Source organism: Rana temporaria, chromosome 1 (assembly GCF_905171775.1).
Source record: "Rana temporaria chromosome 1, aRanTem1.1, whole genome shotgun sequence".
NCBI lineage: Eukaryota > Metazoa > Chordata > Amphibia > Anura > Ranidae > Rana > Rana temporaria.
The window spans coordinates 295091250-295235428 of record NC_053489.1 but is presented as its reverse complement, the minus strand read 5'-3'; the positions used below and the strand labels follow the sequence as shown (position 1 = coordinate 295235428).

Sequence of the window (144179 nt, the reverse complement as noted above, 5' to 3'; positions counted from 1 at the left end):
TCTGGGAGTCTCAGACTGCCTGATTTGGTCCTTTCACTGTGCTGCATAGTTAGATTGTTTGTCTGGTAAACTCCTGGAACGTCCCGTGTCTTATGACTTTACACTTTCACTGACAGACCAAGCGTCTCATCACATCCACATATGATACTGGGGGAATAACTTATAGCAGCCTTTCTCAACCTTTTCAACACAGAGGAACCCTCAAAGTGCCTTTCCAATCTCGGGGTACCCCTGCGAAAAATGTCTATATCTACTAATGATCCATTATCTCATGATCTAACACATGATACATTAGTATGATGGTCAATGGGAAGCATACTCCTTAAACTTGTGGTTATTGGGAAGAATTAGCTCCTTAGGCGGCGTACACACGGACGGACTGTCCGCTGAAAACGGTCCGCCGGACCGTTTTCAGCGGACATGTCCGCCCGGAGATTTCTGTCTGATGGTTGTACACACCATCAGACGGAAATCCGCGCGTACACGATACGCGGTGACGTGGCCGCTCCGTCGCCGCGTCGAATCACTTCGACGCATGCGAGGGATGGCGGCCAATCAGACCTGTCCGGTGAGTCTGTATAGACGACCGAACAGGTCCGACGGACAGGCTTCCAGCGGACATGTTTCTTAGCAGAAACATTTGTCCGCTGGAAACCTGTCCGATCCGCTGGAAAATTGTCCGGTCGGACGTACAGACGACCGAACATGTCCGCTGAAACTGGTCAGCAGACCAGTTTCAGCGGACTTGTTCGGTCGTGTGTACGGGGCCTTACAGATAGCTAAAAAGACCAATGGACAATGGGAACCTATTTGAGGAGCAGATATTGTTCATTGCTTAATGGACCACTTGCAACCTCTGTAGGAATGCTGTAAATAAATGTAGCGCCCAAAGTGAATAAACCCTTAAAAGGATATAAAAAAGGGAACCTGATAGTCAAATGATCTGCATCACCAACTAGTCAAAAACCCCCTAAATATGTGAACCTGTGAGGTAAGCACAAATACATAGACCAAAAATAATCAAATAGAGGTCTATATGATAATACCAAGAAAATAATGTCAATATTTACAGTGCTGAAAACAAATAAAATAATGTGCAAAGATGACGTGTAAGTGATCAAAAAGGATGAAGTCCTTCACAAAAAGCAAGCATAATAATAAATTGCAACAGAAAAAGGGGGGGTAAAAACCCCTTGAGTGATTCAGTGACTAAATAAGTCAGTGAGCGTGACACCATAACAGTGTTTAAGGAAACCAAAGTCTTTTTAGAATGCACATAGGATCTTCAATTGTTGGAAATGGGACCACAATCTTCAAGACATATAACAATCTTCACATCTGGGCATTGATAAAAGGGTGGGTACTCTTACCAGAAAAGGTGGACCCTCAAACTACACCATACGGTGGGAGGGTCATTAGAGCTTGTACAGACTCGCGTCTGGATCTGGGAGTCTCTCCTTCAGATGGTCAGAACCAAAGATAGCCTCAGGTGTGCTCGATTGTCCAAGACAGAGTAGCTGAAATCAGCTCATCAAACTTGTTCCAGATATCCCAATAGTTATGCAAAGAAAAAACATATAGAGGTGCTCCTCATAGTGTAAAAAAGTTTTTTATTTGCACTCATATGGCAAATTTCAAAATTAAAATCAAAATAATGAAAAAGGCTTACAAAGCCACACTGCAAGTAAAAACGAACAGCAAACTAAAAAATCCAGAGTAAAAAAACCACAGCAAACTGGTGTAATAGCAGCAGATACTCTCAATTCAGATGGATGTGAGAGAATTTCCAAAAAAGTCAGCAATGGAGTTTAAATAGAACTATCACCCGATAGTTCTATTTAAACTCCATTGCTGACTTTTTTGGAAATTCTCTCATATCCATCTGAATTGAGAGTATCTGCTGCTATTACACCAGTTTGCTGTGGTTTTTTTACTCTGGATTTTTTAGTTTGCTGTTCGTTTTTACTTGCAGTGTGGCTTTGTAAGCCTTTTTCATTATTTTGATTTTAATTTTGAAATTTGCCATATGAGTGCAAATAAAAAACTTTTTTACACTATGAGGAGCACCTCTATATGTTTTTTCTTTGCATAACTATTGGGATATCTGGAACAAGTTTGATGAGCTGATTTCAGCTACTCTGTCTTGGACAATCGAGCACACCTGAGGCTATCTTTGGTTCTGACCATCTGAAGGAGAGACTCCCAGATCCAGACGCGAGTCTGTACAAGCTCTAATGACCCTCCCACCGTATGGTGTAGTTTGAGGGTCCACCTTTTCTGGTAAGAGTACCCACCCTTTTATCAATGCCCAGATGTGAAGATTGTTATATGTCTTGAAGATTGTGGTCCCATTTCCAACAATTGAAGATCCTATGTGCATTCTAAAAAGACTTTGGTTTCCTTAAACACTGTTATGGTGTCACGCTCACTGACTTATTTAGTCACTGAATCACTCAAGGGGTTTTTACCCCCCCTTTTTCTGTTGCAATTTATTATTATGCTTGCTTTTTGTGAAGGACTTCGTCCTTTTTGATCACTTACACGTCATCTTTGCACATTATTTTATTTGTTTTCAGCACTGTAAATATTGACATTATTTTCTTGGTATTATCATATAGACCTCTATTTGATTATTTTTGGTCTATGTATTTGTGCTTACCTCACAGGTTCACATATTTAGGGGGGTTTTGACTAGTTGGTGATGCAGATCATTTGACTATCAGGTTCCCTTTTTTATATCCTTTTAAGGGTTTATTCACTTTTGGCGCTACATTTATTTACAGAATTTCTTACTTAGTATCCACTTTGTTATGTTGGCTGCCTGACTCACGACACTCAGTGGCTTGCGCAATATATTTTTTACTGTTATATAACCTCTGGAGGAACCCTAGTTGAGAAACCTTGATGTATAATGTAGACACACACAAAAAAAAATTAAAGTGGAAAAAGAGTGTGCAGCAATGTGTGTGGGCGGTGTCAGAGTCCTATGAGTAGAACACTACTGATCTGCCATATACACACCCATGGTCTCGCCCAATCAAGATTCTAAAGATTCATGTACCTATAGCACTACTTCCGGAGGAGCTGCTGCATTGTTTTGGGTGGCATGTTACCTCTATTTTTTCTCTGTTCAGGGTATCAGATGAGAGTTTAGAAAAAGTTCAATGTCCACACTTAGACTTCTTTGTCCTTGCTTTATTTGCTGAACTTAGGAAAAGAATAAAATAAGTAGTTGAAGAGGTGGAAGGGTAATAGGTAATAGGCTCAGGTGCACAACTTCTGTCAGGAAACACTCCTGCTTCCAGCAACACATCTTTCGTTGCCACTCTAGCCAGAGCGGGCATTGCTCACTCGGATAGGCCCCCCTCACTAGCCTAGCAGCCGAGACGACACACGGAAATTTGGTAAAGTCTCTGCCACAGACCTTCCCACAGATGGAGGTATATTCGGTCCAAAATCCTCTCAACACAGGATTAAGCACCTCTCTCTCGATTAACTTCTTGTGAAACTTAGGACTAACAGGCGACCATCATTCAGCCTTTCAGAATTGGAGCGTCCTTCGATGAAGTTCAAGGCCTCTCCTGAGATACCAGCCTCGTGCTCGGTGCTCTCCAAGATAGGTTCTTCATCGAGTGGCTTCCTCCCTCCAGGACGGACAGCACAGGACCACTCTGCAAACGTAGACCCAGTCTGACTACTGGGCCTACTTAATAGATCACAACCCTGGACCAACGTGGTCCTGGAGCCAGGAACACTTTAACATGCACCCCCGGCCAGGAGGGCCACACACGGGGGGTGGTGGGACAATAGACCAGCGCTCGATGACCCTGGTCCAATGGCATCTGTCCCTTAAGTACTTCTCCCCAGCATGCACAGCGGGACGATCAACCCTCACTGATTGGCAGCCAAAGGGGAACACCCAAAACACCTTGACTTGACTGCTGCCACCCTTGGCCTGGGGTGGTAATGGCACCCCAGGCAACAATACTGGTCACTCACAGTACAGCCATGGCTGGAACAGAGGCCCAAATTCGGAAAAAATCATGCGGTCTGAGTCAACTAACTCTCAGACTACTCTCTAAATTTAAAGCAGCGGCGGCTAAAAAGTAGCAGGCCGCTGTCATAGATATGCAATAGTCTGGCAGCTTACCTGTTTTTCCATCTGTTCATTAGAGGCCTGACCCTGTTCTGGTTCCCTTTTTTATCACTTCCTCTTCCTGTATGGCCCTACCCAGGCCATCCCAGGAAGTCTATATTAACTGTTGCACTGCAGGTCTGCAGTGCTGTTCAACAGTGTAATTTGCTAAATTCCTGTCTGCAGTGTGCTACGATCATCTTCCTGTGTACCGTTTTTGGCTTGTCCCTGACTTCTCCTGTTTGCCTGTGCCCCTGACCATTTGCCTGTCCCACGGTTACCCTTGTCTGCCTGTTGCCCTGACCTCTGCCTACCCATCACTACCGTTTGTCCTGCTAGCTGCTTCCCCTCTCTCCCTGCGGAGTGTGACCTAGGGGATCTCGGGGGTCGCGACCTGGATCCAGCTGCGGCCAAGACCATCCTCACCACTAGAGGCTCTGGTGAAAACAAAGCTGGGTCTTAGGCTCCGCACCCTGGGTGATCTTGGGTTCACGCTTCCTCTCTGATAGCAGCAGTCGGCTATAGGGTTCACTACCCTGTGGTGCATCCCTGACCCCAACGGGGTGCACTTGTCACCTGGCCACGGGTGACCTGACAGCCGCTACATACACTACAGCTCCTAAAGTTTTTTGCCAAATCTCCTAAACTCAACTCCACAAAATCCTGGGGGGTTTATCTACTAAACGCAAATCCACTTTGCACTACAAGTATATTGCAAGTGTACTTGGAATTGCAGTCACTGTAGAGCTGAGGGGGACATGCAAGGAAAAGGAAAAAAAAATTTTTTGCTTGCACAGTAAAACCTTGGATTGCGAGCATAATTCGTTTCGGAAGCATGCTTGTAATCAAAAGCACTTGTATATCAAAGCAAATTTTCCCATAAGAAATAATGGAAACTCAAATGATTCGTTCCACAACCCTTCAGTTTATAGTCCATATAAAAAGATTATAGCAATGTGATAGGTTGTATAACCATAAAATGCCCATCCACAAATGTCAGCCTCCACAAGGGGATTAGAAGCAAAATCCAGCAGGAGCTACAGAATATAAAAGAGAAGAGAGGCACCTCTCAGGCCCCGTACACACGAGAGGATCGATCCGCTGAAATTTATCCGCGGACCGGTTTCAGCGGATAGATCCCCTGGTGTGTACAACCCAGCGGATATTTATCCGCAGATTTTTTTCGGGCCAATGGATTTCCAGCGGATCAAAATTTCTTAGCTTGCTAAGAAATCTATCAGCTGGAATCCAGTCCAGCGGATTGATCCGCTGGTCTGTACAGACTCAGCGGATCAATCCGTCCGATTCCATCCCTCGCATGCGTCGTAATGATTTGACGCATGCGTGGAAGTCCTTATATTACAGCGTCGCGCATGTCGCTGCGTCATCATCGCGGCGACGGCGCGACACGTCACCGCGGAGGGAATTCCACGGGGATTTTGATCTCATGGTTAGTACAACCATGAGATCAAAATCCGCCAGAGGATTTATCCGCGGAAACGGTCTTTAATAAATATCCCATTTTCTTTTTTTTATATTTTTTTTCTCAGTTAAGGCCGATACATATTTTTCTACGTATTTTTGTAAAAAAAAAAAAAAAAAACGCAATAAGCGACTGGTTTGCGCAAAAGTTATAGCGCCTACAAAATAGGGGACAGAATTATGATTTTTTTTTATGATTTTTTTTTTTACTAGTAATGGCGGCGATCTGTGATTTTTATTGGGACTGCAATATTGCGGCGGACATATCGGACACTTTTGACACAAATTTGGGACCATTCACATTTATACAGCGATCAGTGCTATAAAAATGCACTAATTACTGTATAAATGTGACTGGCAGGGAAGGGGTTAACACTAGAGGGTGAGGAAGGGGTTAAATGTATTCCCTGGGTGTGTTCTAACTGTGAGGGAGGTGACTGGGGGAGGTGACCGATGCTGTGTCCCTATGTACAAGGGACACAGATCGGTCTCCTCTCCTCTGACAGCACGTGGAGCTCTGTGTTTACACACAGAGCTCCACGTCCCTGCTGTCACCTGCTGTGTCACCGCCGATCGCGTGTACCTGGCGGACATCACGGCCGCCAGGTACACGCATCGGCTCTTCAGCGATGCACCGGGACAGTGTTTATCCGCTGCGCGCCACCCAGTGGCGCGCGCGGGTAATGCTTTTAAAAAGACGTCCAAAGACGTCCACCCGGCACTTGAGAGCCGCGCTGTTGACGTCTTTTGTCAATAGCGCGGGTCTGAAGTGGTTAAACCACATATGTGAGGTATCGCCGCGTACGTTAGAGTACCAGCAAAAATTCTATCACTAGATCTCCTCTGTAAATCTCAACTGGTAACCTGTAAAAAATTTCAAAGCGTTGCCTATGGAGATTTTTAAGTACCGAAGTTTGGCGCCATTCCATGAGTGTGAGCAATTTTAAAGCGTGACATGTTAGGTATCTATTTACTCGGTGTAACATAATCTTTCATATTTTACAAAAAAATTGGGCTAACTTTACTGTTTTGTTATTTTTTTTAATTCATGAAACAATTTTTTTTGCAATGACCATCGTTTTATTCCCTAGGGTGTCTGCTAAAAAAACATATATAATGTTTGGGGGTTCTGCGTAATTTTCTAGCAAAAGAATGATGATTTGTACATGTAGGAGAGAAGTGCCATAATAGGCCCGGTATTGAGGTGTGTATAAAAGCCTGGTATTGAAGTGGTTAAGCTTGCTAGACTTCTGATACTGTAGTAGAATGTTATTAAAATTGCACAGCATTATAAAAACATACGAGATATACATTGCATAACTGACAGCAATAGTATGCTTGCATTTGACTATCTACTGTACCTAAAAAAAGCCTATGTGTCCTTGTTCAATGTTTTAGTTATATTTAACAACAGATAAAAGCAAAGGTGCATTGCACACCATTAGAAACATATGTGAGACATTTGACATTGAACAACATCGAGTTTAGTTACATTTACAAGGTATCATTTTCGTTTTGACAATTCAAGGTTTAGTGGTTCTCAAATGGCACCTAGTGCAAAATACATAACTACTGAGACCCAGCATGTATTGAGTGTATGACAACTTGCTGACTTGACAAGACCCACAGGCAACCTAACTCACTAAGAAGACTCAGAGGTAGAATTCAACATGATTTATTTCAGCTGGTCATATACCGTATATAGTATATATATATATATTATATATACCCCACTTTTAAGTACACAATGGGACCAGTGTATGTATGTAAAACGAAAAACGACTTAAAGTGAAACAATACCTTTTTTCACTTATAGGGTGTAGTGGGGGGTCAGGGGGTGTCGGGGGGGTGGGGTGTTAGGAGCTGTGGTTAAGATCTCAGGGGCTGTAGTGGGGGTGTCAGGTACACTGGAACAGGGCAGGCTATGCTCTCTGAGCTTCAGCTCCTTCTACTGCGGCTGCAAAATGTCTGTACAGTGCTTGTAAGACACTCACGGATATGTCCTTACTCGCGAGTGTATGTGAAGTGAGTGTACTTAAAGCGGGGTATGCCTATATATAATGTTTTTCTTGGTATTTCCTATGTAGTAAAGAGACATTTCTCACCAAAACCCCCTTATCTACATGGACAGGAACGACACTGAACTGGTAGCAGGGTAGGGATGGGCAACTAGGGGCTGTGCTAACAGCAAACATAAGGGGTATCGAACACAATAATTAACAAATACTGTAATAAAACAGGCTGCCGTGGCAGCACAAACGTGAATTAAAATTTTGCTTATTAAAAACTAATATAGCTCAATATGAGACAAGGACGGAGGGTAATACATGTGAGGTGTGAGGGGAAAGAGAGGGAGACATAGGAATTGATTTATTAAAGGTAAATAGAATTGTGAACTTGGCAAGTGCAGTTGCATTGATTTTCGACAGAGTTTAGTGAACATGGTAAAGCTTCCCTTTGTAAAGAATACTATCAGATGCAGGGAAAATACAAAAAAAATCTGCATTTTTGCTCGCACAAGATTGGACGATGGAAATCAGTGGAGATTCACTATAGTAAAGTGGATGTAAACCCTCACATATACCCAGTGAAGGAAATAGCTGCTTTTATCTCCTGTGTCTGAGAACTTGTCAGAAGTTATCATGCTGATAACAGAGGAACAGAGTAGCAGAAATACACAGCACTTAGAGCTTTGGAGAGAGATAAGTAAACACTACAGTTATATGTGCCCAGGTCGGATTTCATGAATGGGGTTTACAACCACTTTAACTAAGCTTTGCAGAAAATTTGCGCAGCTGCACTTGCAAAGTGTATAGTAGGGATGAGCCGAAACCCCCCCCCCCCCATTCGGTTCGCACCAGAACCTAAGAACGGACCCACCGTTTGCGCGAACATTTAGAACCCCATTGACGTCTATGGGACTCGAATTCAAAAGTTTTCATTTTAAAGCCTAATATACACGTTATTGTCGTAAAACATCTTTGAGAACCCGGGTCTTGCCCCAGGGAACATGTATCAATGAAAAAACAGTTTTAAAACGGTTGTTTTTTCTGGAGCAGTGATTTTAATGATGCTTAAAGTGAAAAAAAAATGAAAAATCCCTTTAAATATCGTACCTGCTGGGTGTCTATAGTATGCCTGTGAAGTGGCACGTGTTTAGAACTGTCCCTGCACAAAATGAGATTACTATAAGAAAAAAGTAATTTAAAACTGTTTGCGGCTTTAATGTAATGTCTGTTCCCTGCAATATGGATGAAAATCATTGAGGAAAAATAGCACAGACACAGACAGTACACACACCACATAGCTTTAGCTGCACACTGCAGAGGACACGGGCAGTACACACACCACGTAGCTTTAGGCGCACACTGCAGAGGACACAGGCAGTACACACCACGTAGCTTTAGGTGCACACTGCAGAGGACACAGGCAGTACACACCATGTAGCTTTAGGTGCACACTGCAGAGGACACAGGCAGTACACACCACGTAGCTTTAGGTGCACACTGCAGAGGACACAGGCAGTACACACCACGTAGCTTTGGGTGCACACTGCAGAGGACACAGGCAGTACACCATGTGAGAATACTGCAGCTAGCACAATCACCTGTCTGCCAGTAAATTAGGAAGTGCAGATCTAGCTAAACTATACAGTGTATAAATATATATACAACACCTGGGATGCATATATATCCTCTACACACTGTAACATTAACTGACTAGCCTGCCTGCTCTATCTACCTACTAAAAATTACACTCTCTCTCTCTCTGTCTTCTCTCTTTTAACCACTGCAACACACTACACAAGGCTGACCTCCAGGCAGCCTTTTATAGTGTGGAGCGTGTACTAAACCCCCTGAGCCATAATTGGCCAAAGCCACCCTGGCTTTGGCCAATTATGGCTCTCTGTTTTTTGCAAGCTGTGATTGGCCAAGCATGCAGGTCATAGTGCATGTTTGGCCAATCATCAGCCAGCATCAGCCAGCAATGCACTGCAATGCCGCAGTGAAATATGGGCCGTGAAAATGTTGGTAGATGAGGGACATGACAATTTCTTCTATGAATTTTAGTAAGGGGGTGGGTCTTTCTGTGGATTTGGAGTAGATGGAATTGTAAATGGCCAAATGAATAAGATAAATGGCAACTTTTTTTGTACCAGAAACAGGACCTCTTTGTTGCTAAATAGGGCTGAAGCATTTGATCGTTGAAATCCACCCCATGTAAAGATTGTAATCTTGGATGCATGCAGGCTTTTGAATGGCACTGCGTCTTCCTGGAATTTCCACTGAGGTGTCATTGTGGATGACGGACAGGATGTTGACATGCCTCTTATTCTTCCATTTTATGGCCAACACTTCATCATTTCTCAGACTTGCTGAATCCCCCCTTGTGTTAACTAAAGTATGTGGGAAGCCCTTCCTGTTTTTTCTGGTGGTACCACAGGCCAAGGTTTTTGCTAGGGTTGTCCCGATACCGATACTAGTATCGGTATCGGGACCGATACCAAGTATTTGTCCGAGTACTTGTACTCGGGCAAATGCTCCCAAAGCTTCACCCGATACTTGTACTGTCGGCAGTGATCAGTGCATGTGGAAGTTACAAGCACCGATCACCGCTGATTTTAAAGCAGCTGAAAGCCGCCGTGTATGCCGCCGTGTGTATCCCATGCATGCCGCCGTGTGTATCCCGTGTATGCCGCCGTGTGTATCCCGTGTATGCCGCCGTGTGTATCCTGTGTATGCCGCCGTGTTTCTCTCCCCTTCTGTGCTCCTCCTCCACCCCCTGGAAATGTCAGGATGGAGAGCGGGGTAGGAGCCGGTAAATCCGGCTCCTTACTGCTCCGAATGGACAGAGTCAGTGATCACTGACTCTGTCCATTCACATAACTGAAACATTGTAACCTGTGTTTACAAATGTTTCAGTTTATGAATGAAGAGAAGATGCTGTCTTCACTCCATTCATTTTCAGCGCAGCTGATGCTGCTGAGAAAGGGACAGGGGAACATGTGTCCCTAGTCCCTTTCCCTGTCTCAAAGGGAAGATGTCAGAGGTCTGTTAAGACCCCTGATATCTCACCAAAGCCCCCCCAACAGGACTGAAAAAAATAAATAAAAAAATAAAGAATAAAAAAACAAAAGAATAAAAAAATTTAAGAAAAAACACACTGACACGGTAAACCCCCCCCCCTTGTAAAAAAAATAAAAACAAATTGTTAAAGATAAAAAAAAAAACATACTGACACATGTGCCGCTGTCACATGAGATTAAAAAAGTATCGGTATTCAGTATCGGCGAGTACTTGAAAAAAAATATTGGTACTTGTACTCGGTCTTAAAAAAGTGGTTTCCTGACTGACTCCATGGCAGCCTATGTGTGGGTTAATCCCGCCTCCTCTCCAATGTGATAGGACCCCATACCCATAAAAGTTAACTCACCGTCCAGTACCAGTGTTCCTTTTTTTTCCCTCCTCCATGGATCTAGGAAGTATTCATCTGAAGCAAGGAAATGGATGGCACACCTTAAGCGGTGCAGCTCGGATCCCAGCCATGGGCGGGTGGAGAGCTTTCCCAGCAAACTTCTGTGTTGCTGTGGTGTGTGCTGAAAACGTCTGGATCTCGGCTGGCAAGGTCTTTTTTTTTTGTCTCCATGGCAGTCGCCTATTTGTATATATGTGTTGTCTGTTACAGCTTGTGTGTCCGTATGGCGGCTGGAGCAATTCTGCGTTCCAGCTCGCCTGTCTACTTCCTGGTCGCGAGCGCCAGAGCCCCCACGCATGCGCTGTGCCCACCCTCAGAGTGAGGCTTGGTTCGCGCATGCGCAGTCTGTCGGTCCCGCGGCGGCCGCACAGGCGCCGTCGGGTCGTTTTCCCACTGCGCAGGCGCGTATGTGGATGACAGGTGACATCACCGGCGGGTGATTTAAAAATAGCTGCTCGCCTGTGTGTGTTGGGTTTCCCTACAGGTGAGCAGCTGACTGAGTTGACAGTGATACTTCAGGTTGCCAGGTCAGTAGCAGAGGATTTCCTCTTGCTAGCTTAAAAATGTCTTATTCTCGGTGCTTCTTTTTTCCTATGCTAAGCCCTGTGATTGAATAATTGGGTAATAATTATTTAATTGTTTAATAATACATATGGTCAATTAATTATTTATTTAATTGTTTAATTATTTAAAATGCTTATTTTAAAAGTTTCTTAAAGGGGCAGTATGTTTATTTTTCTGTTGTCCGGCACCATAGGTTCCTCACCGTTTCGGAACTAGTATCGTCTGTGTTACGCAGGTCCAGAAGTTATGGACCAGTCACCGTCCACAGGTGGCCAGCCCTCACGCACAAGGTATGTGCGGGAGAGGGATGGGGCAAGGGGTTGGAAGTCACAATCAATATGTGTTGTCTGACAGATTTCCTCCCTAAATGTTTTTCTTTAGCCCATCCAATCCAGAGCCTAATGCCGGAGACCTTGCCAGACCGCAACATTCTTCTTTTTCCAAATCAAAATCCAAGCGAAGATCTCCATCTACATCTTCCCACCAGAGGAGAAGTTCCCATTCCTCCTCCAGACACCGCTCCCACCGCCACGATAGCCGCTCTGATCGCAGAGCCTGCTGGGGATGTAACACACATATCCCGGAGGACAAGTCATTGTGTGACCGATGCTACGCCCGTGCGGTTGGGGAAAAGGAGACAGAAGATCAGCGCATCGAGTCTCTAGTGGAACATGTGGTACAACGATCTTTGAGAGAAAATGTTTCCCACACACAAAGTCAGACCGGTACCATCAGGTCTGGTTCCCCGACCATTGAGGTCCACGAGGATCCAGGTCCTCGTGGACCTCAATGGAAAAAAGGAAAAAAGAGGAAGGTAAACTAGGTTGTGGTTTGTTCAATTTGAGTGGTAAAGTACTCACTTCTAGCGAACTAGCCGTTTTAGACAAGGGTCTCAAATTTGCTCCTCCACACAAATTGAACAAATTTGACACCTTTATAGATATTAACAAATTTGCCCGGAAGCTCAATATTCAGCGGCATTTTATTTTAGACTCAACACCCCAGATGGAACGAGCTGCCACCTCAGGGACAGTGCATTCGGGCCTTTCAAACCCTTCACTGTTCAATCCGGCCGTTCCAGCTTCTTCCAAAGTCAATACATTTAAGGAGCTGGTCCTTAAAGACTTGGAAGCTCTTTCTGTTAAAAAAGTTTATTCACACCCAATACCTAAAGAGGGATTTTTATCTTTGTGTAATCGCAAAGATCTTGTCGTGCGGCCAGCCGACAAGGGTGGAGGGATAGTGGTCATGAACAAACCTGATTATGTTGCAGAGATGAACCGCATTTTGGGCGACACTGAAACATACCAAGTTTTACCTAATGATCCAACCAACATTTACAAAAAGGAATTGACCCACCTGGTTCTGAAGGGGTTTAATTCATTTATTTTAAATAAAAAAGAACAAGCTTTCTTGGTACCTACAGCTCCAAGAATCCCAACCATATATCACCTACCCAAAATACACAAAGACCCATTAAATCCACCTGGTCGACCTATCGTGAGTGGGATCGGCTCGATCACATCACGTATAGGTCGATACATCGACTTTTATTTGCAACCGTTGGTTAAATCTACACCCTCATATCTTAAGGATACAACTTCCACTATGAAAATTCTTGAGAATATTGTGATTAAGGGCGATTACCTTCTTGCGACTGCCGATGTGGCGTCTTTATGTACGTGTATTCCGCAAGATCTCGGTGTTGAAGCAGTCAGACATTTTTTAAATAATGCAGACTCAATCACAGAGGAACAGAAAGTTTTCGTCATAGAATTGCTTGAGTTTGCGACGACTCACAATTATTTTTGGTTCGACCAGAAGTATTTTCTCCAAAGACGTGGCGTGGCGATGGGGGCCAAGTTTGCCCCCAGCCTCGCCAATCTTTTCATGGCCAAGTGGGAGGAGGACGTCGTCTATTGTGAGAGACCTTCCTCCCTAGTCTTATGGGCTAGATATATAGACGACGTCCTCCTCCTGTGGGATGGCTCTAAGGAATCTCTGGATTATTACTTTCGAGTTCTAAATACGAATGATTGAGGTATTTCTTTTACCCATGAGAGTAGTCCTACTAGAATCACATTTCTTGATCTGGAGATTGAGCTTGTGTCTAGGAGCTTCAGGTTCAAAACTCACTTCAATGGTACTGATAGAAACAGCTTCATCCCTACGGACAGTTGCCACCATAGATCTTGGCTTAAATCTGTCCCTAGGAGTCAATTTTTGCGTTTACGCAGAAATTGTTCTGATGATGACATGTATTTTTTACAGGCAGCCATGCTCAGGGAAAGATTTATTGAGAAGGGTTACGACACTTCCTCTGTTGATATGGAGTTACGACAAGTAGCACTAATTGAGCGTGACAGTCTCTTGCAAGATAAGGAACCACGTCCCAATGATGACTCTTATAAGTTCTCAATGTTGACTTCCTACTCCAATCAACATAGGGATGTTCAAAATATCATCAACAAACATTGGGACATTCTTAAAAGCGATAAAGTGTTGGGCCCTAGTCTACCTGAACAGGCAAAAGTGATCTTCAGGGGAGCCCCTACATAAATAGTATTGCCCCCAATGTGGTCGATCCCCCTGAGCGTCCCGTCTTTTTTCAGGATATGAAAGGATATTATCCCTGTAAGAAGTGTAGAGTCTGTCAGTTTAATACCAATGGAAGAACAAAATAATTGGAATTTGGGTCTACGAGTACTGGTCGCCAATACCCTATCAAGGTTTTTTGCACATGCGCAACTACGCATGTTGTTTATCTTGTCACCTGCCCGTGCGGGAAGCAGTACGTCGGTCGTACCATACGTGCCTTCTCCGTACGGGTAGGTGAACATGTGACAAAGATCATTGGTGGAAGCACCAAACACACGGTCCCTCGGCATTATAGGGAATGCCATGCTCGTAACCCTAAAGGTTCCCAGTTTCTCATCATCGACAAATATGTGGCACCTTGGAGGGGAGGAGCCAAGACTAGAGGGGTTTCGCGTCTCAAAGCCTATTGGATTGACGAATTGCGCACTTATGTCCCATTTGGCCTCAATGTGGATTGGGACATAATGCATTTATCAACCAATCATAAATATCTATATATTGTTGACATGCATTCTGTATTCAATGGTGGCTCCAGTACCTTTTTTCTACTTTTTTGTTCTTCACCTTTTTAATTTGAATTTTGGCATAGTCTATTCTGCCAATTTTTATTTTTAAATTAATATTTGTTTTTATAACTTTTTATCTGTAGAAGTACTATGTGGTTTCATTACCATAAAATACTTCTAATTTTCAAATCCAAAAACATCTTTGTGGTAGGTGTCCATTTTTGGTTGGGTTAGTTTGTAATTATTTTTGTAATTGTTTTTAAACTTTTTGACTTTTTATTTTTATTTTTTCCATTTATTTCTGAATATCTTTGCTCCTTGGATGTTATAGTCCATGAGGCATTTTTTAAAAAATAAAAGTATTTTAACTTCTTTTTGTGACATTTAGTCCCCTTTTAAAAAATAAAAAAAACTTTTGTTGTATTATCTATACAAACAAAAAAATGTTTTTCCTCTTTTGGTTATTTCCTTGGCTCTTTTCCCCTTTGGTCATTGGATAAACGGACGACCATCCGTTTATTATATATATATATATTTTTTATATGTATTTGGCTGCTGATGTTTTCAAATTTTGGTGCCTCTCCCTTTCGTTTTCTGGCCTCTTCTGTGCGTTACACCTAGCAATAAGCGGTGGAGCGCATTGTGGATCCAATCTGAGGCGTGGAGCGCATTGCTGGAACGCATGCTGGTTGTTTCAGCCACCATCGTTCTGAGGACACCGCGGCTCCAAACCGAGTCTTGGTGCGCTTGTGTGGAGCGCACTCTGACGCTGACACGTGACAGTGTCATACTTTCCGGCTGAGGCGTGGAGCGCATGGTGGAGCGCACGCCGGCCGGACAGGTTTGTTCGTTTCTGGGGTGCATTTCAACCCCGTTCCGGATGCTGCTGGTGAGCTAGCGCTAAGCTGGGTTGGCGATCGGCTTTCTCATTTACCAAATGAGATTGGATTATGTGTCAGTGCCACATTTTTGCTTTTACTTCATCTGTAAGGTAATTTGGACCAATTGGGATTCCACAGGTGGAGCCACCATTGAGGTAAGGGTGTCTTGTCTTTATAAGCATTCCCTGTGCAGTGTGTCAGCACCCCAGATGATGATCGTTTCGATTGAAACATGTCGGGAATTTGCTGACAATACTGCTCTTTGTTACATGCCTGTTACCAATGCTGAAAATGTGAGTGTAACCCATTTTTTGATTTTGCTATCAAGTAAACTTTTAAACGGATTTACACTATGTGCATTTTTGCCTTCTTTTTTCTAACTTCCGTTGTATTGAGTGTCTGAACCTCCATATGGACCCAAGTCTACAACCTAATACAAGGTGCTTCTGAACCGACTTTCACCTGATCCTGTGTTGGACTTCACCTCCTCGCTGGTATCATCAACTTTAAAGCGCAAATGACCCACTAGGTATATGCCTATTCTGGGTCCACAGCTTCTGGTAAGCCTCCATTCATTTCGGTGCTGGATTTATACATCTTTTTTACCTATGAAGATTTATTACCATTTCTTTATTGAAGTTTATTTTGCACATTTATGCACTGTGAACTGAATTTTGAGGATTCATTTATTATACATTTTTTCACAGTTTTTTATGGACTACTTTAATGTGTTTCATACGGACACTTTTCAATGATTGGTTAATTATTAATATACCCAATCCTTTATCTCACTTATAATTAGCGCTACACTTTATGTTTTATTTTGTTTGTTTTTCGGAATTGATCCATTCCGTGGTGTTGGCTGCATTTTAAACGTTTTTTATAGTAGCGCAGTGTTTATCTATACTTCTAGTATAGTTATTTTCAAACGAATCTATGGCCTTGCTGGTACAGCCTGCAAACCCGCACTAGCCCTGGCAGCTTTATCCAAGGCAATGAAGGCCTGGACGGAGAATGTGGACTCCTTTCTCAAGGGAGTTTCCGAAGACCTGGCCAAGAATTCTGCAGCGGCAGAACTGAAGCTGGCGGTTGCCTTTCTGGGGGAGGCATCCGTTGATTTAATTTGCCTATTGGCAAGGATTATGCTGTCTTCGGTTACAGCCAAGCGGGCCCTGTGGTTGCGCCCTTGGGTTGCGGACCCGTCGTCCAAACAAAATTGGTGTAAAATTCCCTTTGAGGGATCGTCTTTGTTTGGCAACAAACTGGACGACGCCATCGCTAAGGCTACAGGTGGTAAATCGTGTTTTCTCCCCCAGGATAGGCGTCAGACCGGTAAAAAGAAACCTCAGTTTCGAAGATATAGCCCGGACCGCTCTAAGGAGGCTCGCGCCTACAGACCTGGCGGGAATTTCAGGAGGAACTGGAGTAGAGGTCGAGCATCCTTTTGAAAACCAGCTTCAACTACCCAGGCGTCAGGTGGACGTGATCAGCCGAAGTCTTTTTGAAATAACGCCCGCCCAGATGGATCGGGTGGGAGCTCGACTACCCCTCTTTCGGCACGTTTTGGCGGCCTCGATCACGGATTTCTGGGTCATCAAGACAGTGACATCAGGCCACGCATGGTCCTTTTCCAGCATTCCTCTTCCCAGGTTCATTTTCACTCTACTCCCAAGGTCAGAGGATCAGAGACAGGTGCTTCTAAACTACGTGGATCTACTCAAATCCCAAGGAGCGGTAGTGTGACGGTATTGGTATGATATCCCCGTCAACGTTCCCTTCTTCCCATAACGAAAATCACCCCAATATTCCACGAGGAGGGATATCCCTGGAATCGCCCAGAAAGCCACACATGCCAAGCTTACTGCTAGAACAAGACAGACTTTAATGGTTTTTCTTCTCAGCTTTTTATACAGTCCAAGACATTGAAGCAACAATGAAATCTCCACCCCCCCCCCCCAATCACACACTAAGGCTAATTACTAAAACATTCTAGACAGGTCGGCACCGACCGACAATTATCATGTCTAATCACTGCACATTCCTTAAACAACAAACCACCTTCACACACTGAGTTTCCTAAGCAGACGTTTCGTCTGCTTCCAGTTTGACACCTATTAACACCTCTGAGAATCACTAGGTTGTAGACAGGGTTATCACACAATTAAAGGCCTTTCACAAGCTAGCCTTATTTAACATATGAACAGTCCTTACAGAGAGAGATGAATCACACATGAAACACCTGTTACCTGTAACCCACAGCATTAAATTAGCAGGGAGAGCATTAGACTGAAGCATATAGGCAATTGCATCACAATGGCCCCCCCTTTTCTCCCTGCTACGGCAAACCCGGTTGGACCTTCCCTGGTCCAGTAGGGTTGACGGGTTCAGAGCTTTTAGTCCGAGGTTAACTCCGTTTGGCGTAACTGACCTCCCTTGGCAACTGCTTCAGACTCAGGTATGCCACCGGGTCGTCAGATCACACGCCGTTCAGTCCCCAAGTCTTTGTGCGATCTGCAGAGTCACCAGAAGTCAGTGTGAAGATGGCGAATGGGTCTGTGCGCCGCCATCTAGGTGTCCCGCTATGGGAGGGGCAGGTTATGGCTCTGAAGTGACAGTCACAGGAGATTCATAAAAAGAAAAAGTTATATTTGTTGAAATGCTGTAGCACTGGTGCTCAGAGTCCGGGGGGGGGAGGGGACTCAGAGCCCCATAAGGTCAGCCACCCCCTGCTCCCTCCGCAGCCGCCAGTTCTCCTCTTTGAGCTTCTCCAGCTCCATCTCCAGTTCATGGAGCCTGGGGGGGTCAGCCCGCTGTGACCTCAGGTGGTTGTTCTCCTCCTCCATGCGGCTTATGCACTCCTCCAGCTCTATGTACTCACGGATCAGATCCTGCTTACTCATGTCCTGCAGGCTTTCCACGTGGTCCTTCATCATCAGGAACTGGGTGGTGGTGTAAGGGGCCACCGGTGGGCCCTTGGCGAACATCTCGGCCCGCATCTGGGGCGCCCGCTGCGATTCCATCTCCTCCAGTCGCTTCTTCTCCTCCCAGGTCCGCTGGTTATATGACTTCCAGGACCTCTTCTTCTTGGAGGGTAGCTGGCGGTGCCTCTTTCTGCCCAGCTCCCTCCAAGGCCCCTCCGGCTCATGGCTGTCGCCCATGACCAGCTGACAATGGTGTTCCCTGTTGTCCGTAATAACAGATTGTACCATGAGGGCTTCGTAAGGGGTGCCCAATGGTTCTTCCTGACCCAGCTCCTGGGGATCCCAAGCCGAGTCTACACAATGGGCTGCTGCTGGTGGGCGGTACCCAGGTTGAGACCAATTTGACCTGGTGTTGTCATTCATGGGGCAATTCTGCTTGAAGTGACCCAACTGTTTGCACCGGAAGCAGCGTTGTTCGTTGTCCTCCTGGCGTGGGTAGCGAGGGCTATATGTCATCGGTCTGTTAGGCGGTTGGTATCTAGCGGCTGGTGGGTGTGAGGGCGCCGTTGGTTGTGGGGGTTGTACCCGTGGTGTGACCTGGTTTGTCTTGCGAGTATCCGCATATTCATCCGCCAACTTCGCGGCCTCTGGTAGAGTCATGGGCCTGCGATCTCTCACCCAATCCTTGACGTCCGTCTGGATGTGATTGTAAAATTGCTCCAGGAGCATTAGTTGCAAAATGTCCTCTGCGGTGGTGGCCTGGCTGCTGTTAACCCAGTTAGAGGCCGACAGGGACAACTGGCATGCCCATTCCGCATAAGAGTCTTTCGTGGTTTTGCGTGAGTCCCTGAACTTCTGTCGGTGGGACTCTGGGGTTACCGCATAACGAGCCAGGAGCACTTCTTTAACCCTGGCGTAGCTATGGATATCCTGATCTGGCACGGTCCGGAAAGCATCAGAAGCTTTGCCTGACAGTTTGCCTGACAATATTGCAACCCACTCTCTTCTAGCTATTCGGTGCAGGTTACATTGTCGCTCAAAATCCGCCAGGTAGTTATCAATCTCACAGTCCTTTTCATCAAAAGCTTTAAAAGCGCTAAACGGAATCTTCCTTGCGTCTGCTGTGCTGTACTCACTGTTCGGAGAAGGTGCGGCTGCTTGTTGGACTGCTGCCAGTTTTAACTGTAGTTCTGCGTCCCTTATTTGTTTATCCTTCTGTAGCTCTGCGTCTCTTATTTGTTTATCCTCCTGTAGTTCTGCGTCTCTTATTTCTTTAGCCTCCTTCGCTAACAGGTCCATCACTCTCAGCACCACATCTGCCGTTGGGTTCGGGCCGAACCACGCTAGCTTCTCTCTCATTAGCTTGTTGGCTGGCGATTCCTCCTCCTGAATCACTGGTGTCTCCATCTCTTGTACTGCTGGCGTTGCTGCAATCCCGTCTTCCTGGTCTATCTCCATTGATTCTGCTATGATGACCCGCTTGGTTTTGTTGCTAGCAATCCTTCCACGAACTTCCAGTAGTTCTTCCAGTGTCTGCTTGGAATCCGGGTGTGAAGGGGAATAGAAGGGAAAAATCCCACTGCTGCCAACCAATTGTGACGGTATTGGTATGATATCCCCGTCAACGTTCCCTTCTTCCCATAACGAAAATCACCCCAATATTCCACGAGGAGGGATATCCCTGGAATCGCCCAGAAAGCCACACATGCCAAGCTTACTGCTAGAACAAGACAGACTTTAATGGTTTTTCTTCTCAGCTTTTTATACAGTCCAAGACATTGAAGCAACAATGAAATCTCCACCCCCCCCCCCAATCACACACTAAGGCTAATTACTAAAACATTCTAGACAGGTCGGCACCGACCGACAATTATCATGTCTAATCACTGCACATTCCTTAAACAACAAACCACCTTCACACACTGAGTTTCCTAAGCAGACGTTTCGTCTGCTTCCAGTTTGACACCTATTAACACCTCTGAGAATCACGAGGTTGTAGACAGGGTTATCACACAATTAAAGGCCTTTCACAAGCTAGCCTTATTTAACATATGAACAGTCCTTACAGAGAGAGATGAATCACACATGAAACACCTGTTACCTGTAACCCACAGCATTAAATTAGCAGGGAGAGCATTAGACTGAAGCATATAGGCAATTGCATCACAGGTAGTATGTGTCCCAAAGGACCAACAGTTTCATGGGGTATACTCCCCTCTCTTCCTGGTACAGAAGAAAAGCGGGGCTTGGCGTCCAGTCATAGATTTGACCTATCTAAACAAGTTCATAAAACACAGAAGATTCAAAATGGAAACTCTGTCGACAATCCAGCAAGCCATACAACCGGACGACTGGATGATCTCTATAGATCTGAAAGACGCTTATTTTCACGTTCCAGTGGCAGCAGAGTTGCACAAGTACCTCAGGTTTCACGTTGGTCAGGAACACCTTCAGTTTATTTGCCTACCCTTCGGGCTAACAACCTCCCCACGAGTTTTCACCAAGACCCTTTTGGCGGTAGTGGCTTTCATCAGATTGAAAAAGGTACGCCTTTATCATTATCTGGACGACCTCCTTCTCTTATCCCAAGACAGAACTCTTCTCCTGGTGCAGAGAGATCAGGTAATTTCAATCCTGTCCGAGTTCGGATGGCTCCTGAACTTAGCAAAAAGCCATCTGGAACCAACTCAATGTCTGATATATCTAGGGGCTCAATTCAACACAGTGAAGAAGACCATCTCTCTTCCGCTAGAGAAGATTCCTGTGATTCAGGAGAGGATTTCTCAGGCTCTAGATACTCGCCGTCTGAAAGCATATCAGTGTCTAAAGATTATCGGTACAATGGTCTCCACAACCCCCATGGTGAAATGGGTATTATGGAGGCTACGTCCCTTCCAGTCCGGCTTCCTCAGGCAGTGGAAGTCAGGGAGCAAGAGTCAGCAGATTTGCATATCAACATCCATGAGGTGCAGTCTCTTTTGGTGACTTCAGCCCAAAAATCTACTGAATTGCCATTCCATTGCTCCAGTTTCCTGGGTCACGCAATCCGGGCTCGAACATCCTGGAGCTTCGAGCGGCCTGGTGTGCCCTCCAGTCCTTCTCCCAACTCCTGAAGGGAGAATCAGTACTGCTGAGGATGGACAACACCACGGCATTGTCCTATGTCAAGAGACAAGGAGGGACACGGAGTTCATCGCTTCTACAGGAGGTCGAACCCATTATGAAGTGGGCCCAGGAAAATCTGGTCAACCTGACAGCAGTCTTTATCCCCAGAACTCCCAGGCGGATTTTTTTTCACGCACCCAGGTGGATATCAACGAGTGGTCTCTCCACGATCAATCATTTCGATGGATCTTGTCTCTGGGAATCAGTCCCCAAGTGGATCTTTTTGCTTCCCCGAACAATGCCAAGATGGAGAAGTTTTATACGAGAGGTCATTGCAGTCAGGCGATCGGGACGGATGCCTTGACGGATCGGTGGAGGTTTCAGAGGGCATATGCCTTCCCCCCGATCCCAGTAATCCTGAAATTCCTGCGGAGGCTTCAAGCAGAAGAAGTCGAAGTTACGCTAGTGGCTCCATACTGGCCGAACAGGCCATGGTTCCCTCTCCTGGTCCAACTGAGTTATCGGGACCCAGTACCTCTACCGGTCAGACCGGACCTTCTCTCCCAGGGGTCACTCCGACATCCCTGTCCGGCTCTGATGAAACTAATGGTCTGGTTCTTGAGAGGGAGAGGCTGGAATCCCTTGGTTGCGCCTCTAGGGTGATCTCCACACTAATGAGCTCGAGGAGAGCAAGCACGAACAGAGTGTACGGAAGAATTTGGGCTAAATTTGTGGAATTTTCTGTGGCCTCAGGCAAATCCTTAAGGAATCCGGAAGTCCAAGACATTCTGAGTTTTCTACAAACAGGGTTAGATCTTCCCCTGTCCGTAAGTTCATTGAGAGTGCAGATCTCGGCCCTGTCAGCCTTTTCTGGGATCTCGTGGGCAGCTCTCCCACTAGTCAAGCAGTTCTTTCAAGGAGCATCAAGGTTGAGACCTCAAAGGAAGCCAAGATTCACCAAGTGGGATCTCCCACTAGTCCTTGATTTCTTGACTGGACTCAGTATGTCGGGGCCTTCCCCGCCCTCCTTAAAGGACTTCTCAGCCAAGGTTGCATTTTTGGTCGCCATCACCTCGGCCAAAAGAGTGTCGGAGATCGGGTCTCTCGGTCACAAAGAGCCGTTCCTTACATTCTTCCCGGATCGAGTGGTTCCGATACCCATGCTGGGCTCAAATCCAAAGGTTTCGTTGTTTTTTCATGAAAATTAAGAAGCTGTCCTTCCTACTTTTAGGTCCCCGGTTTCCGACGAGACTCACCCTCTGGACATGGGCAAGATCCTTACTGAATATCTCCAAATGACGTCCCCCTTTAGACGCTCCGATCATTTGTTTATCCTGCACTCAGGCAGTAACAGAGGGAAAAAGGCTTCTACCAGAACAATTGCAGCCTGGATCGTTCAGACAATACAGCAGGCTTATAGGGCAAAGGGCTTGGCTCCTCCGCAGGCGGTGACGGCTCACTCCACCAGAGGGATGGCAGCTTCCTGGGCGGCAGCTCGTCACGTGGCTCCAGATGTCATTTGCAGAGCGGCCTCTTGGTCTTCCATAAATACCTTCATGTCCAATTATTGTGTTGAACCTGCATCTCTTTCCTCTGTGAATTTTGGTTTAAGAGTTCTGTCAGTTGACGGGACAAATTAAAGTATCTTTTTGTTCAGCATACCCACCCGTGTGGTCTGGCTAGTTATTTCCCACACGTAGGCTGCCATGGAGTCAGTCAGGAAAAGGGAAAATGTATTATCATACTTACCGTAATTTTCCTTTCCTGATGGACTCCATGGCAGACGGAGTTCCCACCCTGGAATTATGGAGTCGGGATAGTTACGGAACACTGGTACTGGACGGTGAGTTAACTTTTATGAGTATGGGGTCCTATCACATTGGAGAGGAGGCGGGATTAACCCACACGTAGGCTGCCATGGAGTCCATCAGGAAAGGAAAATTACGGTAAGTATGATAATAAATTTTCCCTTATCGGGACAACCCTAGTATTTGCACTTGTAAATAATTGCATTTATTACTATAAAGCAACTTGTTACTATAGTATATAGGAATGTTTTCACTCAAGAGTCACCCATTTTTTAACATAAAATTCTTGGGTGAGAGTTGTGTAAATCTTGGGTGAAAGCATTGATAAACAGACACCTAAAATTATGATTCTGGTACAAAGCATTGCAAAGTTATTTTCATATTAAAGAAATGCATTTGTGTAAAAATACATTTTAGACATGTTTAAGTATTAGTTGTTACATAAAGAAATTAGTCTAATGGTTGAATGAATTTTGTATAACACCAAATGTGATCCTTGCAAACTATAATTTTCTGATGGGCTGCATACTGCTAGACCAGGGGTCTCCAAACGTTTCATGCAAAGGGCCACTTTATTGTCCTTCAGACTTTAGGAGGGCCGGATTGTGGCCGGCAGGGGCGAAAATGTCACTGGGCCAGCATCAGTGAGAATAAATATGGCCTCAGGGTTGGTGGTCAATAGGAGAGGAGTATTCCCCCTATTAGTAATTGGGATAGTATCCCATCATTGGTATCTGTGGAAGATATAGTTCCCCATTGTTTGTGTCAGTGGGAGGAATAGTGCCTCAAATCAGTAGAAAGAATTGTTCCCCAAGGGCTGGATTCAGGCTAGCAAAGGGCCACATCAGATGTGGCCCTCGGGCCGCAGTTTGGAGATACCTGTGCTAGACCATTGCTTTTAGCTTCTGTATAGTTATCCGCCGTGTTCAGGGCCTATTGTTATGCTTTTTTTTTTGCATATTGTCTGCGGTTGTCTGACAGTTGACCTTCCTGAACCATCTGACGCTTGAATGTTAAGCTACTTTTGTTTCACTGCAATTTCATTTTTGGGAAAAATTGTTAAAAGAAAAAAAAAATTAAAAGTAAATCATAGCTAAGGGTAGACTGGGAAATAAGTCAATAAGGGCTGAAAAAATGAAACCTGAGGGTTAAAAAGGAGTTAAATGTTTTAAAAAAAATACTGTTTAGAAGGTCAGCCTTAAACTCGAGCCAAGCCTTGAGATCTGTAACCCTTTGTTTGGACCAATTGTGCACACATTGGCCCGGATTCACAAAGGATTTACAACGGCGTATCTCCAGATACGCCGTCGTAAGTCCGAATGTGAGGCGGCGTATCTATGCGCCTGATTCAAAGAATCAGATACGCCCGAATTTGTCCAAGATACGACTGACGTAAGTCTCTTACGCCGTCGTATCTTAGGTACATATTTACGCTGGCCGCTAGGGTCGCTTCCGCTGATTTACACGTCAAATATGCAAATGAGCAAGATACGCTGATTCAGAAACGTACTTGCGCCCATCGGATTTAGCTACGCCGTTTACGTAAGGCGTATGTCCGGCGTAAGTTTACCCCTCATAAAGCAGGGGTAAGTCATGTTAAGGTATGGACGTCGGAAACGTCGGAACAGCGTAGTATTTTACGTCGTTTGCCTAAGTCGTGCGTGAATGGGGATGGGCGTAGGTTACGTTCACGTCGACAAAGCATTGAGCCGACGTATCTTAGGGAGTATTTGCGACGTGACTCTGAGCATGCGCGCGCATACGTCGTTCGTTTGGCCCCTCATTTACATGAGGTCACGGCTCATTGTAATACAACACGCCCACTGCCTTGATAATTTGAATTAGGCGGGCTTACGCCAGCCCATTTACACTAGTTCAAGTTCTTTCTGAAGTTCTTTCACAAGTTCTTTCTGAATACGGTACTCGCCTCTCTAAGTTACGGCGGCGTAGCGCATATGAGATGCGCTACGCCCGCCGAAAATTACGCCGATCTTTCTGAATCTGCCCCATCTAGTTCACATCCGATAAAGAGATCTATATGCAAAGTAAAAATAAAAAAAACTGTGCTAAAGGGCTTAGTACAAATGCTGTAAGACAGCAGCACTCACTATTGTTTGAACACCAACAATGCAAAAAACATGTGTGAATAACAATCAGAATGAAAAAAATTGAGACATAAGTTGATCATCATGGCACCACACCCATAATATATACCGGTAATTGGAAAACAGGAAAGAAAAAGTACCTATTTTTTCTACATCACTGATAGGATCCCCTGCTGATGAAGCGCATTGACATCCATATCAGTGTTTATCAACTGATTCTGGCCCTGTCTATGGAATATGTCCATTGTTATCATTCTCTCATGTAACATAAGTATTAGGGCTGATGTACACAGGTCTCAGGGTATGTAGACATTTGTGTGTTATACAGTAGGAAGATGCAATGTCTATAGTTGTACCTACTATGTACCAGTATATGTTTTTATGGAATTAATTTTAATAGATTGATGTTTGTTAATAAACTTTTGTACATTTTATTCATTCATGGACTACTCACTTCTTTGATTTTGGGGTTATGGTTGGCAACCAGTAAAGTCCTATTTTTCCTTTCATGGTGGCAGTGGAGGTGTGCTGTGGACTGGCTACTGATGGAGGAGCATTGATTTATATCATTAATGTTGGTGGATATGGTGATGTGATTTCCATCCATTTTATGGGCATGTCTGATGACCCTCTGACTATTTGAGCCCACACTCCGGCCTTATCTATGAAAGATGTCTATTGTTATCATTCTCTCATGTAACATAAGTATTAGGGCTGATGTACACAAGTCCCAGGGTATGTAGACAGTTATGTGTTATACAGTAGGAAGATACAATGTCTATAGTCGTAACTACTATGTAGCCCGCAAATGAAGCGCCGTGTCTGCAATCTCATGATTGCATAGACGTGGCGCTTCCCATAGTGCACTGTGTCCGGCGTCTGAACACAGTGCACTTAATGACCTTTTTATCGTTTTTTTTAAAGGCCCGGTTTTAAAAAAAAAATGTGACTGTCTGGAGGGGGGGCAGAAGCCGTGTGCCCCCTTTGGACGGGCCGCCACTGGAGCTGGAGTGTAATAGTGCTTACAGGACACAGATAGAGCTAAAGTTATTTTTCACAACCTTCTGACTACACTCCCATTGACTCTGTGAGGTGCTGTCTGCAATATGGCAGAAGTGGATTACAGGGGTCTCCGATTTAGGTAAATTGAGTGACCTTTTGATTTTAGCACAATTGCAGCATTTGATAGATAGCATTATTTATTAATTTTCTGGTTTCACTTGTTGTCTGGAACAGTTTGCATTTCAAGACAATATGCGATCCGAGTAAAAGTGTCAAGACCAGGCAGTGGTGTCGCTAGGGGGGCAGGGGGTGCGGGCCGCACCCGGGTTATACCCAACAGAGGGGTGACACCCTTGGGTAGCGGCACTGCTAACACTGCCTGCTGCCCGGGTGGTGTACTGAAGAAAACGCCCTCCTCAAAGTGGAAACCAGGTCCCTCAGTGGAGCAGAGCCGCCTCCCCCTCCTCTCTGTTTACATCCGAAGAGGAGGAGCGGCACTGCTAACACTGCCTGCTGCCCGGGTGGTGTACTGAAGAAAACGCCCTCCTCAAAGTGGAAACCAGGTCCCTCAGTGGAGCAGAGCTGCCTCCCCCTCCTCTCTGTTTACATCCGAAGAGGAGGAGCCGAGGGACACTGTGTGTATCCATTCATGATGTTCTGATGTCTATACACTCTATTATATGTAAATGGACATGTGCGGGTGGGACGCTATGGGAGAGGGAGAGGGGTGTCCATACTGATGTGGGGGTCTGCACTGGAGAGGTGTCTATACTGATGGTGGTCTGCACTTAGGGGGGTCTATACTGATGGGGGTCTGCACTGAGGATGGGTTGTCTATACTGATGGGGGGGTCTGCACTGAGGGGGGGTGTCTATACTGAATGAGGTATGCACTGAGGGGGTGTCTATACTGATGGGGGGTCCTGATGCGCTTGTGTTACCTGGACACTGCACATCTCCGATTGGCAAGAGGGCTCTGTGATTGGCCCTCCTGATCACATGACGTCTGTGTCCAATCACAGCCATCATGTGATATAAATAGAGAGACGGTTGCTAGGGGATCGGCTCTCCTCTCCCGGGTTATATCCACAAGAGGGGTGACACCCTTGGGTAGCGGAACTGCTAACACTGCCTGCTACCCGGGGGGTGTACTGAAGAAAACGCCCTCCTCAAAGTGGAAACCAGGTCCCTCAGTGGAGCTGAGCCGCCTCGCCCTCCTCTCTGTTTACATCCAAAGAGGAGGAGCTGAGGGACACAAACCACTGTGTGTATCCATTCACGCTGTTCTGATGTCTGTACACTCTATTATATATAAATGGACATGTGCGGGTGGGACGCTATGGGAGGGGGAGAGGGGTGTCCATACTGATGTGGGGGTCTGCACTGATAATGGGTTGTCTATACTGATGGTCATTGAAAGTGCGAGAGCGTTGAAAGCTGAAAATTGCTCTGGGAAGGAAGGAGGCGAAAGTGCACAGTATTGAGTTGGTTAAAGTGGTTCTATAAAAAAAATGTAGTTTGCCCTTAATGCATTCCCTGCATTAATTTAAACAATTGCTTTACCACTTGCTGTGCACCTCAGCCCCAAACATTTACCTAACACTACTCTCGATCCAAAACTCGATCCTCTCATCTTGCATTGACAGGCTGTTAGCTAAAAAACTATGGCCTAGTAAGTGTGGGCGGGCGTAGCGTATCGTATTTACGCTACGCCGATGCAACTTAGAGAGGCAAGTTCTGTATTCACAAAGCACTTGCGTCCTATGTTACGGTGGCGTAGCGTAAATGTGCCGGCGTAAGCGTGCCTAATTGAAATTGTGAAGAGGTGGGCGTGTTTTATGCTAATGAATCGTGACCCAACGTGATTGACGTTTTGAACGAACGGCGCATGCGAGATACGCCGTCGTAAGTCTTTGTGAATCTGGGCCTTTGTGTACCATTGGAGAGATTTCCCTTGACTTAATTTCCCAAAACAGGAATTGAGAAGAAATCCCTCCAAAATGAGGAAATCCCTAGTTATCACCAGGTTCATGAGAACTAGTGAAACATTTTCCTTTATTCCTGTTCTGGGGACACTCAAATTTTGGCATTTTCTTTTACTTTTGGTGATAATGGTAAACAGGAAAAATAGAGAAGGTGAATCATCCTAATGTGGGCACAGACAGGTGTTCTAATCCCTTTCCACTCTATTCAAAACTAAAAAAAAATAAGTTTTACCTTAAAGCGGGGGTTCACCCAAAAAAAAATTTTAACATGACATTCAGCCGAGTTGTCAGAATGACAATCGGCTGTTTTTTTTTTTCAGTGACGTACATACCGTTTTTTCACCGCAGCTTCCGTGTATGTAATCTGCGGGACTGAGCATTCCTAATTCATTCACATCCTTCCAACCGGCGCATACAGCACGTCACGAATTGCCAAAAGAAGCCGGAATGCAAGTCGGCTCTATACGGCGCCTGCGCAGCGACGTTCGGTGAACCCCCGCTTTCAGATATTCTTTAACCACTTCAATACCAGGCACTTTCCCCCCTTCCTGCCCAGACCAATTTTCAGCTTTCAGCGATGTCACAATTTTAATGACAATTGCGCAGTCATGCTACACTGTACCCAAACATTTTTTGTATTATTTTGTTCCCACAAATAGAGCTTTCTTTTGGTGGTAATTGATCACCACTGGGGTTTTTATTTTTGCGCAACAAATAAAAAAAGACAGATAATTAAAAAAAAATGAATTGTTTTGTTTCTGTTATAATATTTTGTAAATAAGTACGTTTTCTCTTCCACTGATAGGCACTGATAAGCGGCACTGATAAGGTGGCACTGATGAGGTGGCACCAATGAGATGGCACTGATGGGCACTAATATGCAGCACTGATGGGCACTGATAGGTGGCACTGGTATGCAGCACTGATGGGCATTGACAGACAGCACTGATGGGCACTGATAGGCTGCACTGATGGGTACTTATGGGTGGCACTGATGAACACTGATGGGTGGCACTGATGGACAGTGATAGATGGCACTGCGGGGCATCGCTGATAAGGAGGCACTGGCAGGCATTATTACTAAGCACTGACTGACTTGAGCAGATCCTTCACCACCAGTCCCCAAAGCCCTGCTCCTGGTGCCCCCCTGTTTGTTGATATATGCTGCAGCAAAGGGGGGGAGTTGTCTCTCAGAGGTGCTGTCCTGAAAAACGCCTTTGCAAACATATAAATAGTGCATATAAATAAAACAGCTTTTTGACCTCACACTGGGGCGACACGACAGGCGGCTCAGCCGCCTGACGTGTCGTGTCGCGTCCCATGCAATGCTATGGAACCGTTCTAATAGGAGCGACGCAAGTCGCTCCGACTTAGAAAAAAGGTTCCTGTAGTATTTTGGGGGCGGCTCGGGGCGATCTGCATTGACTTCTATGCAGAAGTCGTTTTGCGAATCGCCTCTGAAGTCAGTTTTGCAGAGTCGCCCCCGAAGTCGTGCCGCATATGTGTGAACCGACTCTTATGAATTAATGCGTGGCAACATTCTCTTCTAAAGTGACTGGTGCAACATAGAAACAAACTTGTATCAATATCTTACAATATTTGAATATTTGTATCAGTTCCTTCCAGCTTATGTGCAACAAACTTCCCAATGTGCCAAACAACTCTCTGGCATTGATTTACTAAAGGCAAATAGATTGAGCACATTGCAAAGTGCAATTGCACTCTAGAGGTGCAGTTTCCCCAGAGCTTAGTAAATGAGGTAAAGCTTCAGTTTGCAAAGAATACCCAATCACATACAAGGAAAATAAAAGAAACAGCATTTTTGCTTGCACATGATTGGATGATGAAAGTCAGAAGAGCTTCTGTTCATTTACTAAGCTCTGGAGCAACTGCCCTTGCAGGACTCATGTCCCAGCAGTTATGAAAACAGTTCCCGCACTACTTTTTACTGATTTCATTGCGACTTGCATAGACTTCTGTTACATGAAGCGGAAATCTGCAATTAAATCAGCAGTGCAAATCGTGCTGAAGTACTGCAATTTTAAAGCCAGGTGTTAACCAGGCTTTTTACATTTTGACATTGTAATTTTAGCAGAGTTTGTTTGCTGGCTAACCTGAACCTGGCCATACATTGTTCAGTTTGAATAGAGAAATCTGTTTGATTTTTTTTGGTTCGGCCTGCAGGCTGAATGAAAGAAATTTAACAGTGTACTGTATGGCCAGCTTCAGCAGTACCGTAACACTTTTTCCTGGAATTTATTTTTAACAAATTCTGGGGCATAGGTTGGCAGGGCAGTCTGGCAATGGATAATAAATACTGATTAAACAGATGGTATAGTATAGTGCTTATGACAGCACTTCTAAGCAAGTCCTTTATGTTGGATTTTTCTGTGCATTGGACTTTCCACATTTGGTGGAACTGTAAGACCTCCACTTGGGTGGTGTTTACTGTCTGGAAAGTTCTGGGTGTGCTAAAAGGAAGCATATGACTCTTCTGGCTGCCTGCCAAAAAGACTATAGGAATTTAAACAGGATGTGTCAAGGTACATGAGCATGCAAAAGATGAATAACAAATATACAGTATAATATTGCTGTGAAGGAAAAAACAAGAAGATAAAACTGAGATTATTTGAAAGCACATCTAAAAACTAAGAATCAAAGTAAAAGAATAAAGAGAATATTGCTGCATTCAAATGGGAGCATAGCTGCAGATAGGTTGCTGCATTCAGTTGCAGCTAAACACCACCCCTGGACACAGCAATGCTCTGTGTTACGGTGTTTTTGGAAAGTGATCCAAAGTCCGGAATCCTTCGAAAGTTTACAAGACCCTGGCTAAAACTGCAGGTAAAACACACAAAAAATTAGGATACAGTGTAAAACCGGCCTTAATTATTACTAAGACTCCATTCACACCTGAGCGATTTGTAGCTTGAAGCCTGAAGCTACAAAACGCTGGAGGGGAAAAAATCTATTATTCTCTATGGAGATGGTTCACATCTCCACTCCAAAACGCCTGAAGCCAGAAGCTCCAAAATGCCTGAAGAAAAAAAATATTCTTTCATATTGTGAGTGCTCCTGTCTGCTGCCCATCTCTTTCCACTAGACATGTGCGTTTAGTTTCGATTCTTTTTCGGAAGAAAATTCAAATTTCTGGAATTCTAATGTATATTAATCTCTGAATAGACATAGTAACAAATGTCAACTGATTTGTATAACCAAATTAACGAATGCATGAGGCAATAGTAGTTCGGGCCCATGGGAAAATTAATTACATTTATAAATTCGTTTATTCATTCAGATTCAGATAACAAATTAAACCAAATTTCATTCCATGCTTTAATTCGGGTTCTAGTCAATATTGGCTAATCAACTCATGCCATTTCTTTTGGTAGGTTTGAAAAGCGTCTAAAAATATCAAATCCTTCTGTTTCGAATCTGTCCGATAGCAATCTTCATATCGAATATACGAAAATGAATGCCGAAGATACAAAAAAAAATCCAAAAACGAATCGCGTCAATTTAACAAATATGACAAAATGAAATTCTCCAATGAACGGATGCATCTGAAATCAAACGAAAATTTCCGTTGCTCCCATGTCTACTTTCCATGACTTCCTGGATTCTTGGCATGCTTTGCAGCTTCTGTTCTGCTTTAAACTTTCAGTTTCTAAGGACTACCGTATTTGCCGGCGTATAAGACGACTGGGCGTATAAGACGACACCCTAATTTTCCAGGAAAAATTTTGGTTTTGGGATACACTCGCCATATAAGACGACCCCCTTCCTTCAAATCTCTCTGTGCCATTAGATTACATGCCCCCACTGTGCCATCACTTGCCCCCACTGTGCCATCACTTACCTCCACTGTGCCATCACTTGCCTCCACTGTGCCATCACTTGCCTACATTGTGCCATCACTTGCCCCCACTGTGCCATCACTTGCCCCCACTGTGCCAACAGTGCCATCACTCACGTTTTGCTGATTTGTTTCCAGGCTGGTGACAGTCTCCGTGCTGTGAGCGTCCATGATTTGAAAGCCGTGCCTTCTTCTCAGCGTGTCCTGTGATAGGCGGAACACAAATTTTCCCAGCAGAACCTCTGTTCTGTGTTCCGCCTATCACGGACGTCCTCTCGTCCGAGGATGAGAAGGCATCTGTGATAGGAGGAACACAGAACAGAGGCGCTGCTGGGAAGATTTGTGTTCCGCCTATCACAGGACACGCTGAAAAGACGGAGCGGCTTTTAAATCATGGACGCTCGCAAGCACGGAGACTGTCACTGGCGTATAAGACGACCCCCGACTTTGGATGCATTTTTTTGCATCCAAAAAGTCGTCTTATACGCCGGAAAATACGGTACATATCCTATGTTACCTTGGTGCTTGCAAGCAGTGATTCTAAAACCAATAACGCCTCCTGAAACTCTTCCTCTCAACAACTCTAGTTCAGAAGGCAGGCTCTTTAAAATGTTTGACACAGCAATGCCTAATCACAGGACATATGAATATGTGTCATGAGATTCCAGGAAGTACATGTGTGGGGATCTTCAAAAGTAAGTTTACAACCTCCAAGATTGTTCAGCGTAATAGACGTAGGCTAGAAATACCGGTAATTTAAATAATATGTGGAAATTAATATACGATTGTAGATTTTGCCCATAGATACACTTTAGGTTAATGCAAGAATTGTACTAAATATGTGCTCCAACTGAGTAACTGGGGGTCTTCCCAATTCTCTTATTTATCAGATGAGGGTGGAGTGATGACCCAGTGTCATTACATAAAGGAGTATATGTCTTCTTTTCAGTTCAGGTGGTTGTAAACCTCAAACATAAAATATGAACAAAGCATATTCCTCCCTCAATTCAAAGCACTAGGTGCAATTTCTGTTTGCTGCCTCATTCCTCTGCTATCTGCATGCGCCACTTCTGACAGGTTTTACTGACACCAAGAGAAAAAAAGTGACAGAGGAGGGATTTCTAGCACACATTCAGGTTGAAAGCCTTAGCTCTGTTCCTGTGTGCTGTGTGAAGGGGGTGTGTCTTTTCCCTCCAATCAGCTCTCCTCACTGAGCTCTGCAGTGTGTAATTTCAGCTCTCTGCCCCCCTGTTTTCTGACAGCTCAGACAAGCTTTATAAATTCTGGACTTTGAATGGATGTAGAGAAGAGATGACTGCAGAAAATTAGGTACAAATTATGTAGGAGGAGGATTTATTTAATCTCTTTGTATCCTCTGAGGCAAGTTACATCCTTGGGTATATAAATGGTTTACAAACACTTTAAGGCACAAAACATATTTTATCAAATGCATACAATATTATTCATCTTCTATGGAGTAAGTATTGAGTAAATAAAACTCAGCCCTGTACCTTATAAAACTTCTCATGTCATATAGAGGCCTTTTCAAACCTTACTTTATTTGGCATAGAGGTTCCAATGCCTATTGTTTGAGAAATATACAGTACCAAGCACCATTCTTTATCCGGGTTACTTTTTCTTAGACTAGACTCTAAATACAAATTGTAAACTACAGGAGGCATTTGAAAGCAATGGCACATATTGACAGCACAGAATGCACAGTTCTCTGCACACTTCTCTTTACACTTTCTCGCTACATTAAAATGAAACCTAGTGCAGTGGGTTTTGGGTATGTGCTGGTTTGAAGTGTATTTCCACTTTGGTGGTCAAATGTGAGAAAACCCCACTATGTTTGTTATGTGTTTCTATTCACACAGAAACTTACATCCCTTACAGCCAATACCTACGCCTTAAACAAAATTGTAGTCGTGATATACAGTAGATTTTCAAAAATCTTCCCAAGATCTGTATTATAGACTGAAAGCAAGGGGATATAGTCATAAGTGCCTAAAACGTGCATACAACCGAGTTAAGATCCAAGGGAGAAGTTCACTTATCTTCTCCGTGAAGGATCATAATGAGGCGAACACTGTTCGAGTTATCACCCGGTATTCCAACCAACACAAGGAAATGAGAACCATTCTCAAGAAATTCTGGCCCTTGTTGGCCGCAGACCCTACAGTGAAAAAGTATGTAAAAGAATACCCCGAGATCATGTTTCGACCAGTATTGTCGCTTAGAGATCGCTTGGTACATAGCCACTATAATGTGGCTCCAGCAACACAAATACTGGTGAGGGGAGGTACCTTGCCATGTGGCAAATGTGACATCTGTGGGTTTGTTCAAAACAAGGAGAAGTTCAAACTACCTAATGGCAATTGGCACTCCACTAAAACACTGGTTACCTGCCAAACTACAGGAGTGATATATATGGCTCAATGTATATGCGGAGGTTTTTATGTTGGAAAAACCAAACATTGTTTCTTTAGGAGAATTAGGGACCATATCAGACCAATCCTCAAAAAGAAAATTGTTACGGCTGTCAACAGACATGTAGCCATTCATCACAACTTCGACCCTAATGGGCTCTCCTTTGTGGCTCTTGATCATATTCCACCGGACTCAAGGGGAGGCAGTGTGGATTCTGCCTTGCTTCAACTTGAAGCCCCGTGGATTTATGACTTAAAGGCGACCTGTCATCCGGGCTTTAATGAAAATTTTAGTTTTAAACCTTTTCTTTGAAAATATCCCCATATGTCGGGATTGTAACTGTGCTGTGTCCACCCGTTTCCTCCTTGGTTTGCATTCTTTAGGAGACTAGGGCCCAGGTTTCTATGTTTAATGTGTTTTTCCCCCCTCCCTTCCCTTTTTTCTTTACCCTCCCTTATTTGTATTTCCCAGTGTTTTTGGTCTCTCAAGACTACTGGGTCTCGGTGACCTGGTGTAGTTCAAATATAGTTTTGAACGCTTCTTTAGGCTTATAGTTATCCCTATTTAGTCAGTGGAATTTTCTTGTTATTTGATGTATGCCTTTATTGATTTTTGTAATTAAGAAATTGATACAAGAACAAAAACCAATAATTTTCATTGTATGACCTCTGTCACTGTATTGTAAGAATGTATCCTATATACATATATTTTATGGGTGGCTCGAATGCTCCCCAGCCGACCAGCAGGGTTTTTTTGGCTGCTAATGGTCTGGTAGCTTAGTCCCCTGTTTTGCTTCCTTTCATTTCCCCGTTTGTTCCTGGTGCGTGTCTCCTCTCTGTGACGTGGATGTAATTTCTCCCGTTCAGTGTCCGATCTGGTCACAAGGGCACTCGGGGAGTATCCCGTCCTCCAGGCATCTCCCTCACTATGTCTGTTCTGCTGCTCCGATCACCGCCATGTCCCCATCCTACATTACCCATCCGGTACTTCCTTGGCTGTATTCCATCCAGCCCCCTTCTATTTCGGGTTCATTTCCATCCTCTAGTAACCCCTTTTTCTTTTAATTCATCCAGCGGATGATCGGTTTCTGCTGTTTGCCATTGGCCTGATGGGTCTTGTAGTTCAGATGGCCTGGGCACACCTGGCACCCTGTGCGCACGCCTATGTTTCTCAGGAGAATGTGTCATGGCTGACTGCAAGTTTTTTTTTGTACAATGTCAGAGTGAGTCTGTCCCAAGCCTGTCCTTATTAACAAACAACAGTAGAAGCCAAGCCCCTAAACCTTCAACACTTTGTTAGGACAGACAGTCAAATCTACTATGAGTCTGATGCTGCATCTGTCCCCTGACACCTCTAGCTGGCTTTTAGTGTCAAATTATAGAAAATAATTGTCAACTGAAAACGGGTCACAGGAGTGCAGAACAAACTGCACTCCTGTGATCCACAGAGGAAGTCAAGCCAAACAAGCTTCGGCTGGACTTCTCCTTTAATTATGAGAAACACAGCTGTACAGACCCCCCATAAACTATGATATTTTCCTTGCTAAAGGGTCCAGAATATAGCATTTAAAAAAGATAAGCAGCATTTTATACTATGTTAATGTAACAATTATAAAGTAGCTATTATCCCAACTTAGGCTGGCCATAGACAGTTCGAATCTTCTGCTGAACCAGCTGAAATTTGACCCTTGTATGGGCAGGCTGAATGTACCAAGTTAATCGATTAATCAACTTGGATACTACCGGCCTGCCGGATCTTACCTGTAATTATCGCTAGTTGCTGGTATAGCTGCGAGCAATAATCACTGTCTTCTTCCGGTGGGGACAGCTCCCCCCCCCCACCAGGAAAGATGATGAGGATGAAAGTATTCAGCTTCACTGCAGGATATGTCCTTACTGCAGACAAGCAACAAAGTTGGCTGCATGTACACACTTATCAAACTCATTCCAGAGGGCGTAAAACACTTTTCACCAGGCATTGTATAAGCATACTGTGATGTTCTCACCTGTCCTGTAGATGTCACAATTCACAGTTGTTATAATTCTAGTACTTTCTGTACTCTGTACAAATTTGTTCCAGTTCTAGTTCCTTTTAAAAGGAGGGAAAAACAAAGTGACAGAGGGATAAGCTTCTCGCTGTGCTGCTTCTGCATTCACTGTACAGTCACAAGTTGGCGTGGATCCAGAAAACTCTGCTCAGAGGAAGTAAATTGAATGATGATGGCCATTAGAGCGAGTGTATCTTGTGTTAGAAAAGAAGCGCTCTGAGTTTCAGATTGAAAGTGAATATTGCGACACAAACTTATTTTTTATTAAATATTTTATTATGATTTTTTATCTTATTATTTTTGGCTGGATTATAGAAATTAATTATTAATTGGGGTAATAAGCATCTATTATTTGCAGTCTAAGCCTTGATCGGACACATGGTTCTGTTGTTTTTTTTGGCACGGAGGTTGAAATGCCCTTGGTGTAATAAATGTACCGTAAGAATGAGTCATTGTCATAATGGGTGTCTCTATTGCCTCACTACATGTGTTGCAGTAGGTTAATGTTTACCCCGAGAGAAGCTGTTTTTGGCAGTGAAAATGCGATGCTTTGTCCCTGCTTCCTCTGAACAGAACATGTTCTTTGAATTGTAAACATATTATTAATGACAAGTGAAACATTAGTAAAATAACAGAACAGTAAAGTTTCAAAGGAAAAAAAAAATTGGAAGCTTGTAACTCAGGTTAAACTACAAATTATAAATGATGGGCTTCTGGCATAATTTATAATTACAACCCTCCTTCTAATAACATAACTAACCTTCTATATACCCTGAGCATCTACTGCTACTGTCTTTCCATTACATCTGTGTCCAAAGGGCAAAGAACTTTAAAAGTTGAGTTATTTTTATATTGGTTAGTGTTAGAAAGTAATGGATTTTACTGGACCGCTTTCTGTGAATGAATGAGAGTACATGACTGTGTGTACATAAGTATGTAGAGTAGGATAGTGTGTAAAATCATTACAAAACATTACACTGAAAAAAAAAAAAAGATTCAGTGAATCAGAACAGCTATCACTTAAGGCCCCTTTCACATGGACAGCTGTTTTGCCACAGATAAAAACATGTTTATCTTTTGCTGGAATTCAAGACTCCAGGCACAGCGGTCAGCTGCATTTGTACAGTGCGATTAGCTGCGGTTGCGTTTAGCCGCGGCACAATATTGAACGGGGATCCGACTTGGATCCCTGCCAATACCAAGCACTGTGTCTGGTATGAATCTTGAGGGGGAACTCCACGCCAAATTTCAAATAAAAAACCGGCATGGGTTCCCCCTCCAAGAGCATAGCAGGCCCTTGGGTCTTCTATGGATTTTAAGGGGAACACCCGTACGCCGAAAAAACGTTGTGGGGGTCCCCCCAAAATCCATACCAGACCCGTATCCGAGCAGCAGCCCGGCCGGTCAGTAAAGGGGGTGGGGACGAGCGAGCACCCCCCCTCCTTAACCGTTTTAGGCCGCATGTCCTCAACATGGGGAGGTAGGTGCTTTGGGGTGGGGGGCCGCAGGTCGCCCCCCACCCCAAAGCACCCTGTCCCCATGTTGATGAGGACAGGACCTCTTCCCGACAACCCTGGCCGTTGGTTGTCGAGGTCTGCGGGCGGGGAGCTTATCGGAATCTGGGAGGGGTCTGCGGGGGGGTCCCGTGCCGGTCTTCACCGCCTTCTGGTTCTCTTCCGGCAGGGGCGCTTTCTTCTTTAGCTCTTTTACAAGCGCCCCCCCCCCGGGCTTCTTCTGCGGGGGGGGGGCCCCGGGCCGGTCTTCACGGCCTTTTGGTTCTCTTCCGCCAGGACGGGGGGGGCAATTTCATCTTTAGCTCTGTTACTAGTGATCCCTCCCGGGCTTCTGCTACATCTTCTGCCGGGGGGGTCCCGGCCTTCACCACTGCCTGGTTCTCTTTTGCCAGGGGCCCCCGCTCTCTTCTTTAGCTCTTTTATGAGCGGGGGGCCCCAGGCTTCTGTCGCCTTCTGTCTTCTTCTCTTTTTCGATGTTGACACGTGGCTTCCTCCCGCTGTAATGCCGTGTGCGCGGCTCGCACCGATTTATTTAGGCCTCTTATGACGTCACAGTCCCATCATGCTCCGGGTGGTGACGATGTAAGGGGGCGGGGTCACCGAGTGATATCCGCCCCCCGCAGAAGACGCCGAAGAAGCCTGGGGCCTTTTGCTCGTAAAAAAGCTTAAAAGAAGAAAGCGGGGGGGCCCCGGCAGAACGCCCCCCGGAGCTGACTAATAAATTACTTTAAAAACCCTGTGTAGTGTGTTCTTTTACATTTTTTTTCTGCCAGGTGTATGGGTAGGGTAACGATGTACCCCTACTCATTCACCTAGGGTGGGGGGCCAGGATCTGGGGGCCCTCTTATTCAAGGGGGAACCCGGATTCCGATAAGCTCCCCGCCTGCAGACCCCGACAACGTGCCCAAAGCACCTACCTCCCCATGTTGAGGGCATGCGGCCTGGCACGGTTAAGGAGGGGGGCGCTCGCTCATCCCCACCCCCTTTCCTGACCGTCCGGGTGCTGCTCGGACACGGGTCTGGTATGGATTTTGAGGGGACCCCCACGTTGTTTTTTTTTACGGGGGTTCCCCTTAAAATCCATAGCAGACCCAAGGGCCTGGTATGCTCTTGGAGGGGGAACCCATGCCAGTTTTTTATTTGAAATTTGGCGTGGAGTTCCCCCTCAAGATTCATACCAAACGCAGCTGACACCGTGCACTTCGCAGCTGGACGCATTCAGTTCTATTTTTTCTATTCGCACAAAACCGCGGGTAACAAAACCGCAGGTAACCGTAGTGTGTGAAGGGTGTCATAGGAAAACATTGTGTGCTTCTAGCTGTGGTAAAATCCGCAGATAAAAGCACCATTCTATCCGTCCGAGTGAAAAGGGGCCTAAAGGGAACTAAACCCACTGATATAACGGTTTTACAAAACAATTACAGTCCAGGCATGCTGGGATTGCTAACTGTCTCATTGGTTGTGCTCTCAACCAAACTGGCAAACCATCAAATGGCTGGTGTATAACTGATCACATGTGCAGTACCATGGCAGTTGAAGATCAAACAGAGGTCAAGATGGCAGCTTTCTCGGCTGAAAAAGGGTAGGAGGATTTTGTACCGCTTTAAGCCCTCATTCACAGTGACCGCGGCTTTGAATTCGTGCAAACTCATCTGAACTCGCACAATTTCAAAGCGGCAATTCAGGCCAACTTTGGGGGCGTCTCGAAAAATACCTGTGCGGGTTCATGCCAAAAGTAGTGCAGGAACTACTGTTGAAAATCGGTGTGGTCCTGCAAAGTCGGTGTCGCACCGATTGGGACGCTCCAATTGCCAGCTATAGGCTCCGATTTGAAATGCGATTTAACCTGTCAATCGCGCCGATGTGAATGGGGGCTCACAGCACAATCCACTAATCAATTACCAAATCTTTGATAAAAGCATGTCCAATTTAAAGGGAAATAGCACATGTTATGGAGTTAACATAAATAAACACACATCACCTGCATACTTTTCATATCATACTAATGCCCTGTACACATGATCTGAAAATCAGTCGACAGATCGTCTGACTTTTTTTGCTTGCTAGTTGCAAGTAGAAATTGAACAGGTTACTAAAGTAATGAAAACTCTCGTATGACAGAATAAAAAATCGGTATTGATGTAGTGTGTTGTAGTGTACTTGTATTGTATTTCTGGCTTTTCTCCTCACACATGCACATCATGTCTCAGAGCATGTCTCTGTGCGATGTCACCAGACATATTTGGATTTTTTTCACCCTTGCCTATTACGTTTAGAGGGTGCTCCTGGGTTGTGTCGGTGCGCTCACTTCCTCCTTGGGTTCATTCCCTCAGCTCCCGGGACAGGCTTACCTCACAGATCCTGACTCACAACACTGCTTATCTAGAACAATTTATACTGATGTTATGCGTTTTCTCCTGATGAATAATGACTGGCCATGAAACGCGTTGAGCCTATCAATGTCATCATGTATCCAACATATAGCTTGACCTTAACTGTGATTAATTTCTATCTTATATCCCATTTGTATCCGTTACTCAAGAAGCATTTTGCTTTTTATACTAATTACTTCCATAGGATACTATGCGATCTTACAGTGGGGATCGAAAGTTTGGGCACCCCAGGTAAAAATTTGTATTAATGTGCATAACGAAGCCAAGGAAAGATGGAAAAATCTCCAAAAGGCATCAAATTACAGATTAGACATTCTTATAACATGTCAAAAAAAGTTAGATTTTATTTCCATCATTTACACTTTCAAAATTACAGAAAACAAAAAAATGGCGTCTACAAAAGTTTGGGCACCCTGCAGAGTTAATATCTTGTACTGCCCCCTTTGGCAAGTATCACAGCTTGTAAACGCTTTTTGTAGCCAGCCAAGAGTCTTTCAATTCTTGTTTGAGGTATCTTTGCCCATTCTTCCTTACAAAAGTCTTCCAGTTCTTTGAGATTTCTGGGCTGTCTGTCACGCACTGCTCTTTTAAGGTCTATCCATAGATTTTCAATTATGTTGAGGTCAGGAGATTGTGAAGGCCATGGCAAAACCTTCAGTTTACGCCTCTTGATGTAATCCCCCGTGGATTTTGAGGTGTGTTTAGGATCATTATCCATTTGTAGAAGCCATCCTCTCTTTAACTTCAGCTTTTTCACAGATGGCATCAAGTTACCATCCAAAATTTACTGAAATTTTATTGAATCCATTTTTCCTTCTACTTGTGAAATGTTCCCTGTGCCACTGGCTGCAATACAACTACAAATCATGATTGATCCACCCCCATGCTTAACAGTTGGACAGAGGTTCTTTTCATTAAATTCTGTGCCCTTTCTTCTCCAAACGCACCTTTGCTCATTCCGGCCAAAAAGTTCTATTTTAACCTCATCAGTCCACAGAACTTGTTTCCAAAATGCATCAGGCTTGTCTATATGTTCATTTGCAAAGTTCAAACGCTGATTTTTGTGGTGAGGACGTAGAAGAGGTTTTCTTCTGATGACTCTTCCATGAAGACCATATTTGTACAAGTATCTCTTTATAGTGGAATAGTGTACCACAACTCCAGTGTCTGCCAGATCTTTCTGGAGGGATTGTGCAGCCAAACGTGGGTTTTGAATTGCTTTTCTCACAATCCTGCGAGCTGTTCTGTCTGATATTTTTCTTGGTCTTCCAGATCTTGCTTTAACTTCCACTGTTCCCGATGACTGCCATTTCTTAATTACATTTCGAACAGAGGATATTGACATCTAAAAACGCTTTGCTATCTTCTTAAAGCCTTCTCCAGCTTTGTGAGCGACAACTATTTTCAGTTTTCTAGACAACCCATGGTGCTGATTGTTGGGGCAAGGTCAGATGAGTCTGGGCATTTAAAACCTTTGAGATTGACATCACCTGGTCTTTCCAGACGATGATTGAGAACAATCCATGACACTGGCAGGTCTCAGCTTTGCACAGGGGGCAGTGCATGCTATAAATTCTGCATGGTGCCCAAACTTTTGCAGACGCCATTTCTTTGTTTTCTGTAATTTTGAAAGTGTAAATGATGGAAATAAAATCTAACTTTTTTTGACATATTATAAGAATGTCTAATCTGTAATTTGATGCCTTTTGGAGACTTTTCCATCTTTCCTTGGCTTCGTTATGCACATTAATACAAATTTTTACCTGGGGTGCCCAAACTTTCGATCCCCACTGTAGATGCATGTACAGGTATGTTTATATATATATGAATTCTTCTTTTCTGTGTGCTATCATGTTGTATATAGATAAAAATACTCATGTTCAACCATGTATCATATGTTTATGAAGTATGATTTGTTTATATGCCAATTAAACAATCTTATGATTTCTCCTACCATGTGTCTTGTGCCTCACTCAAAGTCCCAAAAACCCCATCTTATTTCTGATTCAGGGATGGAGGTGCATAATATATAATATCATGCACATCATTTAAAGTCCCAAAACCTCCTTTGCTTTCTGTATTGTTTTTTAGGATGAGAACTGTACTGATTGAATGAAGATCGTACGATCTGGTATCATAAAAGAAAAATTCAGTTGCACTACCAGGGACTGAAATGCTCCAGGAAAGCTCTTTTTATGCTTAGCTAATCAAAATGACCACAACTGATCACAGTTGAAAGTCAATTGGCTTTGTGTGCCATTGACAAGGTGATTATATACAACTGACTGAGTTACCAAGTCCCTTTTAGGAGGGGTGATCCTTTTTCCAACTCAGTGATTCCGCTTTTTACTTTTCTTTTCCCTGACATGTTGGTGTTATATTTTTGATTTGTTGTAAGTAAATACAACTGGGGAAAACAAAAACTGTGCCTGCCTTTATTTCAGGTTGCAAAGCATCAAAAATTAGATTATTTTCGAAACTCACTGTATTTGATGCTTGGAATAGACTTCCAGCAGAGGTAGTGAGTCATTCCACAACATCGCCCCAGGGAGACATACTGAACATAGCATTTAAAAAAACAAACGTAGGTTACTCATTCTGTACAAAAGAATATACAGTGTTTGTGTATGTTTTTAAACAATTAAGGAATGTATGTCACAATTGAATGCAAAGCACAGAAAAACAATATTTAATCTGACAGGTTGGCACAAGTTCCTGTACTTTGCACACAGTCACTGTACTTCAAGGTAGCCCAGCCCATATCTGTTTAAATATCTCTCTCTACTCAAAATCTGTTTACTGTGATTCTTTTCCTTTTCTAAAATTGTAAACTGGTATTATAAATTGAATTTAGCAAACAAGAGCACCTTCGGAAACTGTTGAAAATCCTCTGTGCAAAAAAAAATTAATAACCCTGTCTGACACCAATGCCAACTTCTGAGGTTGCCCTGTCATCTTAGAACCCAGCACAAGCAGTCTGGCATAGATTAACCCCTGTCCATGGTGCTGAGCTGAGGGCATCAGTGCATTTATACATATAGTATATACTGTTTCAGTGCCTCAGCCTGTACGTGTTCTTGAGTAAATATGTAAAAAACAAAACAAAAAAAATTGCATTTCTAAATGTTGTTCTTAAGCTTTTGTGTCAGGTAAGAACGTACGGCATGGTATACAGGGTACAGCAGTACATTGTTAGTAATGTACGGTATGCTATACAGAACACAGCCGTCTGGAATATATATACATATACAGTATACACAGTGCAGTGGTATTTAATGTACAGCACAGTGTACAGTGGTATTTAATGTACAGCACAGCATACAGAGTGCAGTGGTATTTAACGTACAGAGTACAGTGGTATTTAACGTACAGCACAGCGTACAGAGTGCAGTGGTATTTAACGTACACCACAGAGTGCAATGGTATTTAACAAACAGCACAGCATGCAGGGTACAGTGGTATTTAACGTACAGCACAGCATACAGAGTGCAGTGGTATTTAACCTACAGCACAGTGTACAGAGTGCAGTGGTATTTAACGTACCGCACAGCATACAGGGTGCAGTGGTATTTAACGTACAGCACAGCATACAAAGTGCAGTGGTATTTAACCTACAGCACAGTGTACGGAGTGCAGTGGTCTGTTGAATACACAGCATGGTATATGCTGTACAATCTGGAGTTTTTAACATAGAGCACAGCATAAGGGTGCAGAGTACATATATCATACAGAATGAAGTACAGTGGTTCAGACTATGTAATATACAGCATGGGGAACTACTGCACACTACACACTCATACCTCCCAACTTTTTGAGATGGGAATGAGGGACACCTATCAGCAAAAGTATGCAGGCATAGGACACACCCCTTGCCACGCCCCTTAAAGCAGAATTGTACAAAAAAACATTGGTTAAACCCACAAGTGCTTCTTTTTACCACTACTTTTCCTTTATATTGGCTTTTTGGAATTGACAAATGCAGCAATTTAGAAATTAGATGAAAGGTTTAGCACTGGAAAACACTTTTTGATAGATAAAAAGTGCATTTTATATACATCTATATAGATCAGACCAAAATGAGGGACAAATGAGGAGGATGAGGGACATAGGGACAGTGTTCCAAATCAGGGACAGTCCCTCGAAATCAGGGACATTTGGGAGCTATGCACACTGTACACCATTTCACTGGTGTTCATTGCAGTGCCCTCCTACATTAGTTAGTGAAGAAGTGCCCTCTTATACTGTATTGGTGGTCAGTGAAGTGGTGGCCCCTTCTATTGGTGGTCATTGAAGACCAATGTAAAGAAAAAAAATCCTTTACAGATGGCTAAAGAGATTATTAGTGTCAGTTGTTACATCAAAAACAACATCCTCCTCTGGTTCTGAGCCTATGGAGCTAGGGAGGATCTTTCAGACCAACTTCACACATACTGCAGTGACCTGCTTTTTACTTGTAAGAATGCAAGTCACAGCAAAGACACATAGAAAATAGTTATTTTCTTTGTGTCCTGTTCACGCCACAATGCTGACGTTGTGGGCAGTGTGATGCATTGTGTTAAAATGCTACAAGTATGATTTTACTGCAATGCAATCCACGTAAATGCACATAAATCCTTGTAAATGCACATCAATGCAATGAAAATTTATTGAGAAGAAATCTTACTATTTTGTATCTATGGGGAAAAGGGAATAGCAATGGGTTCCCACCTGGAGCGGCTATGACTAAGCACTAGTTTCAGTGCGAAACGCGTCAGAGGTCAGGTTTTATTTTATTTTGCTGTGACTTGTAGTGCTGTCCTTCTTTAAATAAAAGACTACAATTTGTTCAGAGTGTGGATGTCCAGAGACAATCTTTGTTCCTTCTTTATTTTGTATCTTACCCATAGCACCCATAGGAAACACATGTCAATGCACTTAAAAATGCAGGCCAATGGAAGGCAACTATGGCCTCGTACACAGAACCCTTTTCCTCTGCAAAATCCATCAAGAAAAATGCTCTGATAGGCACTTCCAAAGCCAACCAGCTGCCGTTATTCAGATGGCCGGAGCTCACCAGGGGGCCGGCCATCTGAACAGTGGGCGGCAGCGACAATACATAGATTCATGCAATGCATGAATCTATGTATTGTTGAAGTGGCGGTGCAGGAGAGAGAGGGGGTAGCACTCCTGCGCCCTCTATGGACGCACCGTCACTGGGTATTATGCAGTATCAGGCTGGCAAGGGTGGTGAAGGTGTAGTTAAGATTTGGAATAAGTACAGTGTAGAGTGCAGTATGGGTGCAGTATGAATTGGGTACACATGTCCTGCTCTCAGTGGCTCAGTCTCGGCTTGCAGTGTCAAAAATGAGCAGCTCTCTCATCAGTTCCCAGGATGCTGCTGTGGATGCTCACTGCAGAAGAGCCACCACCTCCCCTTAGTCACTCCCTAAATCACTCCAGTGATTAGCAGTGGGAAGCAGAGGGTGAGTGGATGCTCCAGCCTCTCTGTGGCAGCAATGCAGGATCTGTGCTGTCCCCAGGTGTCCTCACTTTTAGTGTCAGGCTTGCATCCCTGCTGGCAGGTGAATACTCACATAGAGGTGCTCTGCTCTCCCACTTGACTAAGCACCAAGAAGAACTTTTTCAAGCAGTTTAATACATATCTCCTTTCCACTTCTCCTACTATATAGTGTATATTGGGAAATAAACTGTAACCATTATCGTGTAGCCATTATATGGCTGGCATGACTCAAAGTACAACTGCCAGGATTCTCAGCACTCTGCATAGAAGTCTATGGACTGCCTTGGCTTTTGCTCTCCCCCTGCTGGCCATAGGAGGATGGTGCAGCATGACATCTGTATCTCAGTATAGGGAGAGAAGAATAAAGGGCAATGTCTCCATCTTCAAATTCCTGTAGCCCAGCAACTGGCTACACAGATCGAATATAGGTCAGAAGGAGGTTAATTCTATCACCATACTGCATGCTCTCTGCAGCAGTGCTGAGGTTTCCGTGTAGCTTGTTGTATATATTTATCTATAGTCGCCAAAAAAAAAAAAAGTTCTCTAAAACACCATTTTGTTCATTGCTTTCTATCAAAATATATCTATATTTCAAAGCTTTGCCCACACAGGAACTTAACAAATACGCCATGTCCTACTTTTTACATTGAGCAGCATCATCACTTTTAGTTCATTACTATTATTTTACTTCACATCTTAAGCTTTACTAGGTAGGCGCAAGAGCACCCTCACTTTATCATATCTACTTTTTACATTACTTTTGTGCTCCCTTTCTGACAGCATAAATATTTAAGTTAAATGGCACTAAATAAGTAAGTACCTTACAGACATTATTTTCCAGGCCAGCAGCACAGAGGTTTCCATAGTGACAGGGGGGAGCAGCCACAGTGGCTGGGCTTTGTTTGGTGTGTGCTGAGTACATGCTTGATGATGAGTGGAAGGACTGGGGGTGTCATGAACGGGGTATATGGTTAGAATTTTGGGGATCTGAATTGCCGGTAGTGGTGGGCACAGCTTGCAGTATGCCAGGAATACAGGGATTATTGGGAAGCCAATGAGAGTCCTGACCCCTGTACAATAAATATTTCTGACCCCTGTATTCTATGCATTACACACACCTGAACCCTGCACTCTCTACGTTACATACTTCTAACCCATGAATTATGTGCACTACATACACCTAAACCCTGCACTCTGTAAGTTTTATACACCTGACCTCTGCACTCTGTATGTTGCATACTTCTGACCTCTGAATTCTATGCATTACACACTGCACTCTGTACATTAAATACTTCTGACCCCTGCACTATGTACTGTATATTACACACACTTAATCCCTGCATGTTAACCACCCTGAGACCTGCACTATTCACCTTACACACAGGCCGGCGCTACCACTAGGCAGAATAGGCGACAGCCTAGGGCGCACTGGCGCTGGTTATTTTACTCTGAGTCCCGCACTGTCCTCCACAGAGCTTGCACTATCCACCAGGCAGCCGCCCTGACATGTCAAGCAGCAGCAGAGAGCCGACACCCCCCCCCCCCCCAGAGCTCTCCGCTCTCAGCCTCTGACACTGTGTCACATGCGTGACATAAGGGATGCTCTGGGAACCCTGATCTAAGGGGGACAATGGGAACTCTGATGTACGAAGAGGACTCTGTTGTAAGGTAGAACTCTGGGGACTCGAACATAAGGGATGCTCTGGGAACCCTGATCTAAGGGGGACACTGGGAACTCTGATGTACGAAGGGGACTCTGTTGTAAGGTAGAACTCTGGGGACTCTAACATAAGGGATGCTCTGGGAACCCTGATCTAAGGGGGAACACTGAGAACTCTGATGTACGAAGAGGACTCTGATGTAAGGGAGAACTCTGGGGACTCTAACATAAGGGATGCTCTAGGAACCCTGATCTAAAGGGGGAACACTGAGAAATCTGATGTATGGAGAAGACCCTGATGTAAGAAGCTCTGGGGCCTCTAACATAAGGGATGCTTTAGGAACCCTCATCTAAGGGGAACACTGAGAACTCTGATGTACGGAGAAGACCCTGATGTAAGGAGCTCTGGGGCTTCTAACATAAGGGATACTGTAGGAACCCTAATCTATGGGGGAACAATGAGAACTCTGATGTACGGAGAAGACCCTGATTTAAGGGAGAACTCTGGGGCCTCTAACATAAGGGATGCTCTGGGAACCCTGATCTAAGGGGAACACTGAGAACTCTGATGTACGAAGGGGACTCTGTTGTAAGGTAGAACTCTGGGGACTCTAACATAAGGGATGCTCTGGGAACCCTGATCTAAGGGGGAACACTGAGAACTCTGATGTACGAAGAGGACTCTGATGTAAGGGAGAACTCTGGGGACTCTAACATTAGGGATGCTCTAGGAACCCTGATCTAAAGGGGGAACACTGAGAACTCTGATGTATGGAGAAGACCCTGATGTAAGAAGCTCTGGGGCCTCTAACATAAGGGATGCTTTAGGAACCCTCATCTAAGGGGAACACTGAGAAATCTGATGTATGGAGAAGACCCTGATGTAAGGAGCTCTGGGGCTTCTAACATAAGGGATACTGTAGGAACCCTGATCTATGGGGGAACAATGAGAACTCTGATGTACGGAGAAGACCTTGATGTAAGGGAGAACTCTGGGGCCTCTAACATAAGGGATGCTCTGGGAACCCTGATCTAAGGGGAACACTGAGAACTCTGATGTACGGAGAAGACCTTGATGTAAGGGAGAACTCTGGGGCCTCTAACATAAGGGATGCTCTGGGAACCCTGATCTAAGGGGAACACTGAGAACTCTGATGTACAGAGACGACCATGATGTAAGGAGCTCTGGGGCCTCTAACATAAGGGATACTGTAGGAACCCTGATCTAAGGGGGAACACTGAGAACTATGATGTACAGAGAAGACCCTGATGTAAGGAGCTCTGGGGCCTCTAACATAAGGAATACTGTAGGAACCCTGATCTCAGGGGGAACACTGAGAACTCTGATGTACGGAGAAGACCCTGATTTAAGGGAGAACTCTGGGGCCTCTAACATAAGGGATGCTCTGGGAACCCTGATCTAAGGGGAACACTGAGAACTCTGATGTACAGAAAAGACCCTGATTTAAGGGAGAACTCTGGGGCCTCTAACATAAGGGATGCTCTTGGAACCCTGATCTAAGGGGGGAACACTGAGAACTCTGATGTACGATGAGGACTCTGATGTAAGGGAGAAATCTGGGGCCTCTAACATAAGGGATGCTTTAGGAACCTTGATCTAAGGGGAAACGCTGAGAACTCTGATGTACGGAGAGGACTCTGATGTAAGGGAGAACTCTGGGGACTCTAACATAAGGGATGCTCTGGGAACCCTGATCCAAGGGGGACACTGAGAACTCTGATGTATGGAGAGGACTCACACCCACTACTGCACGAGTCTGCTCTCACTCGTAGGATCACCAGGAGGAATCAATTGTCATTTGCCCTCTGTTCTTCTTGCAGTGAGGTTTGAAGCACCTGCTGCCAGAGGAAGGTTAGGTAGTCCAGCCAGCGATATTCCAGCCTCCTACATCCAGCCGGACATCCAGCAGGACTCTGCACCCCCAGCGCCGACTCCTAACTCTCACTCCTAGGGCCAGACAGGCATGGGTCTCCTTAGCCAGGATCCAGGACAGCTACTCTTCCTCCACCTTTGGCCTCCCTCTTTTCTCCCCAACATCATCAAGGTAAGGCCTTTTTTCGTTTAGGCCTATCCACCTCCCCTTGGGCTAATTCGCGACCGTCCTTTTCAGGATAAGCCGCGGCTGCAGCCCAACAAAGGGGATAACGGATAGATCTTCCATCTTCAGCCACGGCCTAGCGGTGCGCCGCGCTTGCTCCTCACAAACCCCCTCAAACTTCACTAAACCACCCCTGCCCCTGGAGGATCTCTACCATCGCCCCTTGGTGCCCCAGAGCCCCCTCCTCCCTACAACCGGGCCTCACCCAGCTGCACAGCCCCCGGCTCGGGCCTAGTCCCGGTCGGCGGCCATCTTGCTACACCCCAGCAACTGTGATATTGCTGGGACATAGCCCCACTCCCCTTCCCCAGCCCTAAAGCTGGGATTTGGCTCCCTCCCCCACATCCTCAGGTCCAACAGCTCCAATTTCAGGGTCCGCCACCATTTAGTGTTTGATCCAGGGCTCCCCCGATCGCCCTTGTGGGATCAGGAAGGATTTTTTTTTCCCCGGTCACGGCAGATTGGCATAGCACGGCCAGGGTTTTTTCGGGGAGGAAGATTTGCGGAGTGATTTGCAATTTGGAAATCGCCCTTCCCATCATCATTAAATACCTTCCCGATCAATTATCACTTTCCCCGGCGTTTTTCTGCGATTATGTCTAATTTGAGAAACTCTGCAGAAATCATTTGGGGTCTAAAGCCATTCGCCTCAATATTACCAGCCGTCACCAAAAAAGCTCTAAGGAATGAGCAACTGTTAAGAATCAATCGATGATCGACAGTCAAAAATGACACGCATTTACCCCAACCTAAGCACATATCATGCGCTTTGGTCAATACAAGGTCGGCAGTAAAACACTGACAAGAAATCCATGATTTCATTCTACAAAACGATTTTGACTGCCTCTTTATCACAGAAAGCTGGCTAACAGCGGACTGTAACACCATTCTAGGAGAATTGGTGCCAGAGAATTATCGCATTCTAACAGAAAACAGAGTGGGGGCAAAGAGGAGGAGGCCTGGCGGTGATTCACAAGACTCACCTCTCGATCACTAAACCAGGCCTTCAGTACTCCCTTCCATTCATGGAAACCCTCACTCTGCAACTGCAAACAAATCCCCAGGACACTGTTTACATACTCCTGTGCTATAGACCACCGGGTCCAAAAACGCACCTGCTCATGTCATTGACAGAGTTCATCTCCACCTATACCCTAAACACCAAATACCTCCTGCTGCTCGGGATTTTAACCTCTGGGCCAACTTCTCACAGGACCCCGTCGCCGACGCCTGCATCGACCATTTGGAAGGATTAGGTCTGCAGCAAATAGTATGTGGACCCACACATGCTTCAGGTCACACGCTCGATCTCATTTTTAGACAAGATCTGGAAATCAATATTCTTGAAAATGAGCCGCAACCATGGACAGATCACCATGCCATTAAATTCACAATCAACATAAATGCCCCCTCAAAAAAAAATGTAAAACCGGTGACAACACACTGGACTAGATATCAGAAGAAGCTCCATTCAGAACTCTTCAAAACTACATTAGGGAACAAAATAAAAACAATCCAACTACATCAAACAGCCACAGAAACTCTTGATGCTATAAACAAGGCTCTGCTACAGTCAGCGACTTAGTAGCATCAAAACGCACAACGTGCATCCGGAAAAACAACTCCAGCTGGTTTAACGACCAGTTGTCGTTGCTAAAGCAAGAGCGCAGAAGAGCTGAAGCAGCCTGGAAAAGAAGCTCTTCAGAGGAAAACCACACCATTTATAAGATAATAACCAAAAAAATACCATAAATAAATCTTTATTGCCAAAAAAAAAATCATTTTTCCAACATTATCACCAATGCCCTAAACCGCCCCTGTGAACTCTTCAATCTAGTTACCAAGACCATGAACCCAGTCTGTCTAGAAGCCCCTAATTCTGATTCACAAGAATTGTGCAACGAATTATCGGATTATTTCATCAACAAAATTGAAAGAATCCGTGAAAGTATTGAGCAAAATACAACCTCCATCTACCCCCCCTAAATCTCAAACCTAATACCCACATAATTCCGCCACAATCACCTAACTTCACTCTAAAACCCATTTCCATCGATGCCACTAAAAATATCATCAGGACTCTGCGAAATAGCACAGCGCCCAATGATATCATCCCCACCAAACTGCTGAAAGAATGTGCCGATATTCTTGGCACCAGCTATCATGCAGCTCATAAACCAGTCATTCAAGGAGGGCATGGTGCCACCCTTGCTGAAACAAGGTATAATCAAACCAATTCTATAAAAAACACCCTCGACCCCTAAGACCCTAACCACCGTCGCCCCATAACAGGCCTGAATGTCTTCTCCAAGGTAATGGAGAAATAAGTTGTACTACAGCTACAACATCACTTAGACACCCATAAATTACTTGACCCATTCCAGTCCGGTTTCCGTCTGGGTCACGGAACAGAAACAGCACTGCTCAAAATATGGGATGACGCTCTAGAGGCCGCAGACGAAGGAGAATCTTGTCTTCTAGTACTGCTGGACCTAAGCGCAGCTTTTGATACGGTAGACCACGAATTATTGCTGACACGGCTAGTCAAAGTAGCCGGAGTTGCGGAATGTGATTTATCGTGGTTCTCCTCCATCTTGGAAAACCGATCACAAATAGTGAAATTGGGCGCTTTCACTTCTGAAAAACGCACAGTGTCATGCGGAGTCCCCCAGGTATCCCCTCTGTCGCCTGTTCTTTTCAATATCTATCTCCGCCCACTTTTTGAAATCATCAGCAACCAGAAGTTACTTTACCACTCTTATGCAGATGACACACAACTGTATTTTCGCATCTGCAACAAAAAGGATCATTATCTTGGACTAGAGAAATGCCTTTCTTTGGTAGAAAAGTGGATGACAAAGAGTTACCTTAAACTCAATGGCTCAAAAACAGAACTTCTCCTGTTTCAGGCCAATCGGAAGATTCATCCCGCAACAACATGGACACCCCCACCCATTCTGGGTGAATCCATCACCCCCAGCACCAAAGTCAAAAGTCTCGGAGTCATCGTCGACACCTACATGACAATGGATGCACAAATAGGGTCAGTAGTCAGCGGATCACACCATCTGCTGCGCCTTCTACGCAGACTCACCCCCTTTATCCCAAAAAAAGACATAGCAGTCGTGGTGGGGGCACTTATCAACTCCAGACTTGACTATGCAAATGCCCTCTATATTGGACTCCCAAAATACCAAATCACTCATCTGCAAGTCGTCCAAAATGCGGCCGCTCGATTTGTGACTGGGGAAAAAACATGGGAATCAATCTCACCTTCGTTGAGATCCCTTCATTGGTTGCCCATAAAAGACAGAATCACTTTTAAAGCTTTCTGTCTAACGCACAAGTGTATTCTGGGAAATGCCCCCCAATATCTATGCGAGAAACTAAAAGCTCACAACACCAATCGCATTCTGCGATCCACCAACCAAAATCTACTCCAGATACCCAAAGCCAGATACCAGTCCAAAGGAGAATGAAGATTTGCGTTCCAAGAACCCAGACTATGGAACGCTCTTCCAACCACCATCGGATTGGAGGTAAACCATCTGGCCTTCAGGAGAAAGATCTAGACCCATCTCTTCTGAGGGCCCAGGGAATGGATACCAAGCGCCCAGAGGCGATTCAGTTCGCATGTGCTGCGCTATTAAAGTTTCTCACTCACTCAGGACTCTGATGTAAGGGAGAACTCTGGGGACTCTAACATAAGGGATGCTCTGGGAACTCTGATCTAAGGGGGAACACTGAGAACTCTGATGTATGGAGAGGACTCTGATGTAAGGGAGAACTCTGGGGACTCTAACATAAGGGATGCTCTGGGAACCCTGATCTAAGGGGGACACTGAGAAACTGGAGGGCATGGTGCCACCCTTGCTGAAACAAGGTATAATCAAACCAATTCTAAAAAAAACACCCTCGCCCCCAAAGACCCTAACCACCGTCGCCCCATAACAGGCCTGAATGTCTTCTCCAAGGTAATGGAGAAATAAGTTGTACAACAGCTACAACATCACTTAGACACCCATAAATTACTTGACCCATTCCAGTCCGGTTTCCGTCCGGGTCACGGGACAGAAACAGCACTGCTCAAAATATGGGATGACGCTCTAGAGGCCGCAGACGAAGGAGAATCTTGTCTTCTAGTACTGCTGGACCTAAGCGCAGCTTTTGATACGGTAGACCACGAATTATTGCTGACACGGCTAGTCAAAGTAGCCGGAGTTGCGGAATGTGATTTATCGTGGTTCTCCTCCATCTTGGAAAACCGATCACAAATAGTGAAATTGGGCGCTTTCACTTCTGAAAAACGCACAGTGTCATGCGGAGTCCCCCAGGTATCCCCTCTGTCGCCTGTTCTTTTCAATATCTATCTCCGCCCGCTTTTTGAAATCATCAGCAACCAGAAGTTACTTTACCACTCTTATGCAGATGACACACAACTGTATTTTCGCATCTGCAACAAAAAGGATCATTATCTTGGACTAGAGAAATGCCTTTATTTGATAGAAAAGTGGATGACAAAGAGTTACCTTAAACTCAATGGCTCAAAAACAGAACTTCTCCTGTTTCAGGCCAATCGGAAGATTCATCCGGCAACAACATGGACACCCCCACCCATTCTGGGTGAATCCATCACCCCCAGCACCAAAGTCAAAAGTCTCGGAGTCATCGTCGACACCTACATGACAATGGATGCACAAATAGGGTCAGTAGTCAGCGGAGCGCACCATCTGTTGCGCCTTCTACGCAGACTCACCCCCTTTATCTCAAAAGAAGACATAGCAGTCGTGGTGGGGGCACTTATCAACTCCAGACTGGACTATGCAAATGCCCTCTATCTCGGACTCCCCAAATCACTCGTCTGCAAGTCGTTCAAAATACTGCCGCTCGACTTGTGACTGGGAAAAAAAACATGGGAATCAATCTCACCTTCACTGAGATCCCTTCATTGGTTGCCAGTAAAAGACAGAATCACTTTCAAGGCACTCTGTCTAACACATAAGTGTGTTCAAGGAAACACCCCCCAATATCTATGCGAGAAACTAAAAGCTCACAACACCAATCGCGTTCTGCGATCCACCAATCAAAATCTACTCCAGATACCCAAAGCCAGATACAAGTGCAAAGGAGAACGAAGATTTGCGGTCCAAGGACCGAGACTATGGAACGATCTGCCAACCACCATCCGATTGGAGGTAAACCACCTGGCCTTCAGGAGAAAGATCAAGACCCATCTCTTCTGAGGGCCCAGGGAATGGATACCAAGCGCCCAGAGGCGATTCAGTTCGCATGTGTTGCGCTATATAAGTTTCTCACTCACTCAGGACTCTGATGTAAGGGAGAACTCTGGGGACTCTGATCTAGGGGGGACACTGAGAACTCTGATGTATGGAGAGGACTCTGATGTAAGGGAGAACTCTGGGGACTCGAACATAAGGGATTCTCTGGGAACTCTGATCTAAAGGGGAACACTGAGAACTCTGATGTACGGAGAGGACTCTGATGTAAGGGAGAATTCTGGGGACTCTAACATAAGGGATGCTCTGGGAACCCTGATCTAAGGGGGACACTGAGAACTCTGATGTATGGAGAGGACTCTGATGTAAAGAAAGGGGAACACTGTGGCTTCTAATGTAAATGGGAACTGTGATAATCCTGATGTGCCTTAGCGTACTCACTCAAAGGCAGGAGAAAGAAGGGGGGGCGTTCAGTCACAGACAGGCAGGGCCGCCATCAGGAATTATGGGGCCCCTTACACAGCTTCAGGCATGGGCCCTCCTGGAGCAGAGAAGCGGGGGGGGGGGGGCTGCCACCTGAAATTGAGAAGCAGGGGGGGGTCTGCCGCGAATTGAGAAGCAGGGGGGGCCCTTTACAAAAATATATATATATATATATAAAAAAAGGGGGGTAGTCATCCGGGGTCCTGGGGACCTCTGGGCCCTTTAATGAAAAGAAATATAAAATATATATATTTTTTTTTAATAAAAAGGGGGGTTGCCATCTGGGGCCCTCTGGGCCCTTTAATAAAAAAAATAATATATATATATATATATATACACACACATTATTATTATTTTTTTATAAAAAGAAATTACAAAAAAAGGGGGGTTGCCATCCGGGACCTCTGGTCCCTTTAATAATAATAATAAAAAAGAAACCTCTGGGTCCTTTAATAAAAAATAAAGAAAGAAAAATATATAAAATAAAATAAAATAAACATTTATAAAAAAAAAAAAAAAAAAGGGGTGTGTTGCCATCTGGGGCCATGTGGGCCTCCGGGCCCCTGGACCCCTAAAAAAAAGGGTGTTGTCATCCGGGCCCCTGGGAACCTCCGGGCCCCTAAAAAAAAGGGGGTTGCCATCCGGGCCCCTTACAGGTGTACTGCCTGTACCCCCCTGATGGCGGCCCTGCAGACAGGGATGGATGGTGAGCTCACTCACCCCTTGTCAGTCAGCACCTCTCATCCAGATGTATCTGAGGCTGCTGGCCATTAAATTTCAGACACAGAGGGGTAGGGGTGGAGGAAGAGAAGGTGTGTGTTAATGTTGGCTTTGAGCAGTGTGTGTGACAGACACTCTTGGCTTATAGACAACTGCAGTCAGCAACCCTGTTGGGAAGCCATAGTCCAGTGTGAATAAAGTGTCCGGGTTTCAGGAAACCCGCACACGTGATTCCAATCCCAAACTGGCAGCCCTATTTCCACCTGTTTAGTAACAGTTCCCCTGTCTGGTCACATCTTTTGTCAGAGGTCTATGAGCTCCTGAAGAATGCGCCAAGCAGCTCTAGGTGTGCACTTCCCCCCCTCACTAACCCTACGTCCCCCTCACTAACCCTACGTCCCCCTGTACTTTGCTGACACTGAGGTAAACCTATATGCAGAAGATTCCATCTATCCATATATTTAGTGTAGAGGTGGACTCGAGTAAACTGGCTGACTCCGGTTCCCCGTGCACACCGCCTTCTCTGAGCAGCACGTGTGCACCAAACAGGACGCCCGGACCATTGTGCTAGCTCAGCATTCCCCAACTTATCATAGCACGCTAGCTTGTTTCCCTCCACGGGGGCTTGGCTACACGTCACCCGGTCCTCACCAGATCATTGGCGGAGGGGGATATAGTGAGGGGGCGTGGGCATGAGCCTGTGGTACTTCAGTACTAAGTGATCCGCAGGTGTTCCTCACACAGCAACTTTGTATCTAGTGCTGCTCTGCCTTCTCCCGCTCGCTATACAGCTCAATAGCCGACACCATGCAGAGCTGCGCCAAGTCCTGGTCTGTGCTGTGCAGGTCTGTCAGGCTACAGGGCAGAGCAATGGGGGGCAGCAGGAGGGCTCCTTGGAGGCAGATAGAAGGAGTGCGGAGAAACAACAGTACCAGTATGGGGCCGGCCGCTCTAGCCTCATCCTCCAGCAACCAGCGCCAGATAGAGCGCCTCTTCCCCCGGCATGATGACTTCTCTGAGAGACACATCGGACCCGGGGATAAGGAGAAGAGAGAGATGATGGACACCTTGGGAGTGCAGGTAAGCACCAGGCGGGTCCTTCCTGTAGGGGGTCCTTCCTGCAAGGGTCTTTCCTGCTGGGGGTCCTTCCTGCAAGGGTCCTTCCCACATCAGCCTGACCCCCATTTCTTCTATATGCATGAATGCTAACTATACCCTGCATGGTGTGTGCTTCATATGCCATTACCTGGGGTAGGCTCCTCCAGGGGCAACACTTCATGGGAACAAAGTGCTAGCGACACAGATCCATACATGGATGGAGACATCTCATAGAAGGGATAGATCAAATAGAATGGATGGAGGTATTTGATTGAAGGAATTGGTGGAGGAATCTGATGGAAGGAATGGGTAGATGGATGGAGGCATCTGATTTGAAGGAATGGGTAGATGGATGGAGGCATCTGATTTGAAGGAATGGGTAGATGGATGGAGGCATCTGATTTGAAGGAATGGGTAGATGGATGGAGGCATCTGATTTGAAGGAATGGGTAGATGGATGGAGGCATCTGATTTGAAGGAATGGGTAGATGGATGGAGGCATCTGATTTGAAGGAATGGGTAGATGGATGGAGGCATCTGACAGAAGGAATGGTGGGTAGATGGATGGAGGCATCTGATTTGAAGGAATGGGTAGATGGATGGAGGCATCTGACAGAAGGAATGGTGGGTAGATGGATGGAGGCATCTGACCGAAGGAATGGGTAGATGGATGGAGGCATCTGATTTGAAGGAATGGGTAGATGGATGGAGGCATCTGACAGAAGGAATGTTGGGTAGATGGATGGAGGGATCTGACCGAAGGAATGAGTAGATGGATGGAGGCATCTGACGGAAGGAATGGTGGGTAGATGGATGGAGGCATCTGACGGAAGGAATGGTGGGTAGATGGATGGAGGCATCTGACGGAAGGAATGGTGGGTAGATGGATGGAGGCATCTGACGGAAGGAATGGTGGGTAGATGGATGGAGGCATCTGACGGAAGGAATGGTGGGTAGATGGATGGAGGCATCTGACGGAAGGAATGGATGGATGGAGGAATCTGACAGAAGGAATGGGTGGGTGGATGGAGGAATCTGACGGAAGGAATGGATGGATGGAGGAATCTGACAGAAGGAATGGGTGGATGGATGGAGGAATCTTGACGGAGGGGATAGATCAAATGTAATGGATGGAGGCATCTGATAGCAGGAATGGATGGAGGCATCAAATGTATTAAGGAATGGGTGGGTGGCTGGATGGAGGAATCTGATGGAAGGAGTGGGTGGATGGAGACCTCTCATAGAAGGGATAGATCAAATGTAATGGATGGAGGCATCTGATGGCAAGAATGGATGGAGGAATCTGAAAGCAAGAATGGATGGAGAAATCGGTGGATGGATGGACACATCTGATAGGATATATAAAATGGAATGGATGGAGGAATCTGATAGAAGGAATGGGTAGATGGATGGAGAAATCTGACGGAAGGAATAAGTGGGTGGAGACATATGATAGAAGGGATATATCAAATGGAATGGATGGAGGAATCTGATGGGAGGAATAGGTGGGTGGCTGGATGAAGGAATCTGATGGAAGGAGTGGGTGGATGGATGGAGACATCTGATCGAAAGGATAGATCAAATGTAATGGATGGAGGCATCTGATGTATTCAGGAATCTGATGGAATGGGTGGATGGAGGAATCTGACGGAAGGAATGTTTGGACAGATGAATACGTGTAATATGGATGGAGAAATCTGAAAGGATCAGTGCTGAGACAAGTTCATCTAGGGCAAAGATGCCAAACTGCACCTTTCCCTTCAGGTTAGGGACAGGGCGCCCACATTCCCTGCATTAAACCATTGTGCCCTGGGCAGTTCACCTTCCTGCCCACCCCTTGTTCCTGCCCTGGAAGGGATAGATCGAATAGACTAGATGTACTGATAAATCTGATAAAATGGATAGATGAATAAATCTGGTCGACTGTATAGATCAAATAGAATGGATGCATGGAATAGATGAATAGAATAAATGTCCAAACCAGATGGATGTGTGTATAGAATGCATGAATTGATGGATGTATAGATGGAAAAGTTGTCTGTAGGGATAGATCCAGTGGATGTGTAGAACTAATGGATGCCTGGACAGAATAGATCAAATAATTGGATTTATAGAATGGATACATGGCTTGTACAGGATGGATGCATGGATTGTACAGGATGGATAGAATGAATGTGGATTGTACAGGATGGATAGAATGGATGCATGGATTGTACAAGATGGATATAATGGATGCATGGATAGATTATATCAAATGACTCTACCTCCGTTACATTTAGGGTCCATACACACTAATACCGGGCAAAAAAAAGAAATGTAGGTCTACTATATATTTTTTTTTTCTACTTCTTATTCAGCTCAGTGTTATCCCATGTGTCCATGCACGTGGGATAGGGGAGGAGTTTTCCGGGCTGAAAAAAGCACTAAGCGCTCAAACACGGCCTATGGGAGCATTCAGTGTCTTCAATTTTCCGTTAATTCTAGTGAAAAATGAGCAGAGGGGAATGTGGGAAAAATGCTTATGCAAGCATTACTCTTCTGCAATAGGAACCACTATGAGCATTTTTCTGCCAGAGGTTTTGGCATTTTTTTTCCCCTGCTCCTGGTGTGCATGGACCCTGGGCCCCCGTTCACATTAAATGCGGCTTTATCTGAAATCGCACAATTTCAAAGTTGGCATTTGGGGCTGGTTCACACCACAAAAAACGCACTTCTGATGCGTTCTGGAAACATTTTTGCTTACAGATCACACCACTCTAGATGTGTTTGATGCATTTTTAATACCATTCAAGTGCATTTTTTTTTCTTATGTGATGCATTTTTTATGCGTTTTGCCACATTCCAGTACAGGTCTGTGCAGAAATAAAATGCTGCGTGCTCTGCTCCTTACCACCTTGGTTGCAGCTACAGTAAGTGCTGTTGGTCCTCCACTTTCCACCTATCTACATGCATTCCAGAAATGGCTCTCTTCCTGGTGGTGAAACCAGTGGATTGTGCCCACAAAATGTATGTTGCCGCTGTGACTAGGTGACAATTTACTGACATATAATCACACACATAGGTTGGACTTGTGTGTGTGTGTGTGTGTGTGTGTGTGTGTGTGTGTGTGTGTTTTTTTTTTTTTCCCCAACCTCGCCTACTATCTTACAATGTAAGAGCATAACTGGAAGAAGGGGACAGCGTGGGGATACTTTGTCCCAGGAAGTGCCTAAACTGGGACCTTCATGGCAGGATCATCAGTTGTTAAATGCAGCGTTTTCAAAAATCATGAAAATGATAAAGCTGGCCATAAATTATACAATTTTCTTTAGATTTACCTTCAACTACATAGTGCAAGGGCATGCCTGATTTCATACAGATTGAAAGTGTATAGGCTGACCGCATATGGTTTTGGTAAATCTAAGGCTACTTTCACACTGGGACTCCTGGCCGTTAGCGCTAAAGCGCCGCTCGCTTTAGCAGCATTTTTTGGCCACCAGCAGGGCGCTTTAAAAAAAAAAAAAGTAAAGTCCCGTTTTGCAATACTTTCAAAGGGCTTTTTAGGCGCTTTTGAAGTGCTGCCCCTTCAATGCAATGGGCAGGGCGCTCTTGGAGCGCTAAAAAACGGCGCTCCCAACCCGCCCCAAAGATGCTGCTTGCAGGGCTTTTCATAACGTTATGCAAGCGCACAAGACGCAATGAATTGGAGGTGGTTTTCAGAGGCTATTTCTAGCGTTAAAGTGCCTGAAAACGGCCTCAGTGTGAAAGTGGTCTTAAGGAACATTGTATAATGTATGGGCCATCCTTGCTGTGTTAGATTTTAGTGTTTGGGTTTACACACTGAAGCTTCCAGTGTTCAGCATGTTGTCTGTTCTTTCACTGGGCTATCTGTGTGTTGTTGGACTTGCATACTATTTCCTCTTTCATTTGTGAATGTGTTTTCAGTGTTTCACCAAGCACTTTGAGTTGTGAAGTGATCACTTTGTTTTCTGTTATGTTGGTGGCCTGCATATCAATGAAGCTTTCAAAGGGGCTGTAGACACATTCACAAGAATCCTTTCCCCGGGGTACAATGGGCTCAGACTGTGAAGGGTATTAGAGCAGCCTAAACCTCATTTATGCATGCATCTCAATGTATGCCAGGAAGTCCAATCAAACCATCATTAATGAGACTTCACAGAATATAAATCTGAATGTAAAGGTTATTGTGGAGATCCTTCACATGATTAGCTCATATGGTAGTAAGAGTGAACTTAATCTTCCTAGAACAACTGCTGTGTGCCAGATCCAGGAATGTGGGTTAAGTTGCTTAGGAAGAGAGTCCGAGGTTGTCTCAGTGTATTTTTTTCCTTTCTCTCCTATTAGAGTATTGACGAGCTGATTGATAAGACTGTTCCTGCAAGCATCCGCCTGTCAAGACCACTAAAAATGGATGATCAAGTTTGTAAGTTTACCATTTAAAAAAATAAATAAATGTCAAACGAATCCAGGTTGGTTTATGGTTGTGTTGTGTTGTCATTGTTATGGCAACATCTGATGTTGTATGCAATAAAGGCTGGGTGACCTACAGTATAATTGCTGTAGTGGCATTCCTCTGTAGATGAGAATGACTGTTTTCTTTACATGTGTGTTGTGGCAAGTTCACATTCTGTCAAGTAGCATAGCTGTTTAAGAACAGTAGGTGGAGCTCAGATGTGCACTTTTTTTTTTTTTCAGCCAGCACATAGATGGGTACCCTCTTTACATGTATGCAATTTTCTGTATACTTGGTGGTATCCCTCAATTATCTATCACACTATATCTGATGCCACAAAAACGGCTACAGGGAAATATTCCCTCTAATTAGTGATGGTTTTTATAGGCAACAGCAGGGCAGACAGGAATACTAAGTACTATACTAGTCTGCCTTTTGTAACATGTTACACCCTTATTCAGGATGTAACGTGTTACCAACGAACCAGCCCATGCACTCCCCCCCCCCCCCCCCCCCCCCCCCCCCCCCCCCTTACAAGCTGTCAGCTTGTAGTTTTCAATAAGTTTCAATAAACTGCCATGGTGCTTTGGTAGTTAATTGATGCTCATACGAGATGTACATGTGTACAGATACACAGACGGATCTGCAGGAGACCTGCATGGCACCAGCGATCTGATCAATGGTGCAATGCTTTACAGGCTCCAGAAACAAAAACTAATAAATGCATACTTTTTAACCTGCAAAAAGATGTGAATGCATTTTATTTTTTGTTAAAATGTGAACGTATCCTTTATTGTGGCCTCATTCACTCGTGTTTAGGGCTGACTATGATTTCTTTATGGCTGCCAGCATGACACTTCATTCAAAGCTGGGAGAGACCAGCAGCTCCTGCAGCCATTCAAGGCTGTTGATATGTAATCAGACATGCAACAGTTACCTGTGAATGACCATCTCTGGAGAAGACTGCGTCCAGGGTCCGTCATCCACAGGTAGCCCTTGTAGGTGGGATGGAGCTTCCCAACAACAGCTGTTTGCAGGAAACCTTGCTGAGTCTCCCACATGAAATTAAAGTCTGACACAAAAAGCATGTATGAGTAAGGGCATACTAATTCTGCAACAAAATCCTTCCTGCTCGCACATTTTTCAGTTCAGAGTAAAGTTCAACCCTAAATGATGAAACGTGTCCCCCGTCTTGCACAGTATTGCATCTAGTTTGAATAGTGCTCACCTACTGCAACAGTAGAACCTTTTCCGATGAATGAGCAATTTTCACTACTGTGAAATACTTGGCTGGCTGAATGGGGTATTACCAGGATGACCAGAGAGATTACTTTGGGCTTTTGGTACTGGTCCCATATTGCATCTGAAAGCACTGTTGCCTAGCAGTAAATCTTGCTCGGGTGCAAAAAATGGAACATTCCTGTGAGCGCTCATTAGAAATACAAGGTTTAGAGGCTGACTTTGTACTTCTCTCACTCAAAAACAAAATGCTTTTCAATGTTTATCCACTTTATCTATAGCGTGTTTATAGCTTGTGTATGTACTGAGTACTATTGCTATGTATAGACTTGTATATCCGCCTCATATGCAAGACACATGTAATGCTGAGAATGTATAAAGGTTACATTCGTTCAGATTCCTCTGCAGTCAACGTTGGATGTTTGGGTGTACTTGGTTACTTTTGTTTTTGAATCCACATCATCCCTGATAGCAGAGAAGTGGTCTAAGGTTGTTGTAAATATTGCTGTCTGTGACGGACCTCTGTGAATCACAAGGCTGGCTACACAGCTTTCCCTGGGGTTCCCCTTTAAACACCCATGTCACAAAGTGAAGCATTATCACGATTTCAAATCGGTTGAAATTTTTTTTTTTTTATTGTTTTGACACACGGGGGCTAAAACGCCAAAACTGGCCATTGATTATACAATTTTCTTATTCCATTTCCTTTTAGATTTACCCTTAGCCATGTAGTACAAGTGCCTGCCTGATTTCATACAAATTAAAAGTGTTTAGTTTTGGTAAATCTAAAGGAAAATTGTATATTGTATGAGCAATCCAAGTGTGCAAAAGGCCTAAAACAATTGCTAAAGCATTCTCTGATCACAAACCAATGTCATTGCTATAGGATTTTGTATAGCATTAGTTATGGTTTGCTGTGTATGGCAATATCGGAGCATTTTTGTTTTTTAATTGGCTGTTTTCTCCCTATTAATTGAATGGATGCATGTCTTGGAAGCATCCTTTGGCAATTGTGTGGATTCCCACTGTCTGCTCCTGTGATTCATCTCATCCCCTGCTACCATCTCTTCTCCATGTAATTGCACATTGCAGTCAAAGTACAAACTTTAAACCCATTGCTTTTTGTCAAGTTTGTAACCAGTTTAATCTGGTTTGTTCAGGATGACATCAGAGAATAGCTGCAGCTGAATGCACTAGAGCGACTGTTTAACACCTACTGCCCCTGGAATTTAACACACGAGGGACCAAGTGTCTGCTAGCAGCATGAGCTCCAGAGGAGCACGAGACTGTCTCTAGTATGCTTTCATAACCTTCTTAGTTTGTTAATCTACAGGCTTTTTATGGCAATGCTAAGTCTCTAGTTATTTCAAAGAGATGCAGGCTGGACACTATTCACTTCTATTAACAGATGAATTGTCCTCTATAGGTCATTGGAAATGCAATACAAAATAATGGGGCAGCATTGCACTTTTGTTGGATGTGGAGCAGTTCTGCAAATAACTGCCAAGCTCCATTTCCAAACTTTCGATGTGACAATAAGATGTTACATGTTGGTGCCTTCATTGTAACCAAGACACACCAACCCACTTCCTGCTAGTTAACGGTTTATTTTTAGCTAAATGATGGACTAATGCTGGCCATACACTAGATGAAATATTGGCTGAACCCATTTTCGAAAAACAAACATTCGGCCGTGATGGCAAACTATGGTGCCATCATGTAATGACCGATAAATCGTTCAGTGGATATATATATATATATATATATATATATATATATATATATATATATATATATATATATATATATATATATATATATATTTAGTGCTGTCAAGCGATTAAAATTTTTAATCGCATTAATGTCATTGTTAACTCACGATTAATCGCATTTAATCAAATTTGAAAAGTGAATCGGCTTGCTTTTTGCAAATGTTTTTTTATTGAAAACAAAATTGGCATATAATGTAGTGTTCAAAACTAACATTCACACTTGGAGCAAATAAGCTCTCACACAATGGGGGTTATTTACGAAAGGCAAATCCACTTTGCACTGCAAGTGCACTTGGAAGTGCAGTCGCTGTAGATCCAAGGGGGACATGCAAGGAAAATAAAAAAACAGCATTTTTAGCTTGCACACGATTGGAGGATAAAATCAGCAGAGCTTCCCCTCATTTCACATCTACCCCTCAGATTTACAGCGACTGCACTTCCAAGTGCACTTGTAGTGCAAAGTGGATTTGCCTTTCGTAAATAACCCCCAATGTAACACTGTCCATCAATAAAAAAGTGAAAAATACTTTGTCACACAAACAGCCCCTTTCTAAGGGATCAAAACAGGGCGATACAAAATCAAATTACAAAGTGCACATGTAAGGTAAACTAGGACTCGGCCTATAGTGCAATTAAACCATGGCTCATCAACTCAGCCTTTTATTTCAGAAAGTATGAACAGTAACGGTAACCAATAAAATGTAAGCATACTACTTCTTTGCTTTGAGCCAGTTACTCAAACACACAAGCCTGTTGACATTTTCAGACAACAGGGAAGCTCGCTTCTTTTGTACAACATGCCCAGACAGTGAAAACAACCCTTCAGAAGGTACTGATGTGGCTGGTGTTGCTAAGTACTTGCGTGCAAGGCGGGCCATTTCACTGTGTGCCCCTTCATGTGTGGACCACCATTCCTGGGGACAGTCATCCATGCCAGTAAGAGGCTCTGACTTGTAGCGCTTCAGACATTGGTCAATACTGTCCTCCTCTTCATCAGACGAAGACTCGTTTGTAAGCATAAGTGTTGGTTTCTTCGTAGGAGGCTCAGGCGTGACTTTGTTATCCGGCTGTGCAGGCCTCTCCCTTACCATCTCCTGGAGCAAGGCGCGGATCGTACCCCACACCTCAGCCCTGTCAGGTTTGCTCAGACACTTGAGATCCTTAAACCTTGAAATGAAATGCAACTTTAATACAAGTACAGGTGCAGGTATAACAAAATTGCGACAATACCCCTATCTCATTGCTATCTGACCTTGGGTCAAGTGCTGTCGCAACTCTCAGCCACGTGATGTTGGTCTTCTCCTTGCGACCCTCCATGTCTGCTGCGAAGGTTCCCTTGAACTTGATCGTGTAAGCTGGGTCATCCTCAGTAACCTCCATCACTCGTGACAGATGACACAACGCTGGCAGCACCACTGAGCAAGACACAAACTTCTCTCCTCCCAGGAGTTCAGAAACATACCTGCAATAATATAGAGATTCACTCTTGTGGGGAACTAGTTGGGCCTACTGTAATTCTCTCACTCACTCACCACACTCACACACTCTCTAATCTTTCACACATGCATAGCCTACCTGCACGCACATATACCATAGTTGCCAACATTTGTCCTGGGACACTTTGCAGCACAGCTATTAATTAATTACCACACTCCCTTCCCCGAAGCTCCACCCACTACGCATAATGTTCGCCAGGCGAAGATTATGCGGAGTGGGTGGAGCTTCGGAGAAGTCAGTGTGGTAATTAATTAATAGCTGTGCTGCAGAGTGTCCATGGAAATTTTTAAATAATATTGGCAAGTATGATATACACACACCCAATCATTAATGTTACTGCTCTGACACAGACCTACTTTGATTTAACAAACGGATATACAAACGACACGGATACACGATAAATTACCTGCAGTGCTCCAGCACAGCCTCGAGCTTCTTCAGTTTCTCCAGCTCAGTAACTGTTGGCATGGCGATGTTGGTTGTGTGCAGGGCCAGTGCATCTTTCAGTGGTTCAGCATTCCGCTGAACACGCTTGATCATTTCCAGGGTACTATTCCATCTGGTTGACACTTCCTGTGCGAGTGACTCTTTCTTCTTATTATGTGTGACTTGTTGTTGCTCGAGCTCCGCTTGGTTTGCAGGGCTGTGCTTAAAATGTCCCACGACCTTTCTGCATTTTGCCAATGCGCTGTCAAACGGGCTGTTGGTTAGAGAAACCGTGACGGCTCGGTGCACACTGTGTGCAATGCACGGCACGTGCACAAAGGGGAGCTGCCTGGCCGCTGCAATCATGTTGCGTGCACTATCCATGGTCAGTGAGACAACTTTTTGTTCAATGTCCCACTCTCTAGCTACTTGCATAAAGTGCTCTGCAACAGCATCAGCGAAGTGCCTCTCTTCTGTCTTTAGAACAGTCAAAGCATGAGATTGAAGTCTCCACTGTGGATCAAAGTAATGCGCTGTGACCCCGAGGTAGTTGTGATTACTTACGGACGTCCAGTAATCACCAGTGAGCGCGACTGCTTTTGTATTCTCCAACGCCTGCTGTACCTTGGCTTTCTCCGTTTCGTACAATTTCTGTACGTGGCTTGTAATGGTGGCTCTCGAAGGCAATTCGTAGGTCCAGTCGTTGGATGCGATGCAAATGATATCAGCTAGACCCTCGTCCTCCACAACATTAACAGGCCTACATGCAGTAGCCACCCATTTAGCTATGGCTGCAGTAAGTTTGTTCTTAGTTGTGGTATCCATGTGCTTCTGTCTGAAAACATCCATTGTCGCCTGGCTTTGACCAGGGAGCGGAGAATTCCCATCAGCTGTGTGCTTGGCCACCAAGTGGTATTTCAGACTGGACGTGCTGCGATGATAGCTCAGTTCACAACCACAAAACCCACAGATCACTTTGGTCTTGTCAATGGAACCATTTGGCAACTTTTTAAAAGTAAACTTTCCATTCAGAATCTTATTGGAATCCATTTCGGCAACCTCGCGTTTCCGTTTATGGTCTAGCAAGATCCGGTGTGTGGTGTTGTAGTTCTGAAAAAAACAAAGTTTGTGAGGCCAAAAAGGTTCACCCTTTAAAACATAAGTTTGATCTATGTTCGTTTTATGAGGTATTGGTCTATATCAGTGGTCCCCAACCTTTTTGGCACCGGGGACCGGCTGCATGGAAGAAAATTTTCCAAGGCCCGGTTGGGGATGGCATGCGGGGGGTAATCGATTTTTCGCGGGCAATTTGTCAGCGCATTATTTCTATTTATTACATTGTAGTAAAAAATAAAATTAAACCCACCATAATGCAGAATCAGTGGGAGCTTTGAGTGTGTCACTTGCCATGCTGCCTGCCACCAGATGCGGATTGTCACTTGCCATGCTGCCTGCCACCAGATGCGGATTGTCACTTGCCATGCTGCCTGCCACCAGATGTGGTAAGGCCCCAACAGATGAAGCTAGTGCCCCCACTAGGCCCTGCTCACACTCACCCTGTCACTGGTAGTGTTGTCCTACTCTGGGCTCCCCCATTAACAGTACTATCATCTGCCCCTATTTATATCATAACCCCACATTTCAGTCCCCCCCACACATTATAGTCCTCAGCCCCCCCCCCCCCACACACATTACAGTCCTCAGCCTTTCCCCCCCACACATTACAGTCCTCAGCCTTTCCCCCCCCCACACATTACAGTCCTCAGCCTTTCCCCCCCCCACACATTACAGTCCTCGGTTCCTTCCCCCACACATTACAGTCCTCGGTTCCGTCCCCCACACATTACAGTCCTCGGTTCCATCCCCCACACATTACAGTCCTCGGTTCCGTCCCCCACACATTACAGTCCTCGGTTCCGTCCCCCACACATTACAGTCCTCGGTTCCGTCCCCCACACATTACAGTCCTCTGTTCCATCCCCCACACATTACAGTCCTCGGTTCCATCCCCCACACTTAGGGACAGATCAGAGGGAGGCACAGCATGAGGAGAAAAGTTGCAGGGAGGGAAGCGGGACAGTTCTGGATGGAGGGCCGAGGTAACAAACAGGTGATTGGCTGCTAGGATGAAGGACAGTCCTGGCAGCCAATCACCTGTTTGATAACCTCGGGCAGCTCCGCCCTCCACCCAGAATTGTTCCGCCTCCCGCTGTCGGCTCTATGAGCAACGCAGGAGGAAGAAAAGTCTCCTTGCGGTCCGAATGGCAGAGTGCCGCGGTTAGGGTTGCCACCTTTTCTGCAAGCCAAACCCGAACACTTTTGCGGCGCCAATTTTTTTGTAGTACATACTATAGGATTGATAAATACCTGGGACACCTTGTGGGTTATCATATAGTGAAAAAATTCAGCACTGGGATATAAAAAACAAGTATGCAAGCCAGCACTGAGGATAAATTCAAAAAAATTCCCAAAGCATATAATAGTGAATAAGTGCAGCCCAAAAAATAAAAAATAAAATAAAATAAAATAAATGAAAATATTAAGCAATGATAAAATGTATGAAACAATAATAATTAGCCAGTGAAATTAAATGTCCAAGTGTCCAAAACAAATGTGAACCAAACACTGAAATCCAACAGGAGTGAGAGTGAAGAGGAAACACCAAGGAAATCCACCACCGCAGATAAGATGGACTCTCACCTCATTGCTTCGACCCAAAAGAGTCACAAAGCATATCAGCAAACCCTCAGTCAGATCCAGCCTCCATAAGGAACCACCATACTACAGGGATATCAGCAGGCCACCATGTATAAAAGATACACAAAATAAAAATCTAGTGCTCTCTGTATACTAGTTTTAATGGAGGAAAAGGTAAAAGGAATGACACTCGCATTTAAAAACACTCGTAGCGCCGAGTGTATGCTGTAACAGTGGTAATCTCAGCAACGATGATCGGGGTGACGTCTTGCGTAGCTCCTCCCCTTACGTACGCGTTACGTCCCGGGGGCGGGACTTCATCAGCGTCAGGTGGAGCGAGTACACTCAACGTCCCCAATGGCCAAATATATATAGTAGTCCTGTGCGCCCAGCAGCCAATCGGAGCCCTCGTTGATGCGGCCAAACGGAGAATCACAAAACAAAGGCATCCGGGTCATGACGCTCATGAATGCGGCCAATAGTGAATTAACAATGAGCAACAACATCCGGGGCAGGCTAATAGGGTCACAGGAAAAAACGGAAGTAAATAGCTATGATAAAGCAAAAGGGGACCCCACAAGGCTTATTGGCAAAAAGGAATTAAAGCCAAAACCTCACTCAAACGGGTCCAGTAGCTTATAATAGCTAATTCTCGCACATAATAGATAATTTAAAAAAACATTTATAAAAAGGCAGACGTCATCCACGATCATCATCACTTTACAATGGCTATTTACAGCACTGTAATTACATTACATTATAAACTGAAAAAGACCTATGCAAGTCACTTAACAATGGCCACTTGCAACATTAAAATTACATTAAAAATATAAACTAATATCTATGCAAGTGACATATTAAAAATAAATGTATCATATATTAAAAAACTAGTAGCATAAAAACTGATACTTTAAAAACTTTAAAATCAATACACTGTTACCCCTGATAATTTACCGATTGGAAATAAAACAGTTTAAGTCAAACTCCACGTTAAGGCCCCTAGGGGAGGCAACCTTGAGCTCATAGATCCAATACGATTCGCGACGGCTTAATTGGCGAATGAAGTGACCACCCCTCCAGTGTTTGGACACTTTTTCTATTCCCCAGAATTTTAAACCTTTGGGGTTACGGTCATGATGCTGTCTGAAGTGTTTAGACACACTATGTGTTCTAACCCCTCTTTTAATACAGCTGATGTGTTCTCCTACACGAATATGTAAAGCACGTGAAGTCCGACCGACATACTGCAACCCGCATTCACACTCCAACATATAGATGACTCCTTCAGTGTCACAAGTGACAAGCTGTTTGATGGTATATTCAGTGCGGGTTACAGTTGAACTAAATTGTTTCCGTTTTTTGATGTTATTCTTCACGTGTTTACATGTGGCACACCTCCCACAGGCATAAAAACCTGATAAGAAGTTAAATAACCGAGGTCTGGGTATAATTGGTGGGTCAATGACCCCTGGGGCTATAAGATCCCGCAAAGCTGGGGCTTTCTTATAAACGAATTGGGGCCGCTCTGGCAGGACTGGTCCCAGAACGGTATCACCCTTCAAGACTGCCCAATGTTTGACAATTATGCGTTCAAACTTCTTGTGTTGGATATTATAATCCAATAAGATTTTATGGTTAATATTTGCCTCAAGAGCTGTGGTGTCACACGGTTTATCAGCAATAATAACATTCCTATCCATTAAACGTACCCTTTCGATTTCCTGATCCATATCTGAAGTAGAATAGCCCTTCTGGACAAATCTTTGGGCAAGAACCTGCGATTGAGTTAAAAAATCAGCCTCAATAGTACAATTTCTGCGCAACCTCACGAACTGGCCCCTAGGTATATTGCATAGCCAGAGCCTATGGTGGCAACTGGACAAAGGTATGTATCCGTTGCGGTCCGTGACTTTAAAAAAATTCCTGGTTTGTAAATGGGTATCGCTTTTAAAAATCTCAAGATCCAAAAAGGTGATTTTTTTCACATGAAACTGTCCATGTAAGAACAATGTTCTTGGAATTAGCATTAAGTCGGTCCATAAAATGCTGGAGGCTAGTCCTATCCCCCTCCCACACCATAATCAAATCATCTATGTACCGTTTGTAACATAGAAGCTGAGGGGGGGCGATTTCCGAACACTGTTTCTTCCTCCCAGTGGGCCATAAACAAATTGGCCACACTGGGAGCGAAGCGAGCGCCCATAGCAACACCTCGTGGGTTAACTCAAAGAGTAGTAATCAGAATGGACAGTGTCAGTAGGGCAGTGGACGGTGTCGGTAGGGCAGAGGACGGTGTCGGTAGGGCAGAGGACGGTGTCGGTAGGGCAGAGGACGGTGTCGGTAGGGCAGAGGACGGTGTCGGTAGGGCAGAGGACGGTGTCGGTAGGGCAGAGGACGGTGTCGGTAGGGCAGAGGACGGTGTCGGTAGGGCAGAGGACGGTGTCGGTAGGGCAGAGGACGGTGTCGGTAGGGCAGAGGACGGTGTCGGTAGGGCAGAGGACGGTGTCGGTAGGGCAGAGGACGGTGTCGGTAGGGCAGAGGACGGTGTCGGTAGGGCAGAGGACGGTGTCGGTAGGGCAGAGGACGGTGTCGGTAGGGCAGAGGACGGTGTCGGTAGGGCAGAGGACGGTGTCGGTAGGGCAGAGGACGGTGTCGGTAGGGCAGAGGACGGTGTCGGTAGGGCAGTGGACGGTGTCGGTAGGGCAGTGGATGGTGTCGGCAGCATTGTACCTCCATCCAGATCAGACAGTGCCTGTGCCCCCCCCCCCCCCAATAGAAACCTCCATTAAAGCTGGACAACAAAAAAAAAACTTACCTTCCATGAGCCACTGCAAATATGTTTATGTGAACCTGTTAGGGGGCGCAGTCTGTAATATCATGCAAAAGCGTCCCAGTCCAGTGGCCCTCCATTCACTGTCTCTGGTGGCGCCGGCGGCTGGGTGGGAGAGAGAGCACAGACAGTGCTGTATGACCCAGCCGCAGGATATTAGCCCCCCTGGAGCCGGAGGAAGAAGGGGGGTGCATGTTGTTTGGGGGTAGCTGACAGAGGAGGAGTGGGGGGTTACCGAGAGGAGGAGTGGGGGTGACCGAGAGGAGAAGTGGGGGGAGGGGGGGTGACAGAGGAGGAGAGGGGGGTGACAGAGGAGGAGGAGGGGGGTTACAGAGAGGGGGGTTACAGAGAGGGGGGTGACAGGAGGAGGGGGGTTACAGAGAGGGGGTGACAGAGGAGGAGGGGGGTGACAGAAAGGAGGGAGGGGGGTGACAGAGGAGGAGGAGGGGGTGACAGAGGAGGAGGAGGGGGTGACAGAGGAGGAGGAGGGGGTGACAGAGGAGGAGGAGGGGGTGACAGAGGAGGAGGAGGGGGTGACAGAGGAGGAGGAGGGGGTGACAGAGGAGGAGGAGGGGTTACAGAGAGGAGGAGGGGTTATGGAGGAGGGGGGTGACAGAGAGGAGGAGGGGGGTGACAGAGAGGAGGAGGGGGGTGACAGAGAGGAGGAGGGGGGTGACGGAGGAGGAGGGGGGTGACGGAGGAGGAGGAGGGGGGTGACAGAGGATGAGGAGGAGGGGGGTGACAGAGGAGGGGGGTGGGTGACAGAGGAGGAGGGGGGTTACAGAAAGGGGGGGGTGACAGAGGAGGAGGGGGGTTACAGAAAGGAGGGGTGGCAGAGGAGGAGGGGGGGTTAGTAGTAAGGAGGAGGGGGGTAGTGGGCCGCGGACTGGGGGTTGGGGAACACTGGTCTATATGGTCTACCTTTTTAGCTTCCTCCATACACCCAAAGGGATCAAAACCTGAGTTATAGGGATTGTCCCTCTATTGGGTTTGTTATGTGTATCTGTTAAATAACCATCTTCCCCCATATTGCTCTGTAGATTAGGCAAAGTAGAGTGAGATACGTTGGTGCTTGTAGGGACCATAGGCCCACCAAGTCATTGAGAGAAAGTGAAATGTTGGGCAACTTGGACTAGAGTCACCATTTTGCATCAGTGTGAATGTATTCGGAGACCCTTGTGATTGGGTCATAGCTTTGCCCAAACTCTTGTTACAGTAATGTCAGGTCACCTGTGGCCAGGTGACAAGTGCACCCTGTAGGGGTCAGGGATGCACCGCAGGGAAGTGAACCCTATAGCCGAGTACTGCTGGCAGGGAGGAAGCGTGACCCAAGATCACCCAGGGCGCGGAGTCTAAGACCCAGTTTTGTATTCACCAGAGCCCTTGGTGGTAGGGATGGTCTTGGCCGCAACTGGGTCCAGGTCGCGTTCCCGGGATTCCTCAGGTCACACTCCGCAGGGAGAAGGGGGAAGCAGCCAGCAAACAGTGGTGATGGACAGGCCGAGGTCAGGGCAACAGGCAGACAAGGATAACCGTGGAACATGCAAATAGTCAGGGGCACAGGCAGACAGGGAAGTCGGGGACAAGCCAAAACGGTACACGGAAGATGATCGTAGCACTCTGCAACCAGGAACTAGCAAAACACTGCAGACAGGAACTGAGCATTGGAACACTGTTGAACAGCACTGCAGACCTGTAGAGCAAAGGTTAATATAGGCTTCCTGGGATGGACTAGGGTGGAGCCATACAGGAAGAGGAAGTGATAAGAAGGGAAACCAGAACAGGATCTGCCTCTAATGAACACATGGAGATCAGGTAGGCAGACAGACATGATGCATATTCATGACAAGTAATTTCTTTGAAAAACACAAGGGGTGTTGCCATGTTAAAGGCACCTGCAAATGTAGATCTTGCTCTATGTGTAAAAAATACTTACAAAGAATCCACTTTGGCTAGCCAGGTGCAGAGCTACTGTACTTATTCTCATTTACTCAGATTCCCAGATGACATATCCAGAATATTATATCCTTACTCTAAAAGGGCATTTCACCTACCAGATGTAAAATCCTCTGCAATCACACAAAAAAATTGAAGATAACCTGTTCTGTGCTACAATTAGCAAACTGTGATGAAAACAACACTTTCCTGATGGACTAGCTAACCTGTCTCTCTGTGTAGGTACTACCTACACAGAGAGACAGGTTAGCTAGTCCATAATAGAGTGGAGAAAGCATAAGAACACTTGTTAGTTTTTATTGCTGTCTGTGCCCCTGTTAAAGTGGATGTAAACCTCCGATACACCCAGTGAAGTGACCAGCCTCAGATGATACACTGAGATGAAACCAATCTCCCTACATAGTTTTTACATGTCTGCTGTCTTCACATTTTATATACTGTTTAGAAAATTCAGATTGTGTTAGATTTTCTCTTCCTGTTTAACACAGAGTGTGATGTCTGGGCATATAGCTAAAATTGCCACTTGGCGCAAAGGTACACACCCCATCTCCACATAGGCAGAGACTCTCTGAGGTGTCTTGTAACTGGGCAAGCTCCCTGCGAATCTATTTTAGCAACTTCCCCTGACAGAAATGTCAGGCTGCTTTTACCTGATGTGTCTGAGAATTTGTCAGGAGTTATCGGGCTGATAACAGAGGAATGGGTCAAAAGAGAGCTACGGGACTTGGCTCTTTGAAAAGAGATAACAAAACCCTGCAGCTATATGTGACCAGCTGAAATTTCATGAATCGGGTTTACATCCTATCATGGAAATGTAGCTATACACTATGCGTAATCCATATCTCCTGTGCTAATAAGCGCCCTTTCAATCTAATGGTAAAATGCATCTTGCTATCACTGTTTCCCGCATATCCCTAAATAAACAGACATGTCCACAGCTTGCGTGCTTGCAACCTCAGGTCCACCTACTGAGCTGAACCTCGGAGCACCCTTTATATAACAATAGAGCCTGATGGCTTCACAAATCGGCCAATCGAGCACAGGCAATCCTTCCAACAGGAGGCGTTCAACAACCAATTAACAATGACTAGGGGAGTCTTATGGGTGTGTCTGGGCAGGGACAGTGTGTATGATTTCCCGCCCCCTGTACCTGGAAGCCATCATCTTCAACTAGACAAAGGAAGCCGCATGGCTTGGAACCATGGACTCTCTCCCTGACCAGAACAATTCAAAGGCTCCTGTTTTTACAGTTGGCATGAATCCTTATTCTGCGTTGTTCAGAGAACAATGCATACTCGGATTATACTACTGTTCCTGTGGATGGGAGATTATCTGCAGGGGCACGCCGCGCCCCCCCCCCCCCAAATGTGTTGATCAGGCACACCAGGGTGACACGAACATACGTCCGCTCATAACCAATAATGTCTTTGCAGAGTGAACACATGGTCTCAAACTGGCGGCCCTCCAGATGTTGCGAAACTACAAGTCCCATGAGGCATTGCAAAGCTGACAGTTACAAGCATGACTCCCACAGGCAGAGGCATGATGGGACTTGTAGTTTCGCAACAGCTGGAGGGCCGCCAGTTTGAGACCCCTGATCTAGACTAACATCTGTGCATCACACAGGGGCCCTTCGCTGGCGGACATATCCCCACTCTGCAACCGCCTCTCTCCAACCTCAGGAAGTTTTCCACTACCGGATGGCACTCAACCAGCGTCAGTCTGTCCCAGTCGGCTCTTTTGAGCGGGCTGCGGGAGCACTAACACTATTACAATACATCTTCATAAAATTTCCACAACAATCCACTTTAAGGACATTTTACCTTTTTTTTTTTTATCATTAGAATTAAAAGAAAATCACAAATTTGGGATTGTTCCCCCAAAAGTAAGAGGGCAAATCTTCGCATCGTGACATGAGCTCTGGTGTCCTGGGGGTCCCCAAGATATTCCCTTAATTTTGCAGGAATTTCTTTTAACTTCCTGTTTGGCTATAGGGCAGGAAGTGAAGGTAAATCTCAATGGGAGACAGATGGCAAAAAATAAATAAAAATTTGATGGGTTATAATCCCTTCCTTCTCCAAAATGAAGACCTTCGTTTTGCCTATAGTTCTACTTTAAGGGGGAGCTGTCGGGGAGGCTTTACGGGAGTCTCATGACTTTTAAAAGCAGCCCTGGGTGTCCCTAATTATTGGGGTGGTGGGGAGAGGTCCCACAATATGTGATAAGGCTGTGTAAGTGTTTAAAAAAAAATGTAAACTGTTGAATGAACTGGGGTTCCATACATTTTTGCCATAATGTTTTCTCTTTTGGTGTTCCAATTGCAGTAGGGGAAGAAACCTGACCTATGGAGCTACGAAGATGACATTCTTGCATACTTGTATGTGATGTTTTCATCTCCGTTTCCGAAGCAAACCTACTTTTAGTAGAATAGATGTAGAAGCCTGTTTGATGTGCTTTCTGCAACCAGTCTGAACTGGATGGAGGGGGGAGAATGATTTCAAGTTCCAGACAGTATTCCATGGGGGAAGACCTAGCAATTGGCACTAACTCGTCTAATGCCAGTAAATCGCCTTCCTGCACCTTCCATAATCGTGCAATTATCTTGACTATGAGCAGATAAGCTGATGGGAGATACTTTACAACTTCTGCACTACCTTGTACAATATATAATATATATATATATATATATATATATATATATATATATATATATATATATACAGTATAATATGGACATTATAAACAAGTCTATCCTTTCCAAACATGACACGGCACATTCTGGCTGTGGGGATGTAATGCCTTCTAGGAATTGTGCTGTACAGGGATGAAATCTACAGGTTGTTACTGGCACAGTTGCATTGCTCTGTTGGCATAAGACGTGAAACCTACTTGTGCCACTTCTCTTTGCTACTGATGTTGGGGTTCAAATTATCTTGCCAAAAAAGCTTGGATTCATTGAATGAGTTTACCAAAAGTTTAACTATTGCAGAATATACAGCTTCATGCTGAATTAACTAACTATATTTTAGATAGGGTGTGTGGTGTGTGTTTTTTTTTTTTTTTTTTTTTTTAAATCCTCCCACCATTCCAAGCTGGCCAGTCAATGGGCTAAAGACAATGACAGAGGCCAGCGAGACAAGTAACCATTGCATTGCGGGAAGTGAGATGGCCTAATTTCATAGAACAATAGCAGTCTTCATTGCCCCATCCGCCCCATCCACCCTCGGTATATTCCTTCTTGAGCTTCTTCTGTATTGCAGGGATGACTAAAGCTGCCTAAAGACAATAGATGGTAGACTGTCTGCTACCAAAAGTTTCCTTCTAAAAATGTGGCGATTAAGTAAACTTTTCTACATGGGGGGGGGGGGGGCGGAAATGGTAACAATCAACTAAATACATTTCCTGGAGAAAACTTGATTCCAAATTGTCAGACATTATTGATGAGGTGACTACAAACTTATTGAACTTGTTTTATCAGCATGAACTTCATGGCACCAAACACTGAGTTGCGTGTAGCGGATGTATTACCTGGAAAATATGATTAATTTTTCTTCTGTAAGGGCAACACTGCAAATGTTTGCTCTAAACTGTGCAAACCATGCTACTGTATGTTGATAGCATTATCACTGTTGAGTGGGAGGAAAAAGTAGAGTGCATGACAGCTGCTTATGTAAGCTTCTTATGGCGCACATATGTGAAGTATAGGTTCAATGACACCCAGTCTGTGGCCTGTAGGATTTCCCAACTACCAAAATATACTGTAGTGAGGGAATGACAAGTCAACAATGCAGCAGCTTGCAAAATAAGTATTGATGTTTTTTTTTTTATAGAACGGATTCAAGCTTACCCGTGTTAAAAGGGCAGCATTTGTGTAGCAGTGAATAGAAACCCACAATCAAATATTTGGCAATGAGTTATGTTCTTGGTTGATGATTTACACTTAACAATGTAGCCATGTATGATGTTTATATAGTGTGTGTGTGTGTGTGTGTGTGTGTGTGTGTATATATATATAATATTTGAGTACAACTGTCAATTCTTCTTCCTCTTCTTCCTTTTTCTTGCAATTTATCTGCTCCTTTTGTACTTTAACCACTTGCCGCTCACGCTATACCTGAATGACGGCTACAGCGCGGACCTGAATTTCCGGGAGGCTGTCGATAGACGTCCTCTTCTTTTGCACGTGTCCCCTGCAGGGCGCTCACTGTGATCACCCAGCAGGGCCGGACTGGGAATAAAGACCAGCCCTGGAAATAATTTCAGTCCGACAGCATAACGTCATTATTGTTCATAAAAAGGGAAAACCATACATTTTAAAACTCATTTGAAGCGCATATTGTATATAGACAGATATGAAAGCACATAGGGCTAGGAAGATTATTTAAAATATAGAAAATTCCAGTTAAAAGTGGAGCAATCGTCAAGGGGGACATCTGGGAATGTACAGGTGACCAGAGACCACCTTCCGCAGAACCAATACACTAAGGTAAGGGGGGTGGGTGGGTTACTGATATAAGGAGGAAACCTTTTATATCAGTGCCCCCTTTACAATATTGTAATCACTCCCCCCCCCCCCTTACATCAGTGACCCCCCCCCCCCCCCCCCCCTTCAGAATGGCCTGGTGGCGCTGTCACTGACCACCTCTCAGATGCACCATGCAGGGATTAATCAGTTGGCTCCAGCTTGGTGGCTCTGGTTTTATCCTATAGTCTCTTCTCCACATTCCACACAGATCTGACTTCTCCCATGACCCCCATCCTGGTGGCACTCTCACAATTGACTCCTCTCCAGACTCCCCCCTCAGACTCCAGACATGATATAAGACGAGATGGTCAGAGGTTGCGGACATGATGCAAGAAATGGTTAGAGGCTGTGGGCATAGTACAGGACATAGTCAGAGAATGCGGGCATGGTACAGCAGATGGTTAGAGACTGAGGACACGATACTAAAGATGGGAGTGATTACAATATTGTAAAGGTGGCACAGATATAAAAGGTTTCCTCCTTATATCATGGCTGTCTGTACTGAGAGGAGGAGGGGGGACACCTGGGACACCCGAGGAGGGGGACACCAGAGGAGGGGGGACACCTGTGAAACCAGAGGAGGGGGGACACCAGAGGAGGGGGGACACCTGTGAAACCAGAGGAGGGGGGACACCTGTGACACCAGAGGAGGGGGGACACCGGAGTGGAGGACCCCCGGAGGGGGGGACCCCAGTGACACCAGAGAGGAGGGGGGAAACCAGTGACACCAGAGTAATGATGGTGATTAGGGGGCAAGCGGACATCTTGTTACACCTAACAGAGTAGATTTCACAGTTATTTTCAACACAAAACGGAGCTTAAATACAGAGGCCCAGATTCACAAAGAATTGCGTTACGCTGCGGCGGCGTAATGTATCCCATTTACGTTACACCGCCGCAAGTTTACAGCGTAAGTGCCTGATTCACAAAGCACTTACCTGTAAACTTGCGGCGGCGTAGCGTAAATCCGCTCGGCGCAAGCCCGCCTAATTCAAATTGGGCGGGCACCATTTTCAATTGGGCGCGTTCCCGCGCCGCACGTACTGCGCATGCTCCGTCCGTAAAATTACCCGACGTGCATTGCGCTAAATGATGTCGCAAGGACGTCATTGGTTTCGACGTTAACGTAAATGGCGTCCAGCGCCATTCACGGACGACTTGCGCAAACGACGTGAATTTTCAAATTTCGACGCGGGAACGACGGCCATACTTAACATTGGCTAGACCACCTAGAGGGCAGCCTTAGTTTTACGCGGCGTATCTCGACGGAAACTACGTAAATTTAGAGCGACGGGTAAAGCGTACGTTCGTGAATCGCCGTAACTAGTCATTTGCATATTCTATGCCGACCGCAATGGAATCGCCACCTAGCGGCCGGCCTAGAATTGCAGCTTAAGATCCGACGTAAGTCAATTACACCTGTCGTCGGATCTTAGTGAGAACTATGCGTAACCTGATTCTATGAATCAGGCACATAGTTACGACGGGTGGATCAGAGATACAACGGCGTATCTCTTTTGTGAATCTGGCCCAGAATATGGAAATCTGACGGACTGTTTACATGTTACATTTTAAAATCCGCAGCAAACCTTACATGCTTGCTAATGTGACAGAACACCTCTGTTATTAATATTTAACTTAATGTGAAAATCAGGTGTTCTGTCACATTAGCAAGCATGTAAGGTTTGCTGCGGATTTTAAAATGTAACATGTAAACAGTCCGTCAGATTTACATATTCTGTATTTAACCACTTCCATACAGGGCTTTTATACACACCTCCATACCGGGCCAATTCTGGCACTTCTCTCCTACATGTACAAATCATCATTTTTTTGCTAGAAAATTACGCAGAACCCCCAAACATTATATATGTTTTTTTAGCAGACACCCTAGGGAATAAAACGACGGTCATTGAAACCTTTTATTATGCACGGTATTTGCGCAATAATTTTTCAAACGCCTTTTTTTTGGAAAAAAAATTGTTTCATGAATTAAAAAAATAACAAAACAGTAAAGTTAGACCAATTGTTTTGTAAAATATCAAAGATTATGTTACACAGAGTAAATAGATACCTAACATGTCACGCTTTAAAATTGCGCACACTCATGGAATGGCGCCAAACTTCGGTACTTAAAAATCTCCATAGGCAACGCTTTGAAATTTTTTACAGGTTACCAGTTTAGATTTACAGAGGAGATCTAGTGCTAGAATTGTTGCTGGCACTCTAGCGCACGCGGCGATACCTCACATATGTGGTTTAAACGGCGTTTACATATGTCGGCGGGACTTGCGTGTGCGTTCGCTTCTGCGCACAAGCTACTGGGGACAGGGGCGTTAGAAATAAATTTTTTTTTTTTTTTTTTTTTTTTTTTTTTTTTTTTTTTTTTTTTTTTTTTTTACACTTTTTTTTTTTTTTTTTTTTTTTTTTATTATCACTTTTATTCCTATTACAAGGAATGTAAACATCCCTTGTAATAGGAATGTGTGTGACAGGTACTCTTTATGGAGAGATGCAGGGTCAATAAGACCCCACATCTCTCCTCCAGGCCTGAAAGCATGAGATCGTGAAAAAAAATTCACAGATCTCATGTTTACCGTTGCTTAGCAGCCGCGGCTTTGTTTACTTACGGGGACCCGGGCGTGACGTCATCACATCGCGCCCGGGTCCTCCGACGGTCATAGAGATGACTGGTGACCATCTGGTCACCAGTCATCTCTATGCTTCCTGCGAGCGCCGGACGATTCGTTCTCTGGGCCCCCGATGCACGGGAGAGCCCGGAGAAGCACCGGATGGCGGCGGGAGGGGGGGGATGTCCCCTCCCGCCGCCTGTAAGGATGATCTAGCGGCCGAACCGCTGCTATGATCATTCTTACGTTGTGCAGAATCGCCGGCACAAGAGAAGGATATCTGAATGATGCCTCTAGCTGCAGGCATCATTCAGATATCCCCCCCACAAAGCCCAGGACGTCATATGACGTCCACTCTGAACGGCAGAGGTTCTTTGTGGACGTCATTTTACTATGGGCTGGTAGGGAAGTGGTTAAAGTGGAGTTCCACCCATAAATATAACATTACATAAGTAGTTCTAAAAAAATTTCATTAGTCCTTTACGAAATTTTTTTTTTTTTTTTAGATGCCTTCAAAGTGTTGTTGCTAGGCAGAATAGTTAATCTTCCCACTTCCTGCACCTAGGTGCTTAATGCACCGCACAGACTCCTGGGAATGTAGTGGGTGTAACTTTCCAGGAGTCTGTGCACTCCCCAGTCTCAAAGAATCATGTGACTTGGACAGCACAGGTGCTGAAACCTGATCTGACACTGCTTGTGCAGCACTGAGCATGTGCAAGATTTGCAAGGCTGAAATCCAGGAAGTCATACAGTCTGGCTTCATGATGCCCACACTTAAGATGGCCCCAGTCAATTTCTATTTTATAAAGTGTCTAAATGCTGTAACAACCTAACAAAACGGACCTTAGTTTACAGACTAACTTTACTAGAATACATTAAGCTTGTGTATTACAGGGGTATTTATATTTAAAAAGTGAAATTGTGGCCGGAACTCCGCTTTAAGTCCGTTTTTGTGTTGAAAATAACTGTGAAATCTAAAACTCTGTTGGGTGTAACAAGATTAGTCCTTTTTTTTTTTTTCTTTTTTGCTGATCCGAAAAATTATCCGATCCGTGACTCCTGATCCGAGGATCGATCCGATCCGTGAGTTTTCTGATTCGTTGCACGAAGTGCCACTTAAGGATCACTGGGAGGAAACCGGCCTCTGCCACAGGCTTGACAATTTGAGATTTGTGAAATTAGATTGAGCGAATCCTTCCAGTCTTGAAGGGAGAGTATCTTGTATGGAAGACCCTGATAGGTTACCAACACCCCTGGTTTAGATAGGAAAAAGGAGAGATTCCCCCAGGATGGGGCTTTAACGGTAACAATAATTGGAGAGGGTATATGGTGTAATAAAATTTATTATATAAAGGATTACAAAAGAAAAAATATGAAAAGCAACACAATTGTTTAAGAACAAGGTACATCGATAGGTGGTGTGTGCATCCGCTGGGATAGGTTCAGGCCCTACGCGTTTCGGAGTTCCGTCCCTTCTTCAGGGGCCAGAGTCAATGCGAAATTTATACTGTATATGGTAGAGATTATAATAAAGCGAATTACAAAGTATGTTCATATACAAGAAAAGAAAAGCAAGAATTTAAAATCTGCACAATACATAAACCACATACCCATCACCACATGTATGGACCGAGAAGACCGGAGAGCATCATGGTACCGAATCCCTAAGGTGTATAGGGAGCAAGCCAAAGGGACATAAAAAGTCCCAAAACTCCTAAGGGCAGACCCTGGGCGAGCAGGAGGTGGTGTAACAAATGAACCCACGACTCCTGCGAAAGCAGAGAAGAAGTAATATAGCTAAAAAGACATAAGTAAATAGTATGCAAGAAAATCAATTATGTAGGTAAGCCAAAATTGAGGAGACGTGTACCTGTGAACAAGGCTTAAATTGCTTGGATGCTAACAGTGGAGCAGCCAGTAGGTAAAAAATGTAGTTCCAATCGTCTAAAACATGGCAATGCAACCAATAAGGAAATCCAAAAAGTCTTTAATAGGCAGTGCTCCTAAAAAGAGCAAAAAAAGAAAAAAATACACAGATGTATAGGTGGTAATTGTAATAAAAAAGTAATAATTTGGAAACTGTATGTAACACATGAGAGAAAAAGTATTCAAAGTGGGTTACCTGGGAAACCTGAACATGCTGTATACCTGCAATGGAGCAGGAGATGAGCCAGGAACGGTCCCAGAAGTCAGATGGAATAAAGTGTAAAAACACCCATTTATCCAAGACTCTATAATAGACAGTATATAATCGATTATTTAGTTAGCAAATAAGAAGGACCTGGGAAACACAGCCCCATATGTCTCAAAACTGGCAAAAAGGAGTAAACAGGATCACCTGATAAGAGGATCTACAGCTAGTGACCATGGTCAGCCGGCGCTGGCTTATTATGGCAGCCCTGATGGTTAAATAGCTGGCAAAGAATGAGGGGAGGGACAGGGGAGAAAACACCCCCTTGCTCCGATTGGTGCTGGGAGCCGCGTCTCCGTGTGAGCACGGAGATGTAGTGGAGAGGTGATGGGCTGGCATCAGGGTGGCGGTGACCAGCGTGTGATGTCACCGCGCCTGGTCAGAACACGGACCGCCCAAAAGGGGGCGGAAAGGTCGCAAACAGGGCGGCGGTGACCAGCGTGTGACGTCACCGCGCCTGGTCAGACCACGGCCCGCCCAACGAGGGCGGAGTAATGGCAGAGAGGAGTGCCTGTAGTTAACTAGGGACGCCCAACAAGGCACAGGAACCGGAAGTAGGTGCCGTGTGAAACAAACACACACGGCGCAGCGTCCATTAGTATCCAGCGCTGCCAGGGCAACCAAAAGAAAAAATAAACAAATGGCTGCATCAAAACTGGAATGCGAACAAGCAAGTGGCCTAAACCTAAGAGGGAAAATACACCAGGTGATCCTGTTTACTCCTTTTTGCCAGTTTTGAGACATATGGGGCTGTTTCCCAGGTCCTTCTTATTTGCTAACTAAATAATCGATTATATACTGTCTATTATAGAGTCTTGGATAAATAGGTGTTTTTACACTTTATTCCATCTGACTTCTGGGACCGTTCCTGGCTCATCTCCTGCTCCATTGCAGGTATACAGCATGTTCAGGTTTCCCAGGTAACCCACTTTGAATACTTTTTCTCTCATGTGTTACATACAGTTTCCAAATTATTACTTTTTTATTACAATTACCACCTATACATCTGTGTATTTTTTTTTTCTTTTTTTGGTCTTTTTAGGAGCACTGCCTATTAAAGACTTTTTGGATTTCCTTATTGGTTGCATTGCCATGTTTTAGACGATTGGAACTACATTTTTTGCCTACTGGCTGCTCCCCTGTTTGCATCCAAGCAATTTAAGCCTTGTTCACAGGTACACGTCTCCTCAATTTTGGCCTACCTACATAATTGATTTTCTTGCATACTATTTACTTATGTCTTTTTAGCTATATTACTTCTTCTTTGCTTTCGCAGGAGTTGTGTGTTCATTTGTTACACCCCCTCCTGCTCGCCCAGGGTCTGCCCTTAGGAGTTTTGGGACTTTTTATGTCCCTTTGGCTTGCTCCCTATACACCTTAGGGATTCGGTACCATGATGCTCTCCGGTCTTCTCGGTCCATACATGTGGTGATGGGTATGTGGTTTATGTATTGTGCAGATTTTAAATTCTTGCTTTTCTTTTCTTGTATATGAACATACTTTGTAATTCGCTTTATTATAATCTCTACCATATACAGTATAAATTTCGCATGGACTCTGGCCCCTGAAGAAGGGACGGAACTCCGAAACGCGTAGGGCCTGAACCTATCGATGTACCTTGTTCTTAAACAATTGTGTTGCTTTTCATATTTTTTCTTTTGTAATCCTTTATATAATAAATTTTATTACACCATATACCCTCTCCAATTATTGTTACCGTTAAAGCCCCATCCTGGGGGAATCTCTCCTTTTTCGAATCCTTCCAGTCAGTTCAGATAGTGTCACCCACTGACAGCTTGAACATACCTGTCATATAGTGTGGTGACTGGATCCCCGATGGTTCGTCTAGGCCTCCTGGACTACCTCTGATTCTAGGTTCTCCCGAGCCAAACCCCCATCGCACAGCTCCCGGCTTAGGATCCTCTCAGCAGAAGGTTGGGACCCAGCCAGTCGCTGGGGCCCCTCTCTAAGTTGGCATGAGGCTCCGCATGGTGCATGACCTCAGTAAAGCAGACCACGGTGGCAGGGCCCATGGATGCGCGCACCCTGAAGGTGGATGCCGCACCTGGAACTCGGGCCCCGCACAGAACAGAACGGCCCAAAGGCGGTTGACCGATATACCCCCTCCCAGCATGCCCAACGAGGGAAGCACTCCTCTGATTGGCTGCTGGGAGAAGGTGGGTCTGTCAGAAACCCCTCTAGCGCCAACTGCCGCCTGGGGGTGACATAATAATAATAATAATGGTGAAACCTAGAGAAAAACAAATAAATAAACATAAGAATTATAAGAACAAACAAATGTCTACTAGGCATATAGATAAACGGCCTTTATCATACCAGCGATGCTGTCCTAAGAGGATCAAGACTTAGGAAACATGTGGTGCAGGCTTAGCTGACTCCATGTGGACTGTCCTGTGGAAAAGAGATGAGAGTAGCGATGGGAAGTGAAGCCAGTTTTCAGTAACATGACAGGAAATGTACATTACCATAGAACACTGCCTGTCAACAGTCCTTTTAAGAGTGACATCTAGTGGACAATATTTGAATTGCAAGTCCAGAAGATAATACTGTATTTCCTTGTAGGCCAAAGGCATGACACATGGAACAATTTTTCATAATTGTTTTCTGTTTTTTTTTTTTTTTTTTTTTCAGTCGGGGTGCCATTCGGGCGCCTAAGTTTAGGGATTTCTGTTCTTCGGACTCTGAGTATTTGATTAAGGGCTAACATCGTACCTGGTTTATCTTTTTAGTGTGTAAAAGGAGGTTTGGGGTAGAGGTCGACCGATATTTGGCCTTTTTAAAGAAATCGCCATCGGACGATTATTGTCTATAAAAAAAAAAAAAAGGCTGATTGTTGGACATCTGAGGCAGGGGTGTGCTGGGTGTAAATACCCCCCCTCCCCCCCCCATGAGGTGGAAGTGATGGACAGCTTGGCACTGGTGGGCACTGAATGACAGCTTGGCACTGAGCTGGGCACTGGTGAGGTGGCAGTAAATGACAGCTTGGCACTGGTGACTTGGCACTGGTGGGCTGCACTGATGGACACCAATGAGGTGGCACTGGTAGGCACTATTGAGGTGGCACTTATCGACTGCACTGGTGGGTACTGATGAGGTTGCACTGACCGGCACAAATGGACACTGATAGGCTGCACTGGTGGGCACTAATGAGGTGGCACTGAATCTGATGAGGTTGCGTTGACAGTCTGCTTTGGTGTGGACTAATGGATACTGATGGGCTGCACTATTGGGCACTGATGGACACTGACAGGCTGAACTCGTGGGCACTAATGAGGTGGCAATGATGGGATACTGATAGGCTACACCCCACCTCTCCCCCCCCCCAGATTTTCTGAGATGAAGGGGGGGGGGGGGAAATCGGCCTAAAATATCGGCCACAAAAATCGGCAACATATATCGGCATCAGCCAGAGAAAAACCCATATCGGTCGACTTCTTGTCGCCAAAAGCCGTGTGTGCTCCAGGCTGGAATGCACGCCGCCGAACAGTCACTTCTGGGTTTCGCTGTGCCCGCAGTGCTCTGCCATGCTCCTTCCCTGGACAGCAATCAACAAAACCTTCACCAGAGAAGCCACCATCGGCTGACGATCCACAGTGACTACACTTCCCTTTTTTATGAGCGCATTTTGTACGACTTTTTAGTGAGTAGCCATTTGGCTGTTTTAATTAATACATTCCATATTATCAGACATACTGCACTTAGTAGGCGTATTTTTTTTTTCTTTTTGTGTTGTTTTTTTTTTTTTTTTTGTCTGCCCAACTGCAAATTGGCTGGGGGGAAAAAAAGCATAAAAAAAAAAAATGCAAATCGCAGTAAAATCATGTATGCAAAAAGCACTGCTGAAATGGATCCAAAGCAAACTGTATAGGTGTGAACCAAGCCTCGTGCTGGCCATACATGTACCATTTCGCTGAATGAAAGAATGTTTGATAAGTTCACTTTCTTTTAACATTCCGTTTTAAAATGAGTGTAATTTCTCAACGAAAACCATACACTGAAAATTCCTGTGAAAATGTTCTATTGATCCCACTAACGCTTAGAAAATTGAACCAACGTTCTTACAATGAGAATTTTTTTTTTTTTTTTTTTTTTTTTTTTTTTTTGACGGAAGACATTATTTTTGTATGGCCAGGATAAGTGACAGCAGGCGTCGGTAGCTTTTATCAACAGCCTATGACAAGGGAGTCTGTCCTACATAATATTGCAGTTCTGTCTGAAAATTGCCAAAACAGTGTTTAATTTTTCTTTTTAAATATTTTTTTTTTTTATCTGAGTATGATGTATGTACCAGATTATACCTCTAATAGTGTGGTATATACAGTATATCTCTTCCATCTGTTCTTCTCAGAGTGAGTTGGAGATTTTTCTCCCTAACCATATAGTTGGTTATTTATATTTACCACTGCATAGATGTGTGTGTGTGTGTGTGTGTGTGTGTGTGTGTATACATGCATACATGCATGCATACAGTTATATATATGTATGTGTGTGTGTGTGTATGTATATATATATATAATATATATATATATATATATATAAATGTGTGTGTGTGTGTGTGTGTGTGTGTGTTTGTTTCGATTAATCAGATATAATAAAAAAAAAAAAAAAATCTGCCAACTAATAGTTGCAGCCCTACCTTACTCGTACGTCTATTTCCCAAAGACTACCTCTGGGTATGATGCTGAGCACGTGCATTCAACTTCTTTGGTCGACCATGGCGATTCTGAGTGGAATTTGTCCTGTTAAACCACTGTATGGTCTTGGCCACCGTGTTGCAGCTCAGTTTCAGAATCTCGGCAATCTTATAGCCCAAGCCATCTTTATGTGGAGCAACAACTGATCAACTCAGTAATGCCAATACAGTACCCGAAAGCCTATTATTGCTACATTTTACAGCATTGCAGGAGAAATATGAAATGGTCTTGAGTTACAGAAGCAAAAATCATGGCGCCCAATAAATGGGGTTTATTTTGCTGGCTTATTGTAATTTATTGGCAGTAATAAAACTTGCTACAAATGAGTGACTTTTTTTTTTTTTCGCAGGTGAAAATGAACTTCTTGAAACACTTCGAAACATAGCATCGAAAAACAAGATCTGGAGATCCTATATTGGCATGGGTTACTATAATTGCTCCGTTCCACAGGCCATCTTAAGAAATTTACTGGAAAATGCTGGCTGGTATGTCTGTCTTTTTTCACTTGTAAGGCACTTTTTTTTTATTTTATTTTTTTTAAATGATTACGCTCAGAGTATAACTGAAAGGGCTGGCATTTTCTCAAATAACCCTTTTTTAGGTAGCAGTGTAAATGATTTAGAAAGTAAAATTTTTGTTTTTGAGATATATATTAGTGCCTTGCGAAAGTATTCGGCCCCCTTGAACTTTGCAACCTTTTGCCACATTTCAGGCTTCAAACATAAAGATTTAAAACTGTAATTTTTTTTGAAGAATCAACAAGTGGGACACAATCCATGAAGTGGAACGAAATTTATTGGATATTTCAAACTTTAAAAAAAAAATAAAAATACCGGAAAAATTGGGCGTGCAAAATTATTCAGCCCCTTTACTTTCAGTGCAGAAAACTCTCTCCAGAAGTTCAGTGAGGATCTCTGAATGATCCAATGTTGACCTAAATGACTAATGATGATAAATAGAATCCACCTGTGTGTAATCAAGTCTCCGTATAAATGCACCTGCACTGTGATAGTCTCAGAGGTCCGTTTAAAGCGCAGAGAGCATCATGAAGAACAAGGAACACACCAGGCAGGTCCGAGATACTGTTGTGGAGAAGTTTAAAGCCGGATTTGGATACAAAAAGATTTCCCAAGCTTTAAACATCCCAAGGAGCACTGTGCAAGCGATAATATTGAAATGGAAGGAGTATCAGACCACTGCAAATCTACGAAGACCTGGCCGTCCCTCTAAACTTTCAGCTCATACAAGGAGAAGACTGATCAGAGATGCAGCCAAGAGGCCCATGATCACTCTGGATGAACTGCAGAGATCTACAGCTGAGGTGGGAGACTCTGTCCATAGGACAACAATCAGTCGTATACTGCACAAATCTGGCCTTTATGGAAGAGTGGCAAGAAGAAAGCCATTTCTTAAAGATATCCATAAAAAGTGTTTAAAGTTTGCCACAAGCCACCTGGGAGACACCAAACATGTGGAAGAAGGTGCTCTGGTCAGATGAAACCAAAATCAAACTTTTTGGCAACAATGCAAAACGTTATGTTTGGCGTAGAAGCAACAGAGCTCATCACCCTGAACACACCACCCCCACTGTCAAACATGGTGGTGGCAGCATCATGGTTTGGGCCTGCTTTTCTTCAGCAGGGACAGGGAAGATGGTTAAAATTGATGTGAAGATGGATGGAGCCAAATACAGGACCATTCTGGAAGAAAACCTGATGGAGTCTGCAAAAGACCTGAGACTGGGACGGAGATTTGTCTTCCAACAAGACAATGATCCAAAACATAAAGCAAAATCTACAATGGAATGGTTCACAAATAAACATATCCAGGTGTTAGAATGGCCAAGTCAAAGTCCAGACCTGAATCCAATCGAGAATCTGTGGAAAGAACTGAAAACTGCTGTTCACAAACGTTCTCCATCCAACCTCACTGAGCTCGAGTGGTTTTGCAAGGGGGAATGGGCAGAAATGTCAGTCTCTCGATGTGCAAAACTGATAGAGACATACCCCAAGCGACTTACAGCTGTAATCGCAGCAAAAGTTGGTGCTACAAAGTATTAACTTAAAGGGGCTGAATTTTGCGCGCCCAATTTTTCAGCTTTTTATTTTTTTTCAAAGTTTGAAATATCCAATAAATTTCGTTCCACTTCATGATTGTGTCCCACTTGTTGATTCTTCAAAAAAACTTCCTGGGGTAATGGTAGTTGGGAATTTTTTACACTTTGGATCTAAAAGTCTGAAGGGTACAATGCCAAGTTGAAGGAAACCTGTCATGAATGTTTTTTAAACAGTGTCTCACAAACTCCCAACAGAGGAAAGCAAAATATGTCCCTCTTGGCAACTTGAGGGTTTTGCTGGAAGATGAGAAAAAAATACATTGTACTACCACAAAATCATCAGATTACCTGGATTAAAAAAAAAAAGACATACAATATTAAAGTGAAGCTTTGCTAAGGCATTGGGCATTAGAATTATTTACATATTTTCTAGTGAGCAGTAAATGAGTTTTAAAATGAATCCTCACTGACCTCCTAGCTGTGGGCACTGTGGATCAATTTATTTGTAAATGTTTACTGCAGAAGCCCTGAAGTCATTTTGGTTCTCACAGCACCTACGAATTTCAGAAACTATTAAACCAATTTACAGAATTTAATCCTGAAGGAAGGGGCCTTTTAAAAACTATAAGGAAGTGTACCTTTACTCATCTGTACAATTTACAGATATGTACACATCTTATGGTTGTAATGCATATCTTCCTATTGTACTGAATGTGCTGACACCTTGTGGACAAGTGAGAGGAGTGCCAGAAAAAAAAATGTACATTGCAGCTTAATGTCATGGATTCTGTATTTTCTAGTTCTGTAGCAGAAAACTTGGGGCATATTTCTGATGGCAATTAAAATCACATTTTAATACATGCTTATGCAGCTACATTTGCTGGTGTGATAAGATCACTAGGAACTCTACCAGTAGAAGCAGAAGATAGTAAATTGGAATCTAGCTCAAAATGCTGTTGATGGGTTTATATAAAAATACTCCTGTAAAGGACACACGGTGCATATGCACATTAGATAACCTATAGATGCTTTCCGAGGCTTTTCTGAAAGCAGCAAATTCTTCATTATTTTATTTTTTTTTTACATGCACTTTGGTTCATAGTCAAAACAAAATAATTAAAAGTGGATATTGGGCTGGCAGAGGATAAAACCTGTTTTGAATGTTGCTGGGCATAAGAAGGGTTACAGAGACCCTTTAACAACAGCCTTCTGTTTAATGCATTCTGGTGGGTTGGACTCTTCATACCCTTGATACTATCGCACTGTTATGCATTTTGACAGGTTGGGGGGTAGAATGTTGTCATACTGTTCTGCATGTTAACAGGTTGGGGGGGGGGGGTAGATGGCTTGGCTATGACTTAAGGGCACAGAAATTATTTTTTTATATACACTTGTGAGCACTGCACACCCTGTCTGATCCACATGGACAAGGTCATCCATCACCTTACTGAGCCAGTTGGCCAGTATTTTTGCCAACAATTTGGTGTCTGCATTTATTAGCGAGCTTGGCCTGTAGAAGGTGCACTCCTCGGGCCCTTGCCAGACTTGGGGACCAAAACCACTATCGCATCGTACATTGAGTCAGGGAGAGAGTCTAGTGTAGCAAATTGTTTCAGTAATGCAGTAAGTCTGGGCACCAACAGTTCCTGATAGGTGGAATATAATTCAATGGTAATCCTATCCGGTCCCAGGGCTTTCCCAACGCCTCCTGTACCTCCTCCAGGGAAATATCCTCATCCTCCTATTTTTCCGCTTTTAGCGGAGTCTAAGGAGGGGAGTGGAACCCAGTCCAGATACCGAAGAAGCTCCGAGGTGCTATAGCAGACTCTAGAGGAGTATAGGGCCCCAAGAATCTCCCACTGATGTCAGCCTGTAGTGTCAACAGCCGACCATCTGGGCCCCTCAGGCAACCAATGTGGGTCACCCCTTGCTGTCCCCTGGCCAACCAGGCCAACATTCTGCCATTCTTGTCTCCAAATTCGAATACCCTCTGAGATCCATCAAGCAAATATTTCTTGGTGAGATCAATTCTAAGTAAGGAAAGGTCCCTCAACGTGTCCTGCCAGAGTATATAATTATTCTGCACGGGAGACCGCACAAACTCGGCCTCCCGGAGCTTTGCCTGATCTTCCAATTGCCTCAGGGACTGCACAGATTGTCTCTTCCACTGAGCTATATGGGCAATAAATTTCCCCCCCCCTCCACCTGAGAGGTCTGAATAGTGACAGACAGTGCAGCATGGTCGGAGATACCCGCGAGAGGATCTCGGTAAAGAGCACTCTGGAGCAGAGCTGGGGAGGCAAAGGCCAAATCAATCCGTGACCTGGTCCGGTAGGTAGTCGAAAGGCAAGTATATTCCCTGTCCGAGGGGTGAAAATGGCGCCAAACATCTGTCATGTGGAAGGCGGTCGCCAAGTGAGAGACGATGTTGCTGGGGACCAGAGGCATGTAGTCTGTCCAGAACCCTAGATGGAACCAGATTAAAGTCGCCCATCAACAAAACATTATCCACATTAAATGTGGTAACCTGCTGCATTAGTACATGAAGCACCTCGACATCAACAGGGGGGGGGGGGGGGTAGATGGACCCCCACAAGCACATACGGGATCTTGGAGATCAGAGCATGTAAAATAAGGTACCGACCATTAGGGTCCAGCTTGACAGTAATGAGCTGAAAGGGCAAGGATCTGTGCACCAGGACACTTGCACCCCTAGCATAGTTAGAGTAGGGTGCGTGATTGTGCGCTCCGAAGCAGGCCCTTTTCAGACTCTCGGAACCTTCGAGTGCATCTCTTGCAAGATAGATTTGTGGGTGGAGCTTCCGTAAGTATTTGAGTACCAAGGAACGCTTAACGGCTGAATTAAGCCCTTGCACGTTCCAGGATACTATCAAGCACTTAGCCATAACAAGTGTAGTGGAAGAACAGACAGGATGTATGACAGAGGTCCCACCCAGGTCCCCTGGACCAGGGGGAGCCAGCCGGTCCCCCAGGAGCAGCAGAGACCATCAGCGCCCCACCCTCCAAATATAGCATCATACCCAGTAAAACGCCAGCAGGGGCAAACAACATTTCCAATAGACCAACATAACCTTGAAAAAATAAGGAAAAATCATAAAAACAGCGAATAACAATAACGGCTGATCCAGCCCACCGCATGCACCTCGGAAAAGTGTTGCATTTTAGTCCCATAACACCCTTGGTCCAGGAACTCCAACCACAGGCTGGGGACTTGCAACCAGGTTAGGACATGTCCCATCCACCATTAAACATAAGGGCCTGTGGAGTGTAACACTAACAGAGCCATCTGAATGGAGTGAAACTTATAAAAGGGTTACTTTCACCTGACTGAGCAGGGGCACACACTTGGAGTCAGTTACTGAAAGGCATGATCCACCCGAAGAGAAAAATGGGCAACAGTAAATAGTCAGGGGAAATGGAAAAAAAAAAAAAAAAAAAAAAAAACGACAGGATCAACCAGTCATCTGGATAGGCACGGTAAGCCAGTGTTCTAGTGAGCCAGAAGGCCCACAACATTATGGTGGGCAGCATCATCATCATCCTCCGCGCTCCTCCAACCCACAGTAAAACAAGAGCGGAGGGGCGACTCGGGGGGGGGGGGGGTGGGAAGAGCCTGGCAGAGGACATGGACATTCTTACCCAAATCGTAACAGCAACCAGTGGCCATCCATGTAGCGAACACAATGTCATGTAGTAGGAACCACCATGTTAGTTGGTGGCAGCGCCTCCAGGCCGCCGCATCTTTGGGGCGTAGTGAAAAAACGGATGGTCTCCCCATCCACCACCTGCAATTTAGCCAGGAATTGAATGCTGTATTTAATGCCTTTTGGAGCGCCGGGCGGCCTTGACACCATCAAAGGACCGGCGCTGTCGTTTGGGTTTCCACCGTGTAACCCGGAAACATCAGGAGCCTGCCATTGCGGTACGGTAGTTCCCAGGCAGCCCTAAGCAGCTCATCCCGGTCGCAGAAGTTGAGCAGCCGCAAGATGAATGTACGGGGTGGGGCTCCCTCTGGCCCAGGCCTGGGTGGAACATGATGGGCCCGCTCAACAGTGAAGTATGGGGAGAGCCAGGCCAGCGGCAGCAGAGAGCGCAGGAGGTCTTCGTTGAACAAAGCAGGGGACTGACCCTCAACCCCCTCAGGGAGGCCCACGATCCGCAGATTGTTCTGGCGGCCTCTGCCCTATACTCCAGCACCCGGACTTTAGTTTGCAAGGCCCGGATGGAGGCCTCATGATCAGTCACAGTGTCCTCCACGTCCCCGACCCACCGCTCAGTTTCAGCCACACGAGATCGGATCTTGTCCAGATTTTGACGAATTAGGCTTACATCCAACTGCACCTTGATCTTGGATGTGAGGGAAGTTTGTCAGGAGGTAATGGCTGCCATAACCTCCGGTATACCCAGAGGCGCCGGAGCGGAGTCTTCCTCGTGGTCAGTCTGCGAGGCCATATTGTAAAGGTGCGCAGGAGGCCTCAGGTTGCAGAAGATCGGGGAGGTTTCCATGAAGCACATGGGGGGGGGGGGAGGAGGGAGAGAATCTTATCTGCCTACTCCTCTTCTGACTCCCAGAGGCTTTAGAAGGCATTCAGAGGTGCCAGGATCCCGTCGATCCACTCGGTCACGGTATACAAATGGGTTAATCGGCTTACACTCCAGGAGAGCTCAAGGAACACGTCCACCATCCCGGCCACGCCCTGTGTGTTTGTTTCAAACTATTTTATAATAAAGATACTTCTTTTTTTTTTTTTTTTTTTTTTTTTTTTTTATTCATTGCCGCATGTTCTGCCCACAAAGCCTGCAATTTTTTGAGGGTTTTTACTCCTTTCAGCCCTTTTATAGAACAATTGGATGTTGGCACGGTGGGGGTCCTCCCTTCCTTTATATTCAGAGGTGTCTGTCCTGTTTATAGGGTAAACGAGATGTAGAATGCATCACTAAATTAGTGATATGCCTTATACACAGTTAAAGTGGGCTTACAATGCATGCCTTCAATATTTAAGCAGATAATGTTGAATGAGAACGACCAGCAATAATCTGTTCCAGGATATGAGAGAAAGTGGTAGCATGCAGACATGACTTGTGAAAGGTGCACTAAATTAAAAGCAAGAAAAGGAGTACTGTGCAGCTTCCGTACACAGACTAAGCAATATGGAACATTACATTGGGGTTGATGTGCAAAATCTGGTGAAGCTGCTTCTAACTTTAGCTTGTTCAATGACGTTTTAACAAAAAAAGAAAATCATGGAAACAAATTGATTTAAGAAATATGAACATTACGGCTAGCATACAAGATAAGTATTACTATGCAGGGTATATATATATATATGTATGTATGTATGTGTGTGTATGTATGTGTGTGTATGTATATATATATATATATATATATATATATATATATATATATATATATGTCAGGTTTATAGACAAAACTAAATTAATTCCATTTAGTGTAAATGACTAGCAAGGGCTTTTGATTCCTCTTGTACCGTATTGTAACTGTAATGTCTGACTTCATTTTGTAAAGCGATGCACAAACTATTGGTGCTACATAAATCCTGTAGAATAACCATAGTAGTACTATGCAAAGGTCATATTTAAATGTTCGTCAACCTTTTTGGAAATGGGAAATCAAGACGCCATACATGTTACTGCATTTTCCACATATTAACCTATCCGGACTGTTTTTTTGTAAAATATAAAGGGAAGAGTGCCAAGTCAAGACTCTAGAGATTAAAAGGAATCGCTAGTGATTTGCGCTTCCATAGAGGGCGAGAAATCATAAAATCTGTTATTATTTTTTTTAGTATAGACATGGCTGATCTATTGCCATTTTGCTAGAATCTACCTTTCAGGAAAATTAAGTGTTAACATTAGCACAAGCTCTGCTCGCAGCGCCTCCAAAAAATGCCAGTTGGAATTTGGTCTCCTTGGAAACCAAGCCAACAAATTCCAGGGACCTGAGAAGAAAAAGGACAAAAGATTGTGGAGAACAGTATGTAGGAATGTTATACTAGAGTCTGTGGACACTAAAAGCTTCCTTTTGTGTGTGTGTGTGCAACTCAACATAGTGCTGCAGATCTGAAAATCGGAAATGCAGTGTGTGTGTGTGTGTATGTGTGTATATATATATATATATATATATATATATATATATATATATATATATATATATATATATATATATATATATATATATATATAATATACATATACACACACATGCTGCTGTTAAACACCTGGGCAAAGAGTAAGGGGTGTGTCTCCTTCTTCTTTTTTTTCTTTTTTTTCCCTTCTAATTTTAAACCTCTGTCAGGACTCTGTAGAGTAGGGGAATGCTAGAAACCCAGTCAGCTTTTATTTGCCAAAAATGTGAAGCACCACACATCTGCTGAAATGGTTCAGATATGACTATTCCAGTAAGGGTCATTGTGACAACCAGGTGTATTTTGGGGGTCAAAAAATAACCCTTCAAGGCTTAAGATGGAAAACCATGTATATGGACTAGAATGGTATTTCTTGCAGTATGGTATCTACACAGGTTTTGTCAACTGCTAGTTTGGCAAATCGGCTGCATAAAAAGTCCTGTGCAGATAATGGTACTGATGAAGACTATTCCGAAATGTGGTCATTTCTTTCAATTATGCCCCTGACCCTTACTGGAAATAAGTTATGTCTGTACTTTTCAGCAGTTAAGGCATTTGTTACGCTACCAAAAAAACTAAATGGATCCTGTTCCTTTTAAAGCATGTTTGTATAGTGCTTGTGCTGTGTTTTGGTCCCCTGTATCACCTGAAATACCTGGTTGATAGTGCCTGGAACTTTAGTTGGACAAATGCAGTACTCTGCAAAAGTTTTAGGCGGGTGTGAAGAAATGCTGTAAAGTAAGAATGCTTTCAAAAATAAATATTTAATTTGTTTTATTTTATCAATTTACAAAGTGAGCGAACAGACAAATTTTGAAATAAAATAAATATATGGTGTGACTACCCTTTTGGCTTCAAAGTCCTACACTTGCACACACTTTGTACACTTGTTCAAAGTCAGGAATTTGCACATGACTAACTGATTTATACCAAGCAGGGGCTAATCATCCTCTAATTTCTTATGTAGGTTGAAGCAGTCATTAACTAAAACAAACGGCTGTGTAGGAGGTTTAAAACTGGGTGAGAAACAGCCAAACTCTGCTACTAAGTGAGGTTGGGGAAGGCTTTTTTCATGTTGCAGGTCGTATACCACTGCAATACTGAGCAACAAGACACAGGCTATTTATACTGCAGCAGCAAGGTCTTTGCCAGGCAAAGAATTTAAAGTGAACTGGAGTTTCAAGATGTTCAAGCTCCGCAGAAGCACTAAGAAATGGGCAATGCTGAGGACTGTAAAAGCAGTGGTTGGCCAAGGAAAGCTAATGCAGTAGATGAGACAATTTCATGCTTTCTTCCCTTGGACATCAGAAATTGCGGAAATCGGTGAGACCCAGGTAGATCCCCCATCTACTGTCTGCAGGAGTCTGGCCAGAAGTAGTCTTCGTGGAAGAATTGCAGCCAAAAAGCCATACCTCTGACATCAAAACAAGGCTAAGGGACTCAACTATGCATGAAAAGATAGAAACTGGAGTGCTTTAAAATTGGCAGCAGATACTAAAGAGGATAAATGGAAGCAAAAAGGTATGGACAGCTGCACTCCGATAAATGTAAAAAACAATAAAAGCCTTTAATCCAGTAAAAAAACAATGCACACACGGAGAAACGGCAAATGGTGTAATGATATAGCTGATGCGTTTCACATTGTTATACAATGCTTCTTCATAGCTAAGAACAACATAAACAATCTCATTTATAGTATTCCAAAGAAAAAAGTCATGTGGTGAGTCCAGTCTGTGATTGGTCTGAACTGATTGCAGTAATCTCATACATCTGTGGATAGACACAGCGGAGAGAAACTACACCCATTAGAACCAGGTGGAAAGGAATTCAAAGATCAGCTGACAAAAAGCAAAAAAAATTATTATGATGGATAAAAAAGAAAAAACTTAAACATAGGTCAATGGAAGTAAAGTGACAACAATCGTAGCATCTGCTTATGTAACCAGGTATAGGTGTGAATGTGAATGTGGGATGGAGTAAATAATAATAATAATAATAATAATAATAATAATAATAATAAAAAAAAAATAGTAGTGAAACCATCCGATATGATGTGTTTGTATGTGGAACCCCAATATCACGATATATGTAAAAAAAATGCTGGATGATATAGTATCCTGCAAATGAAATTGTCGTGAATGGGGGATAATAAACACGTAGTATACTTCACTGCAGTGTGTGAACTCGCATAATAGCGTGAGAGAGTGACCAAGTGTAAGCACTGAAATAGTGCGTAAATGTGTAACGAGCAGGAAGAAGAAATGGATACTAAAGAGGAACTGCAGTCTGCTCACATAATTTGTAATAAAATCCGATCACTTTGCATATTTTATATATTCTGTACTTGCCAAATATGCTGCAGAAATCTCCCTCCACTGAGTCTGGCTGCAATAATTTTAACTGAGCAGCTGCTACCTGTTCACTTTCTTGATTTACACAGAGGCACACTCTGCAGCTCTCATTGGCCCTCTTATGACTTGCCCCCCTGGCAAACTCACAAGAGTGAGAGAGAGCTGTGCGTGATAGCATAAGCCTAGGCTAATGACCAGACAAACAGGAAATGGGCTGTATAAGGTATTTACTGGCAGAAAAACAATCTTTTACTATGCAAAGTTCAAATGACAAGGGCATAAGATTTAAAAATGGAAATTTGAAAAAAAGACTAAAGTTCCATTTAAAGTGGAGGTTCACCCTCAAAAAAAATTCTGACATCACACGGAGTCGCGCCACCCTACCGACAGAATGCCGGTGTTTTTTTTTTTTTTTTTTTCTCAGCACATACCTCTTAATCCCGATTTTCACCTCACGGCAATCCCGCGGGAGTGGGCGTTCCCAAGCACGGCCTGTGATTGACAGGCTTCCGAACGGCGCATACTGCGCGTCACAGGTTGCCGAAAAAACCCGAACGTCGGTGCGGCTCTATACGGCGTCTGTCAATCACAGGCAGTGCTTGGGAACACCCACTCCCGCGGGATTGCCGTGAGGTGAAAATTAAGAGGTATGTGCTGAGAAGAGGAAAAAAAAAAAACCACCGGCATTCTGTCGGTAGGATGGCGCGACTCCGTGTGATGTCAGAATTTTTTTTAAATGGTGAACCTCCACTTTAAGTATCGTTGGTGCCTTTTAGGACTTGTAAGCCTAGTGAATAGGTGGACCTGCCAAGTTCTCTTTCTAGATGGACCTCTTTTATTCATTACCATGTTAAAGAGGAAGTAAACCCTTGGATAAAAAATAAATAAATATTCAATACACCTGCAAGAGAAAGGCATACTGAGCTAGTATGCACAGCATACTAGCTCATTGTGTGCCACTTACCTAAGATCGAAGTCCGCCTTGGTCTTGTCCACCACCGCCGCTATGTCCCCTGGAGCTACCTTGTTTTCGCTGCTGTGATTGGCCGGAGTGGCTATGATGTCATCGCTCAGTGCGCCTGCGCCGTTGTCTACTTTTTTTCCCTCCTTTTTTTCTTTCTTTAAAAATTCATGCAGATACTTGTCCTTCATGCCATACCAACAGAGAGGCATGTGATTTGGCCCCAAATTTATTCTGCAGCAGGAAAAAAAAAAAAACAGACATACAGCCAATGTCATTAAGAACTTCAGTGTACAAATGAACAAGGAGTCCTACAAGTGATGGTTTGGTCTCTACAGAACCTTGATCTGAACATTGAGTCTGGGATTACATGAAGAGACCGGATTTGAGGCCGCCTACATCCACAAAAGATCTGTGGTTATTTCTCCAAGATGTTTGGAACAACCTACCTGCTGAGGTCAAAACTGCATGTTTTGTTAATTGATAAAAAATAAAATAAAAATAAACGTAACCCTACTATTTCAAAAGCATTGTTTACAGCTTTATTTATTTTTTCACACCTGCCTAAAACTTTTGCACAATAGTGCAAGTCATGCTGCCCCCTTTTTTGCAGGTATAGCTATATAAAACCTTTAGATATAGGTGCCTATACAGTTTCAAATCCAGTAATACACTGTCTCGCCATGCTCTGCACAAGCTCAGTTGCTCTTAATTTTTCAGCTCTGCCAAAAATCAGCGCCACTAGCGGCCAATCTGCTGACTGCATAAAGATTTACTGCTGTTCAGGGGTAGCCCCTGGCGAGGATAAACCGGAACAATGCTGGAGGCAATTTACAGTGCACACTCATTTTGTTATCCTACTAATTGTGGAATGTATATTCCTGGCTTTTTTTATCAAGTTGTTTGTTGGTAAAGTTCTGCTTTAACTGCTGGAATTGCACTTTTATAGCACACTGGTCAAAGATTCTTTTGTCCAAAAAAAAAAAGATGTCTTTATACGCTATGTTCTATCATACAAGCTGTTCTTCAAATGGATGCTTCAGAGTAATTTTGTAGAAAACATGGTATTGAAAAGCGGTGCTAAATTTAGGGCCGGAGTACCAACCCTAATGGTCTAACGACATGGAGGGCAAGTAGGTGGTCGGCTCCTCCTTGATGAACTTGATTTAGGGGTCCCTTGGATGCCTTACCACTTCATCATGCATGCAAGAGGTGGGGGGGGGGGGGATATAGATTATTTTTAGGTTCCCACAATATCCAAAGTTATCCTGTAATGTCTATCAAGCTAATAGTAGTAATAATTAGGGCTGTTACTGATTAAAATTTTCGTGTTCGATTTAATCGTTTTGTTTTATTTTTAGTCGATTAATCGACTAATTTCGATTAATTATAATGCACAAACAGATCCAGCTACTTTTAGATCTCCTTGCATTGCAACTCTGAATTAGTCAGTGGTATACACTATATACAATCACCCGACACTAGTTGGTTTCCACAATCCATGACTTAACTTCACAGTTCTGACGCAAGTAATTTTTTTCTTATTAAAAACTTTAAGAAAAACGTAGAAAGTTAGTTTAACTTTAATTATAAAACGTATCTAGTATATTCACTGTCGGTCACTTTATAGTAGGCATCACTTTTAGCCAGTCACACAGACATACCAGGGTGTTTATATTTTCTGGAAGCAGACATGATTGCATTTTATTGACAATATTCCCTGAAGAACTGAACAGTCTTTCGCACGGAACAGATGTTGCCGATACACAAAGAATTGTCTGCACAAAATGGTTATTTTTGCCCCCTTCCCTTGATGGAGCCTGATGCATCCTCCTGCTCCACAGATGCAGAGGTACCTCAATCCAATGGGTGCAGCTTGCTCACATCCAGCAGGGTAAGTCTCACTGTCCAGGCTGTCCAGTGACGTCAAGAATTTTGATCGATCAAAAAAATTAAAGATTAATCGAGGAATTAATCTTAAATTTCCCCAGCCCTAGTAATAATCCAAATGAATACGAAATACAGATAGGTGGTGCATAGACTCATCCTTGCTGGTACCTCCTCCTGGGCACTATAAATGAGATTTAAGCAGCTGCATTTGCTTGGTGCATGTTCATCCCATTGTAAATTGGGTGAATATGAATGTACTGAATTCAGTCGAATCATTGATTACATATAACCCATAGGTTTTTGCTAATACTTAAGTAATCGTGTCTTTCATCATTATTTTTTTCAGTCCCTTTTGAACAATTATTAGATACATGCATATAGCTAATGAAATGCTCCCAGTACAGATGCTGCAAAGACCAAACTCATCTGCTATACATATTCCATTACAGGTAATCTTGCAAACCTATTTGTTCTGACATGAATTTCTCTCACTAGGGTAACGCAGTATACTCCATATCAGCCAGAGGTGTCCCAGGGTCGTCTAGAGAGCTTGCTGAATTATCAGACTATGGTGTGTGATATAACTGGAATGGATGTGGCCAATGCTTCTTTACTGGATGAAGGGACGGCTGCTGCTGAAGCCATGCAGTTGTGCCACAGGTTTGAACTTTTAAAGTATATTTTTGTTTTTAGTAAACTTTTGTCTCCTGTATATATTAAAGTGTATAGCCAAAAAGCTGCCAAATACTGTAAAAAAAAAAAAAAATACCTACACGCAGGGATGGACTGGCCATTGGGACTACAGGGAGTTTCCCGGTGGGCCGATGGCTCAGTGGGCCGGCTTCAGTGACAGCGGACCGCCTCCCCCCTCCGCTCCTAGGTCTCTCCCTTCCCGCAGCGCTCACCTCCTCTCTCTTTCCGCAGCGCTCACCTGGGGGGAACAGAGAAGCAAGGGGAGGAGCAGGGGAGACAATAGAGGAGCATGGGGGAGGGGACAGACAGCTGACTCAACAGCTATGGCCTGGGAGTTTCTCACTTCTGCCTAATCTTGTCCCATAAGGGGGGGCACTGAACTGATTCTTTCCACCGGGTGAAATAATGTCTAGCTTCCCCACTGGTACTGCCTATAAGAGTACCAGTACCAGCCGTTCTACTCTAACAAAGTAGAATGGCTAGTGAAGGGGGAGAGGGGGCTTGGGTGGCCGGGGAGTGCAGGAGTTGTCCGGCTGCCATGGGAAAGACCTGTAAAAGTGGGCCAGTCTGGATGAAGTCCAGGGCAAAATTTTTGTCCCAGCTTTCCCTGCAAAATATATATATATATATATATATATATATATATATATATATATATATATATATATATATATATATAATTTATAGTTCCTTAGCCACTTTTAAGATTGTCACAAAATAACCAGGAGGGTGACAGCATTGCACTTCTGCATTGTCCCCTGCATGTTTGCTGACGCTATGCCTAAGCAGCACTACCACCACCCCCCCTTCTGTAAACCTGCCTATTCAGTCGTCATCCCCTTCCAACTCCCAATACCTGAATCCAGTCTTTTGTATGCAGTGTGGTTGGTTCAAGGTGCTGGTGCTTCCTTTTGCATCGATTTTATTTTTTTTATTTAGTGTTTTTCAGCTTCTGAGTAAGGCCCCTCTCACACAGTCAGACCATTCAGGTCCGCCTTTCAGTTTTGTCGGCGGACCTGAATGGCCGCTCCATGCAATCCTATGGAGCGTCAGATGTTGGCGGAGACATGTCCGCTGACATCCGACCCGATCCAATCCTCCAAAATCGGACGGTACGTCCCCATCGGTCCATGGCGGATTGGGTGAGATCTGATAAAAACAGACATAGGAGACAGTGGCGCTGCACAAGCCCCTCCCCGCTCAGTGAGCAGAGAGGGACTTGTCATCCGCCGGCTCAGCACAGAGATATCCAGCTGAGCTGGCGGACTCTGTAGCCACCGAGTCCGCCTCGTGTGAAAGCCTTAGGTTGTCTGCAGTTCCATGTTATTTGACCTTGTTGATCCTTTTTGTTTTGTAGACACAACAAGAGGAGGAAGTTTTATGTGGACAGCAGATGTCATCCTCAAACTATAGCTGTGGTACAGACAAGAGCCAAGTAAGCATTTTATTTTTATTTTTTCCATGGTTACTAGTAAGTTTGAATTTTTATTTATGTCTTGGCTACTTCTTTTGCTGACCTACTTCTTTAGCAGTCTTGTATGTACTAGATAAGCAAGAGATGTCCATAATATATAATCTGGATATGCTTAATTTCTCAAACGGATTTAACTAATTTAAACACTGTGAATTCAGTTTTTACAGACATATAGATTTCATCATAAAGTGTCTTTTTACTGCAAAATACCACTTTTCATTCTAACTGATACTGTTTAAAATAGAAGGTCTTGGTTACAAGTTCAATGTTAAGGTATCACCCCCCAACCTAATATTAAAGCTGATGTTCTAAAGGTATTCAGAAATGGGGTGGGGCGCCTCATTTCCCATATAAACATTGAGTAATAGTAGCTCTTCTGTATAGAAGCTAATGTCTGTACTTCCCTTTTTTTTTTTTATATATATATATATATATATATATATATATATATATATATATATATATAATGAAGAATATTTGACTTGCAGAGAAAAGGGCCTAGTAACTTTAATTTTCACCCCCATTTCCACAGAGACATGTACATGCAATTTCAAAGAATAAATGGCTCTGCAGATTTATATATATATACATACATACATACATACATACATACTGTCGTAGAATTTCTGGCTGTCTGCAAAGCAGACAGATATTCTGTGTCTTATTCATCTTAATGAAATAATCCATATTTAAGCTAAATAGATTCACTCACCATCCATACAAAAAGACACCATCACCAGCTTGTTCTCATATCATTCTCGCTCCAGCCATGACTGGCTTCCTGCAGCTTGTCCCTTTTATTATATAGCATCAACATCAGTAACAAAAGATGTGGCTTCACAAAACAGCCAATCAGACATGTTGTATGCTTTCAAAAGAACCAATCACAGACATGTGATTGGAACAATGCTTAGTCAAACGGCTGCAGGCAGTTTAATTAAAAGTCCAGTAGGAAGTGAGGTCACATGTGACCACCTCCATAGGAAGTGAGCTCACAGGGTGTCAGCTTCACCCAGCAGATGCTCATATACGGAAGCCCTTCCAACAGGGATTCAATACAGTAATAACAATAACAAAATAATACAACACCACAATACAATACAGTAATAATCGATAACAATACAGCAATATAACAATAGGATACAGTTCCTGATGAGGAGCTTATCTGCAGGTGTAGGCGCACATCACAAAACAGTATTGATCAGGTACTGAGAGATGACAGGAGCGCACACCAGCTAAATTGACAATGCGTTTGCAGAGCGGACGCACCGAGAAGGCGAATATCTGTGCATCACACAGGGGCCCTTTCGCTGGCCGACACCCCCCTCCACAAACACCCTTCTCCAAATCAGGAAGTGTATCTCCACCAGTCTGTCTGCCCCAGTCAGCTTTCTAGAGCGGGCTGAGGGAGAACCAACCATGGGTGACACTATGACAATACATAATAAATACATCTTTAAATTTCCACAACCATACATACATGCATGCATGCATGCATACATACATACATACATACATACATACATACATACATACACACACACAGCCCATGTAAAGGTTTCAATGAGGTTCCCCATTACTCTTCTTTCCTGGAAACTGTACATATTTCCTGAAGTTGTTCCTTACAGTTGTGCTCATAAGTTCACATACCCTGGCAGAATTTGATTTCTTGGCCATTTTTCTGTGAATATAAATGAAAACGCCAAAAAAAATTTCACTCATTGTTTGTGTTAGTTGATTGATAATCAGCCTGTGTTTACACTTTTTAAATCATCACAACACAAACTATCCATAAAAGATAGATGGATGGATGGCCGCACTCCAAAAACCGTACAGGTTGTCTTTTATTAAATGAACAGCAGATACATCACCAAATCACAGAAACAGGGGAACAGCCGACGTTTCGCACAAAATCAGTGCTTATTCATGGCTATCCAAATGACCCTGATCAAAAGTTTACATACCCTGGTGATTTTGCCCTGATAACATGCACACAAGTTCGAACAAAGGGGTTTGAATGCCAATTTAAGGTAACCAATCCTCACCTAGTGTGTGTGTGTGTGTGTCAATGCGTTTCTGGACTCCTGACAAACCCTTGCATCTTTCATCCAGTGCTGCACTGATGTTTCGGGATTCTGAGTCATGGGGGAAGCAAAAGCACTGTCAAAGGATCTGCGGGAAAAGGTAGTTGAAGTGTATAAAACAGGAAAGGGATATAAAAAGAGATCCAAGGAATTGAGAATGTCAGTCGGCAGTGTTCAAACTCTAATCAAGAAGTGGAAAATGAGGGGTTCTGTTGAAACCAAACCACGGTGAGGTAGACCAACTAAAATTTCATCCACAACTGCCAGGAAAATTGTTTGGGATGCAAAGAAGAACCCACAAATAACTTCAGGTGAAATACAGGATTCTCTGAAAACGTGGTGTGGCTGTTTTTCAAGATGCACAATAAGGAGGCACTTGAAGAAAGATGGGCTGCATGTCAAGTCACCAGAAGAAAGACATTACTACGCAAATTCCACAAAGTATCAGTCTTACAATACACCAAACGGCACAGAGACAAGCCTCAATCCTTCTGGCACAAAGTCATTTGGAGTGATGAGACCAAAATTTAGATTTTTGGCCACAAACAAACTCCTCTTTAGGAGAGGAGTCAATAAGGTATGCCATTCCTACTGTGAAGCACTGAGGTGGATCGCTGATGTTTTGGGGGTGTATGAGCTACAAAGGCGCAGGAAATTTGGTCAAAAGTGATGACAAGATAAATGCAGTATGTCGTCAAATACTGGAGGAACATTTGCATTCATCAGCCAGGAAGCTGCGCATGGGCCGTAATTTGACATTCCAACATGACAAAACACAAGGCCAAGTCGACCTGTCATTGGCTACAGCAGAATAAAGTGAAGGTTCTGGAGTGGCCATCTCAGTCTCCTGACCTCAATATTATTGAGCCACACTGGGGAGATCTCAAACGTGCAGTTCATGCAAGACCGCCCAAGAATTTACAGGAACAGGAGGCTTTTTGGATAAAAAGAGGTCCTGGACTGCCGCACTCCTTAAAACTATATCTTTATTCAGCAAGTGAAATCGCAGCTACGATTTTAAGCATCACACGATGTGAAACATGTCCGCCATCCTTTTTGTTCACTTCTTTTTGACTGCAACATTGTTGGTTGTTTTTTGGATTTCACTTGCTGAATAAAAATATCGTTTTAAGGAGTGCGGCAGTCCAGGACCTCTTTTCATCCAATGCACCTGTGCATAGCCAACACCCTTTTGGCTTGGTGGGACGGAAGCAAAGCCAGGGGATTAGCAGTTTTCTGAGCGGTATTTCTCACAACAGGAGGCTTTTTGCCAAAAGGAATGGGCAGCTTTACCATCTGAGAAGATAAATAGCCTCATCCACAAAAGACTTCAAGCTGTCATTGATGATAAAGGGGGCAATACACGGTATAAAGAACTGGGGTATGTAAACTTTTGATCAGGGTCATTTGGGTAGTTTCTGTTGTGATTATGATTTTAAGCGTAAACACCATTAATTTGATAATAAATGGCTTCAGCCAAACACTAACAATGAGCGAAACAAACGTTTTTATGTTTTTCATTCATTATCACAGAAAAATGGCCAAGAAATCATAAATTCTGCCAGGGCATGTAAACTTATGAGCACAACTCGATATGTCTTATCCCCCCAAATTTTTACAATTTTTGTTATTTTTTTTCTAAACTTGTTCTGTTCAATACTATTCAAGAGATGCTCCTGCGCTATCACTGAAAATGGTGAAAAAATAAACTACTGCAAACGCCAATAGGAATCTGTGCCCAATGATATGTAGATGAATGAGTGGTGCTGCACTGTTGTAATGGGGCAAGGAGAGGAGGACCCATAAAGGTAGCAGGCATTACCAATACCTGAGAGCCATCAGCCATCCATAGGAGAACCCATAGAGCAGGGGTGCCCAACCAGTGGCCCTGGGGCCACCTGATGTGGCCCGCGACCTCCTGCTCTGAGATGGAATAGCGTTGTTAAAGGTAAGTTTATTACTAAAATCAGTGTATATATGGGCATATCTGTTCTGCACTGAGCCATAGGCCCCTTTCACACAGTCAGTCCGACCCAATTGGACCCTCCATTCACCTCTAAAGAGTAGCAGATGTAAATGGACTTCTGTCTGTTTAAAAATGCCTACTTCCAACCCCCCCCAAAAAAAGAAAGGGGAGTGGGCTCTATAGAGTAGAGTGGGCTGCCATCCACCCGCTCCACTCATTGGTGGCCCACGAACGGTTACCAAGTCGCTTAGGTGGCCTTCACTTTTCAAAAGGTTGGGCAGCCCTTCCATAGAGGATATTGGAATACTCATTCACCCATGCTGTTACCTTACAGCAGTAAGGTGAGAGGCCATCTTGCACAGAGGTGTCGCTACATGGAAAGACACCTGCTGCACTTTCCTTTGCATGGTGAAAGATCACAGCACTTCCATTTTCACCTTCCACATTAGAATTTTCTTAGACTTATTAGTTTTCACTTGTATGTTACTTCACGTTATGTATGCATCAGCCACAGCATTTTTTATCAATATGAGCACTGATTGATTACTGTATTTGCTGGCGTATAAGACTACCTTTTACACTTAAAAAAACTGGCCAAAAAGCAGGGGTTGTCTTTTTTTTTTATACGCCGGGTCAGCTGCTCGGATGCCTGCTGGATGTGCGGTAATACTGTATGCAGCTTCGGCTACATACAGTATATACCGCTTAGCCAATCCCGGTGAGCGATGTATTCAAATTAATACAGAGCCTGCTCTGATTGGAATAACAACCTCTGCCAATCCGAGCAGGCTACATGCAGTAGCCTGCTTGGATTGGCTTTGAGAGTCAGAGAGACGTGGGCTGATGTTACAGCCTCTGCCAATCCAAGCAGGCTTTGTATTCATTAATAGAATACATTGCTCGCTGTGATTGGCTCCAGCTCCAGCAAGAATGAAGAATATGGCTCCAGAAGGAAGAAATATGAAGCGTCAGAAGCCTTGGAAGGGGGTCGTTTTATACGCCCGGTCGCCTTATACACAGGTAAATATTTGTATGTTACACTTGAGTTCTCTTTGCTACGGAGATTATTACACAACGCTGTGAGGAGTTTGCAAATTTGAAGGATTTGGGTTACTTATTTGCACTTTTATTTTTATTATATATATATATATATATATATATATATATATATATATATATATATATATATATATATATATATATATATATATATATATATATATATATATATATATATATATATATATATATATATATATATATATATATATATATATATATAAATGTGTGTTTGTGATTTGTAACCAGTATGACAAAAAAATATGCTCCACTTTACAGCTTTATAACAGTGCAGCACCATTCATTGTTCTGTTCAATACTTTTTTTGTAAGTGAGGTCTAACTAAAGATCTATATATAGGAGTTGGGTCCTCTTTCCACCTGCTGGTGATATACCCCAGGATTTTCTTCTCCCACTGCCTGGCCACATTGTTTTGTTTTCTTATTTTGCAATCATCTGAAATTAACCCCCCCCCCCCCCCCCAAAAAAAAAGTTGAAGTTCTGACCAACTCGCTGTAGCAATCCCTTACTCTGTGTGGTTAGACTGGTATTTTGTCAAATTTTTTACATTTATATTACTGGCTGTTTTGTCCTATGTTCTAGCTACATTGGTGTCACAACAGAACTTCTGCTGCCACATGAGATGGACTTCAGTGGAAAGGACGTCAGTGGTGTTTTGTTTCAATATCCTGATACAAATGGAAAAGTGGAAGACTTCACTCAGCTAGTTGACAGAGCACACCAAAATGGAGTAAGAGCAATTGTAGTGATGTCCACTATACTTTTAATTATTTATTTTTATTTTTTTAACATGGAGGAAGAATATGGAATATAGTAGATTGTTGGACCTGATGTTTGGGCTAAGAGGCAAAATGAGGGAGTCGTTTTACCTAGTAACAAGAAAGCTGAGCTAGTTTTTAAGACACATCTAAGGGAGAGTAAAAATATTCTTCGCTTTCTTGATAATACATTTAAAGACCTAATAAGCCAGCTAGGAAAATTTTTATATTTACAAAAAATTTTGAAAAAAAATGGGAGACAAGTCACATAGTTGACATGATCATGTGAACAGATGGTAATAGCTCTTATTTTTCTATCAGACCTTGGCTTGCTCTGCTACTGACCTTCTGGCATTGTGTATCCTGAGACCTCCTGGAGAGTTTGGGGTGGATATAGCTCTGGGAAGCTCTCAAAGATTTGGTGTGCCACTCGGCTATGGAGGACCACATGCAGCTTTCTTTGCTGTGAGGGAGAATCTTATTCGCATGATGCCTGGAAGGATGGTTGGCGTGACGAGGTATGTCAGTTTATACTTGATTACAAAGCTTTGTGTGTGAGCAATCCTACTCTATTCTAATACATTTAGACATGTTGGGACATGCAAATAAATGAACTTCCGGTTACATTTTTACCCATGTTGCATGAGAGACCCAGGTTTTCTCAGGAAAGCTAAAGACTTGTTATGTGAGTTGTTGGCTCTGATAGCCTTGTACGTTTATACAATTTAACTTTTAAATTGATCAAAACTATGTAATGTGGGGACTTAAAGTATACAATCAATTTTTACACAATCTGGCAGCCCTTGTGCTACACAGTTGGTAGAGCTGAAGTAAATTGTACAGTTAGATTGTGTGTGTGCTTTTGGACAGTTGACATAGATTATATTTCGCACACGGAATGATTTACCACTCTCTTATTCTGGCGGTGGCTATAAACTTTTTTTTTTTTTTTATTTCCAGTCACTTTCTGCCCCCAACTGGTAACCTGTAAAGTCTTATAAAGCATTGCCTAGGAAGATTTACATACCCTAGTATGGCACTGTTCCACAACTGTCTGCACTATTAAACTGACATGTTGGGTATCAATTTACTAAGCTTAACCTCTTTTAATATTTTACCACAATTTGGTATTGTGTTTTCGTGCAATAAAATGCAATATTCAAAGTGTGGTGTGTTTTTTTTTTTTTTTTTTTTGTTTAAAATATAAAAATAAAAATTCTGTTTGAAAAACTGCTGTGCGGTGTGGCATAAAAAAAAAAAAAAAAAAAAGCAATACCCACCATTTTTATTTTCTAGGGCTTCTGCTTAAATAATGTTTTGGAGGTCCTAGGTAACTTTTTAGCATAACATTTTTACACTTGTGTGAGAAGTGTCAGAATTGGCCTGGAGCTCAAGTGGTTAAAGTAGTCTTTGTCTAGTTGCTTTCTCATGGAAATGAAAAGACAGTTTCTTCCGGACATTAGCCAACAGTAAAGCCCATACACACAGACAGAATGTCTTATCGATCTGGTTCCGCCATCGGATAGGTTCCGTAACCGACTGCGCAGACTCTGTGCGCGCAGTAACAGGCCACGAAAATAGCCGAACTCGACAGCTGATCGTCAGCTGTTAATACGCTCGGCCATGTTTGCCAGGCAACCCACTGATTGGCCAAAAAGAAGGGGGGCGCTAGTTCCTAAACAATGAGCAGAGTAGGAGGTGGGTCCTAAGGCTGACAGTTACAGCACCCAGTGGTTGGTACTAAGCGGTTGTGGATGACGGTATGCCTCGGTGTGTGGAAGGAGGAGAATAGGATTTAGGCCCCGTACACACGAGAGGATCCATCCGCTGGAATTGATCCGCGGACCGGCTCCAGCGGATAGATCCCCTGGTGTGTACAATCCAGCGGATCTGTTTCCGCGGATTTTTATCCCCTGGGATGGATTTCAAGCGGATAAAAATTTGAAGACATGCTTTCAAATCTATCCGCTTGAATCCATCCCAACGGATTGATCCGCTGGTCTGTACAGGGAAACACTCCTCTAATTGGCTGCTGGGGAAAAGCGGCTCCGTCTGGACCCCTCTGGCGCCACCTACCGCCCAGAGATGGAACTACATCTCTGGGGCACAGAATGTCCCACAGGACAATCCAGAATTGGCAACAGCCGAATTTAGCAAATCAAATGAATGAGAGCAAGTAACTCTCTCATTCCCCAACTAAATTTGACTATAGCACCTGTACAGAAAAGTACACAAGCGCTACATACAGTTGCAATAAAGTATGTGAACCCTTTGGAATGATATGGATTTCTGCACAAATTGGTCATAAAATGTTAGCTGATCTTCATCTAAGTCACAACCATAGACAATCAGTCTGTTTAAACTAATAACACACACAGAATTAAATGTTACTATGTTTTTATTGAACACACCATGTAAGCATTCACAGTGCAGGTGTAAAAAGTATGTGAACCCCTAGATTAATGACATCTCCAAGAGCTAATTGGAGTGAGGTGTCAGCCAACTGGAGTCCAATCAATGAGATTAGAGGTGTTGGTTACAGCTGCCCTGCCCTATAAAAAAAAACACCTGTTCTGGGTTTACTTTTCACAAGAAGCATTTCCTGATGTGAATGATGCCTCGCACGAAAGAGCTCTCAGAAGACCTACGATTAAGAATTGTTGACTTGCATACAGCTGGAAAGGGTTATAAAAGTATCTCCAAAAACCTTGCTGTTCATCAGTCCATGGTAACACAAATTGTCTATACATGGAGAAAGTTCAGCACTGCTGCTACACTCCCTAGGAGTGGCGGTCCTGTAAAGATGACTGCAAGAGCACAGCGCAGACTGCTCAATGAGGTGAAGAAGAATCCTAGAGTGTCAGCTAAAGACTTACAAAAGTCTCTGGCATATGCTAACATCCCTGTTACCGAATCTACGATACGTAAAACACTAAACAAGAATGGATTTCATGGGAGAATACCATAGAGGAAGCCACTGCTGTCCAAAAACAACATTGCTGCACGTTTACAGTTTGCACAAGAGCACCTCAATGTTCCACAGCAGTACTGGCAAAATATTCTGTGGACAGATGAAACCAAAGTTGAGTTGTTTTGGAAGAAACACACAACACTATGTGTGGAGAAAAAGAGGCACAGCACACAAACATCAAAACCTCATCCCAACTGAAGTATGGTGGTGGGGGCATCATGGTTTGGGGCTGCTTTGCTGCGTCAGGGCTTGGACGGATTGCTATCATTGAAGGAAAATTAATTCCCAAGTTTATCAAGACATTTTGCAGGAGAACTTAAGCCCATCTGTCCACCAGCTGAAGCTCAACAGAAGATGGGTGTTGCAACAGGACTACGACCCAAAGCATATAAGTAAATCAACAGAATGGCTTAAACAAAAGAAAATACGCCTTCTGGAATGGCCCAGTCAGAGTCCTGACCTCAACCCGATTTGAGATGCTGTGGCATGACCTCAAGAAAGCGATTCACACCAGACATCCCAAGAATATTGCTGAACTAAAACCGTTCTGTAAAGAGGAATGGTCAAGAATTACTCCTGACCGTTGTGCACGTTTTGTGCATCTGCAACTACAGGAAAGGTTTGGTTGAAGTTATTGCTGCCAAAAGAGGTTCAACCAGTTATTAAATCCAAGGGTTCACATACTTTATTTCCCAGGGCGTCTTTCAGGACAGCACCTCGAGATATTGGCTCCTCCCTCTCCACAGGAAACACCTTCAATCCAAATCTTTAAAGGGAGGCTCCTCCCAGCACACATCAGTTTTTTGTGTTTCCTCGACCCGGAGGGAACATCTTCCAGAGGGGAGTGTATTTTTTTTGTTGGTCCAGTGGGACCGCTTCCCTCGTACCTGTCAGGCATCTGCCTGTGAGACGTCCGCTCCCCGCGCTACCCGTTCGGTGGCGGTTAGTAGCCGGGCTCCCCTTCCACGGTAGCGTGCTCAGTGGAGCCAACGAAAAGCTGGGATGGCGTCCGGCGGCCGCGCGCGCGATTCGCGCCATTTGTTTTCATACAGCGCGGTCGCTGGTGTGATGCGTCATTTCCGGCGCTTTCGGCTAGAGGAAGGGGCGGGAGCTGGTGCTGATTTCCTTCTTCCGGTCCGGCGCAACGGCGCTATAGGTCTCCGGAGAAGGTGTGACAAGCCACAGGGTGAAGCGCTGGCGTTCTGCGATGGAAACGGCAGAGAATCCAGCGGTGGGGACAGGCACAGGCACCAGCAAGACCTCAGCAGGAAGCAGCACAGTAAGTGTCCTTCCTTTTGGTTTTTCTGCCTAAATTTTTTTCTTAAGGTGGAGGGTCGGTCTCAACTTCCCCCCCCCCTCCCCCCCCAGTGGCTTGGGGGGGGCCTGTCTGGGCACTGGTTTGGCTACTGTCTTTTACTAGTGCACCTTTGCTAGGGGACCACATATGGGAACAGGGTTCTCACTAGGGTCCCCCTACTTTCTTCTGTGCTTTTTTACAGGCTAAATCCGACAATAGAAGAAAATGCCCATCATGTAGATCAAAGATGAGCGATAGCTGGAAGAAAGTACTGTGCAAAGCTTGCATTGATGTTTTAATTCAGGAGGAATCGGCCGCCATGCGGGATGATCTGATCTCCTCTGCGAAAAAAGAACTATTGAGCACGTTTCAATCTATGCGTGATTCATTAGTTGCGCCTTCCACCCCTCAAGCATCCACTTCCCAATCTTCGCAGGAGTCAGGGATTGTACCTGAACTTGTTATGATTGAGGATTCAGGTCCCAGGGACCAACACGGTAGTGAGGACTCAGAGGAATCAGAGGGGGAGGTGATAGGACAGCCCTCAAAGTTTAAACTATCCCTGGAGGAAGTGGAAGGCTATACATGTTACTTTGGGCCTGACTGAGGAAAAAAGGGATTTAACCTTACATGACCGCATGTATGCAGGTCTAGGTGAACCTAAAGGGCGGGTCATTCCGGTTCATGCAGTAATTTCTGAGGCCATAGTTAGAGAATGGCAGGATCCAGAAAAGAAGCCCTTTTTCCCTAAAGCTCATAAGAGGCGCTTTCCTTTTGAGGAAGATTCAGCAGCAGTTTGGAACAAAGTTCCTAGACTGGACGCGGCTTTTTCGCAGGTGTCCAGGTCAACAGACTTGGCCTTTGAGGACATGGGGGTTCTTAAGGACCCTATGGTTAAGCGTATGGATCTACTCTTAAAGAGGGCATGGCAGTCGACTATGAATGGTCTAAAGCAGGGGTCCTCAAACTTTTTAAACAGGGGGCCGGTTCACTGTCCCTCAGACCGTTAGAGGGCCGGACTATAAAAAAACTATGAACAATTTCCTATGCACACTGCACATATATGTTTTTGAAGTGAAAAAAAACAAAATGGGAACAAATACAACCCTCCCCCTTCATCATTATAAGCCCCCCCCCCCTCACAATCATTAATTGCAAACCGATCATGATCATTGCAAGCCCCCCCACCTCACCATCATCCCCTCATTGCAAGCCCCCCTCGCCATCATCATTGTAAGCCCCTCATTGCAACCCCCCCCCCCCCCACAATTATTAATTGCAAGCCGATCAAGAACATTGCAAGCTCCCCAATCATCATTACATCATCATCATCAGCCCCCCCCCCCACCATCATCATCATTACATCATCAGCCCCATCATCACCATCATTAATTACATCACCATCAGCCCACCTCACCATCATCAGCCCCCCCCCCCCACCATCATCATCATTACAAAATCATCAGCCCCACCATCATCATCATTAAAAATTCACGCGGGCCGTAGTTTGAGGACCCCTGGTTTAAACCCCCCCCCACCACCATCATTATCGTAAGCCAGGCCCCCCCCCCCTTCATCATCATTAAAAAATCATCCGCTCCCCTCACCATCATAAGCCAGGCCCCCCCCCCCCCACCATCATCATTAAAAACCCATCAGCTCCCCTCACCATTGCAAGCCAGCCCCCACCATCATCATTAAAAAATCTTTAGCTCCCCTCACCATCGCAAGCCAGCCCCCCCACCCCCATCATCATCATCATTATTAAAATAATCTTAAGCTCCCCTCACAATCGCAAGCCAGCCACCCCCCACCATCATCATCATTATTAAAATAATCTTTAGCTCCCCTCACAATCCAGCCACCATCATCATCCTTATTAAAATAATCTTTAGCGCCCCTCACAATCCAGCCACCCCCCCCCCCCCACCATCATCATCATCATCATCAATAAAATAATCTTTAGCTCCTCTCACAATATAGCCACCCCCCATCATCATCATCATCATTAAAAATAAACTTTAGCTCCCCTCACAATCGCAAGCCAGCCCCCCCCCCCCCCCCATTGTAAGCACTTCACAGCCTCCTTACTGTTTTGTGCTGTGTCAGTCTGGCTGTCACGATGCTCCCCCACTGTAACAGTTCCGGCGCGCTGTGTTAAATGTCCCGCCCTCCTCCTCCTCCTAGACCAGCTTGTGTGACAGACAGCACACTGGCTCTATCACACAAGCTAGTCTTCTAGGAGGAGGAGGGCGGGACATTTAACACAGCGCGCCGGAACTGTTAACGCTGTGTTTCACGGAGATCTCCGTGACACAGCAGGATTGCTGTGTAACCGGCCGGCATTGCCTGTCAGGGACGGGCGGGCCGGATTAAAGTCCTCCGCGGGCCGCATGTGGCCCGCGGGCCGTAGTTTGAGGACCCCTGGTCTAAAGCCTGCCATGGCTACAACATGTGTGGCCCAGAATCTGGAGTTCTGGACGAACCAGTTGAAAGCTCATATTTCAGCTGACTCATCGAAAGAAGAGATTCTGGATTATTTTTCTACCTTAACCACAGCAGTAGCCTACATTGCAGATGCTTCAGCAGAGGCTATTAAAATGTCAGCTAGGTCCGCGGCTCTGGCAAATTCTGCCAGGAGAGCGCTATGGCTAAAAACCCGGCCAGGGGATGCGGCATCAAAAAACAAGCTGTGCGGCATTCCTTTTTCAGGAGACCTCCTGTTTGGTCCTGAGCTGGATAGCATCTTGGATAGGACCGCGGATAAGAAAAGGTCTTTCCCTGTCAAGAGAAAGAGGCAACCCCCCAGACGTTTTTTTCGTCAGCAAAGAGGGCAAGACAAAAACAACAAACCCCAGGGGGATAGGAGAGGTTGGGCAGCCCAAAAGGGCAAGGAGAAAAAAGGAATCCTTTTCAATCCTCCTGCGCAGCCCCAGAAGTCTCAATGACTCGGTGACCCGGGTCGGCGGAAGATTACAGAAATTTCTTCCGCGGTGGTCAGAGGTAACCACCAATGGTTACATTCTGAACACCTTGTCCCGGGGGTACGAGATAGAATTTTCAGAAGCCCCACCGCAAAGTTTCCGGGTAACAAATCTCCCAAAAGATCCACTAAAATCCCTGGCCATGAAATCCTCTTTAAAGGAGCTTATTCAGCAGGGGGTAATAGTGCAGGTGCCTCAGGCAGAACAAGGGTTGGGGTTCTACTCCCATGTGTTTCTAGTGAGGAAACCCACGGGAAAGTTCAGGATGATCTTAAACTTAAAACCCTTGAACAAATCAGTCAAGTACAGGAGGTTCAAAATGGACTCTATTTTTTCGGTAAGGAATCTATTGAAGCCAGGTTGCTTCATGGCGTCAATAGATTTGAGGGACGCCTACCTACACATCCCAATCGCTCCGCAGTCTCGGAGGTATCTCAGACTAGCGGTAAGGAAGGGGGGGTGGTCCAAGACCTACAGTACAGGGCTCTCCCCTTCGGGCTCTCATCCTCACCACGGATATTTTCCAAGGTGATGGCAGAGGCTTTGGCCCAGCTTCGTCTACAGGGGGTGGCGGTAATCCCGTATTTAGACGACCTATTGATTTTTGCCCCATCAAGGGAAAAACTGCTGATAGACTTGTCCAAGGCTCAGAGTCACTTAGAATCCCTGGGATGGATTCTGAATCTTCAGAAGTCATCTCTAGTACCCACTCAAGAAATTATTTTCCTGGGCTATCAGGTGAACTCTTTGAGCCAGAAAATGTTTCTGCCCCTAGAAAAGAAAACCAAGGTCCAGGAGACCATTTCTCGGCTCCAGTCCAACCAGCCCATAACTATAAGACAGGTAATGTCGGCATTAGGGGTGTTAACCTCGACCATGCCGGCAGTACAGTGGGCGAGACTGCATGTCCGGTGCCTGCAGAGTTTTCTTCTAAGATCTTGGGATCACAGTCTCGGCTCCCTGGACAATCTTGTAAAGATTCCATCCCGGGTAAAAAGATCCCTTTATTGGTGGAAGAACCAGCAGGTCCTCTCGAGGGGTCTGTTGTGGTCTTTTCCGGTGGAAAAAAGGTTAACAACAGATGCCAGTGCGTGGGGATGGGGAGCCCACTTGGAGAATGTTTTCATTCAGGGCTGCTGGTCAAAAGAGGAGTCGGTTCGGTCCTCGAATTGGAGAGAGTTACGAGCGATCTCATTAGCTCTACAGAGGTTTGCCCCAGATCTTTTAGGCCACCACGTTCAGGTGTTGACAGACAATGTTACGGCGGTAGCATATGTAAACAGACAGGGGGGCACCAGAAGCAAGCCCCTGCTGTTGTTGGCCGAAAGCACCTTGAAGTGGGCAGAAAAGAACTTGCCATCCCTCTCAGCGGTGCACCTGAGGGGATCCCTGAACGTGGTGGCAGACTTTCTGAGCAGACATCAGGTTCGGGAGGCGGAGTGGTCATTGAGTCCAGAAGTCTTTCTAGAAATCTCCAACAGGTGGGGTCAACCGGAGGTGGACCTGTTTGCCTCGAGAGAGAATGCCCAGGTACCTCGATTTTTCTCCCTGGACAGGCGGGTCGGGTCCCTGGGGATAGATGCTCTGGCGCATCCATGGAGATTTCGCCTTTGTTTCGCTTTCCCCCCTTTCCAGATTCTCCCGCTAGTCCTAAGAAAGATTCAGAAAGAAGGAGTCCCAGTAATTTTGATCGCTCCTTACTGGCCCAAGAGAGCATGGTTCTCAGCAATCCTAGGGATGGCGACAGAACCATGTTGGCATCTTCCTCTCAGGTCAGATCTTCTGAGGCAGGGTCCAGTATTCCACCCGGATGTATCCAGACTCTCCCTTGCAGCTTGGTTTCTGAAAGGAAGATCTTAAAAGATAAAGGTTTTTCAGATCGGCTGATCTCTACCCTGTTAAATAGCAGGAAGAAAGTCACGAGAGCCATCTACGCTAAAGTTTGGAGAGTATATACGTCCTGGTGTAATGCTTCAGCCAGGGAGCCGAGCAGTCTTATTGCCATTCTAGAGTTCCTGCAGGATGGAGCGGACAAAGGATTAGCGGTCAGCACCCTAAAGGTGCAGGTGTCCGCTTTAGCAGTCTTCTTGGTAAGATCCATAGCCTCAGAGCCGTTGGTAGCCAGATTTTTTAGAGCCCTCTCTAGGGCTAGGCCGCCACGGGTCAAGGGCTTCCCTAAGTGGGACCTATCGGTGGTTTTAAAGGCTTTAGCAGTAAAGCCTTTTGAGCCTTTGGGTGATGCGTCTCTTAGGGATGCTACCTTGAAGGTCCTTTTTCTGGTCGCAATAACCTCAGCTCGCAGGGTTAGCGAACTACAGGCCCTGTCAATAAGGGAACCGTATTTTTCGTTATTTTCTGATAGGGTTGTGCTTAGAACAGACCCAAAATTCTTACCTAAGGTAGCCTCAGCGAGCAATCGCTCTCAGGAGATTGTGCTACCCACTTTTTGTTCCAACCCTGTGGGGGAGAAAGAATCTTTTTTTCACATGTTGGATGTAAGAAGGGCTTTGCTATGCTATCTCAAAATAACAGAGTCCTTCAGATGTTCAGATTCACTATTTATTTTATTTGGGGGCAAAAGAAAAGGCCACCCGGCCTCAAGGGGCACCATAGCCAGATGGTTAAAATTAGCTATCAGGGAGGCTTATTTGCATTCAGAGTTAGTGCCGCCAGAAGGGATTTGTGCTCATTCTACACGAGCGCTTGCAACCTCATGGGCAGAGAGAGCTGGTGCCACCCCGGATCAAATATGCAAGGCGGCGACGTGGTCAAGCTTTAGACAAAAAGAAAACGATTACCCCCAGACGGGACTTTTAAGGCCAGACTCCAGTAAGTATGTAAAATTTAATTTATTAGATGTTTTCACCAAAATGGGTTGACACTTGTTTACAGAATAATTCTGGATGTTAGATTACAAAAATCTTCTGGAACAGTCAAAAAAATATATATAATAAGAATAAAAAACATATAAAGGAATAGTGATAAAGTGACACCTGGGGCACACGTCCCGTGTGTGGACCCAGGAGAAACGAGGAACAAAAAATAATAATAAAATTAAACCTCGTGACGACACAATACAAATAGATTAAAAAACACTCTGTAGAGAGCAGTGGAGAAATGCCCGACGCGTTTCTGGTCTATTGATGAAGCAACAGACCTTCATCAGGGGCCACAGGAGTGTATGGTTACAAGCTTTTTTTCTCTCGTTTGTGGTAAACAAAGGTTTGAAAATTGACCCTCAAGTTTTCGGCTTTGGATGTCCCCAGAGCCGACTTATGGGGTCCTATGGGTAGAAAGAGAAAGGGGAGGGATGGCTCCGACTGATCTCAAACACACGGTGTCCCAAGTATGGGGCTTATTAGGGCAAGAGTGCAGCAGGTCAGGGGGTTCACTGAGTCCAATACGGACGATCCTCTTATCGTTGCTCGGGTGAATCCCGAGCTGGGTGTATAAAGGGGAACCTGATGCCAAATGCCGTGGTTGGGGTATTGTAATACCAGCGTTACTCCCTTCAGCTCACAGGGTGCTGGTCAAGCTTTAACACCTTTGTACGGCATTATAGGTTGGATCTTCTTTCTGCCAAGGATCAAGCATTTGGCAGAAAGGTCCTACAAGCTGTTGTCCCGCCCTAGGGTGGTAAGTCTCTGGTATCCTCTCGAGGTGCTGTCCTGAAAGACGCCCTGGGAAAACAAGTTAGGCTTACCGGTAACTTGTTTTCCAGAAGTCTTTCAGGACAGCAGCATCCCGCCCGTTTATGTAATTATTAATGTGCCACGCTGTGACTAACCTATGTGTTCCAGCCGGGGCCGGAGGTTTCTCGGTAACAACTGATGTGTGCTGGGAGGAGCCTCCCTTTAAAGATTTGGATTGAAGGTGTTTCCTGTGGAGAGGGAGGAGCCAATATCTCGAGGTGCTGTCCTGAAAGACTTCTGGAAAACAAGTTACCGGTAAGCCTAACTTGCTTTTTCCACCTGCACTGTGAATGTTTACATGGTGTGTTCAATAAAAACATGGTAACATTTTTAATTCTTTGTGTGTTCTTAGTATAAGCAGACTGTGATTGTCTATTGTTGTGACTTAGATGAAGGTCAGATCGCATTTTATGACCAATTTGTGCAGAAATCCATATCATTCCAAAAGGGTTCACATACTTTATTGCAACTTTATTTTATATATTGTCATCTACCAATATTCGGATATATATAATTGAATTGGGCTATAATTTATTGCTTCTGCTAAGAGAGTGTGTGTGTGTATGTGTGTGTGTGTGTGTGTGTGTGTGTGTGTGTTTTTGTTTGTTTGTTTGTTTTTTTTCCCCATCATTCTTCATTCTGTTTCTTCTTTAGGGATGCTACCGGAAAGGATGTTTATCGACTTGCACTACAGACCAGAGAGCAACACATTCGAAGGGATAAAGCCACAAGCAACATCTGCACAGCACAGGTAACTCTAGTTCTTAGACAGGCACTTGGCCAGGGTTATGTTTGAATTATTCCATTGCCTGCAGGAAAAGCAGTATCTATGGCTTATCTTTTATCGCCCACAAATTGCTTGGATATCCAAAGTTTGTCAATTTGTTAAGGACCCTGGGGTATTTAGAGCTTTATTGACAACAAAAACAAAAAAACTTTCAGATCCTGTTTATGTAGTAAAGATGGACGACAAATGTACCAAGTGTTAACCTTGCTAGCCAGCAAAAGTAGGCATAATTAAATTTTATATTTCCGATATTTTACAGAAAAAAACTTTTGGGTACTTTATTTTTTTTATTTTTTTTTATTATATATATTTTTTTATTATTCTGCATATAAGCCTCACAATTGCACCAAAAGTGTTCCATATAGTGTGGCCCCTAATGTTATCTGTAGGAGCTCATACAGAATGTATTTAACAATGCATTAATTGGAGAACAAACTTTCCTGAAGGCAAAATCCATCTCTCCTCAAAAGTGCAGTGACCTGCTAGAACCAGACTTACAAAAAGCAGCTACACCTCTTGCATATGTGTGCACCTAGTGACTGGCTTCTCCCAAGAGTACACCCATAACTGAAATTTCAGTATAATCCATCATGAAATTTGTCACTTTAGTAGGCTAACCCTTAAAGGGTAACTGCAGCTTATGATCATCTTTTGTGAAATTTCCCTGCACTGCTTGTTCCCAGAGACACAACAGCACATAAATGGGAAAATCTCCCTAAAATTAGGGGAAATCCCACCAATCGGGACAAAAAAAAGTTGCAACCTTTCTCTACTCCGGAGCTTCTACATCCTTATGTCAGAGGTATTTTCTCATGTTTGAATTTTCCTCTGGGGATATTGGAAGTGACATGCACACCCAGTAAAAAGTGTGATCTTTTGTGATGCATTTTAGTATTTCTTAAAGAAGTGGATTTTGTAATTTTGTTTTTTATTTATTTTTGCAGGCTCTGCTGGCAAACATGGCTGCTATGTTCTGTGTCTACCACGGTCCAAATGGCCTCAAACATATAGCACGAAGAGTTCACAATGCCACATTGATACTTGCAGAAGGTATGTTTTAGGGGGGTTTTCCAACAATAATTGACTGGTTAAAGCGGTGTTCCAGCCTAAAAAAAAAAATTTAATTAAAAGCCAGCAGCTACACATACTGCAGCTGCTGGCCTTTATTAATAGGACCCTTAGCTGTCCTAGAGTCCCTCGATGTCAGCACTGCAGCTGTTTCCATCAGCTGTCGGGTGCTGCCATTGCGGGTAAGGGAACCCGACAGTGTAGCCTTTCGGCTTCACGCCGGGAACCCTACTGCACATGCACGAGGCCCCGCTCCTCTCTCCTATTGAGCCGGGAGAGGAGGAGGGAGCCCCGCGGTGACGTCCGAGGCCACAGTCCGTGACCCTGATTACCAGAAGTGGTAAAGTATACATTTCAAAGACGGGTATCCTGTCCCCTCCCCAGCATGGAGCACAAACTGCAATAAAAACTTGACAGGGGTTCTAAATTCCATCCAAAACGGGAAAAGAACAGAAACTTTAAATTACAACTTTAACATGTTTTTAGCTTTGTGTCAACCACTTTTATAATTTTTGTTCTAGGTCTAAAAAGAGCTGGGCATCAGTTACATGATGAGATGTTTTTTGACACATTGAAGATACATTGTGGATGTCCAGTTAAAGAGGTTCTGGATCGTGCTGCACAGCGCCAGATAAATTTTCGTCTTTATAGTGATGGTTCAGTAAGTAATCCTGTCTTCTAGTAGAATACTTTTCTGATTCATACTTTGAAGCAGTTTGCTCTACAAAAGCCAAATGGGGTAAATTAACAGATTCTATTCTGCCCATTTGCCAGTATCTGTAGGAATGACATGCAGCCTTATTCATTAGTGTTTATTACTCCAAAATCTCATATTCCCGATATGTCTATTGTACCATGTAGTTATGTTAAAAAGTATCCTGTTCTTTGTATTGCTTATTTTGTGTGACATACCTGATGATCCTGCCAGTTGTCCTGCTTTCCTATTTCAAACTGACCATGCTAGGCATAGAAGCACATCCTTCTCAACATTGTCAGCCTTTTCAGCTATGCAGGGGTGGTTCACATAGTTTAATGCAGAGTACTGGGCATTAATCAATAACGACCCATACAGTTTTAGTTAATTAACTTCCAGTCCATTAAGGGATTAGCAGCAGTAATCGAAAAAAATTGCAAAGCTTTAAACTGGTTTTAATAGTTTGTATATTCTTTTACAGCTTGGAGTGTCTATTGATGAGACTATTAAGGAGAAAGATCTCGATGACCTGTTGTGGGTGTTTGGCTGTGAATCCTCAGCAGTAAGTCTAACCCAAAATGGCTTCTTCTCTATCTGTTAATTTTTCTGATTTTAAGTGGGCCTTTCATTTAATTAAAACTAAATATGACTCAGCAGAGCATCATTACCAATATTATTTGGTTTTAATTTAGTTCACACTGGCATTAAGAGGCGTTAAGGGCCCCTCAAACGCCTATGCACAAGATATAATGGACAGCTCATAGTGCTGTTCACACTAAGCGTTACGTTGCTTCAAAATGTAAGCCTCATGTCGACTCAGGAGGCGTTTTAAAGCCATTCAAGTCTATGGTAACTCCTCGCTAATGCTCTGGCAGGCAGTTGCAGGGTGTTCAGATTCGTTCATTTACTGTAATGGATTATTTGTGGAGCAGTTTTAAAGCTCAACAAATGCTTCAAAACTGCCCATAGGGTGTTTGGGGAGCATTTTAACTCCTCATTAATACTTGTAAAACGCCTGTCTAATGCCCATACTAGACTCATTGACATCCGCCCCCTTCTGATGCAACAGGGAAACGCTGGGGTTACCCAGTGACATGTACACGTGACCTCATCCTCCTACGACACAATGGGAAACCTGCATTGCGTCAGAAGGGGGCAGGGTTACCCGCACACATGACGGGTGGCCCCCGTCCTCAGCTATATAAGAGCTGTCACAGTGGGAGAGCATCATACGGCGGGTGCCCTCGTATACAATGTACCCCGTTACAATTTACATAGGGGAGGCCGGAATCTGGGGGTCCCCTTTGTTAAAGGTGGCTTCCAGAGTTTGATAAGCCCCCCCACAACCAACTGGCAAGGGTAGTGGGGATGAGGTCCTTGTCCCCATCAACATGGGGACATTCTCCCCATGTTGAGGGCATGTGGCCTGGTACGGTTCAGGAGGGGGGGAGCTCTCTCGTCCCCCCCCCCTCTTTTCCTGCGGCCTGCCAGGTTGCGTGCTCAGATAAGGGGGTAATAACCACGTTTTTTTTGTTTTTTTTTGGTTCTGGGTTCCCCTTAATATTCATACCAGACCTGAAGGGCCTGGCAATGGACATTTATTTCAATGACTTGTCTGTATTGCCGGGACCCGACAATTCATTATAGCCGAGAGTTTTAAATTACTTTTTTCTTTAGAAATGTCATTTTGTGCAGGGTTCTAAACACGGGAAAATGCGCTACTTTACAAGCATACAATAGATACCCCCCAGGTATGAATTTAAAGGAATATTTCACTTTTATTGTTTCACTTTAAGCATTATTAAAATCACTGCTCCTGAAAAAAACGTTATTATTTTTTATTTTTATTTACTTTTTTTTGCATTGATACATTTCCCCTGGGGCAGGACCCAGGTCCACAAACACTTTTTATGACAATAACTTGCATATTAAGCTTTAAAATTAGCACTTTTTTTATTTTTTTTGTTCGAACAAATTTTTTGCATGTTCTGCTCCGAACCAGGGGGTGTTCGGCTCATCCCTATGCAGCACTACAAAAGAGCATGCAGAATCGCCATACAAACTGAGAAGATATGGCTGCCCTCATATACATATAGTTAGGCACTGGTGGACAGTGTGTAGTGATACTAAAGAGGATGCAGATCCAGGTACTGATGGACAGGATTGTGGATGGTGTGTGTCGCCTATGTTTCTAACATACACATGCTGAAAGGGCTTCCTGGTTTCGACTGATGTCAACTCTTTTTTCTCTCTCAGTCGTTAAGTAATTTTCTAGGTTATGTATAGCTTTTGGTGGTAATAAGCCTCCTTTTCTACATCTACATATTACCTGGTAGCCAGACCTCTTAAAGTGGAAGTAAACCCATCTATTTGATAGTTTAAAAAAACAGTTAACATTCCCGGCATGCCGGAAATGCTAGATGTCACATTTGCTTGTGCTCTCAACCAAACTGTCAAACCATCCAATGGCTGGTTTCATAACTGATCACATGTGCAGCATCGTGGCAGTTGCAGATTAAACCTTGGCTGAAAACAATAGGAGGGTTAACTTCCACTTTAAGTCTCAGCTGCCTTTGGGCCTGAAAGGACCTGAGCTTAGTTATTTAGACAAGCCGATTTTTTGTTTTTATGCTATATACTTGCACTACAAAGCTGTCCTCCATTATTCCTGGATGTCCTTGTCTTGTGCATGGTTTATTACTGCCAATACCAGTCTGTTCCCCCTTTACTATATATAACTAATACAGAATAATGTTTTTAGTAATTTCCAGATTCATGTGTCACTGAGAATTAAGAGTAGTTAGTCTTTAATCATTTTAATGTGTGTGTGGTGTTAAAAAAAAAAAAAAATGTTTATTGATTAAAATAAATGAAAGTTTGCTATAGTAATTTTTCTTCTTGGACTGTAAAGAATTTATTTAACAAATGTTCTTTATCACCAAGCAATTGTTTTCTTATGGCCCTCTTTACTTTTGCCTGCCCCTCCCATCATTATTTGGGTTCTTGGCAGTTGGTGTGATCCCTATCGAGCTTCGCTACAAGGGTGTATTGAACCATGTGATTCGGTTTAAGATTAGGGGCGGACAATGTGTGTTGGGCTCAATGCTATATGCATTTTTAGATCTGTCCATAATAGTACCACCTTCCCCCTGTGAATGGGTGAACCCCCTGAGAGACAATGCATTACAGCTAAACTGTAAATAATGAATGAAGCCTAACCTACTGTTCAGATTAGCTCACATCAAAAAACTATGCAGGGCTGAAAATGTAAACCCCCAACAATCACCTTCAGTCTTGTGGCTTAGTATACCATTTCCTTTTTACATCATTTTTTTTTGGTGATTTAGACTCTCCTAAATTTCTTATGCAGGAATTGGTTGCAGAAAACATGAATGAAGAAAATAAAGGCATCTTAGCCACTGCTTTTAAGAGGACTAGCAAGTTCCTTGCACACACCGTTTTTAACAGGTGAATATCTGAGGATGGCAACATTTCTGAAGCCAGAACTACAAATATCCGCTTTCTAATTATGCTTTTTTGTTCCCTAGTTACCATTCAGAAACCAACATTGTCCGCTACATGAAACGGCTGGAGAACAAAGATATTTCTCTCGTGCATAGCATGATTCCTCTGGGCTCCTGTACCATGAAGCTGAACAGTTCATCTGAGCTTGCAGTAAGGGAACACTACACTCTGGTATATTATTACCAATGTTGGGACCAGATGAGATTTGGCTTGAGGGAGAACTAAAAGCAAAACATTTATTTATTTTTCTTCATTTTGGACACACTAAGTGAGGGTTATAACTCCTGTAATGTTTTATTTAATTTTGCCATTTCACTTTTGCCATTTTTTCACTTCCTATTCCATAGCCTGAACAGGAAGTGAGAGAAAATGCCTCTAAAATGAGGGAATCCCTGGGGCACCATGATCACCGGTGACAGGGTTAATCTTAAGCACAGACAGAAATTAACACCTGGCAGGTGTTCCAATCCACCTCCACGTTCTGCGAAACGAGAACAATAAATAAATATTTGCCTTTAAGTTTACTATGAAGAGCACAAATGCATCTTATCTATATCTCATCATTTGAGCCCAGCCCAACCCACGCTCCCCTTCACTTCCCTGCTTTATGCCCCTCCCATCTCTCCCCTGACAACCATAACATATGTTCCCCTTTTCTGACACCCCTGCCTACCAACCTCCTTCCGATATAGCTGATCTTATATTAACTTATATAATAATAATGGAAATAATAATTATTATTACAATATTAAATATATTTTTTCGGAAATGTTTCAGCTACTCTTTATATTTTAAAAAAAGTAGCTGAAAAATGTATTTTTTTTTTTTTTTTTTTTTTTTTTTTTTTTTTTTAATAATAATTATTAAATATATTTTCGTAAATTATTCTGCTAAAATATCTATCTCTCACACACACACACACACACACACACACACACACACACACACACACACACACACACACACACACACACACACACACACACACATATATATATATATATATATATATATATATATATATATATATATATATATATATATATATATATATATATATATATATATATATATATATATATATATATATAGTGTGTGTGTTTTTATATATATATTTTATTTATATAGTGTGTGTGTTTTTTTATATATATATATATATAGTGTGTGTGTTTTTTTATATATATATATATATATATATATATATAGTGTGTGTGTTTTTATATATATATATATATATATATATATATATATATATATATATACATACATACATACATACATACATACATACATACATACATACATACATACATACATACATACATACATACATACATTAAACTTCTAATCCTTTTTATATCTGTAATGCCTTAATCCTAAGAAAAAAGCAGCAAAAATATTTAGTGCATCTCTTTGTGAATTGGGTCCCTGGAGGAAGTCACATCTGCTGAATCATTTGCAGGCATGAATGAATTTGCAGTTTCCTTGAGGATAACATTAGTTACAGTCTGGTAACAATGTAACCGGTTTGCTCCAAGTCTGATTAGTGTACAGGTTTGTGCATTTTTCATGTTTGTAAAGAAAACTTTTTTTTGTTTTTTAATAGCCAATTACATGGCTGGAATTTGCCAACATCCATCCATTTGTGCCCCTGGACCAGGCTCAGGGTTATCAACAGCTCTTTAGAGAACTGGAGAAGGATCTGTGTGAAATCACTGGCTATGACAACATATCATTCCAGCCAAACAGGTGAGACTACAGTGCAGTTAAGGAGAGATACTGTGACGGGCTACCTATATTTCCTTTTTTTCAAGAGGTTTCGTACGTGAGCTCAGGTGTGTTCGCAACCCGCACGTGCAGAGCCTGCCAGGAAGTCGGCACTGCACAGCCCTAATCGCAAGCAGTGAGACATTTCTTGATCTCTGCAGCCGTGGATCAGGAAAATGTCTCGCTGCTTGTGATTAGCGCTGTGCGGTGCAAATTTCCTGGCAGGCTCTGCACGTGTGGGTTGCGAACAAGCCTGAGCTTATCCTTGGTGACAGCACTTCAGATAAAATGTACTTCTAGGTTTGCAAAATATGACTAAATATACAATGTGCATTTATTAACAATCACCTGTATAATTGTGGCTTATGTAGTTCTTCTGTATATATTCAGTGGTGCACAGGGTGAATATGCTGGCCTGGCTGCCATCAAGGCTTACCTGAATGGAAAAGGTGAACGCCATCGCACAGTGAGTATGATTTATAGTAAAGTGAAACATTTATGAAATTATACTAATATCAGGCTGTAGCAGCATACAGGCCAGGATGGCAGATACACCTTTGTGACATAGAGTGGTGTGTCTAAGCGTACTTGTGAACTGGTCAAGCTCCCATTGGATTCAAATATTAAAGGTTTCTTGTATACACTGATCAGCCATAACATTTTGACCACCCACCATAACCTGTTGAAGCATAGACTCCAGTAGACCTCTGAAGGTATGCCCTGGTATCTGACACCATGTTGTCAGTAGCTGGTCCTTTAATTCCCACAGATGATCGATTTGGATTGAGATCTGGAGAACTTGCAGGCCAAGTGAACACCTTGAACTTGTTTCCTCAAACCATTCTTGAATTCATCAGACCAGGCCACCTTCTTCCACATGCTCATTATAAGCATGTTTGGCTGAGGACGCAGGGTCAGCATGGGCACTCTGACCAGTCTGCAGCAGCATACACAACTAAATGCAAGGCACTGTGTTCTGAAACATTTTCTATTGGAGCCAATTTTAACCTTTTTTTTTTTTTTTTTTTTAGCAATCTGAGCTAAAGTAGCTCTTTTATTGGTTTGGACTACACAGGCCAGCATTCGCTCTTGTGCATCAGTGGACCTTACAAGCCCCTTGTTGCTGATTCACCAGTTCCCTTCCTTTGGCCTCTTTTGTTAGGTCGTGACTGCTGCAGACTGGTAACATCCCACAAAAGCCTCAGTTGTGGGGATGCTCTGACCTGTCATCTAGCCATTACAATTTGGCCCTTGTGAAAGTCTCTACAATCCTTATGCTTGTCATTTTATTTTCTGCTTTCAACACTTCAGCTTCAGGGATAATGTGCTCACTTGCTGCTTAACATATCTCACCCACTTTCAGATGCCAACAAGATCATCTGTGTTATTCACTTTACCTGTCAGTGGTCATAATACATTCTATATATCAATCTCTCTATTTACCTATCCTGCATTTGTAATGAAATTAAAATGTGATTGCACCAAACTTATCAAAGATTATTCCATGACTTGTGCTACTTTGTTAGGCAGTTTTAGATTTCTTATCCTGCAGTAATGGTAAAGAAAAAATCTGTTTGTAGGTTTGTCTAATTCCAAAGTCTGCACATGGAACCAACCCGGCAAGTGCTCAGATGGCGGGAATGAAAATTCAGCCTGTAGAAGTAGATAAAGACGGAAGCATTGATGTAGCACATCTGAGAGCCATGGTAAGTAACACTGCATAAAGGAAGCCCTTCTATAAGTAATAGAACTTTATGCCGGCTGTTATTTATTGAGTACCAGCGTTGCATTATAATTCACCTTACAGTCTCTTGACACCAGGGTTACTGGGCTATGCAGTTTATGCCTGATAATTGAGCAGGATTCATTCAAGGGTGCTATAGATTATTTTAATGGTGATATTGTGATTTAAAGGGGGCTGTAAAGGTTTGTTTTCTTTATTATCTAAATGGGTTCCTTTAACAGCTTAAGGACCGCCTAACGACGATATACGTCGGCAGAGCGGCACGGCTGGGCAAAAGGACGTATAGGTACGTCCCCTTTAAGAGCCCAGCTGTGGGTTGCACGCTCCGTGACCACGCCCGCGGGACACGATCGCCGCCGGTGTCCCGCAATCGGGTCACGGAGCTGAAGAGCGGGGAGAGGTAAGTGTAAACAAACCTTTCCCCGTTCTTTCTAGTGAGAGTCACTGATCGTCTGTTGAGAATGACGATCAGTGATGTCACACGCCAAGCCACGCCCCCACACAGTAATAATCACTCACTAGGGCACACTTAACCCCTTCAGTGTCCCCTTTAGACTAACCCCTTCACTGCCAGTGTCATTTTCACAGTAATCGGTGCATTTTTATAGCACTGATCGCTGTAAAAATGACAATGGTGTCAAAAGTGTCCGATGTGTACGCCATAATGTCGCAGTCACGATAAAAATCGCTAATCACCACCATTACTAGTAAAAAAAATAATAAAAATGCCCTATTTTGTAGGCGCTATAACTTTTGCGCAAACCAAACGCTTATTGCGATTTTTATTACCAAAATATGTAGAAGAATACTTATCGGCCTAAACTGAGGAAAAAAAGTGTGTGTGTGTGTGTGTGTGTGTGCTGCGCGTCACAAGAAGCCGAACGTCGGTGCGCAGGCGCCGTATAGAGCCGACTTGTAGTCCGGCTTCTTTTCGGCAACTCGTGACGCGCTGTATGCGACGGTCGGAAGCCTTTCAATTAGTAACGCCCAGTCCCGCAGAAGACCTACCCAGAAGCGGCGGTGAAAATGCGGTATGTACGGGATAAAATAAAAAAAAAACAGCCGATTGTAATTAGGACAACTCGGCTGAATGTAATGTTAAAAAAACTCCCGCTTTAAGTTGTTAAGCTAGTGCATTGTTGGTTCACTTGGCTTTTCCTTCGATTTCCCTTCTAAATGTTTTTTTTTTCTTTGTTTTCTTTGTCTGAATTTCTCACTTCCTGTTCCTCCTCAGTAAGCTGTTCTGGCTGACTAACCCACAGCCAGAACGGCTCGGATGATGGGGGCAAGCTTACTGAGGAGAAACAGGAAGTGAGAAATTCAGACAAAGGGGGAAAAAAACATTTAGAAGGGAAATCGAAGGAAAAGCCAAGTGAACCAACAATGCACTAGCTTAACCACTTTAGCCCCGGACCATATTGCTGGTCAAAGACCAGGCCACTTTTTGCGATTCGGCACTGCGTCGCTTTAACTGACAATTGCGCGGTCATGCGACGTGGCTCCCAAACAGAATTGGCGTCCTTTTTTTTTTTTTCCCCACGAATAGAGCTTTTTTTTTTTGTGGTATTTGATCACCTCTGCGGTTTTTAGTTTTTGTGCTATAAGCAAAAATAGAGCGACAATTTTGAAAAATTTATATATTTTTTACTTTTTGCTGTAATAAATATCCCCCAAAAATATATAAAAAAAAAATTTTTTCCTCAGTTTAGGCCGATACGTATTCTTCTACATATTTTTCGTAAAAAAAAAATCGCAATAAACGTTTATTGATTGGTTTGCGCAAAAGTTATAGCGTTTACAAAATAGGGGATAGTTTTATGGCATTTTTATTAATAATTTTTTATTTTTTTTTTATTTATTTTTTTTATCGGTACTTCGTACACTTTTGACACATTTTTGGGACCATTGGCATTTTTATAGCGATCAGTGCTATAAAAATGCATTGATTACTATAAAAATGCCACTGGCAGGAAAGGGGTTAAGTATGTTCCCTGGGTGTGTTCTAACTGTAGGGGGGGGGGTGGACCGACTTGGGGAAATGACTGATCGCTGTTCATACATTGTATGAACAGACAATCAGGCATTTCTCCCCCCTGACAGGACCGGGAGCTGTGTGTTTACAAACACAGCTCCCGTTTCTCGCTCTGTAACGAGTGATCGCGGGGAACCCGGTGGTGATGGCGTCAGGGGCGAGCGTGCGTGCGTGCCTGCGGCGCGCACGCGCCACTGTTGGCTGCTCGGCGAGATATACGTGATCTCACCCAGCAGAGCCGACCTGCCGCCGTAAAACTGCGGCTGGTCGGCAAGTGGTTAAAGGAACCTATTTAGAATAGTAATCCAACCTTTACAACCCCTTTAAATGTATGATAATGCATTGGTTATTCTTAAAGCAGTAGTAAAGACTGCTTTATGACTTTACTTACAGGTAAGCTTTATTACAGGCTTGCATGTAGGCAACGGTGAATATCTCCTAACATGTATAGTTTAGGAGATATTCACATTTTTTTTTAGCAGCTGGTGACATCACCGACCCATGCACACTGCTCTGAAAGGATGGCACACTAGACTTGTGTGTGCCAGGAGTGAGGTCAATGTGGCCTGGCCATTCACAGGGCCAGAGAGCACAAAGCCAGATGGAAAACCGGGTGAAGATGGAAGTGCTGACATCGGTGACAGTGCACACATTAGGGCTTAAATTACCAGGGACCCGCTTTTTTTTTTTTCCCGCTTTAAAATGTTGTACTTTAATATCTGTATCATTGGCACAAGTTCACTTAAAGCTGTTTGCTATTAACATATGTAAAAGATGAGAACCCCAATCCTATATCTAGTTATTTCTATACAGCAGTTAGTCCAACTCAAAACTCTTTAAAGATTTCCATAGGCGTGACTCATACTAAAGATCATAGATCGCTTTCAGAAGATCCAACTCTCCAAAGCTTTTCTTTACAAAAAAATCATGGTCACTTTAGCCCATGCATGGTGCTGTACTTGGAGGACCATATTAAAATATATAATTTTTATCTTTTACACATTACACTACTGTGCAAAATTTTTAGGCAGGTGTGAAAAAAATGATGTAAATGCTTTCAGAAATAGTGTTAAAAGTTTGTGGGGTTTATTCTCAAAATGGCAAGTAAGAGAAATCCAAATGAAACCAATATCTGGTGTCACCACCTTTTGCCTTTTAAAGCCGCATCCGTTCTTTTAGGTGCACTTGCTCAGTTTTTGAAGGAACTCTGCAGCTAGGTTGTACCAGACACAGTATATCCTATAATCAAAATAAATAAATATAGATAGATTGCTTATAGCCTTGTCACCAGGGTGGCGAACAGGATTTGTCATTTTATTCACAGATCTCTGACCCTGGATGATGCAGCTGTGTGAGCAGATCCCCACATACAATAGTGAAATCTGCTGCGGGAGAGAAGAACCCTGCACAATGCATCTTTTGTACCATGTGTTACAGTGGTAAAGCTAGCCTTAAAGTGGCAATAGCCAGCCATTCCAAAAATCCGAACCACTTTGGCTGGATCTCCACAGAAGTGAAATCATTAAATACAAATAAAGTACACGAGACTGTTTTTGCTTTCGCTATAAAGCCTTCATTGTGAGGGAGTTTAATCTCTTAGTACATAAGACCATGTTTTTTTTTTTTTTTTTTTCCTCTTCTTTCCTTGCAAGACTGCCAACAGGCTCTCTTATTGCAGGTTACATCCCAAAGCATTTAACAACCCTGTGTGTATTTCTTGTGGGAAAAAAAAAATCCCTGTGTGTAGTCAGTTACTAAAAAAATAAAAGTGCTTCTCTCGCGTGTGTATGCATGCATTTACTTTGCCTTTTTGTATGGGCTTACATTTAACACATTTGCTTTGTCTCTCTCTATAGGTAGACAAACACCAAGACAATTTGGCTGCTATAATGATCACTTACCCTTCCACCAATGGAGTTTTTGAGGAGGGCATAAGGGATGTATGTGATCTCATTCACAAACATGGAGGCCAGGTTTACTTGGATGGTGCCAATATGAATGCCCAGGTAAGCCCTTTTTCTTTTTTTTTTTTTTTCCCCAGATATAGGTTATTTTCTAATTGGTTAACTGCAAATTTATATTTTAGTGTTTGCGTATTGCATCCTTAGGCAGTGCTTAACACGTTTTGCTTTTTGCAAAAAAAATACCCAGGTTGGACTGTGCCGCCCTGCTGATTATGGCTCGGATGTTTCCCATTTAAATCTTCATAAAACCTTTTGTATACCCCATGGTGGTGGAGGACCAGGAATGGGACCAATTGGAGTGTGAGTGACATGACACTGCATTATGTATTTTTGCTTTTTTTGGTTAATGTTCATGGAGCTTGAAAACCCACAGGAAAAAATATGAATTTATGAATGTACTGCTTTTCAACTGTGTGTTTTTTAATAATATTTTTCAGGAAAAAGCATCTGACACCTTACCTGCCAAATCACCCAGTCATTGCACTTCAGGGTAATGATGGCCGGTCTTTGGGTACTATAAGTGCTGCACCATGGGGTTCAAGTGCCATCTTACCCATTTCCTGGGCTTACATCAAGGTATTATACTCTTTATGTAAATTTAGCCAACCATTTCATAACCCACTACCATTTTGTTTTAGACAAGTACTGAACTGTATAGTTCTATTTGCCAACAAGGCTCAACAGAACTTGCTTAGTATTGTTTTTTTTTATTTTTTTGAGGTGTTAAACTAAATTTTTTTTTTCTTTTTTTTCTTAACTCTGCACACCAACAGATGATGGGTGCAAAGGGACTCAAACACGCTACAGAGATCGCTATTCTGAATGCAAATTACATGGCAAAAAGACTGGAAAAGCACTACAAAATCCTGTTTCGGGGATCTAGAGGCAAGTCTGATCTTTCACTTTTTTTGTTTTTGGTTTGACATATCGCCTAGTTTATTGGTAATTGTTTTTTTAATGGAGTAGATGGTAGACACTAGAGAAATGTCCTCCAGGCATATATAAAACGTACATGAATTTTGACGTGGTATCTGCATCTTGAAATCCACTTTATAGCAGCACCCAGAATGAGAGGGGGCGTGCAGGACTGGGATCGTATCAGCTGTGCTACATGTAAATGAGTTGACAAAAAATATGTTGCTAGGAGGAGAAAGCAGAATCGGCAATGCGGTGCGAGACAGATCCAGCTGCCGGTTAGGCTTCTAGGTGGATCCTGACACTAAGCCTAGGTTCACATTAGTCTGATTTGATATGTCAATTCGCATGCTATTGCCGGCAATGGCACGGTCTGAATTGGTGGGGTGCTGCATCGATTCCCAAAAGTAGTTCCTGTACTACTTTTTGGCGACTTCACCAGGCGATTTGTATAGACATCTGTGCAGGAGCCCACACATATGTTTGTCAAATCGCCCTTGAAGTCAGAGTGCATTGCCGGGTTGAAATTGTGCGCGTTCACCTGCACGATTTCTAACCCACAGCAATGTGAACTTGGGCTAAAGTTGGGAGCCTTCCAGAGCCTTGACCAGCTTTGTGATGTCGGCCAATAATGGCCTTTAGCTCGCTGATTGCCAAAGCTGGGTCACAGGAGTGTAGAACTAAGTGACTTTGACCCAGAAGACAAATCTGGCCAAAACACTTTTGGCCATACTACTTTTAACTGATTTGGTGCCGTCTTTTTGGTTGTGCTGTGTAAATACCAGCAATGTATGGGTAGAAATGCAAATGGTTTTTGGCAGGCAAAACATTTCATGCATATGGCATTCAGCACTAAGAAAAGCCTAACATTATTTTACAGTGGCATGGTACTTCATAAGTGTCAATTTAAAAAAGTTCCCTTTGAGACGTATTGATTTATGCTCTATCTTTAGAGACACTGTTTAGTACACAGGCTTAAAATCTAAATTTTGGGTTCTAAATGCTGTTGTTGCAGGTTGTGTGGCTCATGAATTTATTCTTGATGTAAGACCCTTCAAGAAGTCTGCAAACATTGAAGCTGTTGATATTGCAAAAAGACTGCAAGACTATGGTAAGTTTTAATTTGATACTAAAAATATACAGTACAGACCAAAAGTTTGGGCACTCCTTCTCATTCAAAGAGTTTTCTTTATTTTCATGACTATGAAAATTGTAGATTCACACTGAAGGCATCAAAACTATGAATTAACACATGTGGAATTATACATAACAAAAAAGTGTGAAACAACTGAAAATATATTTCATATTCTAGGTTCTTCAAAGTAGCCACCTTTTGCAGCAGACACATCTCTAGAACTGTTAAGAGGAGACTGTGTGAATCAGGCCTTCATGGTAGAATATCTGCTAGGAAACCACTGCTAAAGAAAGGCAACAAGCAGAAGAGACTTGTTTGGGCTAAAGAACACAAGGAATGGGCATTAGACCAGTGGAAATCTGTGCTTTGGTCTGATGAGTCCAAACTTGAGATCTTTGGTTCCAACCCCCGTGTCTTTGTGCGACGCAGAAAAGGTGAACGGATGCACTCTACATGCCTGGTTCCCACCGTGAAGTATGGAGGAGGAGGTGTGATGGTGTGGGGGTGCTTTGCTGGTGACACTGTTGGGGATTTAATCAAAATTGAAGGCATACTGAACCAGCATGGCTACCACAGCATCTTGCAGCGGCATGCTATTCCATCCGGTTTGCGTTTTAGTTGGACCATCATTTATTTTTCAACAGGACAATGACCCCAAACACACCTCCAGGCTGTGTAAGGGCTATTTGACCAAGAAGGAGAGTGACGGGGTGCTGCGCCAGGTGACTACCTCTTGAAGCTCATCAAGAGAATGCCAAGAGTGTGCCAAGCAGTAATCAAAGCAAAAGGTGGCTACTTTTGAAGAACCTAGAATATGAAATATATTTTCAGTTGTTTCACACTTTTTTGTTATGTATAATTCCACATGTGTTAATTCATAGTTGTGAAGCTTTCAGTGTGAATCTACAACTTTCATAGTCATGAAAATACAGAAAACTCTTTGAATGAGAAGGTGTGTCCAAACTTTTGGTCTGTATTGTGTGTGTGTGTGTGTGTGTGTGTATAATATATATATATATATATATATATATATATATATATATATATATATATATATATATATATATATATATATATATATATATACACATACACATACACATACACATACACATACACATACACATACACATACACATACACATACACACACACACACACATACACACACACACACACACACACGAAGTTCAGATGAGTTCTTTGCACCTGTAAGAAGGTGTTCGGTTACATGCCATCAGCTGTTCAGCAATATCAATGTTATTTCAGGTTTCCACGCTCCCACAATGTCCTGGCCAGTGGCAGGTACTCTTATGATTGAACCAACCGAGTCTGAAGACAAAGCTGAGCTAGACCGTTTTTGTGATGCCATGATCAATATAAGACAGGAAATAGCGGATGTTGAGGAAGGAAGAATGGACTCCAGGATTAATCCCCTAAAGGTAACTGGTACATGTAAATCTGAGCATTGGGACCCTAAAGTTCCACTACATCTAGAGACTTTTGTCATAATCCTGCATATTGCCAGTGTACAAACCTCTGGAACACTTCACATTATGTGCTGAGGTCAGTTTACCTCAGACTCTGAGAGATGGTGGATTAGTATAATCTTATGATGGTCTCCTAATATGGTGGGCCTCAAGTGCGGACCCCGACACCACCAAAGGGCTGCACAAAAAATTCTGTTATTCACTTTTAGAGACTGGAGACACACCACATGGTCTAGTCAAGGATCATGGGCATGCTATAAGAGGTGGTCAGACTGTATACATGATGCAAGAGATAGACAGCAGATATGATACAGGAGATGTTCAGAGATTGAACATGTTTCAGGAGACAGACATAAACTGGAGACATATTTACATGAGACTGCTAGAAACCACTGCAATTAGGAAACGCAGTTAAGTGTTTGCACAATCTGTGTGAGTATACAGGGTCATTGTATACTCGGGTCTGTATAGCTCTGTGCTCCCAGTTTGGATACTGCTTTCAGTGTGGGAGACAGAAGGTCTCACCCAGGGGGAAGGGGGCCCCAGCCAGAGGCCAAGAAACAGGAGGTCTCGTTCCAGGAGTCACATTGGCTCCGATCATGGTGTCGGGAGGACTCCAATCCATAGGTCAGAAGTGGGCCATGCAGCTAGGTGCTGCAACTAAATGCTAAGAGCCAAGTAATCCAGGAGAACTGGAAAACTCGGTCAGAGGGACTGGTAAGAGGAGCAGCAATGTTGCCACTAAACGAGCCTGGTGGTTTAATATTTTCATTGTTTGGTTTCTGTGTGGGCAACTAATGTGCATGTGAACTTTCCGTTTAATGACAGTGGGATGCCATGTCCTTCTTCTATTTTTTTATTTTTTTAATGATGCAACTCATTGGGAAAGCACCTGCCACTTGAGTATAATCTAATGCCACAATATATATTAAATTTCAGGAGGTTCTAAATTAAAAAATACTCATAGCTAAAGTGTAACTGCTATAGCAGAAAAATAAGTGTGTATAGATGGGGAACAAAAAATGCTTCTTTGTTAATTTAAATGCCATGACATAAATGAAGATGGTAAAATTTGTGTTACAATGAATTTATCCTTATCGCTGCGACAACAACTATAATATTGATGCCCTTATGATAATCATAATTGCCGCTAGATGGGTATAATGAAGAGTTCAGCATACCCAATGTAGTGGGACCTCTGTGATGTAGTGTTGGAAATAATACGCCACACATGTGAACTGTATTGTCCCCTAAGTTTTGTAGTGATCACTATACATTTAGATTTCTTGTAAGAAGAAATGCAGTTATTTTTTTATTTATTTTTTCCCCAACGTGTTCTGCTGTATTGACTGAATAAATGAACAGTGTTGCATAGTTATTGTTCTCTTCTCTTTTGTGCAGATGTCTCCACACACATTGACATGCATTGCATCTTCCAATTGGGATCGACCATACACTAGAGAAGTGGCTGCCTTTCCATTGGTAAATGTCTGAAATAAAAGCTGATGTAACTTTAACAATTTACCAGCCAATATTTGTTTATAGGGTACTACATTACTGAAATCCAAATTTGGCTGTAAAAAAAATAATAAATAAAAAATAAAAACCTTGCTAAATTGGTAAAGCATTATAGAGGTGTATACTTGAGTACTTGTAATGTATCCATTTCCTTTGGCATTGCAAGCTATCAAATGATTGGTTGTACTTTCCCAGTTTTGTTCCCCTTCACATGATGCATTATCATCAGGAAGTAATTTAAAGCGGATCTCCACTCTAAAGTGGAGTCCCGCTGATCGGCACCCTCCCCCCCTCCGGTGTCACATTTGACACCTTTCAGGGGGGAGGGGGGTGCAGATACCTGTCTACAGACAGGTATCTGCACCCACTTCCGGCCCTACGATACGGGCAAAATACGGGTTTTTTCCTCGTTTCCCGTCCGTCCCCCGTTGTATGCTGGGAACACTCGGCTCCCAGCACACAGCGGGAGCCAATCGGCGGGCGCAGCGCGACTCGCGCATGCGCCGTAGGGAACCGGGCAGTGAAGCCGGAGCGCTTCACTTCCTGGTTCCCTCACCGTGGATGGAGGGGGGAGCAGCAGGGTGACGAGCGATCGGCTCGTCATCTGCTGCGATCACCGCTGGACTCCAGGACAGGTAAGTGTCCTTATATTAAAAGTCAGCAGCTGCAGTATTTGTAGCTGCTGGCTTTTAATATGTTTTTTTAGTGGCACATCCGCTTTAAGAGGAATGATGCAAAGAATGTACATGGATCAGAAGAAGCAGAAAGAGGTTTCAGGTTATATGCAGTGCTGAGATCCAAATGAATAGTGAACCAATGGGTTATTTTAGTAAAATTTAACTATAGCAAACCATCCAACCTTAAAGCAGAATTCCAGCTTTACTACCACATTTAATTAGTTTGTATTTCCATTTCTATTACAGAACAATGCAGCCACTGTGTGCATAGCAATGGACTGTAGTATGATAGGCCACATACAGTAAGTGGGGCTCTGTTTCAGCAATGGTACTGGCGACTTTCCACCTGCTGCTACAATAAGAGGATAGAGCTGGGTGCTTTTTTGTCATTTAGAAGATGCTTTGTATTTTTATCAACAAATTCAAGGCTTCCTCTGATTAAAGATTGTGACATCTGCCCACCCCTCCGCCTCAGCCAGTCAGAGGCAGCAGACAGCAAATCGCCCATAATGCTGCAAAAACAAGAGTGCCGCTTACTATATGTAGCTAATGTTAGTTTTGGACCAGCTTAGCCCAAGCAAACTAAAGTGTAACTGTAAGCTAAAAAAAGTGAACAGGTGTGTGGTGTGTGTGTGTGGGTGTGTGTGTGGTGTGTGTGTGGTGTGTGTGTGGTGTGTGTGTGTGTGTGTGTGTGTGTGTGTGTGTGTGTTTGTTTTTAATGAAGAAGAGACATACTATGTCTCTTCTGCATAAAGTTTTTTTTTTTTTACCTGCCCAACCACACTGAACTGAGCACACGCAGCTCCTGAATGAGCTTCTGCGTATGCGTGGGACAGACTTTATCTTGGGTTGGCCAGTGAAAAAAGGCTAAAGCTTAGTACCTGAAAGAAGAATGGGTGAAGTTGTCTGTGGCCAATGAGGGAGCTCCAGGATACTGCAGTGCTTGAGTAGAGGCAATTATTGCTCTGCTTAAAGTGATATTACAGCTGGAATTTTACTTTTTAAGCTGAATTTCCTACCAAATCAAATGCTGCATATTTTCTAGTCCCTCGAGGTTCTGTGCTGGGACCAATCCCATTTTTTGTTTATTCCTGAATGAGCTGGAGGATAGGAATGACGGCTCAATCTCAGCATTTGCAAACGATACTAAGCTAAGCAGGGCAATGGCTTCTCTGCAGGATGTGGAACCCTTGCAAGAAGATCTGAACAAATTAATGGGATGGCAAATGAGGTTTAATGTAGAAAAATTCAGGGGAAGAACCTCTGAGGGGAATATAGGGTGGAAAAGGACCCTAAGGTCCTAGTAGATGACAGGCTCAGCAACATGCAATGCCAAGATGCTGTGAGCAAAGCCAATTGAATATTGGCATGCATTAAAAAGGGAATTGACTCTAAAGATAAAACGATAATGCTCCTACTCTACAAGACTCTGGTCCAGCCGCACCTGGAGTCCAGTTCTGAGCACCAGTCCTCGGGAAGGACCAGAGAAGGGCAACAGAGCTAATAAAGGGACTGGAGGATCCTGGTTTTGAGGAAAGATTACGAGAGACTCACGGCCATTCACTAAAATGAGAGGAAAGGCGATTTAACCGGAACTACATAAAGGGTTCTTTACGGTAAGAGTGCTAAGAATGTGGAATTCTCTTCCACAAGCAGTGGTTTCAGCAGGGAGCATGGATAATAAAAAAAAAAACGATTAGATAGGCACCTAAACGACCACAACATGCAGGGGTATACAATGTAATATTGACATAAAAGCGAATGCACACACGCAGGTTAGTCTTGATGGACTTGTGTCTTTTTTCAATCTTGCCAACTATGTAACGCACACACCACAGGCTTGACTGGATGGACTGGTGTCGTGTTTTTTTGTTTTTTTTCAGTCTTAAACTATGTAACCAAGCTACTGTGTTGCCCATACAATCAATTTGTTTTCTTTTCATGCACATGCTTGTATAATTTGATTTTAATTACTGTTTGGGATGAAAAGTTAATGCATACGCTTTTTTTTTTTTTTTTTCTGTCCAGCCTTTTGTCAAGCCAGAGAGCAAATTCTGGCCTACAATAGCTCGAATCGATGATATCTACGGTGATCAACATTTGGTCTGCACTTGTCCTCCTATGGAGGTGTATGAATCTCCATTCACAGAACAGAAGAGGGCTTCTTCCTAGTGTTACAAACTCTTCCTACTATGTTCCAATTGCCAATACAAAACTGCCATTCAGCTATACTGAGAGCAACATTCATGCCTTCCGAATTAAAAGGAAATCTGTCATGAAAGAAATATGGGGCAGCCATTGCTGATCTTCTAAAAATGCTAGTACCCTTGCTATCTTGCTGACACTTGGTATTCAATGGTATATCCCTTACTTGGCGCAATAATGTAAACTTTCTTTGTACTTATTGTAACTGAGTACTGAAGCCATTCAATTGGCATTTTCAGAAGAACTTCATCAATGGCAGTCTGTAGCAGAGTCATAAGTTTTCCTTTAAGAACAGTAAATGTATGTATATATTTATTTTTTTAAATATTGTCATTTTGGTGTGCATTTCAGTGTATAAACTCAATGACTGTTGATGATGATCGCTCAACTGCAGAAATAGTAATTGGCAAATACCAATATTTTATACACTTTAAAGTTTATTTGCCAATTTAACTAAAGAATGTTTGAGAGGGAATCGATTTGGCAACTGCTGTTTACTGTACTGCATTGAAGGGCAATTATCTGAAAACTGACATTATTGTTGTAAATATGCAAACTCTTTTCTCTGCAGTGGTCAAATGTCTTTGATTTTTGTTTATGAACCTTTTTGTGTTAAACTTTTCTTTTTAGTTCAGACAGAAGTAAATATTTGAACAGTTTGTATCAATGTACAAGTCCAGACAATGTAAATATATTTCTTACAGATACATGTTTTTGTTGGTTGTAATTCTTTGTGGTACAGGGATCTCCCTATATGACAGTTTTTTTATGAACTTGACTGTAAATGACCTTAATACTTACATTTGTGTCACGTATTACAAAATTCTCACTTCAGCTATAGAATCCTACCAAATCCTGAGCGTGCTTGCCAATATCATTGTTGGATCAGTAGGAGTTCTTTTCACAGTGCTGTACATGGAACACCAACTGAGGTCTATGAACCTTTAGGTTGGAGATTTTGACCAGCTCTCTATGGAGCTGGTTCACACATCTCCAGAGCGGCTCCAGTGCAAATTTGCACAGGGGCCCTGTGCGTCTCTTGCTCTGTTTCAGGTCCGACTTCGAAAATCGGACCTGAAACGGTGAATGGGGACGCACTGGACCCCTGCTGTGAGCCGCATGTGAAGATCATGTGAACCCAGCCTTAAAGTCAATGAATAACTTTAAAACTTGTGAAACGTAAATATTGGAGCCATTTGCAGGATGGGAATCGGGGGGGCGGGGCATAAACAAATCTTGCAATACCTAAAGCCTATTTTTCATTAACCTATCTTGCAATAATTTATGCAATTATATAATTCTGCAAATCGTGTTTTGTAGTTCATGACATTACCAGAATTAGTAACCTGATTTGCTTTTAGTCCCTTTTTGGGGGAAACAAAAAAAAAAATCAGCATTCCAATAACATCTTTTCATTCTCGTGCAGTTTCCTGCAATTCTAGGAACATATCGGCATTATTAGGGTGACAATGCCGGTTTTCATTTTTCTCTTCACTGCAAAAAACTTACAGGTGAGGTGTGCGTTTTTTCGTAGCAGCAGCGGAGCTTGGTGAGGCTGCGACAAGAGCTAAAAGCGCATGTGTGGGCGGAGGTGAGAGCTCAAACCTGGGATGCTGGGGGCAAGCGTTTCAACGGTTAAAATGTCCTAGCAATAATGGGGCATACAGATATTTGTGGGG

General features: G+C 43.8%; 2 protein-coding genes across 2 annotated transcripts; one reads left to right on the top strand and one right to left on the bottom strand.

The window, feature by feature from the left end:
- The first annotated feature begins 57238 nt into the window (after positions 1-57238).
- Positions 57239-143359, top strand: GLDC (glycine decarboxylase). The gene is made up of 24 exons (XM_040357626.1): positions 57239-57606; positions 61969-62047; positions 88905-89040; positions 102476-102640; positions 104031-104108; positions 109860-110007; positions 110357-110553; positions 121634-121730; positions 122711-122816; positions 123356-123495; positions 124010-124090; positions 126899-126996; positions 127077-127203; positions 128660-128802; positions 129211-129286; positions 130401-130526; positions 134453-134602; positions 134748-134860; positions 134998-135136; positions 135334-135445; positions 136491-136586; positions 137880-138052; positions 139502-139582; positions 142324-143359. The coding sequence occupies exons 1-24, from the start codon at positions 57334-57336 to the stop codon at positions 142465-142467; spliced, it is 3078 nt and encodes a 1025-aa protein (XP_040213560.1). The 5' UTR covers positions 57239-57333; the 3' UTR covers positions 142468-143359.
- On the bottom strand, positions 65565-67397 carry LOC120943945 (E3 SUMO-protein ligase ZBED1-like). Its single transcript, XM_040357639.1, has 3 exons — positions 66992-67397; positions 66341-66550; positions 65565-66255 (listed from the first exon to the last, which is right to left on the bottom strand). Exons 1-3 carry the CDS (start codon positions 67393-67395, stop codon positions 65799-65801), a joined length of 1071 nt encoding a protein of 356 aa, XP_040213573.1. The 5' UTR covers positions 67396-67397; the 3' UTR covers positions 65565-65798.
- Positions 143360-144179: the final 820 nt, after the last annotated feature.

Coding starts and splice junctions, on each gene's coding strand:
- GLDC (XM_040357626.1), top strand. CDS start 57,334: ATGCAGAGCTGCGCCAAGTCCTGGTCTGTGCTGTGCAGGTCTGTCAGG. Junction 62,048..88,904: donor AAAAATGGATGATCAAGTTT/GTAAGTTTACCA, acceptor TTTTTTTCGCAG/GTGAAAATGAACTTCTTGAA. Junction 89,041..102,475: donor TTACTGGAAAATGCTGGCTG/GTATGTCTGTCT, acceptor TTCTCTCACTAG/GGTAACGCAGTATACTCCAT.
- LOC120943945 (XM_040357639.1), bottom strand. CDS start 67,395: ATGGATAGTGCACGCAACATGATTGCAGCGGCCAGGCAGCTCCCCTTT. Junction 66,551..66,991: donor GCTGTGCTGGAGCACTGCAG/GTAATTTATCGT, acceptor ATATTATTGCAG/GTATGTTTCTGAACTCCTGG. Junction 66,256..66,340: donor GCGACAGCACTTGACCCAAG/GTCAGATAGCAA, acceptor TTTCATTTCAAG/GTTTAAGGATCTCAAGTGTC.